Consider the following 113,746-nt stretch of genomic DNA (forward strand, 5'->3'; position numbering starts at 1 on the left):
GGGCAGTTATGCAAGCCCGGGGCGACTTCTTTCACGCCATGTCCTCTTGAGAGGGGCTCGCGCAGCGCCGGTACCCATCCTTGTCGCCTCTGCCACTTTGTAAGGTCACTCCCATCGGCATCAGTCAGGACATCGTTAGCTTAATATGGAAATGTCGTCTGGCAACGTTATGAAGTGTTATGGTTACGCTAAATTACGTCATTTTCTATATTAGAAAGCGTTTACTCTGAGCACTTTTCACAGAATCATTGATGTAAATTGAAATGTTGAGCAAATATGCCAAAGTGGCCGTATGTCGATTATACCAAATTTCAAGTACTCACGTGGATCCACAAACCAGAATTATATCAGAAAAAAAGAATAACAGTTTAATGTCACATATTTATTTTTATGGTTATTTACTTATCAAATAATATTCGTGTATTATTTTGAGTAAAATGAATATCTTGACCATGTTTAGAATTTATAAATGACCAAATGCATTTGAAATGCTGATATGTCAATCAATGAAAGAGTAAAAATGACAGAAACAATGATCTTATAACTTGAGTTATTGCCATGCTTTTTGAATTTATATAGTTTATTTTTAAGGATTGAGCAATCCGTTTAAAGCTATTACGCCTTAAAGCAGCACGTCACGAGTTTTGAGCTAATTTCTAATAACATTTAAAAAATTGATAGAAAAAAGTTGACTAGGTTTAAAAACAAATTGATTCAATACTTCCTTACTCATACGAGGTGCATTAAGTCTCAGAAATGAATGCAATTTCTCATTTCCATACAAAACACTGAATCACTATATAACTGTACTAATTGCCAGAAGAATCTGGTTGTTCGTGCAATTGGCCAATGAGCAGCTTTTTTGAAACTATGAAAGAACACCAAAATAAATAAAAAAATAAAAGCTGTAGAGAAATAAAAATTAAAGCATTTCTTTGGTATAATGTGCCTTTATTTTAGCCGTAAATTCACGTTGAAGAAACTGGTGATAAAAAAAATAATTTTGTGAAAATTTATACATTTCTTAAACAGTATTTATTTATTTATTTTAATTATTTTAAGCGGGCAGCTTTAAACATAGCAAAATAAATAAATATGCAGAATGAAATTCATACTGGCTTGATATACAAAATGATTTCGATTGATTTATAATGCCTTTAAATGCTAGGGCATTAATCTTTTAAAAGTTTAATCCTTTATTCATTTATAGTACGTTTGATTACCATAATTTCTTATCCAAGGATTAAGGAAAACCTGGTTTCGAAACAAAATAAAATGTCTTACGGGAGTTTAAGTTTGAAATATTTAAAATTCTGAAATTGTTAGTTGGATTTTTTAAATCTAAAGTCTACAAAAATGCCTAAACGGGTAATTATTTTATATATATATTTATATGCATATATCTATGTTATAATATGTTCTAAACAATATTATATGTAACTATGTTAACCGACTATGATTATTTTCGGAACATCGTCATAATGTAAATAAAAACAAACTGGATAATTTTGTCCATAAAATTTCTTAGTTAAGCATTTCTATAAATCTGTTACAATTTACAAACACATCTATGGAACGCCATATTTGTCATCATTACACAAAATACATGCAAAACTGCACAGAAGACAAAACGTAAAAATAATCCCTTTTAACTCAGAGTTGGCAAGTTATGTTCAGACTAATGACATAAAAATATACATGTTTGCCAATATTGAAACAATAGAATGAACAATAGGTAGTCGGAAAGGTGATGAGGGAAAGCTCTTATCATATAATCCATTCATTATTGTTCATTTCCACGTCACAAGCATGTTCCATTTAATGACTGTGTTGACGAGTCAATCTAGTCACCTGTTTCTTACTAAGACATACTGTTTTAATGAACATTTTGTTTATACTTTAGTCGGTTTATTAAAAGACCTAACTTAAATGTCAAACTTGGTTTCGCACAACGTTAAAAAAAATCAGTACATATATTATTTTTACATTATAAAGCGATGACTGATTCCTTGGTAAATACCTCAAAATGTAATATCGCATTTGAAACACTGGAAATTGAAACATATATTTGTGTTCCTACTGTACATAAAACTATATTTTCAATATTTTTTGAAAAACACCAAAGAGCTCCACTGAAAATCCAAGACACAATAAAAAAGTAGCTAAAGTTATTAATATGGTAATATGACACATCAGTGGGTGCCCAAATTGTGCCACTGCACGCTTAATGTTTTCCTTGTGAAATCATGACCACCTGGTGGAATCATTTGGGACGCCGATTACGCGCAATCCTTACCCGAAATGTCGCGGAAAGGCCCAAAAAATACGATCGTGATTTCCTGTATGGAATGTTATTTTATTTTTTAGCCCAAGTTAGAGCGTCATAAGACGACGTTCCCGATGTTAAACACGAAGAAACAGCCCCAGTTACTGGACAAACAGAACACGTTCATTGATATGCCGGAACGCCGTATGTCATTATTTCTACACGACGAGGATAATTACACATATGTAGCCGCCCTTGAAATCGGGACGTCATACTCAGGGTATGCATATTGTGAAAGGAAAAACGGGAAATCCATCGCCAAAGATATAGGTAAACATTTTTACATCTGCATTATTGCCTAAAGAGAATAGATAACTCAAATAAAGGACTTTTCTTATGTAAAACGGATAGCAGTGGCCAACTGGTTAAATTCCTATGTCTATCATCTAAGAATAGTTTGAGTTTTAGAGTCTTATTAATGTCAATACCAACTTTCCTCATGGTACAAGTATATTTATACTGAAAAGTTGTTTTTTAAATGACAATTTTTAAAACCTTGTTTCTTTTTTTAATTGGATTTTATGTCGCACCAACACAGTGCACAGGCACTAGTATCGGACCTGGGAAGAAAAAATATGACCAGATTGATAAAAAACCTGTGTTCATCTTAAAAGTGTCAAAAACAAACAAAAAAAGTAAAATATAACCCCCTTTAAAAATATACTATAAGTTAAGAGAAGGCCGGAAACTCCAGATTCGAGCCTTCGAGCAAGGGATTCATTTCCCGGGCCGTTGTGAAAACAATTGTCCAGACACTATTTCACGTTTCCAAATGAGGCCGTCCCCAAGGCTCTAGCCCTTCCCGTTCATGAAACGAGCGCATTCGTGCTAAAAATCCTTGGTAGACAAAATTGCGGCACAACGATTCGGTACGTAAATATAGACTAATACATGTTTGTCAGCCAAGTACAGGTCAAAATCATTTGAATTAACTAAATAATATTACTAAATACATTAAATGAGACCACTCACAACTGACAGTAGTATCTGATACACACATTTCGAGTTTCAGAATTTACACGGTCTTTCAAATCGCTTTCTACGCCATTATGCATCCTTGTATGAAACGTTACGGTTTCGTTGCTATTGGCCAATCAGAAGACTCGTTACAAAATATCGAACAGCTGAAGAAAGGAATCTAAAGACCGTGGAAAGGTTTGAAATTCGAATTTTGCGTGTATCAGATGCTAAGTACGGTTGTGAGTGGTCTCATTTAATGTATTTAGTAATATCATTTAGTTAATTCAAGTGATTTTGACCCGTACTAGACTGGTAAACATGTATTAGTCTATGTTTACGTACTGAATCGTTGTGCCGCAATTTTGTCTAGCAAGGATTTTAGCACGAATTCGCTCGTTTGCTGATAGATATTTCATGAACGGGAAGGGCTAGAGACTTGGGGACGGTCTCATTTGGAAGCGTAATACAAACGTGAAATAATGATAAAGGTTTTTTTTTAATTGTCTGGACAATTGTTTTCACAACGGCCCGGGAAATGAATCCCTTGCTCGTAGGCTCGAATCTGGAGTTTCCGGCCTTCTCTTAACTTATAGTATATTTTTAAAGGGGGTCATATTTTATATTTTCTTTTCGTTTTTGACACTTTTAAGATGAACACAGGTTTTTTTATCAATCTGGTCATATTTTTTCTTCCCAGGTCCGATACTCGTGCCTGTGACACAGTATAGGTCATATTGCGACTTTCTAGCTTTATTGGTGGAGGAAGACCTCAGGTGTCCCTTTTTGCATTATTTCGGGCACAGAATCAGGCTGAAATTTATATTTTAAAACTAAAACTAAACTTAGATTCCTTAATTTTTCGTTTACTCAACTTGTAACCATTGCAAAAAACTTCACTAGATTTTAATAAATATAAGGGCGCCATTTGTAACCCAACTTTCCACGAACAAATAATGGTTCTAAAAACGATTGTAGTAATTCCTTGAGTGTGATAGTGTTTATGTATTAATGTTATATATTCTATAACATAGTTATATCCACCATTTCAGTGATGAACCCAGCATGGTTGCACACAGACAAAACACTCACAAGCCTGCGCACACCCTCTTGTTTACTACTGAACGAGAAAAAAGAGTTCGAGGCGTATGGATACGAAGCCGAGAAATTATATTTAGAACTTGTTAGAGAGGGAAGACAAAATAAATGGTTTTATTTCCGTAGATTCAAACAGAAACTGACCGGAATACAGGTAATTATTAAATACGTGACATGTCACTGTCAAGTAATTGTTTTGCGTAATATAATTCATCGAGAAATGCCCACTTTTCCCGTGCTAATGCCTCTCCCGGTGGTGACATTGTCATTGACTTATATATGAGAAAACGAAATAGATAAAGATAACAATGTAAACCATGATTTTTTTTTACTGTTGCAAGTTTTCGTACTTTTTGTGTTGTAGCCTCAGAACAAGAGTCAAGGTCACGTTAAAACACACCTTCGAGCTGTTAAAAGCGCACTGATTTTCTACGTCTCCACCCTTACTTATTTTCGTCTGAGTTCAGTTTACGAATGCTTATGTATTCAAAAAGATCTCATTTTTTGTAAATATTAAAGCCTGGGTCGCATGGAAGGTCCTAAGTCTAAAATTTGTCTTAAGACCATTTCAAAGAAAATGTCTTAACTTCTGATTTATATGTTGTTGAATAGCGATGCGGATTGAAGTGCGTGCCATTTTATTTGTAACTTTTCTCCGGAAAATGAATTAACTTATAGTCTAAAACTTTGGCTTAAGATGATTTTTTTTATTGAAACGGTCTTAAGTTAGTCCTACAGTCTGTCATTAGTCCCAGCACTTGGATACACTTAGGACTTTCTATGACACGCAACCCTGGTTCCAAAAATGACACAAACACGCATACACAGAAGTCATGTGCTTGAGCGGCAGGGTAGATGTTGGTATTTTATTGGTTTTGACTTGTCTTACAAAATAGCTAAAAGGGTGACTAAGAATTTAAATATGTTAGCTAGGGCCTATTCAGTTTTAGAATTTCATTTAACTATATATATGTTGCGTCTTTTGGATATGGGCATAGTTGTTTATTATAATTTTTATACGAAAAATAAAATGATAAAATTAAGTTTCCTTCTTTGTGTTGCGTATGACATTGCAAGATTTATGATTTGTTTCCATATTTGTTTTTATTTCATTTTTATTTTAGGATTTACGACAGAATTCCCTGGTAACAGACGAGGGTGGGAGAGCGTTCTCGGCTTTAAGAGTGTTCTCCCTTTCTCTCCGATATTTAAAGAGCCAGTTACTGAATGACCTTTGTTTGCGCGGGAAAGATGCCAATGCAGACGATATTCGCTGGATGATTACAGTACCAGCCTTCTGGTCGGAGTTATCAAAACAGTTCATGCGAAAAGCAGCGACCATGGTAAGATAATATTATAATGGTGTGTTTTAACGACATGGCGCATATATTCCTGGCGCAGTTAAAATGCACATGTATATGGGTCTCGTGTGCAAACCGACATTTTTACAGTTTGCTTATTAACTATGAGACAAATACAAATGAAACATAAAGGGCACAAGAATGATATATACATTGCTTGTATGTGGTAATAACCGGGTACCAGTTTACATTTCAAACGCAGGAACCATCAATAAATGTTTCCATGTTAAATAAAGTATGGGAGATAATGTCGTAGAGGTTGTAATGGTGGCTTCGTTTATGACGTTGTTACTTTTCTTGTTATAGATTATAAATATATTATATAGGTCTATATAATATATTGTTCTATATAATATTTAAAATGGCCGTAGAACTAGTATTAACAACTCGGCATCCACTCGAATATGTCCAAGTTTCCAGCAATACATATCATTAGCATCAATTAAAAACACAACCGTTAAAGTTTTATTTTTATTTTATAATTAATTCTCAGTAAGTCACTAAAATATGTTTAAAGGTCAATATGTATATGTTTCAGGCTGGGCTTCCAGATTCTATGATAAAACTGGCACTTGAACCAGAAGCTGCGTCAATATTCGTACAGAATATGCCCTCAAATATGTTCTCCAATGACAAATTACCCGTGCTCAAATCCGGCACGAAGTATGCCCTAGCAGATATTGGAGGTAAGTTAACTGACTGGTATTAATAACTTGTACCGATTTCAAATGTTTAATTCTGAATATAAAAGTCACCAAAGTCATACATGTATGTGTAGCATTTCGTGTACGTATTTACATAGTAGTCTGATAGGGGCGTCCGTGGCCGAGTGGTTAAGGTCATTGACTTCAAACCACTTGTCTCTGACCGCTGTGGGTTCGAATCCTGACATTGGATTCTTTCATGTGAAGGCGCTATCTAGCAAGCATAGTGACGGTCGCTTGCAATTTCCAGTAACGTTCATGACCAGTCAAACAGCGCCTGCAACATTTTCAATTTTGTCATTTTGGACGTGTTTAAGAGATTCTGGCAATGCAGAGTTAAAATGGCGAATGGCCAGCTTTATTGGTGGTAATTAAACCTAAGTTCTAAGTTGCCGGGTTGTACATTATTCCATACAATACGTACATGGTACCTGATAAGGCAACGGTTTTCCATAAGGCATAAGAAAGTTTCCACATTTGAAGGAAATCATTGCCCCGAAAAAGCGTATTGATTTACAAGTGTCTATTAAAGGTACTCCCCTGATTACCAAAAGCGTAAAACATAAAATTTGAATTTCTTACATAGATCACCTGGGGCCACACTTAAAACAGATATAATGCAAAAGATGATTAAGAAATATGTCCAGAAATAAATTGAAAATTGTATTTGTGTGCAACTTTAGCCCAATTTGAGTGAAAAGCGTTGCAACACTTCATTTTTGAATCATTCTTCACAATTAGAATACTTATTCTATGGAAACGAAAAGAGCAATTGATCTGATCTGAAATTTTGCACACAGATTATTGGTCTATACCTACATAAAATAGGACATTAATCTCGGAAATAATTTCTAATCTAGTCATGTCAAATAACCTCGGTGGAGTCCCTTTAATAACTGTTTTGTTTATATTTCAGGTGGTATGACGGACGTAATTGTGCACGAGAAGCGACGAGATGGTCTCCGCGAGGTCAGTCGAGGTTTCGGAGAAAAATTAGGAGGTGGATCTGTTGACAACATATTTGTACAGTTTCTTCACAAATTACTAGGAGATGCGATCGCTGATGAATTCGTAAATAAATATAGGAAAGAATTTCTCATGATGATGCACGAGTTTGAATACCAGAAGCGCAACGTGACGCCAATTACCACCAGTTACATTGACCTCAAGGTGCCGGCATGTATCCAGCTCTTGTGCCAGAAACAGCAGTATAATGACAATCTAGCTAATGTGATCTTCAGATCCGTGTACAAAGGACATGTCAAACTCATTGGCCAAAGGCTAAGAATAGACGCTATTGTAAGCAATGAATTTTTCAGGGCAATAACTGTTGAAATGGCCAAGATGATTGGCCAGACATTGGCGAGTTTTAAACCTGCAAAAGATGTTACCATTCTTGTCTTAACCGGGGCGTTTGCTGAATCAGAGGTCGTGCAGGAAGTAATGCATCAGGAACTTGTCGGGAAGAGTCAAATCAAACAGATTATAGTCCCGCCTGATTCCGATGTTGCTGCCCTGAAAGGTGCCGTGATATACGGGCATAATCCAGCAGCAATCGCCTGCAGGGTCAACAGATGCACGCAAGGAATGCGGATCGCAAGACTGTTTAACCCGGAAATGCACGCAGCGTCACGTAGGTCCGTACTGAACGGCATAGAATACATCCTCGATATATTTTCACCTTTCCTCACTATCGGCACACGGGTACCAGCCGGGTTTATATCTCACCAGGCGCTTACAACGACGGAACCACACCAAAAGAAGATTGAAATTGATCTATATCAGTCAACGTCACTCTCGCATAATTTCGTTACCGACGAGGGTTGTGAAAGCCTCGGAAAAATCGAATATCAAATCCCTATTCCGTCGGAGGAAGCAAGATCTATCTATGTAGATTTCGTGTTAGGGGGAACTGAACTAGAGTTAATAATTACTGACAAGAAAACTTCTTTCAAGACAAAGTACTCATTTCCGGTCTTGAAAGAAAAGTAGTGCGCAACTTAAGCTTTGGGAACGGATAATACTAATGACCATGTATGACAGGATTAATCAACAAATGTTGAATTAAAATGGAGATATTTTGCTTACCATGCCATTGTTAAGCTACTGTATATATTGTGATGCTAGTGACCTTCTAAAATAAGTAACAAGTTATAAAAAAAATATCAAATAGCGCATGTAAAATAAATGTTATTTTCTATCTGTATAATTGCCACAAGTTAGCATATTACACTAAAGACTGGATAAGGCTTGAATACTGAGGTTTCAGGGTATATATAAGGAAGTTTCAGAAATGTAAATACATGTATATTGAAATTGTATAAATAAAATTAATGTTAATTATGTTTATGCTGTATAAAAAAAATGTTGTCGTTGTTCCATATACCGTGCAAGATTGTACCCCTAAAGAGCCCCGATCTCCTCCGTATGTATATAAGTGAGTGCATGAGAGGGATCTTTATTCTCCTTAATTCTTTTTTATCACGCAATTACATTTTTGAGTCATTTCAGCCATCACAGAAGAGATTTACACTAATTGCTGGTTGGTTTCAGTTCTAAGTGTTTATTTAGAATCGAACCGAAATAAATTCTGTTTAAACTAGAAACAATATAACTTTGCATTATTCCAGTATATTTTAATGAAACGTCGTATTCTCTACCGACATGTCCAAATATCTGGTCCGAAATGTCCGGGTTGTTTTTTTGTGTGACTAACTTTAGAAATTTCTATATTGATATTACCCGATTGACAGACATTTCTCAAAGAATGGAATCTTAAAAAGTGCATTTTTTAAAATCAGGCTTACAAATATGTAAGTCTTGCAAGGGCAGCTACAAGTTTACTCTATTATTACTTGCAGCCATCACATAACATTTTCTATTACAAGTAGGATAAGTCGAATATAGAAATTAAATCCCCCAAGGCTAATTTTTGCTAACAAAGTGTGAAATATATCCCCCATATGTTATACATATAAAACGTTTTTAAAACGTACATGTTTTACAGAAATATAATAATTCTATTATATTCATAGAATAAATAGTAGAAAGAAAAAATAAATTCAAAATTTTCCATAAAATTAAATATGATTATTTCCAAAATGTCATAGCGAACTTGAAAGGACGAAAACTGATTCCCCAATTGGTTAGCATAACTGTTTTTGTATATAAACCAATTCAAAACATTATGTTTGAAAAAAAGCCTCCTTATCAATAAGGGAATGGCATATTTTTAAAGTCTACCTTTAAATGAAAAGGCGGACTGCTCTTTGTCTCTTTCTCGTAAGAGAAGGGGAATCCTGTGATGCGTGTATGTGGTCGCACGGTCACTTTCCTTATAACATGTTCCCGATGCATGTATGTGGTCGCATGGTCGAACAAATCTATAAAAAAAGACAACTATATGGTGCAAAGTCTTTATCAGTTCTAAAATTTTAATTAGAACTTTGTTTAGGAGCCGCCAACGTCCGAGAACATCCGGCATTCGACCCCGGATGGAATAAAATATTTAATATCAACGGGGTGGTCCGGGAAGGTATAGCTTTGACGGCTTCATCCATATCTTTACCGGGAACGACCGGGGTTATACCGGGGAAGCACCGTAGCTCTGCCGGCACAAACCGGGGATAATCCGGGGTATGATATAGCCGGTAGAGCCCCGGTAAATGCCAGCAGAGCCCCGGTAACTACAGGCAGAGCCCTGGTGAATAAAGGTAGAGCTATGGTTGATCCCGGTAGAGCCCCGGCAAAGCCCGAATCATTTCAAAAGAATTACGACACTTTGCGATGAATGCACTTGTTTGTATTAAAACCCTTCCCATTTCCCTTCTATCCAGTATGGCATAAGGATTTTTCAGAAAATCATCATGAATTACTATACTAGAACAATAGATATTATATTAAATTAAAATTATGTATCAATGTTATCATTTTCGGGCGTTTTCAATCCACCGGGGCTCTGCCTGGATCGTCCTGGGCTCTGCCGGGGCTCTGCCTGGATCGACCGGGGCTCTGTCTGGGTCAACCGGAGCTCTTCCGGCGTCATCCGGAAACGACCGGGGAAGCACCGGCATGAACCGTAGCTCCACCTGGGCTCTGCCTGGATGATCCGGAGCGCATCCTGGGTCGTTAGTTGGGAACTACCGTAGTGCTGCCGGGGTAAGTGTGACCGCAACAATAATTTCACCCCGGATCATCCCGGTAACTTTCCGGGATGGTCCTGGGCTCTGCCGGGAGTGAGAACGCAGCTTAAAAAAGCCTAACTAAGATTCTAATTAGCACTTTGTAAGTCTTTGTGTTAAGCTAAAAATCCTAACTATTAAAATATAAACGTAGTTTGAACATTGTTTCGATTAATTAGGTTTTTATTCAAAGAACAAATAAGAATTTTATTTCTTCTAATAAGTTTTATAACGCTTCTATATATAGTGCTGCAAATCAGCCCATTTTACTAAAATTTCTTATTTTCAACTTACTTATGCTATAAATTTTGACTTTATTGATTTTTTTCTATTTTTCATTGCCTAATTTTAACGAAAGAAGAAAAAGTATCTTGCAAACTAGGTGTCCTTTTCTGAATATGTGTAACTTATTAGTTTTTTTCTTGTTTAAACTGAATAACATTCATGATTTCGTTTAATACAGCTTTAAAACTATATCTACACATATTTAGAATACGTAAGAACAAGCGAACTCTGCCATAAATGTATTTTATTGATCTAAATTCATATACAAAGTGGGTGGGGTATTACGAACGGGGAGTCAACTTTAAATTAAATACTTTTTTGTTTTATATTATAATAGTGATATTAAAAAGATTAACAATTTTATTTAATTGGTTAGTGATGAGACATCTTACCTTTCATAGAAAATGCCCTGCATGTGTGTCTAAATGTTGGAATATCTCTTTTATTTGTTTTATGCACACACTAAGGAACGAATTTACTGACCTGCAATTCAGTATTTGCGTTGACCTTGTGCTAGCCTTTTGTTAAGGATTTGTTTGCAAGTTTGTTTCTCCTTAGCCATAAACATTCATTGTTAGTCTTCAAATGTGATTTCGATTATTCTTGTATGCCACTGTTCAAGACCCATAAGCTAAGCATTTATTAGGAAATAATAATATCTATTTATTAACTTATAGAATTTCTCGGACAAGATATATCTCCACAACCATTAAGGTAATGCACTTGAAGCTAAACAAATCTTTGAGATCATTATTGTAGGTTACTTCCCTCTAACATTTTTTTTATTTCAAAGAGTTATACAACTTTATGAACAGAACAGAACATATCTTTATTAACTCAAGTTACATACAATATAACACATGAGTATACATAACAGTAGTGAATATTTGTTAATTTAACACATGACATGGTTTTATTCAATAAATTTCTACACAGTTCAAAAATATTTTTAAGATATTTGTAAGAGGAAAATTAATTATTATCATTATCATGGGAGAATGAGAAGAAAAACACCAAACAAACAGCTACCGCCTGAAGGGGGGTAGATACACACGCGCAAAAAAGGTATTCGTGTCTCGATGCCAGTTTGAAACGGACTATAGAAATGCGAAGGTGGTAAATAATACGTCATTGTTTACATACGGGCACTTATGAATAAGAGAATTTCTTTATTATGCAGGCTGTTGATTTTAAATATTCGAGCGTGCTGTCTGACATGCAGCTCTTGTTTTAAGGCAATTGGCTTAACATATGATAATCTACAATTGAACCATATTTGGAGTTTTGTCATTATTGATGACGGATATAATATATACATTAAAATGTAAAATGTAATTTGCTAGAACATTTAAAATGGGTAGGTTATTCCACAGACACTTGGGGTTTGGAGCTCAAAACGCCTTTAAAATCCAAATAAAATGCATATTTGTCAATCCCAGCACATGTACTGATCATATATATATAAAAAAACTTAATATAAGCCGTTTTGAAAAAAATTCATATTTCAACATCTATAATAATACACAAGATAAAAATGTTCGCCGGAAAAAAATCCGCACCCCTACCGTCATAATCACCATGTAGTTTATTCCATTTCCAATATTTTCACATAATCCTTTGGTCCATCGACACAGAAGATATAATTCTTCACGATGATGGTCAATTTTAAACTTCAACGGTAATATAAACAACGCAACAGCCGAAATAAACATCAATATTATCGCCGTTTTTTTCCAACGACAAAATCTTTCGATAAATTCAATGGACCAGACGGCTATGAACGAAGCTATCCGATTATGTGGTTCCCAAACTTAAAAGCGCTGCGCATTTTGCACACGGCAAAGCTGGGGCCACATAATCGGATAGCTTCGTTCATAGCCGTCTGGTCCATTGAATTTATCGAAAGATTTTGTCGTTGGAAAAAAACGGCGATAATAAAGATGTTTATTTCGGCTGTTGCGTTGTTTATATTACCGTTGAAGTTTAAAATTGACCATCATCGTGAAGAATTATATCTTCTGTGTCGATGGACCAAAGGATTATGTGAAAATATTGGAAATGGAATAAAATACATGGTGATTATGACGGTAGGGGTGCGGATTTTTTCCGGCGAACATTTTTATCTTGTGTATTATTATAGTTGTTGAAATATGATTTTTTTTCAAAACGGCATATATTAAGATTTTTTGATATATATGATCAGTACATGTGCTGGGATTGACAAATATGCATTTTATATGGATTTTAAAGGCGTTTTGAGCTCCAAACCCCAAGTGTCTGTGGGTTATTCAGTTTACAGTAAGATACTTTTCTGCTAGACTGTATCTGAATTATAAATAAAATATTATATAAATATATATATTGTGTAAATTGAAACTATATATTATGAGGGCAGTTTCTTTTTAGCTAAACTATTCGACGATTAAGGACAACTATCCTAGTCGCCAGAGCGTCGGCGTACCATCTCAAAGTCCATTGACATATGGCTTTGAAACTTGCACACTTGTTTAACATGATCATGCCCTCCACTTGAACACTGGAGGAGGTCTATCAAGCAATTTGACAGAAATATGCTTCTTTTTTCAACTTTGAATTTACATTACCAAAATTTCAAAATTCCATCGACATATCGCTTTGAGACCTTGCACACTTGTTCACCATCATAATCTCAACCTGTGTACAAAGGAGGTCACTGTATCAAATATGAAAAACAAGATCAACAAGGAAAGGCGGCGTTCAATGAACGCAACCCCCATATGACCCAGCAACAAGAACCAATGGCAAGGAGCCCAGGTGGACCCCAAACATAAAAAGGACATGTAAAGCTTTTTTACAATATTATGTCCCATTTTTTACTATCAAGCACTGAGAATAGATGAGCACGCTGTCCGACTGACAGCTCCTGTGTATGATTTTGAGCATTTTGTTTCAAGTTTGTTGTTTACTTCATGGAAGGAATTAAGAAAGCCTTTCAATTGGACGAAAATAGCTAATCTTTTCCCTGGCGGGTACTTGATAGTAATACTATGTGCTAGGGGGCGTAGAGTAACATGAACTTCCCAGTACCGTCAATGAACAGGCTCAGTCAAACCGAGTCTGCAACAGCAGGTTAACAGTGTTATATTAATAGGTCCTTCGGGATGGTGGTGTCGGTAGTTTTCAATCCGGATCACGGCAGTAACCATATTGAGTTTACCAGAGCACAGTTCAGCCACCGAATCGTTCCTGGACAGGCTGTCAAACAGTTTACCAGTACTAGTTGCCCTAACTTTCGCAAGGAACTTAAATTTTTGTACATAGCAGAGCAGTGGTACAGTGCGAATAACCATAGAAACTATTTCATGATCAGTCATAACGAAAGTGACCTGCCCCGTCCGGGAATCAAACACGGGTTGCCCGATTCACAGTCCAACGCTCTATCTATTGAGCTAACCGGACGACTTGGTCCTTCGGGATCATTGATTGCAAAACTTTTATAGTTGAGGATCGGATACTACTTAGTTGGTACTAAGAGACGTGAGATATGGTCTCTCATGAACACACCCCATCAAACTGAGTTTGAATTATCAACTTTGCCATGTTTAATTGCTCTCAAAGGATATTCTCTTTTCCTGATTTTTACAATTATAATGTCAATGACATGTTAGTTACTAGAGGGATTTTATGTAAGTCGCTCTACTATTTCACAACCGGAAGCTATACGTTGCATTAAATAGCACTTGCCGCTACCTAGATGATATCCTTAACATGAATAATCAAATTTGATCAAGTGAAATCTTAAATATATCCAAGTGAACGTAAAATGAATAAAACAAACTCTTAATATTTTCAAATTTTAACATTTCTATCATTAACAATAACATAGTTACTAAAATCTATGATAATTGTTTTTTTTTTTAAAAATAATGTTGTTAACTGTTCACATGTACTTCATGCAACATCATATTGGGTATTATATATATATATATATATATATATATATATATATTATATATATATATATATATATATATATATATATATATATATATATATATATATATATATATATATATATATATATATATATATATATATATATATTTCTAAGTTAATAAGATTTGCCTGTGCCTGCTGTCGTGTGGATGATTTTAATGCATGCAATATATTTATTACTGACAAACTTTTGTGCTATGTGCTAGGGGGCGTAGAGTAATATGAACTTTCTTTAACAAGGCTATAGCTACTATAAATTACGTAAATAGTTTACAAAGTCCTGTCGTCGTAATTCAGATAAATTAAAATTTTTATTGTACTTTAAAAACTCATTTACGTCTAGGTATAAGCAGGCCTCATTTATGTGGAGATGACAGCTTATCTGTGGCAATGCAGGCTTCGAAACCTCTGATCCCCTTTCAAAATTCCATTTTATTTAGGTCTGCTCATTGTTTTCTTGTTTAGGGCACACATATTCTTGTACTTGAGGACCATACGCCGCTTTTTATGGAATTACACTAACGTGTCAAATTGAAGGTTCCATGATAACCACATTATAAGCACGTCTGCGGTTGTTTCTAAATCCAAAAGTTCACCATAACCATGATTAATTGTTGAATTCTGCTTAATTCGGTGCTAGGGGCGTGTACTGTAGTTCATGAACAGGCTCATTCAAACCGAGCCTGCAACATTTTCATTTTTGACGTTTTGTGCGTTGTTAATTGTTTTAATTTCGTCTTCTGTCTTGGTAAGTAATGTTCTGTTGCTCTGCCTTCCTTTAAGGCATCGAGTACTTTGGTTATATGGTAATTAGGCTGTACCTTAATTAATTGTACAAATTTACACGATCATGTATGTATTTTATTTATTTCGTCTAATGTAACCATAACAATTGTTAGAATTTTACTTGGCGGGGATTTAATTTATTAACACTGTGTCGTCATATTGGAACATACCGGGTTACCAGCCACACACCCTAGCACCGGCTTAAGCAGAATTCTCAATTTTACATAAACTGGTACACTTAAAGGAAGTGCAGACACGTCCATAGATGTATTCATACGAAAGTGATCATAGTATCTTCAATGTAAAATGTTCGTGCAATTCTACGACATACAACATATTGTCCTCAAGAAATAGAAAACAATTGGCGAAACTAAATAAATGGATTTATACAACGGGATCAAAGGTCAAAATATAATCTTTAAAAGCAGGTAACATATCCAAAGGGTTATTATTCACTATTTATCCAAAGGGTTATTATACACTATTTATAAAGAAATACTAGAATCGAAACAGGTCAAATAGAAGAAATTTAAATAACACAAACACAATTATAATGCCAAGCTGAACGATTTTCATATAAACATTATGTTTTATCCGACTACTATGCATGTTTCATGAAACCGAAGGTCAACAGAGTAATGATCTATGTAGATAAAATATCAAACTTTTTAAATGACTGTGTTGTCAATTTAAGAAACTTTAAAAAAGTAAATTACATTTCATTTGACATAAAAAGGTGTCTAACATATAAATAAATGAACAGAGGTTGTTTTGCACACATTGTACTTTCAAATCCTTAGGTGAACTTACAACAAAATCATGCTTTAGTTATTTAATTGGTAACACATTTTTGAACAGAATTTTAGATCTGACAGGATACCTGTAATAGTATCACACTTTGAAAATTACCTTATGTTTATTAACTTACGTAAATATTGTCATTCCATATGATCAGTATAATCGAGGGGTCAGAGTTTCTCTAGATTTTTATTCATAGTGGGTGGGGTACGATTTGTACAATAATTCATTAAAAACCCAAAAGCAAATTATCATATTCCTGGTTTATTATGTTAATCAGTTACATGGACTGCACTAAAGAAGCTATAATTTGACAGAAACACAAAATTTGATGAAATAATTGATAGAACAAATAAGTACCAGTTACAACCTTACATTCAAAAACTATTTTAATGTACCGCCTCTCATTTTACATGTCTGACTGCATAATTACAAAGAAAGATTTCTTAAGATATGATATAAATGCATTAAAGCATTACTCTCATGAGTACATTACAATAGTGGAATAACAAAATAAGTAATAAATATGTCTCTGTTTAAGCATAGACAAGAGTGTCATAGCAAAACCCCATAAGTTTAGCATTATTTTGCTTATTTACGTATAAAAAAAGCAAAAAGCGATCTGTTTTCTCCAATAAAATTAATCTTTTCGTATAAAACGCTTTAAATGATATATTCCGTGCAAAAAATTCACTTGAAATACAAAAGCGGAAAAAAATGTGAGCAAATATTATTATTCTAGAATATTTAGGGATTTGGCGGCCATCTTTGACGCCATCTTGGATTTTTAAGCTACGCATCGGACTTGAACCAAATGAATATCCATTCCGGAAACTACAGACCAAGACGAACAATTTGGTATATAAAACTTGCTGTTGGCTGACATAGACCACTTCGGTGTCATTTTACCCTATGAATTTGCAGCACTAATAGGACCTTTAATGTCCTTAATATTTTTTAGAGTTTAAAACGTCACACCAACACAGTAATGTCAGCTGTTTTCCAGCTTTATAGATGGGTGGAAGAAGATCTCTGGTGTTCCTCCGTGCACGAATGGGAACCTGAGTCAAGTAAGCTAGCTGGATAGCTTCCTCACATGAAAGAATCCCAAGTCGCTAGTACTAGTGGGATTCAAACTAACTGTGGTAAGGGGGGAATAGATGGACACTAGTCCCAGAAGAACACAAAGCAATATACTCAAAAGATGAGTATTTTATGCACCTAATTTTCTTGTATTTTCAATAAGTCACACAATATATCTGTCAAAAATCATGTATTTATTTTGTTGATTTTAAATTTGGAAATGTATGAACAATAAACATGAATTTAGGTAGGGTAGGTAGATTTCTGCAACAGTCCTCTGTGACCTACTAATTGATCAAATTGTCTCAATGAAAACACAAAGGAAAGTTAAAACACTCGGCATTACATCATTGCACGTTAGATACATGTACTAAGTAACCCTGTCATTTGTGAATAAATTACATGCCCTTACCAAAACTTTCGTTGTTAATCTAAAATCTTAGGCGGATTAAATCCACTAATCTCGTGTAAGCTGCAACTTAGTCAAGCATGTGGACTGTCTAAATTACAAACATATTTATTCAAATGAAGTACAATATATTTAAACAACATTTTAAGTATTACTTTAAAGGAAAATGAAGTTAACTTAGATAAAATGACATAGCATTGTTCTTTGTGATTTTTTTTAATTCTGTTTAAATGAATTCGCTGTTTTCACGGTAAACATATATTAAAAATGGAATATCCGAAACCCAGGCTACTTAGTTAAGAGAGCAGCTAGCCGGTAGCATTAAGAAAGAAGCTATCAACTCGCATTAAGACAGAAGGTATTCCCTCCAGACACGATGGATAAGATGAGCGTGTCAATGAGCACGAAATCTCGTGCATCAGTGACGACGATAGATGACTCGGCGTTTTCTATGGTAGCTGCAATAGATATAGGAACATCTCACTCGGGATATGCTTATGGAATAAGGTACCATTTTTTCACATTAATATTTAACATGTGTAAAAGTTTAATTTGAAGATATGTTTAAAATTTGCGGATTTCTTTATAAAATCTCCGAACAAGAGTCTTGTCACCGTCGGATACCCACGGTTGATTAAATACTAATGGTTCGGCCGTGGGTATCCGACGATGGAGTTTTGTATTAGAAGGTATTATCTGCAAAGGGAGGTAACAAATAACATGACTTCGATAGTTCCTAATTCGCTTACAGCACATGTTCAAACAGAGAACAAAACACTGATAAAATTACTTATTAAAAGATTACCTTTATTGTGTATGATATATTTTTTGTTAGTTTTATTTGCAACATATTTCAAGCGATTTGCTAAAATGATATAATCGCTGATATCTGGGAAATATTTTTGCCCTTTTCTCATGATTTTATATTGTTTCCATTTAGACGGGAGTTAGATGAAAACATGGACAGTGTTATAATGAATGGACACTGGAACGGCCTTGAAAAATCTGTGGCAACATTCAAAACCCCTACCCATCTATTGCTGAACGAAAAGCGGGAATTCGAGGCGTTCGGTTACGAGGCAGAAAAGCGTTATTCAGAATTGTACCAACAAGGCCGTCATCAGAGATGTTATTTTTTCAGGCGTTTCAAAACAAAACTGACCAGCCAGGTAGCTAAAAATGAGATAATTTGTTGATAAATGTAGGAAAGATTGCTTGAAGTAGTAATTTATACCGCTGGGGACATGTAACCCTCAAAAGACAAACCTTCGGTAAAGCACCGTCCTCGGTTTGGTGGGTAAACAAATGCACGCACGCACGCACACACACCGCCCAATGAGGACGGTGATTTTTTAAAAAAAAACACACACTAAAGGTCCCTTTGCTGACAATTGGCCCAACCATACTGTATCTTTGGCACCAAAATTTATTTACTTCATTGACCTCGTGTTAAATTTTCTTCTTTATTACTCGTTGTAAGAGCGGGCGTCCGTGACCGAGTGGTTAAGGTCATTGACTTCAAACCACTTGTCCCTCACCGCTGTGGGTTCGATTCCCGACAGGGACTTGGATTCTTTCATGTGAGGAAGCTATCCAGCTAGCTTACGGAACGTCGGTGGTTCTACTCAGGTGCCCGTTCGTGCCTGAAATAATGCACGGAGGGGCATCTGAGGTTTTCCTCCACCAGTAAAGCTGGAACGTCGCAATATGACCAATACTGTGTCGATGTGACGTAAAACCCAATAAAACAAACAAACAAACAAACAAACTCGTTGTAAGAGGAAACGTTTATTTCATTTCAGCTGCTAAAACTTTGTTAAGAGGAGCGTCCCTTTCAAAATATTGTTTTCTGTTTTGAAATATTCTTTTTATTGGGAAATTTTAATCAATTTTGCTTATCATACTTAAAAAATCTACATATTTTTTCAAAGGTTATCAAAACATCGATGAATTTAAAAGATGAGAATGGGAAACCAATTCAGGGATTGAAAGTATTTTCAGTCACCATACGATACCTTAAAGGTCATCTTTTAAACGCTCTACGCATGCGCGGAAGGGAAGTTGCGACGGAGGACATTAAATGGATGGTGACTGTACCGGCATTCTGGAACGATGTCTCGAAACAGTTTATTAGACAAGCTGCTATTCAAGTACGAATTTATGCTGATTTTCATTTTTCTGTATGCAAATAAACGCTCAGAATGTGTACATATAAAGTTTACCTGTAGGAACATTGTCCCTAAGGAGTACATATTTATTGTTACTAAAAGACAAAATACTTTTTCTTGATATTTTACCACAAATACTACTGTCTTGAGACATAACTTGTTAAAAAAGATCATGTTTAGAATTTGCTATGCTTGCCATCACAGACGCTTGGGGTTTGGAGCTCAAAACGCCTTTAAAATCCAAATAAAATGCATATTTGTCAATTCCAGGACATGTACTGATCATATATATCAAAAAATCTTAATATATGCCGTTCTGAAAAAAAAATCATATTTCAACATCTATAATAATACACAAGATAAAAATGTTCGCCGGAAAAAATCCGCACCCCTACCGTCATAATCACCATGTATTTTAATCCATTTCCAATATTTTCACATAATCCTTTGCTCCATCGACACAGAAGATATAATTCTTCACGATGATGGTCAATTTTAAACTTCAACGGTAATATAAACAACGCAACAGCCGAAATAAACATCAATATTCTCGCCGTTTTTTTTTTTAACGACAAAAACTTTCGATAAATTCAATGGACCAGACGGCTATGAACGAAGCTATCCGATTATGTGGTTCCCAAACTTAAAAGCGCTGCGCATTTTGCACACGGCAAAGCTGGGGCCACATAATCGGATAGCTTCGTTCATAGCCGTCTGGTCCATTGAATTTATCGAAAGTTTTTGTCGTTAAAAAAAAAACGGCGAGAATATTGATGTTTATTTCGGCTGTTGCGTTGTTTATATTACCGTTGAAGTTTAAAATTGACCATCATCGTGAAGAATTATATCTTCTGTGTCGATGGACCAAAGGATTATGTGAAAATATTGGAAATGGATTAAAATACATGGTGATTATGACGGTAGGGGTGCGGATTTTTTCCGGCGAACATTTTTATCTTGTGTATTATTATAGATGTTGAAATATGATTTTTTTTCAAAACGGCATATATTAAGATTTTTTTGATATATATGATCAGTACATGTCCTGGGATTGACAAATATGCATTTTATTTGGATTTTAAAGGCGTTTTGAGCTCCAAACCCCAAGCGTGTATTATTATAGATGTTGAAATATGATTTTTTTTCAAAACGGCATATATTAAGATTTTTTTGATATATATGATCAGTACATGTCCTGGGATTGACAAATATGCATTTTATTTGGATTTTAAAGGCGTTTTGAGCTCCAAACCCCAAGCGTGTATTATTATAGATGTTGAAATATGATTTTTTTTCAAAACGGCATATATTAAGATTTTTTTGATATATATGATCAGTACATGTCCTGGGATTGACAAATATGCATTTTATTTGGATTTTAAAGGCGTTTTGAGCTCCAAACCCCAAGCGTCTGTGCTTGCCATTACATAATTGGTCACGGAGAGTTACAAATACCTCGTAACTATTGACATTTTTTGTAAATGATAACTCTGGACAAAACATACACTTTTAGATTTCTTATTACTGTTTTTATTTATCAAGTATATGAGAAATAAGTAAAACATGATTTTTTAGCATATTTATCGCACTGTTTCACCACATACAGTTTCTTCTCAAGCAGGAATCGCATAATTTCGGCATATTCCGTCTGACTTCGGAAAGTAGACTGTGACAAGATATTCCATTTATTTTTCAGGCCGGTATACCTGGTGAGCGGTTAAAACTTGCTCTAGAAGCGGAAGTTGCGTCAGTTTACTGTCAGAACATGAAAGGTGTCGGCAAATTACCTATACATTCTGTCGGAACAACGTACGTTGTGGCTGATCTCGGAGGTAAGAGAAATAAAAACATGTACATGTATTTCCATTGGGTATTATAAGAAAGTTTAGCGTAAACTTGTAGGAGTATTTTTTTGCAGCTGGATATGTACATGTAGATCACATGGCAGGATCGAACTTTTGAGCCTGGACCAACCGACTACACGCCTTTAAAACCAGGCAGCTTTTATTTCACCAATCCGGACCAAAACACTATTCATAAGAACTATTTAAAAGATCTTTGAGCTAGTTTGAAAAAAATCATATTTCAACTTTGGATCAATGTATATATGCGCACTTTAGAAACGTTCCATGTTTTACATGCTCTTTTATTTGGATTTGCTTTCGTTGGCATAGTTTAGATTAAAACTTAACTTTTCATGTTACATAACCTACAGTATTCTATATTTTTCACTAGGGGGTACAACGGACGTTGTATTTCATGTCAAGAGACAGGATGGCCGGATTAAGGAGATGAATAGAGGTGGTGGTTGTACAGCGGGTTCCGGACATATTGACAACGCTTTCCTTCAGTTTCTAGTTCGAGTATTCGGTGCGCCGGCAGTTAGGGAGTTTTTAGACGAAAGCAAAGTTGAGCTTTTGGAACTGCTGCGTGACTTTGAAGGAAATAAGTGCCAATTGACAACTAATCATAAAACACCTCTATCTGTACGGATACCGGTCGGGCTTGAAAGAATCTGTCGTAAAATCCATAAAGGTGAGACGATGACTTCTCTGTTTACAAAGTCGGTTTACAGAGATAAAGTAAAGGTGTCCGACAATAAGATGCATTTTGAACCATCTTTGTTCTACGACTTCATTCGGTCTGCCTGTATTGACATTGCGCGATGCATTAAATCTGTTTTGTCGGAGAAAAACGCCAAAGACTGCAGTAATTTAATCTTAGTCGGCGGAATGGCTGGTTCAAATGTGGTTCAGGAAGTATTGAAGAACGAGCTCGAGGGGAAAACAAACATTCAACGAATAGTAGTTCCGCCGGAACCGGAACTTTCGGTTCTTAAGGGTGCGGTTATGTTCGGACATCAACCACGAAGTATATTTCAACGAGTGATAAGATATACGTATGGTCTGCGAAAAGCAAAGCTATTTAACCCGGATGTACATCCACAGGATAGGATGGTCACCCTTCAAGGAATGGATTTTGTTACGGATGTGTTCTGTCCTTTTATATCTGCTGGTTCCCGCGCACCTGTTGGGTTCATGTCTTATGACTCATTGACAACGATAGAACCATTCCAGAAAGTGATAGAAATAGACGTATACTTTTCGTCTGATCTGAATCCGACCTACGTTACAGACAAGAACACGTGGATTCTAGGTAAAATAGAATATCAAGTCCCTAATCCGTCTAGGGAAGAGAGAACTATTTATATTGAATTTATCTTCGGAGATACGGAACTTATAATCAATATAACTGACCGCAAAACAGCTTCAAGGTTTAAAAATACCTTCCCGGAAATTGAAAAATGAGAGAAATAAGTTAAATCAGTGTCGTATTTAACGGTCAGTCACATCGTTCAGTGCGTGAACTTGAGTGCATGTATTAGTTACCAGCACTCCAGTCACCGTACTGTCTGTCGGGGACAGAAATAGGGTATGCTCGTTGATTGGCTTACATTTTTTGGGCGGGGGGGGGGGGGTATTTATTAGGCGACAGGAAAAGGTATAATGATAAAAAAAAATCATATTGCTCGTACATTTATTACATTTTTTCTGGGTTTACAATATTTTGACATTTTTATATACAGTTCTATTTTGGCATTTTAGCATATTCTATTTGTTTGCATGCAAAAAGGTAAAACGCGAAAAAAGAGAGAGAAAAAAAAGAAAAAAAATATTTGTGACTATTTTATTGATTTTTTTTTTCAAAATGGTAAATTATAGTGTCATGTTTGAGAGTATATGAGCCGCGACACGATAAAACCAAGATAATGCGTTTCCGACCAGCATGGATCCAGACCAGCCTGCGCTTCCGCGCAGTCTGATCAGGATCCATACTGTTCGCTTACCCATAATGTTGGTTTTGTCGTGACGCGGCTCATATTATCTTAAACATCGATTAACGGAACAGATGATCATGTATCGATTTTTGTATTTCACAATGTTCTTTAGATTCAGCATGTTTCAGTTAGAAATCGAAATACCTTGTATAGTTTTAATCAATTGAATTTGTTAATGGGCCTTTAAAGTTTAATGTACGAACATCATTTTAAACAACATACATCATGTTGTTTGCCATGTAGTAGTTACAGCAACAGCTGGCTGGTAGTTAATCATCGATTACAAGATTTCTTACATGAGATTAAAATGAAAATATCTTCAACATGTCATATAAACATTGGAAAATGGATCTAATATGACAGTAATGTGGCAGGCTGTTTCATTGATGACCGACAACATATGAATCAAATCATGTGACAATCGGGTTGCTAAATTTCCTGTATAATGTATGATGAAGTATATAGAATACCTTTTTACTAGTAATTCTGGAAAAGAGGATTTGCCCCGTCGAGAACGATGAAAACAAACAAACAAATAAACATATAATCAAATAAACAAAACAAATAATGCATACATACACACAGACTGGCATGTAGAAACACGCACGCACGAACACATTGAGAAAAATTACAGACTAGGTTTAATTTATTAATAATATTTATAATAATTCTTTAAAAATAATAATAATAACATATTACTACGGTGTTCATTACACAGAATAGTATATCATTTTTCTGAAGCGTATTTTCGATGCATTACATTAGAGATATATGTAATGAAATGTGAAACATCATACACTCAGCACCCTAACACCGGGTGAAAAACTGTATTCAAATTTTAACAATAAAAGGACTGAAGTTAATAACCCCAAAGGACCAATTACTATATATTTTCTATCTAAATACACTAGTTAATAGTAAATTTTCTTGTTAGACTGGATTCTCATATGTTGACAAAAAAGTTTCTTAAGTACAAATAGCATTGTTAAAATGAAGTACTAGTATTTCCAATTACATTGTAAACAGCTTCGAAACAATAGTGTTTTTTGTAAATATCTTTATTATGTCTATTAATATTATGCAAACACATATACATAAAGCAAAAACTGATATTAAAGAAGGGGAAAACCTGGGATGTACTATCGTATGTTCCAGGGAAAACAAACACTATCTGGGGTTCCTTTGTTCTTAAAGTGCTCTTGGGTTGTTTTCTTAACATTGTGTCGCCTGAAAAGAATTTATTGACAAAAGTTATTATATACGCATGATTTGAATCTAGTATCAAACGACTTACTTAGAAGCCTAAATGATAAATAATTGATTTCGAAAACACAATTATTTTCAAGTACATTGTTATTTTAGATTGTTTTACATGCTTTTCTATCAAGTTTTACTGATTGTTCTCGCGAGAAAAAAGAAAGAAATTAAAGTAATCGGACAGCAATCAGAAAGACGCTGTTTAAGCTCGGGGAAGACAAATAATTCGTATCCTATCAGGGGAGAGCTATCTAGGAGGCGTTGCCTATGCATAATCGATGAAACCAATCAGCACTTAACTCGTGTTAATCACATGACTTACATTTACATTGACACACCCCTTTTTATCGATCAATTAATCTCTAAGCATATTACATTTTGATAAGCTCAGAATATAATTGATTTCTTATATCGCCATGAATACCGGTGCAAACCGATAACTTGCAGAAAAGATATATTATTGTTACCTCATTGAATAGTATGCACTCTCGGAACAATCGTGTTGTAAGCGCATTAGACACGACATCTCTGTTATGGCTAGTGGCGCCCGTGCGTTGTATATAACGTTATTTTAAATGACGTCTGTTGTATATGACGGTTGTACGTCGTTGTTATCACAGATATAGTGACGCTGATTACACTCTACCTGTGTCAACAGCGACATTTGCCCGTTTCTCTGACGTGTTTCATTCAGCAATGACATTCAACAATGACATTTTCCCTTTCCTCTGGCACGTTTATCCAACACCGGCATCTGCCTGTTTCTCTGATGTGTTCCAGTTAACCATGACATTCAACGCCGACATTTGCCCGTTTCTTTTTTGTGTTCCATTTTATGTAGACACTCCACAGCCAAATGAGCTCGTTTTCTTGACGATTGCATTACATCATCGAGATTTCCAGGTTTTTTTTTATTAAACTCAAATTAACATAACCAGTTTCCCTTCTCGAATATGTTCTTATATCAAATAATTACATGTATCACAGAATATTATTTTATTTTCCTTAAACAGCATGCCTCCAGTTTCATAATAATTTTCATGAAAATTTTTAAAATATATTAAAAAGTAAAATATTGTCAAGTGAACAGAGAAAGTAATTTACACATTGAAAATGGTACTTAGAATCAACGAAAATTACAAAAATAATTTAGAATATGCAAAAATAGCCCTTACTTACATTAGTCACGCAGTGGAAATATGTTGATAAATACTGCGCAATTAGAAATTAATTGCATATTACATTTAAATTATTTCTTGTATTGTGAATATTTTTACTTTTCTTAAAATCTCTATCTTAATATATATTTTCATGTAGATTTTCTTGAAATATTTAGGCTCATTTGAAGGCATGCAACTTTCGATACGTAATATTTTTCTGTTTAAATAAATAATTTTGTTTAATTTAGCTAATTTAGCAGAGTTTTTGTTAAGCTATTCAAATTTTCAAAAAAATGTTTGCTTGCTTTAATGACTGAAACTTAAGCATTGAATAGCGTTATTTATATTTAGTTCGTCATTTTAGTTTGATTATTTGTAAAGTAGATTAAAAAACGTCTAATTTGTGTAAAAAATGAAAAAATAAAATAATGATTCGTAAAAGAACAAACAAAGTTTGCATTTAAAGATGAAAGTAATTATAAAATAATCTGATTTACCGTTTAACAAAGTCCGTTAATCTGCAAAATGATAACTATCTTTGAACAATCAAAGCGCGCGCACAGATAAGAATAAAATTCGTCCTGTTCGGTATCACGGTGTTGCAGCGAGGACGTCAGTTTTAACATTGAAGTAAAATGTTAGAAATCTAGATGTTTTATACGGAACAATTACATCAATCTGCCACGGAAACATATGTTCGTATTCACATCACTAGATAAAACATGCTGGTAATGATGCCTTTACAAAACGGACATTTTGTTTGCCAGGAATCAATACTTACGTACAGTTCTGCCTAGAATTCATCACAAAAGATATTGTAAACTTTAAATCGAGCAATGCGACATGTGTATCTATAAATTACTTTCTTTTCTTTACAGAGATTTCGATTTTTGTCACTTCGTTCCATCTGTGGCAAAGACTTTGTTTGGCAAGCGCATACCTAACTTCAGGTGTTTGTTCAAACTTATTAAGATTAGATACGGTATTTTAATTGACCCAGTCCATGATTATATTGTCACCACAATCTAGGATACTAAAAAAGTGTTGGAGCACAACATTAAATTCCGTATTACGGTATATACCGGACGAGGCGCTTGAATGATCAAATGTTAAAATCTAGTCTTTTCACCTGCCGAAATGCAATTCATCTTTTCACACCGATTTATATACGATAATGAATAAGAACTGTATGAATCGGTGAAAAATGCGATATTTTTCTACTCTGTGATCATGATTTCTGCAAGCGTCTAGAGGTACCCGCCATGAGTTAAATCCCTAAATGAAGTTACGGACACATCAGTTTAAGGTTACCAATAAAATAAGTAGACCATTAATCTTCTACTTCATTGCTTAGGAAACCACGCTCAAAAATATATATTTACAATAAATAAGATCTAATATAGTTCATTAAGGCAATATAAATCTTTCAAGTAAATTAGGCTGAGTATAAACTGTGTTTTCTGGTCAGATTTTTTTCTTAATGCTATGCAGTTGAAAGTATGATGAGACCGCATTACAGTGGAAAAAAATAAACTATTACTGCATTTAACTTATTATTAACAATATCGTGTGAAATTGCATGTATATTTATTAACCTAAAGCACTTAAACATTTGACTTGTGCTGTTGTCGTTTTTTTTTTTAATTTGGGGGGGGGGGGGGAGGGGTCCCGTTTTTTAATAGTTTAAGAGCAATTCAGACATGTGTTATCTTGTGCTAATCTGCTTTGGCACTATACGACAATTTACCAGTGTTTTCTTTATTTTCTTTATGTAATGTAACTTTATCTGTAACATTTGTGCTTAATGTATTTTTATTTGCAGTAACTTAAAAGAGCCTTTTCCGATGAATACCAAAATAAAAAAATAAAAAAAAAAACCAAAACAAAAACAAACAAACAAAAAGAAACAAATCTGTCTAGATATCTTTATTTATACATAGAACTAGCCAACCAAATATTTGTTTGTAAAATTTATTAATTTTACTGCCCTGGGTTAACTAACACTGTTGTTTTGCATTGAATACAAACACATGGACTTTGAACTTTGAATATTTTATAGTCTATGTCGCTACTTTAGAACCATATCCGTTCCCTGCTGGAATCAAAAGTACTAGTGGTAAGCATCTGCCACCAGGGTCTATATATTGCCGGTATTTTATCTCATTTATTTATTTGATATCGAAATCCGACACTTTAAAATAAAGGAACTTTAAAAAAAATCAAAGCAGAATAAAAGGTGCAGAAATCAGAAATATATATCGAGGGTTGGTCACTTAAACGAAATAAAAAAGCACTTACAACAGATTTGCGATCAACCCTCGGTACCCGGACACGCTTAGACGAATATACGATTTTCCATTTTTTTTTTATTTTATTTATCTATATATTGAAGAATAGGGGAGGATGTGCAGATTTTACAATTGTTACAATTTAATTTTTGGATTTTACATTCTTAACACAGTCTGTTAGAGTCTGATAAGCTGAGTAGAAGCTGCAAATAGTCTCCTGGTAACCTGCTCGCAAGTTCGAATCCATGGTACAGACGCGTTTTCCTTTGACTATATACGAATTGGTCGAAAACAGTACGTCTTCTATCATTAATTCTCCACCACAGTTCCAGGAAAGTTAGGGGTTACTTACAGAGGAAATGTGTTAGAACCAGTACAGAAATGGCGGCATGGTCGAGTGGTTAACGCGTCAGGCAAGTAATTTAACGACCACAAGCCGTATGGGTTCAAACCCGTCAGGGGCAAGTCATTGTTTCCCTGAGCAAGAAGCTTTACACTAATTGCTCAGTACTGGTTGGTTCCCGGAACGGATTCGACAGTGTGTGTCTATAAGCTTATAACTACAAACACAGTCGAACTAAAATAAATTCTATATACACCGAACATTACAGGAATTCAATAAATTCACTTAAAACTTAAAAAAGTTGACGGAAAACTGTCAACGGCGCGTGACACAGCTAATCTAAAAATAACTCGCATTAAAATCAATTAAGAACAATAAGATAACACGTGACACGGGTAACAGCTTAGAGACAATACCATTGCTTGAAGCCGAACCTCGTGTTGATTTACCTTTTGATAACTTTCTCTTCCTTGAAAATAAAACGATTTTATCATTAAGGAAATACAACATCTGTTAATCGAAAACTCATAATATAGATTTGAATACGTGTAATCTTGGGAAATGATGCAATCTGTATGTCTTACCACTTTAAATTGTGCTGAATGTTTATATAGTTACAAAATATTTTTTCAACATAATCAAGTTTAATCTGTTAAAATATCTGATCTTTTTGCCTCGTACGTTCCTTTTCCAATGTCTCACGACACTTGAAAAAAAAATGCATTAAGACGGTCTTTCAAAAGGTGACAGCCCGTATACAAAGTAGACTGGTTTTAAATCGAATAAACCGTAAAGGTTATTGTCCCGTCAAAATGATACGGATACAGACTGTTTGGTTAACCCTTAATCTGCTGGTTTAAATTTGAACGTAGTACAATCCATTTAAAAAATCAAATTATACAAGATTCATCGTCGGATACCCACGGCCGAACCAATAACCAACTGTATAGAGCCTGGTCAGACACGACGTATGCCCAGGCAGCCTTCGCTCTACACTGGTGGCTAATAATTTATCACTTTCGGTTTCAGCAGGCTAAGAGGTTAAATGTTTCACAAAGTTATGTTCCTTCTAACGTTTAACAACGTAAACGTCAAAGAGAATTTGTTTAAGACGTTTTTTTCTTCTTTTGGTTGGGTTTTACGTCGCATCAACAAAGTATAGGTCATATAGCGACTTTCCACTTTTATAATAACTGGTGGAGAAAGATATCAGGTGCCTTTCTGTGCATTATTTCAGGCACAAACGGGCACCCGAGTAGAACCACCGACGTTTCGTAAGCTAACTGGATAGCTTCCTTGCTCAAGACGTTCAACACGGGCCACTAAAAAATTCTCTTCCACATTGCGCACAGCATTTGTTAACAGATATACAATGCGTTTCCTAGTACAAAACAAAACAACAACAACATAGAAACAGAGAACACAATATTGTTTTTGCTATTTTTTATTCTATTATGATAATTACACAACAATTTTATGAATCTGAATTAAATAATTCGCAAGAGTTAAATTTCAAATAATAATAATATTTTTTGTAAAAACAAACATTAACCATCGAAGCAACAAGTTAATATGTTAAATTATTTCACATTCATATACATATAATATGCATAACACATAGATGAAAATTTGTCAAAGTTTCGAGAGAAACGTATAAATTTCGAATCGAAACACTTCTGAAGACAGACTAAGTTCTGGAGAAAAAAAACAACATCTTCATAAAAAAACACACATCTATATAGCTTAGCCATCAACATGTATACATAATTTACAGTCAAAATGTTACATCAACTATACAAAAGACTGACAAAAAACCTATGGCAGTTTTCAATGCCTCAATTATGGTAACACGTGTTCTAACACAAACAATATCTTTCGCTTAACGGATTTCATTTCTCTTTCCACCAGTGTATGAAAATCATTAAAGAATTGATCTTAAGACAAAACAAAAGCGTTGTTTCTACTTCTTGACGATATACTCGATTAGAAAGTTTAAAAAAAGAAGCCCTGCAACAAATCGTGGAAACATCTGGGTGAAAATCGTAAGAAATCTTGCAAACATGATTTTACATTTTATCAATTAAAACATCAAAATATACGACTTTATGCTGTAAAAGATAGGAATAAATGGCCTAGAGTTTGAGGTATCTGCCTCTCAGCCTAAAGGTCCTAAGTTTGAGCCCTATTGAAATCACAACCATGATTTATTATCATATGTTACAAGTGTTGTATAGTTTAAAGTGACATTATGCCAACCCATTTGTGAATGTTGAGAAGAGTACAGGTAAAAGTCAAAATAAGTTTACAGTTTGCCATATTTGTTTTGAATTTCATATTTTAATGAATATTCAGTAACCCATGTGGCACATGGAAATTTCTATACATATCCTTCAGAAAGTATCGGTTATGTGGGGGCAGTCTTTCTATATTTAGACAGTTTTTACATTTTCTCCAAAACTTTTCTTATTCATTTTTCTCCAAAACTTTTCTTATGATCAATTCTTGGCTAATCACCATTAAAATAGTCAATCTTTACAAATATATACCTAATCAACGAAAAAATGAGCATAATGTCATTTTAAAAAGTAGGCTCAATAGTGGTTTATATTATTTTTTCAAAATAGATGTACAATAAATAAAAGAAAAGAAATTGGCCTTTTAAAAAACAAATAGTCTCTAAAAACCTATGCATTTACTTCCAATTTGACATCAAATTGTATATGAAAACCCCTTAATCACAAAAAAGGAAAAGATTTTGCAGTATTCCTAAATTACATTGCTGGAAATTGTGCTTAAACAGGAATGTTGTTGAACTTTTGCACACTTTTGTGGCTGCATTCAAGTGCCTGTCAATCAATGATCTCTAGGTCTTTAAAATGTTCCTAAAATGTAACAGATTGCTTTGTTTTGTCTTGTATATACATTGTATAAAATCAATTTTCTTACAAGATTTTTTATAAAACTTCTTGATGAAAAGAGAAATCGATTACATCCAGGTAAGCACACAACAACACATGTATATATATACATGTATATATAACAAAATATTGCACATGATCAAGTAACATAGTACAGTAATAAAAACGTAATCTATACCTATATATGCTTCGAAAACATGACATGATTTTCTAATCAAACTTTAAATATAAACTTGTAAATTTGTTGCATTCTTTTACAGTTTGTTGCAATCCATTTACAAATTTGTTGCAAATATTTGCAATTTATTTGCACATTGTTGCAAACCATATACAAATTGTTGAACATATTTGCAATTTATTAATTAAGCACTTTTTTGCTTTTATTTGCAATTAATCATTTAGTGTATTCATTACTTTATTTTTCCCATTTTTCAGGACATTATTTCTCAAAAGGATTTCTACCTAACATATCATTCCATCCTCTGCACCAATTTAAAATATGAAAGCAGATTGTCTCCAGATTCATGCCAATTTTCATGAAAATTTTGAAAATGTATTTAAAGGTTAAATATTTTGAAGTAAACAAAGAAAGTTATTCATACTTTGTAATTTGTAAAGGACACTTACAATCCATGTAAAATATTAAAAAGAGGTCAAAATATGCAAAAGCAGCCCTTACTGTGTTATAGTTTGTTAGTTAGTAGCGCAGTAGAAATGAGGTGATAAATACTTAAAAAAACCAGTCATTAATTGCACATTACCTATTAATTATTACTTGAATTTAAATCTTCTTTACTTTGCTTCAAATCTTTGTACTTTTTTCTCAAGTTTGATTTTCTTGAAATACTTTGGCTCATCTAGAGGCATGCAGCTTTAATGATAAATAATCATGTATCTCATTCAGTTATTCCTTTTAAGCTAAGAAAACATCTCTTACCACCTGAATTCATTGTTCAAAATAACTCAGTGGTAGTTAAAAACCTACAAACGCTTTCTCCATGCATTATTTCAGGAAAGAATGGAAACACCCTGAATCATTGATACTGTAGAATTATTAAAATTTTACCATATCTACAAGACATTTAATTAAAGGGACTCCACTGATTATTTTTTTGACATGACAGAACTAGAAATATTTTTTTTTTAGATTGATGTTCCATTTCATGAAGGTCTATACGAGTAACGTGTGTGCAAAATTTTAGATCATTCACTCCAAAAGAATTTTTCTAATTGTGAAAAATGACCAAAAATTGAAAAAGTTTTACACAAGTCGGACCAAAAAAGCCCAAAAATATGATTTTTCAAAAAAATTTTAATACATTTATTAATTACCTGTTGCCCATTTTTGTGTTTTAAGTGTCCCCATTGATCTGTGTCAGAAATTCAAATTTTATATTTTAGGCTTTTGAACCTCAGTGGAGTTCCTTTAAAATTTACATATAAAAGTGCCTTATTCAGCCATAAGACTATTTCTTTACGTATAAAACTGGGTATTAAATTTACACTGAAACCTTTTTTCCCCGCTTTAATAACGCTTTAATATTCACTTAACCAAAATATTAGTTGTTTATAAGAAATGATATAAATTTTCCATTAAAAATCGTTAAACATCTTTTTTTAAAAGTCCATATTTATACCATAGACTTTCCTTATCCACTTATAAGACAAGGCATACAGAATAACTCTCTAAATTAAGGGGAAAAACATGTCTAATATGTGAGTAATTACAGAATTTCTTTTTTTTCTAAAAGTGCAAAAATAATCATATTTGTTGTAACAATTTCATAACTGTAACTTCATGATTACAAATACACAATATAGTATGAGTATCAAAAATTGACATAAACTTGATAATTTGTTAATAAATATTAACACTTCTGCATATTATAAAAGCAAGTTTGTTAGGAAATTAATGCAATTTTAAGCAGCAGTCAGATTTTAAATTCTTGATTACAATTAGTATTTAATCTCAGCCTTGAAATATCAGAGACAGTACAAAATTAAAAGCTTATATGTCCTAACTTTGTCATGATTTGTAAAATGAAACCTCTCGGTACATTTTGGTCTATTTTAAAAGATCTATAACTTGTCCAATCAGACTCATGGTAAGATCTAAAAATGAAATTTCCGGTCAACAATGTTTTTCGGTCATCAAACCTTTATCTTGATCATTAAATGATTTGTTAAGTTAAAATAAAATCTGTATAAATCTTATAGACAGCAAGTAAGAAACTTTGTTATGCTAATGAAATACTTGTGTAACTGTTAATCAATTTCAATAAACCGGAAATTTTATGCTATGGCAACAAACTGAGCTATTTTTAAACACATATTTTTTTACTCAAGCATTGACTGACATATAGAAATGAAATAATGATCAAATACTAAAATGTAGCACATTTATGTTAATACTTTACCTGCTTTAAAGCAGAAAAGGCAAAATGTTTTAGATTTTTTTTTTCTAAACTACAAAAAACAAAATCATGAAGCTACATCACGAATGGTGATCACACTCGGTTTTGTTTGTTTTTGTAGAGTCATTTCAGCCGAGTCGTCTTGGTATGACACGAACACGGCAATGTTGTTGATATTGTACACGCCCGGTTTACTGAACGTCACCGACAACAATATTTTCTCCGTCTGTTTGGCGAGCAACTTCAATTGCTTCAGCGTTTGACTCATCCAGGAGAAACCCCCAGCAGGACTCTCCGCTGTCTGCCCTGTATCTGGATATTCATTTAATCTGAAAGTTTCCAAATGCAATTGTTTTCATTATGCATAATACAGGGCAGAAACAGAACATATGATAAAGCATTTGATTAAACTTTGAAGATTGTTTTTTTTTTTTCCTATCCATTTACAGTTTCATCTTCTTGTGAAATAACACAAGTGAGTTAAAGTACACCTTCAAAATGGGTCCAGGCCTCAGTAATAAAACTTTTTTGTCAATTCTGTCTCAAACCACAGTATTTTCATTGGTTCGATGTACTTTCTGTACCAATTTCTCACCAAGTGAGCACCTCAGATCAAGAGCCGAGAAATCTTTGGCTATAGCCTAAATAAGACCCCGGGTCTAAACCAAGAGTATATATACAGTTGACTCTCGCTAACTCGAAATCCAAGGGACTGGGCATTTTACTTCGAGAAAAACGGAATTCGAGTAACGTGGATCTGCGCCATTACGTTGACATTCGTACATGTATATACATGTACCTGATTCATCAGTAAAGCACATGTTTTTAATAAGCTCTCATGACAAATCATAACAATAAATACATGATGACCAACAATTAAAATTACCATGAAACGTGTGAATCACGAGTGGCAACATCTCACCTTGATGTTGCCGATCTTTGATCAGTCGGCTGTTTTCACACTTCGACTAATTGAGATGAAAATATGTAGGACTTTAATTGACGGGACCAAATTTTCTTTTCGACTAAACAGGAGTCTCGGTAAGTCAAAATTTGACCTAAGCGGAGTTAAAATACAAAGATAAAGAAGGAAATTTGACGGGACTTTAGACATTCTTCGACTAACACAGAATTTTGAGTAAAGCGATTTTGACTTATTTAGAGTCAACTGTAAATGTATTAGGCTCATTCCATATTTGTTGTATATTTATATATAAAATATACACAGTAATACACATAGGGTCTATTCCAGGCGACTGCCAATCTTTTTATAACCTTGAACCCTTCACCCACAGGACCACATGTGGTTCATCATTGGGAATTTCTACCAATGAATGACAGTTGAAATGATACATCTAAAACCTATCTACAACTGACAATGTCAAGTGTACTCCATAACATAATAGTGAATAAAACATTTAAGGAAACAAATCTAAACTGTAAATTTCAAGCTTCCTTTTGAGCAGAACATATTAATGAAATATAATATTAAGAAAAGAAAATTTTGTTGTATACCTATGCTGAGCTTTACTTGTGTCCACTAATACAGTAACATCAGAGTCTGCTTCATTATGTAACACCAAGGTTACCTGTGCACAACATAATCTGTAAACAGCAAGAAACAATTAATAACATAGAAAATTAATCTAAATATTCAATATCACAAAGGTCTCAACCAGAGCTGTCAGTAAGACAGCTTGCTTGACTAATTCTCAGTTCTTGGTAGTAAAATAAAAATCCAGATAAATGTTATGTAGAATTTTCTAAGTTAAAAAAGGGCCATAATTCTGTCAAAATCCATGTTATAGGTATAGACATTGGACGGTGACCTCCTATTATGCTCTAAAATAAGTGTTTGAAGACTCAATCTATTCCCTTCAGTAGTTTTGGAGATATTAACTTGCACACAAAAACTTTACCATGTAAATTAAGTGTGATGCTGATGACAGCTCCCTCTATTTTTCGAAATAATCAACCTAAAATACCAAGAGCTAGAATATCTTCTCTTTTTTTTAAATCACCTTTCTGTTTCTCTCTGCATTATTCAGTTGTTGGTCTTTTTTCTGATTTAATGCATGTACATTCTATATTACTATAACAAAGAATGGACATGTTGCATCTTCTCAAACTTTCAATGCTTCACATTACATGTGATTCATACCCAATCCCATTGATTTAACATAACAGACTTGACCTTTGTAATGAATCCTCTTAAAATCATTATAGGAAAACATGTTGATTACATGAACAACTAGGCTTCCTATTTATCATTATGATGAAGTTTACGTGAATCAACAATCACCCTCATTTATGAATCATTAGGAAGAACTAAGGGTCGTATCAAGTTAAAATTTCAACGAGCAGGCTAACTGATTTGTTAACACTGTCTTACAAGAAATACTGGGATGGAGAGTTTAACAAGAGGGCCATGATGGCCCAAAGTCGCTCACCTGTATATAGGCCCCCCGGAGCGGGGCCAGTTTAAACCCCAGGGCTTTTATTTGAACAAACTTGGTTGACACCCATTAGAAGATGTTTCATGCTAAATATCTAAGGTCTAGCTTATTGGGTTTTCTAAAAGAAGATTTTTTATGTCTATATATATATATATATATATATAAATATATATGTATACATATTATATATAAATATAAATATATATATATATATATATATATACATATTTATATATATATATAATATATATATATATATATATATATATATATATATATAATATATATACATACACAATATTGGTTCCTTACATATATAATTATACATACATATATATATATAAGATATATATATATATAATATATATATATATATATATAATATGTATATATATATATATATAATATGTATATATATATATATATATGTATGTATATATATAATATGTATATATCTAAAAAAAAAGTCGAGCTAATGAATGACCCCCGGGGCGGGGCCAATTTTGACCCCAGGGCTCTTATTTGAACGAACATGGTAGACATCCATTAGAACATGTTTCATGCTAAATATCTTAGCTCTAGCTCTTTGGGTTCTTTCAAAGAAAATTTTTTTAGTTTTACTATATGCATATAGGGAAAATCAATGACCCGCTGGGGTGGGGCCAATTTTTATCCCAGGACTTTTATTTGAACAGACTTGGTAGACACCAATTAGAAGATGTTTCATGCTTAATATCTAAGATCTAGCTCTTTGGGTTTTTTAAAAGAAGATTTTTTAAGTTTTTACTATATACATATAAGGAAAATCAATGACCCCCAGGGCGGGGCCGATTTTAATTCTAGGAACAAAATTTGAACAACTTTGGTTTTGGATCTATAGATGATACCATAGACCAAATATCAAAGCTCTAGGCCATTTACTTTCAGACCATAAGATTTTTCAAGTTTTCACTATATGTATATAATGAAAATCAATGACCCCCGAGGCGGGGCCAATTTTGACCCGAGGGCCATTATTTGAACAATTTTGGTAAAGGTCTACCACACAATGTTTCATGCCAAATATCTTACCTGTAGCCTTTGCCAATTCAGAGAAGAAGATTTTTTATGTTTTACTATATACATATTTAGAAACCTATGACCCCCCGGGGTGGGGCCAATTTTGACACTAGGGACAAAATTTGTACAACTTTGGTATTGGACCTTCAGATGATACCATAGACCAAATATCAAAGCTCTAGGCCATTTACTTTCAGACCAGAAGATTTTTCAAGTTTTCACTATATGTATGTAATAAAAATCAATGAACCCCCGGGGCGGGACCAATTTTGACCCTAGGGCCATTATTTCAACAATCTTGATAGAGGTCTTCTACACAATGTTTCATGCCAAATATCTAATCTGTAGCCTTTGCCAAATCAGAGAAGAAGATTTTTTAGATTTTACTATATACATATAAGGAAAAACCTATGACCCCTGGGGCGGAGCCAATTTTGACACTAGGGACAAAATTTGAACAACTTTGGTAGAGGACCCATAGATGATACCATATACCAAAAATCAAAGCTCTAGGCCATTTACTTTCAGACCAGAAGATTTTTTCAAGTTTTCACTATATGTATGTAATGAAAATCAATGACCCCCCAGGGCGGGGCCAATTTTGACCCTAGGGCCATTATTTGAACAATCTTGATAGAGGTCTACTACACAATGTTTCATGCCAAATATCTAATCTGTAGCCTTTGCCAAATCAGAGAAGAAGATTTTTTTTAGATTTACCTATAGACATATAAGGAAAAACCTATGACCCCCCGGGCGGGGCCAATTTTGACACTAGGGACAAAATTTGAACAACTTTGGTAGAGGACCCATAGATGATACCATATACCAAAAATCAAAGCTCTGGCCCATGTACTTTCAGACAAGAAGATTTTTTAATTTTGTGTTTTTTGAAATCCTTTTCTGGCCCTGTGACCTACATATGCAACAGACCGGAACCATTTGAACAACTTTGAAAGGGGACCACCCAAGGATCATTTCTGCAAAGTTTGGTTGATGTGCAGTCATTGGTTTCAGAGGAGATGTTGTTTATGTGAAAAGTTGACGACGCACGACGCACGACGCAGGACGCACGACGACGGACGACGGACACAGGGCGATCACAATAGCTCACCCTGAGCATTGCTCAGGTGAGCTAAAAATAAGATTTCCATAAAAAAATACTAAAAGTCTTTCAAATGAGATTTCAAACCAAGGTCCAGTGTATTTTTGCTTTGAATATGTACGTTAAAGAAGCAATGGTTACTTTTGAATCAGATAATATCCTTACTTTTCATAATCATCCAAAAAATACTCTTTTTTTAATGGCTTTAAGTTGCCCTGACCCTATATTGGTCATAAGGCAACTTTCCAGCCAAAATCAATACTTATGTCTAGCTCTTTGGGGGTTATAATAAAACTTACTTGACCAGCTAAATTTTTATAATAGATTTGCCCTTCGAATTTCGAACAGTCCCTTTTAAGTTTAAGAGATTTCAATATCAATCCTTCAAAAAAAAAACTCAGCTACCAACAGTAAAGAGCCTGGTTAGACTGCACGGATGTGCAGGCTGACCTGGCTCTATACTGGTGGCAAAGGCTAATCACCTTCAGGTCATGGGTTTAACCAGGAAAAAGGTCATGACTAATATAAATTACCTGCATTTGGAGAAGCAATTGTCTAGTTCAGTCTTGTGTTGTAAACTATATGACACAAGTTGTGTTAAAACTTCAAAATCTGGTTTCTTCTCCTCCTCTGTCACTTCTTCTTTTATAAACTGGATTGGACCGCTTTCTCTAGGTGGCTGAAGGTAATTTACAAAAAAAAATTAAATAAAATAATAAAACTTTTTTTCTTATCATAGTGACTTTTAATATCACATGTGTGACTGTCTCAGGTTGTGTCTTCAGCTATTTGTCACACTGTTTTATAATTTTTGTCAAATTTCTTCAGAGAGGTATGGTACACTTGTATTTATGAAAGGAATTCAATTACTTTAATAACTCAGCCTTGGAGATTCCTCAGCAGCCAAGGGCTTAATGAAAACACATTTTATATCTAAACTAGAAATGTGTCCATAGGACACTGATGCCCCCACACGCCACTGTTCTGTCAATCTTATGACTCTAGGTCAAATATTTTTTGGACTACATGTGCCACAAGTTGAAACTAACAAGAGCTGTCAGAAGGACAGCGCGCTCGACTTTTTTAGTGCTTGCCTATAAAACAAAACTTTGACAGTTAAGGGCACACAAGACTTTAACTAGGAATTTCTAAGTACAAATCAAGAAACATTTTCACAGAGTTATCTTCTCTTGCTTACAGATAGGTCTCATGATGGCACATAAGAACTCCAACTTCCAAAGTAATATCTCAAATGGTTAAGTCAACAAGTGGACAAGAATGAAAATCTTAACTGAGTTTCTAAGTCAAAAAGGGCCATAATTCAAATAAAATCCTTAACAGAATTACCTTCTCCTGCCCATGTTTTGGGACCATGATGGTAAACAAGTATTCCAACTTTCAAATTAATATCTCAAACAGTTCAGTCAAAAAGTGGACTGGTACTAAAAACTTAACCAAGATTCTAAGTCGATAAAAGGCCTTAATTTTTAAAACAAATCCTTGACAGAGTTACCTTCTCTTGCGTACAGATGGGGGTAATGATGTGAAATAGCATTAAAAGTTTCAAAGCAATATCTCAAAGGGTTAAGGCAATAAGTGGATTTTACCCATATTCAATGTATTTTCTAAGTCAAAAAGGGGCATAATTCTGTCAAAAACCTTGACAGAGTTATGTCCTCTTGTCTGTTGATGAAGGTCGTGATGGTAAACAAGTATGGTCAGTTTCAAAGCAATACCTCCAATGGTTTTGAAATAAAGTGAGGTGGTACAAAAAACTTAACCAAGCTCAATACACTTTCTAAGTAAAAAAAGGGCCATAATTCTGTCAAAAACCTTGACAGAGTTATGTACTCTTGTCTGTAGATGGAGGTTATGATGGTGAACAAGTATGGTAAGTTTCAAAGCCATACTTGTAATACTTCTGAAATAAAGTGGGGTGGTACGAAAAACTTAACCAAGGTGTGACGCCAACGCTAACGCCGACGCCGGGGCGAGTAGGATAGCTCCCCTTTTCATAGAAAAGTCGAGCTAAAAATCAACAAAGAGCCATAATTCTGTTAAATTTGTTCACAGCAAAAATTCCTTCCTTTACTACCATCTACACATTGAGGTTGTTAATCCCTGGAAGTTTAAGCAAAATCTGCCATCCGGTTTAAGAGGAGTTGCATTCACAAAATTTCTACATAGTAATTAATGAAAAAATCAACAAAGGGCCATAATTCTGATAAATTTGGTTGCAGCAAAAATTCCTTCCTTTACTGCCATCAACACATTAAGGTTATTCATCCCTGGAAGTTTAAGCAAAATCTGCCATCCGGTTTAAGAGGAGTTGCATTCACAAAATTTCTACATAGTATATAGTGAAAAAATCAACAAAGGGCCATAATTCTTTTAAATTTCGTCGCAGCAAAAATTCCTTCCTTTACTACCATCTACACATTAAGGTTGTTCATCCCTGTAAGTTTAAGCAAAATCTGACATCCGGTTTAAGAGGAGTTGCGTTCACAAGATTTCGGGACGGACGGACTGACGGACGGACGGACAAGTGCAACGCTATATGCTCCCACATTGTGGGGGCATAAAAAATTTACATAATGGTACAACATGAGTGACAAGAACTTTACAAATAGGTTTATGCAGAATGTAAACTAGCCTTTTTTCATTATGATATATTTCTTATGTACTTTAAAATTCTACATATTGTCACTAAAATAGCATTCATACAACAAAGGAGGTAAGCAATAACAGTAAATTATAATCTGAAACTAGAGTTACTTCCCCTTATTTGAGAACTGATAAAGACTGCCACAGTGTATGCATAATAAATAAAAAATATATCTTATTTATTAATTCTGAATATTTTACAGACTCAAAACCCTTGTCTATCAAAGGTTATTTGTAATACAATGGCAGCCTATGGTTAAATTACACACAAACAGGCTCTCATTGGGCCACAGGGTAGTGGTTGCCTTTTTCCACTTCAAATTTCATTTTTCTGAGTGATACTTTGACAATTAATCAGAAGTCAATTTGTACAACTTCAAAATTTACCCTTTAGAGGCACAACTTGTGAGAAGTACAGGTGCATACTTTATGTAATTTTTACACCATTCTGTGCCTAAAAGGGCAGATGGACCTTGATCAAATTTAATATGCATGCCTGAATACCATCAAAGGTCATACAAGGAGTGTTAACTCTTTTTTCTACATAATACATATAACTGAATAGTTACACTAACCTGCATATATGGATAAGAAGTGAATATACTGTCAGGTTTTTCCACGGTCACATGATGTTGTCCTACACAAACTCTCTCTGTACCGTCACTATCTACAACATGTGCCTACAACAAATACCACCACATTTAATCTCTATAAATATAAATATCACCACACTAAATCTCCACAAATATCATATCAAAAATTCAATATTCTTGCATCTCAGACAGGATTATCTACCGTTTACACCAGTGCTAAAAACTCTGTCTTACACCCCTCAAATATCTTATCGATCGATAGGCTGTCAATTATACGCCAACAACAGACTGCTTATCTAGTTAGAAATTGCTAGTCCTCTTATTCTATGTCCCTGATACAACCAATGTAACACTTCTTATCTAGATATATATAGACGTTCATAATATTCTTAACCAAAATATGCACTGTGTTTTACCTGCCATAATATGATAAGAGACATTCCTAGTTGTATTGCACTATTGAGTGATTCAAATTGATCGACCTTCTCTTTAGGTGCTAGAATCTGCGATGGTGTTTGGGTCTGTGAGGCCTCGTCTTCTAATGGCTTTAACTTGACCCTTGATCTCTGGTAAAAATCTAAACATGGAGTCCTCCCGCTGAGTATCTGTAATATAATTTGTTTGTTTGTTTTAACTGGTTTAAACACAGATTTTAATAATATCTTTTTGTCATATCGTATTATATAACAAACCCAATGCTCTCCCTTTACAGTTAAGCAGGGTTAAGTTGAAATGACTGAACATGAATTTTGTCAAATTTTTTTCCTATTAACAATTTTGTCCATTTTTTCCCTATTAACAATATTGTCCATTTTTCCCTAGTAATAATTTTGTCCATTTTTTTTGGCTATCTAGTTTAGTAAGAAATAGTGTTCCAGATTTCTGTACTTGAACCACCCCATATACCGCAATTACTGAACACTTATCGTTCAACTTGTAATAACAGACACCTATGCTTAAAACTCAATAATTTCCATTGACTATAAGTTCTTTAAAGCACAAAACCATCCCTTGCCTCTCAACATATTCAGCTAGTAAAAAGTCAGCACACTTACCTTTCCATCATGGAGTGTTAGATCAGTAAAAGTGACATCACAGTTTGAAACCTTCTCCTTCTGTAACATACTGGCCTTTAAACATACTTGTAACATCTCTCGACTTCCTATACACACCTCTGTAAATACATACATAAATTTTTGTCATAAACATATTAAAGGTTCTTTTGACATGACAGGACTGGAAATATTTTTCCGAAATTTGTGCATCAAGTGATGTCGGTCTGTACTAATTTGAAATTTTTTAGGACATACCCTCACCTCATTTTTCTTTACTGTGCAAAATGACCCCAAACTGAAAAGCTTTTCAATGAAATCTGGCTAAGAAATGGGACAAACTATTATTTTTTAATTTCATTTTGAGTACATTTCTTTCTCCTCCTTTGCAGAAAGCTTCACTTAATATTTCTAAGATTTTTCAAATTTTCTGTTTATAGGCCTTTGGACCTCAGTAGAGTCATGTGGTTAAAATCATTAACATTTCAAAATGTGTGTTCATTTTCTAGGCTACACTGACACTGATTAACCCATAACCTGCAAGGGGGCAACATATTTTACCTATGCCACCAGTGCTGACCATGATCAGCTTTACTGGTGAATTATTTCAGGTACAAATGTGCACCCGAGTAGAACCACTGACATTTGGTAAGCTAGCTGGATAGCTACCTCACATGAAAGAATCCCAAGTCCCTGGAAATTCAAATCCACAACTGTGAGAGCAAGTGGTTTGAAGTCAACAACCTTAACCACTTGGCCACAGATCCCCATCCATTCAATAAATTTAGCATATAAACGGTTAAAATATAATCTTGAAATCTATTTAATCTTTTAAAGACAACATGTATTCTACATTCATTAAACCCAGGTAAAATTCTTAGTCTATTCTTCACCACTACACTTACCTTTCTGAGAATGTGATGTTAAAGTATCTATGGTCCACCTTGAACTAGCACAGGAGATCTGTTTTATCCTAATCTCACTCACATACACCCTGCCCAACTGTTGCTACAAAATCATGATATTATATCATACATATCATTCAATGCAACCATACTCTATTCTGTAAATTTTCTAACTATAAGTTTTTTCTACTGTTGTTGGGACTTATTAATATTTTGATGGTGCCTCTTAGTAACTTATGAAGTTTACATTACCAAAAGCATGCATGGCAATGGTTTACAACTCATATTTAAAAAGCTGATGATACTGAAAAATATTTAAACAAGAAAATACTTTCTACATTTCTATACAAGTTTACAACAATACAGAACTTAACTTTAATACAATTGTGCACATTGTTAACAATTTATATTTTTTTAGATAATGTACAAAAGTTCAAAAAAGGCCATAACTCTGTTAAGAGTTATGGGTCTTGGAAAGTGACCTCCTTTTATAATCCCAAATACGTGTCAGGAGTTTCAATCCATTTCCTTCAGTAGTTTTTGAGATACCAACTTGCATGCAAAAACGTAACTTAAGTCTGACACTGAAATGTGTACAATAGCTCTCCTATTCTTTGAATACTTATCAACACAAAATCATGCTTTCTCCAAAAAAAAAGTTTTGTCCATCAGAACGTATAATCACATTACAATTTTTTACATTACAATCTGACTACTTACTTGACTAAGATTTTCCATCTCACAGGATATAAGAAATTGACCAGTACTGGTAAGCTCTTTAGAATTTTTACACGCTTTCTGAGCAACTGCACGAACACTCAAAGACTCGGCTGTATTGACTAGAACATTGTGTCGTAATATCCTATACCTGGAATACATACAAGTCAATCATGATATTACTGAATGTAATATTAAAGACTGATGACAGTTACCGAGGGACAAACGACCAGGTGTATAATAATATATGCCAAAAATTCTTCTGGCAATAAAAGTGACAACAAAAATTGAGAAAACCACCACAATGTTCAGATTCTGACAGATTCTTCTTTATTTCAATTGACTTAAAATTAAATTAAATCTTTTAAAGCCTAGAGATACGATGGTTTTTCAAAATAGCATAATAAAACTTACTCATATTTAATGTACAGTGTCATGTCAGGGTCACATTGGCTTAGTGATTAGTCTCAGAAAGCTGACTCAAAAGTGATTAATATACAATGTAGGTTGGTTCCAGCCCTACTTTGGTCCTAATATGACACCAATATAGGATAGAACCAAATAGTGGACTCGAAAGAGATTTATATACATTGCAGCAGCATGTCTCACATTCACTATGAAGCTTAAATAAATATGCTTAAAAACTACCACATCATCTGAAACTATATCATATTGTAATTTTGCTTTGTCTGTCTGTTTTCATAATGCCAAATTTAACACATTTCTGGCTTTATCACACACCCGTGCCAATTTTGCGACTCACTAAATATGGTATTGCACGGTCGTGCATATATTTTGACATGACGTCATTAGCGTTATGCAAACATAGTGTAAAGACGCGCTAAATGTTAGCGTTCTACTATAGGCGCGTCAACGGAAAATAACTCTTAATTCATTTTAAACGGTCTTTATTTTGGGTATGTGATAAATAGAATATTAAATTCGTGTAAGTTAATTACTAAATTCATTGAACTCATTGAATATAATAATATTATGTTTGCAAGAGGCTCGCATAATATAATTTTATTCAACTTGTGCAATAAATTCAGTATTGAACTTACACTCATTCAATATCCTCTATGTATTCCACCAAACAACATTCCATGATAACTTACCAATAATTGCAAAAAGCTTAACAAGTGAAAGACTAACTATGTATCCCACATGACTTCTGAATCAGCACTGACAAGACATTTGACTGTTTAATGCTTGAGATGAAATAAATTTTGCCTTGCCATAGAATTGAACCAGGGCTAATAAATGACATTTAAAAACTCACTTTCTTTTCTGCGGATTTTCAGCCAGCTCATAGTAGAACAAGAAATCCACCTGGTGATTCCCGCCTATATCGTTACCTCGTATCCACAACTGAATACCCATCGTCGACTTGGAATGTAAAATCCCGCCAGGAATTTCTATATCAATCACACGTTTCACTTTTAAATCACAGTTAACACTAATAGAGTCTGAGCTTTTATCTGTTACGTTATACACACTACTGGAATGTTCGTTACTTATATTCTGACCTATAACAAAGCATTTCGGGTTGCTCGAGGCAACTTTAAGTTTGTGTAGTGGGCTCGAACCCGTATTTGTAAAATGCACAGTCACTGGGTGAACTTCACCACATAATAATGTCTTTGGAAAATCCACAAAGCTCACCTGTAAGGAAAGAAAATATAACTTAAACGGCAGTTTTATTGAATATTGTTTCATACAGCTTAGTGACCAGCAGCTTCAAAGAAGAAACTAACTAAACATGCATTATAAATACCTGAGAAAATTTTCTTTAAAACAATCATTTAAATCCAGCCAATTCAAATATCGTAAAAAAAAGTTTAAAGGTATCAGTCACACTTGCCATGCAAAAAAATCTTAAATGATTTGTCTATCTTTCAATCTAGAATAAACATTCGTCATTTTTTAGTTTGTTCCAAAATATGTTCTGTCTGAATAGTTCAGAGTCTAGACCAGGATGAAACAGCAGATGTTCCAGCTAATCTTGGACTGCACTGGTTGCATGGTTAGAAATCAGCTGCCACTAGTAGGCTTAGGGTTAGAATTAAACTTTTGATAAACAAGAATTACATTGAACTTGATCCAACAAATCTGAAACCTTACCTGAATGAAAAGGTCAATTGATAATACCAAAACGTCAAATACATGTATATTAAATGTCAGTCTAACAGGAACAGTAAGCGACAGACAAACAACAAAGGTTAAACAGGCAATGATTTGCTAAATCAAAAATTTCAGGGAGAATAAAAAAGTCCTCATTACCTCAAGTAATGGCATCTGCTCATGTATAGTAAGATCCAGTCTTCTATCCGGGCCGTACACTTTACTCGCCATCTCCTCTTTCTTAGTATTTAACCTTGGTCCTTGTACTTCAATCTTTTGTTTGCCCCGCACATATACTGTACTCACATAGCTGGCTTTTGAACCCATCACAGCACCCCCTAGTGGTCCTGATGGACCTTGGGAAGGAGCCATGAACGTTGTTGAAGCGCTACCTAGATTATATGTGATTCCGTATATTCTAAGCTCACCCATTTGCTGCGGAGTTAATGTCATTTGTACCTGTAGTAACATAATAAATGTTTATACAATTTCACATTATATTCTAGAACAAACAGATAATTTCCGTTAATGAAAATCTTAAAGACGTAGTGGGAAATGAGATTTTTTTCTCCAAAATCCTTGGAGAAAGATAAAAAAAATATGTTATAACTAGAGATATCTAAGAACTAATTTCTAAACTTTGTTTGATTTATGCTGGGTACTTAATGAAATAAATATCTGCTGTGACAACTCTTATAATATTAGCATCGCACAAAGCCATTCGCTGTTTTTAACTGCACCAAAATGGATCAAACACGACAAACTTAACTAATCTATAGAACTATAATTATATATGTATTTTTTTTTCCAATAATTTTTACAATTCTAGGTAAACAAAACATTAGTCGATGAACTGATAGACTATAAAACTTACTGGTAACCGATCATTTCCCTGCAGAATTATCTCCTTGACAACCTGACCATGTACAATCTCATCTGCTAAATTATTCTGAAAATATAAAAGTGTTTTATTTTGATTGGCTGGACGGTTTTAGCAAACTTTTTTGTTTTAAGTAACACCAACATGGTAACAACTTTCAAGCTTTCTTGGTGGAAGAAGACCTAAGGTGCCCCCCCACCCCTCAATGAATTATTTCACCACTGAAGTTCAACAAGGGGATTTCTTCCTCATTTGAAAGTGTGTTAGTCTTTGGCAGGCTTTAAACCAAAAGCAGAGAGGAGAAAAGTGGTTTGAGGTCAACAACCTTAACCTCTCTGTCACAAACACCTTCAGTTTGTAATTAAAACTGCTTATTTAATTATGCTGTATGCAAACAATAGATTTGTCCATTGTAAATATTTGAAAAATTTTCCTTAAAAAAACCCGATAATGTCCAGTCTGAATGATGGACAAGTCCATTTAAAATAATTAGACTGGTACGGGTTAATTGACAGCTTTTCTTGTCTGCTTTCTTTGAAACAAAACATGCTTATACACAAATCATTGCTTTTTTATAAGATTGGCATTAAAAAAAACACAGTATAAGTCATATGGCGACTTTCCAGCTTTACTGGTAGAGGTGTCCCTCTGTGTGTGTTATTTCAGGCACCTGAGTAGAACCACTGATGTTCCGTAAGCTAACTAGACAGCTTTCCCACAAGAAAAAATCCAAAGACTCTTGCGTGGTTCAAATCATTGCTATCCTTACTTTATATTTTGCGAAATCTAGAGTCTTGCTTAAACATATGGCTTGCACCTATAACAAACATTACATCACTTACCTTAGCTGTGACCATCTGTTCATTGGTTATTAACTGGGGCTTCTCATGACTGCATATATTTGGCAGAAAACTCCATAGCAACGTGACATCAGTCAAGGTCAAGGCCACTTTGAGCGGATTCACTAGGTACAACTCAATGGTAATTGGTTCTGAAATATAAGGAAAGATAAATTTTGGGCTTTTTTTACATACTTTTGAGCAGAGTACAACTCAATGGTGATTGGTTCTAAAATGTAAGTGTCACAAGTAAGTGTCAAGTGCAGCCTGATCAAGACTTCGACCCGGGTGGCTCAAATACAGTTCCGCAACTCTACTGACTCAGCTATTCAGCCGCTACACATCTTCCCAAAATAGTGAACAGTTTTCTAAACCATGACATACTCCCCAGCTATATAGAAATTCATCCTATTGAACAATTCTAAACTGTGGCATAAGGAAAAGTAAATTTCGCTTTTTGTTCTATTTGGGCCTTTTTTCACAATTTTGAACAACTGTTTGACTGTCAGACAATGGCTGAAATTGATATTTTAAGTTTTTCTGAATTCTGGAACAGAATATATGACTTTACATACATTTTCAACCAAAAAGTAACAGAAATACTTGAGCCACTTAAAAGTGAAAAATTAGTAAAAACATTAGTTTAAGACACCACCATTTTCATCCAATAAAAGATAACAACGTACCTTTCATATATGAAACTGGGCTGAATTTATTGTCAGTCCCATCAGTGAAGAGCTGTAATGAGGGTCTATGTAACAAGGGGAGAGTACCCCCATTGGCATCCAATACCAGTAACTCTTCCAACTTCTTCCATCTCCAGCTAGGCATGTCAGAGTCTTCAAACCACACTCCCGTAGCATATATCGTGTCACCTATAAAACAGGAAGAAAAAATTATGAAAAAATTTATTTATATTTTTTTTTTGTTTCAAAAGGCCATTTTGCATTTTGCCATTTATATCACAAAACTACAAAATTTTGGTATCTTGTTACAGTTTCCAAAAAAATACTTATTTGCCACATAAATATACTATCTTTGCTTTTATTGCTTTGCTGGCATTAGGTATAATTATTTTGTATAAGTATTTTGTATGGAAGTCAAAATACTACTTTATTTACATTTTGCTACCTGTATGACACATTACTGCACATTCAGCGATACTTTCTTTGCAACAAGATGGCCCTGAGGTCGCTCACCTGTATATAGGCCCCCCCCACCCCCCCGGAGCGGGGCCAGTTTAAGCCCCAAGGGCTTTTATTTGAACAAACTTGGAAGACACCCATTAGAAGTTTTTACTACACACATATAATGAAAGACAATGATCTTCCACCCCCTCCCCCACGGCAGGGCCAATTTTAACCCAAGGGCTTTTATTTGAACAAACTTGGTAGACACCCATAAGAAGATGTTTCATGCTAAACATCTAAGCTCTAGCTCATTGGGTTTTTTAAAAGAAGTAGTTTTAACTATACACATATAGTTAAAAACAATGACACCCCTGGGGCGGGGCCAATTTTGACCCCAGAGCTTTTATTTGAACAAACTTTGTAGACACTTACTAGAAGATGTTTCATGCTTAAAATCTTAACTCTAGCTATTTGGGTTTTTTCAAAGAAGATTTTTTTGCTATACACATAAGGAAAATCAATGACCCCCAGGGCAGGGCCAATTTTGACCCCAGGGCTTTAATTTGTTCGAACTTGGTAGACACTCATTAGAACATGTTTCATGCTAAATATCTTAGCTCTAGCTCTTTGAGTTCTTTAAAAGAAGATTTTTTAAGTTTTTACTATATGCATATAGGGAAAATCAATGACCCCCTGGGGCGGGGCCAATTTTGACCCCAGGGCTTTTATTTGAACAAACTTGGTAGACACTCACAAGAAGATGTTTCATGCCAAATATCTAAGCTCTAGCTCTTAGGGTTCTTTAAAAGAAGATTTTTTAAGTTTTTACTATATGCATATAGGGAAAATCAATGACCCCCTAGGGCGGGGCCAATTTAGACCCCAGGGCTTTTATTTGAACAAACTTGGTAGACACTCACTAGAAGATGTTTCATGCCAAATATCTAAGCTCTAGCTCTTGGGGTTTTTTTTAAAGAAGATATTTAAAGTTTTTTTATTTCGGTTGCCATGGCAACCGGATTTCTGCATGGAATTAAATTCTTTGAACAATTTTCAAAGGTGACCACCAAAGGAACATTCCTGTGAAGTTTGGATGAATTTGGCTTAGTGGTTTATGAGGAGTTGTCATTTGAAGTAAAAGTTTACGGACGGACGCCAGACGGACGCCGGATGAAAAGCGATCACAAAAACTCACCCTGTCACTTTGTGACAGGTGAGCTAAAAATGACCAAAAGTGTGACGGTATGGCCAAGTGGTTGTAATATGAGGAGTGCTATCCCCATGGGTTCAAACCCCATCAGGGGCAAGCCATTGTTGCCTTGAGAAAGAAACTTTACACTAATTGCTCAATACTAGTTGGTTCCAGGAACAGATTTGAGACTGTGTCTACAAGCTTTAAACTTCCCACACAATTGAAATAAAACAAATTCTGTATAAACCAATGGCCTTAAGGATTACTGATCATAAGCATGTGTGCAAATCACAATATTGTTTTGTTTTTTTACAAATGACATCACAATGAAAAACACCTTTTCGCATGACTAAAAATAAGTTCTAAAATAGGTATTATGAAAACTGTCGAAGAAGAAAAGAATAGCTCCAATTCAATTACAATATATGTGAGATCAGTCAATATTTTCCGGTTCATAAGTATTTGTCACCTTTAAGTCAGCCACCTTAAAGGAGCTCAACTGAGGTTGAAGAGTTTAAAAATCTTTAAATTTTAAATGTTTATATAGAGCAAACAGAGACATTAAAATGGAAAAATGTTTAAAGAATAATAAAGAAATATACTCAGAATTACATTGTAAATTGAAAGTGTAATTCTTAAAACCTGATTTGACTGAAACGCTTTTCATTTTTTGATCATTTTGCAAAATCAAATTATCATTTTGGAAAACAAGGAATGAAGGAATGATCTGAAATTTTGAACACAAGTAATTGTTTCATAATTACATCAAATGATACCCACAACTCAGAAAGATATTTCCAGTCCTGCCAAAAAAAAAAACCTCAGTGGAATCCACAGAGAACCCTCATAGAAATATTGGGTCAAAGATAAGTACTTACCTTGTGGTATTAATGGGCGAGATCCTACGATGACTTTGGTAGCATTACTATCTAGGACAGGTAGTGGTAATTCTGGTAAGGTGTTTGATTGTAGACCAGTTTCCTCCGATTCTTGTACCAGTAGTTGCTAAAACACACAAATATATACAATGCAAGAACGGTTTAAACAGAGGCGATCTATCTAAAGATACAACTTGAACTACAACAATACAAAATTCCTTACAATCAAAGTTAAAGACATTAAAATCATCTGCCTTCACACATGTTTGATTTTTTTTCTCTCCAGAATTCAAAACTTTTTGAATCATCTGGTATCACACATGCATGAATTTTTTTCTTCAGAATTAAAATACTTTTGCGACAATCTGGCATCACATATGAATGATTTTATTTAAGAATTAAAAAGTTTTGGAAAATCTCTTAATTAGGATTCATCTGCTTTTAGACAGGTTTTACATATGCTCATTTTTCATTAACTCAACAATGTTAATTTTTATACAATTTGTTCGCTGAAACTTAATAAAATTAAGAAATTTTGTTAAAATAAGCCATATGACAATATAAAAGAGAACTAGAAATGTGTCATCATGCCACAGATGCCCCTGCATGCAGCCAAAATTTCAGATGTTATAATATTTAGTTCCAAATTTGTTTGCACAAATTATTTTTTTCATTTTAAGTTCAAAGCCCTTAAAACTTTTCAATGTTAACACAAATCATTTTCATACAATGTTCAAGGCACTGAAATTATTCAGTCTTAACCTTTTGAAAATAGCATATTCATATTTGTAGCCAAAATAATGGCTACATACATTTCCACAAAAGTATGAGTGCTGAAACTGAAAGTTCATAATTTTTCCAACATTCAAGAAAGATAAGTTTGTCCAAAATCATTGAACCACGACCAAATTCAAAATTAAACTGCTTATTCCTAAGATGTATCTATATTATTTTCATTGTGAAAGGGACATAACTCTGCCAAAAAATCATCGAACCATGACCAAATTCCATCTTGACCTGCCCATTCCTTTGACATATCCATATATCAAATTTGAGTTGAATATGTAACACTGTTGGGTAGATAATGAACAGAAACTGTAAATTTCATATTATTTTCAAAGTGAAAGGGGCATTACTCTTCAAAAATCATTGAATCATGACCAAATTCGAACTTGGCCTGGGCATTTCAAAAACATATCCATATGTCAAATTTGAGTTGAATGTGTTGTACCGTTGGGGAGATAATAAACAGAAACTGAAAATTTCATATTATTTTCAAAGTGAAAGAGGCATAACTCTGCCAAAAATCATTGAACCATGAACAAATTTGAACTTGACCTGTGCATTCCTTTGACGTATCCATATGTCAAGTTTGACTTGAATGTGTTGTACAGTTGGGGAGATAATGAATGGAAACTGAAAATTTCATATTATTTTCAAAGTAAAAGGGGCATAACTCTGCCAAAAATCATCGAACCATGACCAAATTCGAACTTGACCTGTATTTTCTCATGAAATATCCATATGTCAAGTTTGAGTTGAATGTGTTGTACTGTTGGGGAGATAATGAACAGAAACTGAAAATTTCATATTATTTTCAAAGTGAAAGGGGCATAACTCTGCCAAAAATCATTGAACCATGACCAAATTTGAACTTGACCTATATTTTCTTATGACATATCCATATGTCAATTTTGAGTTGAATGTGCGCAACCGTTATTAAGATAATGAACGAAAACTGATGATGACGGAATGACGGAAGAGGGTAACACTATATGCCCCGGCCATTACATGGCGGGGGCATAAAAATTCCTTGGGGTTCTTTGTTTTGCTATTGTTTTTTGTTTACTGTACAGTCATATGATGTATTTCAAACATTACTGATCCAGGAAGAGGTCATGTCCCTCTGTGCATAATTTATGCCTTACAAGGCACTTAAGAAGAGCCACGGGCTTTCCCTATGCTACCTAAAGGGTTCCTCATATATTAAAGAAAAAATCAACATTCTTTGCCAATTTTCAGCCCACATTATTCTGTAGATAATCAAATAGGGCATGGACAGAGAACATTATTTTAAATATTTTAAAATTTCTAAAATAATAAGGAATATACAGATAGAGTTCTACAAACAGCACTGGCCGATTGATCAAATTTATACTGTGTAGTTGGTCCAGACTATTAAAATATTAATACTTAAACTAAATAGTTTCAGTATTTTTTTATAAGTTATGACCTTGTCATGACAAATAAATTCCAAGCAAGTTGAATATAGAGCATCAGAAACACATATAAGTAGAATAGCTACATAAATCATTGCACAGTCAAGTTAACAAAGCAGGAAAACAGAAAGGTTGCTAACCCTGTAAACAAAGAGGTATTCCCGAAGGAAAGCATTCTGCTGCATGGCTGTTTGTTTACTATCCTCTGTTAGAAGATGTTTAAAGGCTGCAGTAGCGTTCTCCAACTGTTTCAAGTTGTGTGATTGTCGTCCTATAGTGAAGTTAATATGGTCCTGAAAAAAAAATAATGTGAAAAGACCCAAAGTCTTCAGAATATGGTCTTCTATGCGTCTCTCCGTTTAAATTCTTGGATCTGAGATTAAAAAGAAATTTAATTTTCAGAGCTCAGATCTCATGTATTTGATTGGTCAGAAACCATCTCAGAATGTACAATGACCCAAGAAAATCCCCAAGATTTAAGAATGAGGTCAAAAAATAAGTTTTATAACCATGGCCACAAAAACATGGCTTGTCAAATTCAAAATATGGACCCCTAAGAATTTTTTTCTGGTTCCCTGAAAACCAGATTTTCTATATATAGAAATTGGTTTGTTTTCTTAATTGTTCCTATATAAAAGGGACCCCACTGAGGTTTTATGACATGACTGGATTAAAAATAATTTTTCAAGATTAATGGTTCGTTTGATGTAAGTCTAGGCCAATAACATGTGTGAAAATTTTCAGATCGTACGCTCATTCAGTTTTTCCAAAATGATTATTCTGATTGTGAAAAATGATCCAAAATTTAAAAGGGTTGCAATGCTTTTCACCCAAACTGGGCTAAAATAGCACAAACATGTGACTTTTAATTTATGTTGAGTATTTTTCACAAAGTATCTTTTGCATAGCTCTCTGCTTCAAGTGCCCAAGTTGATCTACATAAGAAATTCAGTTTAGGCTTTTGGACCTCAGTGGAGTTCCTTTAAATCTCTGACACAAGAGATCCCTTTATAAGAAATCGAAACATCATAGCCCACTAGATTAACAAACATGGTATACTCTTCAATTAAAAGTAAGTACCAATCATAAAACAATTATTGGCAAAAGTAGTACTTCATGGGGTATAGAATGAACTGTTCCATATTCAAAGCAGGGCAAACCCATTCCACAAAATGCAGTAGTTTTAGAGTTACGATATACATAGTTCTTGTACATAGCAGAAAAATAGGATTTACAGTTATATTTCCTCATTATATTTGGAAAGAAATGACAAAGAAAGAATCTGTCACAGAACAATTATATAAACATGTATGTTATCTATATGAACAAGCTATAAATGAATACTAACCTCGGCTAGGGACCATCCTTTACCCTTGTATATCTGTAGTGCTTGACTGTATGCTCTTAGAGCATGCTTTCTCTGTGAATCAGGATACAAAGAAACTAAATTATTGTTATTATTTGCTTTACATTATTCATATTTAACATATTATACTGTATACGTGGATATTTCCGCATATCAAAATGTAAGTGAATTTAAAATTCCAGACATTTTGCTTGAGGAAATATTAGCGAATGTTGAAAAGGCATACTTTAATGACAGGTTGGTTGATATTTAAGTTAGAGGAAAATTTAGCGATTTTCGTCAATTCACAAAATTTGCCAATATTTCTGCGTCGCTGACTTAACCACTTATACAGTATTTTTTAAACTATTGTCAAGTTTGACATAAATTGAGTTTAAATACGTCCACTAGAATAGAATTGGTTGTGAAAAAACACCTAAGGTACACAGGTCCAAGCATAAAATTATGACCGTTATTACTTATTCCTTTGTAACTAGTACAGAACCAGGCCAGCCTGCTCTTCAATGCATTCAGATCTGGATTATACTTTTGGATAACTAAATTTTTTATATTTCTATATTGAAATCCCTTAAAATTTTTAACTGTTCCAAATTCAAAGCTGAGCAAACCCATTCCACAAAATTGGTAGGTCAAGTCCAATTACCATTCTATAAAGTCGGTCTACAGGAAGTTCCCAATACTTTTAGCACAATCTAATGCTCTAATTCTTGCTCAAGGACACAATGGCTTGCCCCTTGCGGGGTTTGAATCCATGCGGTCAGAAATCCTTAGATTACTAGTTGCACGCTTTAACCACTTGGCCATGCGCCACAACACTCTTCAGCTGAGGTTGTGAAGAAAGACCATATATATTATATGACACATATTTAGGCCCCTAGGTAGAACCACTGACCTTCCAGAAACACAAACTGTGTAACTTCCTCAAATAATAAAATTCAAGTTCACTGATTACCTCAGAAATACTAGCAGATTTTAAACGAACTGTAAAACAAATAATTACCTGTCCAGCTTTACTAAATCTATGGCCAGCTAGTATCATATGGAAGGAGTATTTACGAACCATGGAATTTCTCATGTTGATAAAACAGTGAGCTGCCTGCTCTAATAATAGGGCACTCCGTAAATCAGATTCCTGTAAAATATAATTCTAATAATAAGTAATGACTTAATTTTACAATACGGTCAAACATGTTGTTAAAACCACACTTGGCCTCAAATAACTGGCAAAATAATGACAGGTTCACTCAGTATAGGGGTAGATATTATTACTGACTAAATAAGATGGTTTAAAAATCTCAGATTTACTTTCAAAAATCCCTTTATTTATCAGCCATTTTTACAAACACAAAGCACAAAATAAACATAAATCATGTTTCTTTTCATCACGTTTATTTTTCTGAAACAAAAAAAATGTCTTTATCAAACTTACATAAATCATGTTTTTTATCAAACTTACATAAATCATGTTTTTTATCAAACTTACATTAATCTTGTTTTTTATCAAACAAAAAAAATCTTTTTTTTTTTTTGTTATTTAATAAAACTTACATAAATCATGTTGTTGTTTTTTTTTAATCAAACGTACATAAATCATGTTTTTTTTATCAAACATTTTATGACTTAGCCTATAAAGCTTCAAAAACAAATCCTTCACTTGTGTGGAAAGATAATTATATCTTGACTAGCTATAATTATAAATGTATTACTTTGACTGTTCAGATAACATACCTCACTCATCATTTTAATAAATTGTGTGGCAGCCTCTTTATATTTCCCGCGACTTTTCAAAGCCTCGGTGCTCACAAGTGTTGCTCGTACAGCATATGGAATGTTCCTGAAATTATAAATGTAATGCACAATAGTAAGTATAATAACCAATGAAAGTCTATTATGTTACAGAGGGTTTTTGTTTTATTAAAATGATTTGCAAGATTTTAACATTTCCTGAGTTAACATTTCTTGCAATGCTTAACATTATTCTGAAACAAAATAGGCTTGAGCTGTTTTCATTTCGTCCATTTTAATTATATGACCTAATATGCCCCATCGTGCATTTTTTCAGGCACAAAAAGGCACCTGAGTAGAACCACAGACATCCTGAAGCTAGCTGGATAGCTTCCTCACATAAAATAATCCAAAGATGCTTGTGCAGCTTCAATCAACACTGAAGGGCAAGTGGTTTAACCACTCCACCACAGACACCTGTCAGGAGCATTTACCTGCATTATTTTAATTTTAGGCATAATCAGGTAGGTGGCTGAGCATGAACATCAACATAAAAAGTTAGCTGGATAGCTTCCTTATACATTAAAGAATCCATACTACTTAAGACATTTGAGTATACAATTGTCAGTGAAAGTGATTCCAAGTCAACAATCTTGTTTAATGTTCACACTGTCAAAAAGGTGCCCCTAAATAATAGTAATACTCACACCTGTTCTCCACATAAAACACCAGAAACTGATCCTTATTTTTAGTGAACTTACTTGCATGACTGTAAATATGTAGTAATGGCCGACTCCATGTAATGATCAGGATATGCCCTTTGACCCTGACTACCTTGCATGAATATTGCAAGCGAAGCCATTTCCTGAAATAGTTGAATAAATTCATCTGAGTTTTATATAAGCTATACAGAAAGAACATATAATCTTATAATCAAATAACATCTCATTAATAGCAACATGAAATGTTTTTCTTCTAAAAACAAGTAAGAATACTAATAAATCAAAGAAAATAGGTTATGAATACTATAAATCAAAGAAAAAAGTTGTGAATACTAATAAATAAAAACATTTTTTTTATAAATACTAATAAATCAAAGAAAATAAGTTATTAAATCAAATAAATCAAAGAAAATAAACTATTAAAGAAAATATGTAATGAAATAAGAATAAATCAGACAAGCTTACCAGAGCTCCAGCAAAATGTAGCCAAGCGTTATCGTTATTAAAATCTCGTTTAGCAGTGTGATACGTCTGGTAGGCGAAGTCGTAAAGCTGAAACAGGAATGCTATGTCGGCCAATCTCCTCATCTGCAACTCTGGTGCATCTTTGGAATACCTGATAAATTTGAAAAAAGTCAAGATTAAGTATTTTATTTCTGTATTCTGTATCACAAAGTACAATATTGTTCAAACCATATTTGCAGGTTTCACTTATCACAGATGTTCAAACCAGATTTGCAATTTTTACTGAATATATTGATGTCATACAATTGTAGCTCATAAGAGATCTCCACTATACCAGAACCCAAGTACACAGTGTTTAAAAGTTGGCAGTGACATTTCCGTTATACACCTTGAGTATATATCTGTAGGTTACTGTTCTGTAGAGCATTTCAGGCATCAGCATCAAACTTGCTATATAGCTTCCTCACATGAAAAACTATCTAAGTCCTTAATGGCATCCAAGTCCAAAGCAGTAAAGAGCAAATATTTCAAAGTCAATGACCATTACCACTCCACTACAGAAACCCATGAGCTATCAATGGATGAAAGATTTAAACACAGTTCTAAAGCAACATGCAAAGCACTATCTTTTTGGTTTGGTTTTACATCACACCAACATAGGATTTTACAGCTTTACTGGTGGAGAAAGACCTTCTGTATATTATTGTACGAATAGGCACCTGAGTAGAACCACTAATTTTTTATAAGCCTGCTGGATAGCTTTCTCATATAAAACAAGAGCTGTCGGTAGGACAGCAATGCTCGACTATTCTTAGTGCTTGATAGTAAAAAAAATGCTTGATACAGTTACCTCCTCCTGTGTACAGGTTGGGGTCATGATGGTGAACAAGTGTGCAAAGTTTCAAAGCCATATGTCAATGGACTTTGAAAATATTTGAACTATTACAAAAACTTTACCGTAAATTCTAAGTCGAAAAAGGGGCATAATTCTGTCAAAATGCTTGATAGAGTTACCTCCTCCTGTTTACAGGTTGGGGTCATGATGGTGAACAAGTGTGCAAAGTTTCAAAGCCATATGTCAATGGACTTTGAAAATATTTGAACTATTACAAAAACTTTAACGTAAATTCTAAGTCGAAAAAGGGGCATAATTCTGTCAAAATGCTTGATAGAGTTACCTCCTCCTGTCTACAGGTTGGGGTCATGATGGTGAACAAGTGTGCAAAGTTTCAAAGCCATATGTCAATTGACTTTGAAAATATTTGAACTATTACAAAAACTTTAACGTAAATTCTAAGTTGAAAAAGGGGCATAATTCTGTCAAAATGCTTGATAGAGTTACCTCCTCCTGTCTACAGGTTGGGGTCATGATGGTGAACAAGTGTGCAAAGTTTCAAAGCCATATGTCAATGGACTTTGAAAATATTTAAACTATTACAAAAACTTTAACATAAGTGGTTACGCCGACGCCGACGCTCGGGTGACTGCAATAGCTCTACTTATTCTTATCGAATAGTCGAGCTAAAAATCAGAAGTCCCTGCCGGAATTCAAACCCACAGCAGTGACGGTCAAATGGCTTAAAGTCAACGACTTGGCCACGGACGCACCATACAAAGCAATATGATATTACTTGCAGAATGATACTTACACTACTGTAGTGGCTGTGTTAGCTGCTTGGCTAGTTTTACTTGGATTTCCTCCGAACAACTTCTTTGCTGTTCCAAACAGTGACTTCCTCAAGCCAGTTCTTGACATGAGCTGTAAAATATAAGTAAGTGTAAGTGTTATAAGCTCAAGCTACAAATAAAATTATTTTTAACAAGAAATATGTCAACTCAAAATCTATATCCCCCGTCATAAGAAGTGCAGGGCAGCTAAGTTTTACTCTGATATTAGTTTTGTTAATATCAGCCTTAATATAAATTGATCAGTTTTTTTTTTTCTCATATTGATAAAAAAAATATTCTTTATGATAAAAGCTCCTATAAGATAAAATCTTTGAAATTGACCAACTGCTTCTGTTCTAAAAATTCTCTGTACATCGAAAGGATTTACAAAGGTACAAATAACTATTCTATTTCTTTTTTCTTCCATTAATTCCATTTAAAATGGAATTGCTTTGACACAGAGACAACCATACTTCTGTTTTGGAAATCTGAATTACTGAGTCTAACATGAGAAAGCATGTAAATGAGTCAATTCAAAACAATGAGTTGTTCAAATAATTCAATTGCTTAAAAGGGAACAAGCCCTTAAAAAAATTTCTTACCATGTCATTCAAAGTTCTCATCTGTCGCTCCGCCCAGGGTATCAGAGCTCGCACGGCAAACTCGTGTATAAATATCCTAATGCGATCTTGATCACTGGCAGTGAGACACATTCCGTGTCCTGGAAATTGACCTTTGTTTTGCATATTAAATGAGGATGATTTTGACATGGCTGACTGAACGCTGTTGAGACTGCTAGTGGAGCCCTGGTAGTCCGAGCTGTATTCCAAGGTCGGGCTCTGTAGCGGGCTCTCATCTGACAAGGCCAAGGGATGGTCCATAACTGAGTTAGTCACTGAACCTAGACCATCTATACCTGTAAGATATATATTTCACAAACTATTTGCTGTTCCAATGTCAGCTGTCTTAGGTGGTTTTTTATATGTACATGTATTTTCAAAACCCTCTATAAAATTTAAATGTATATTTCAATCCCCAGATGTTTCAAAACCCGAGCTAAATGCATTTTTCAATCCCCTTTCTCTTTTTTAAATGGCTAAAATCATACAATAAGTTTCCAGTCCCATTCATTGAAAAAAAAACACACTGAAATACCCACCTTTGCAATATTCTTAGAACAAATCAACTAATCTCCCATAAGCTAAGATATTGATGGACAAGTAATTTATAGAAAGAGTCCACCTGAAACTGTAAAGGTCACAAGGCAAGTTTACTTGTGAAGAAAGACCCTGCACTGAAAATAATACAAAGGCAGTCACCTGAGCAAAACATATTTTTTCCTTAAGCAAACTGGATAGCTCTGGCACATGAAAATAAGTCAATGTACCTAGTTTGACTCATAGCCACAATGGTGAAGCTTCCACTGAAGGGCAAGTGATGTGAAGTCAGTGTGATCTTAACCATTGGGTAATTGAGATCCCATGAAATCACATTTTGATAAATTAGTAAATAAAAGAAGACATTTTAACTTCCTACCTTCATCAGAGTGGGAGTTTGTGTCTAGAACATGGTTGTTTGTTTCCGGTGCACCTTCGTCCAGCCTTGTTGGGAACATGGAATCATCGGCACCACTGCTGCCCCCGGCATCGTAATCAACACCTTCCTATGAATGAAAAAAAAAATCTGTAACATAATAATTATGTGTAAATGATAATACAGGTTGCAATGAATGGATGCTCCAATCATTATTCTCATTTACTAAAAACTAAAAAAAAATGTTACTATATAACTAGAGGATGCTTTTGTAAAAAAGCGCATGTCTCCCCCACTGCTGAGAATAACTGTGAATGGAAACAGGAATGGAACTGGAGAAATCCGGAAATGAGAAAATGACCAATGGTCACTGTGACCTTAACCTTTGACCTACTGACCCCATAAACAAGAGGGATCATCTGCTCAATAAGACCAATCATCCTATGAAGTTTGAGGGTTGTAGGTCTAAAGGAACTCTAGTTATCATCCGGAAAGGAGAAATTAACCAACGGTCGCTGTGACCTTGACCTTTGACCTACTGACCATTAAAACAATAGGGATCATTTGATTAATAAGACCAATCATCCTATGAAGTTTGAGGGTTGTAGGTCAAAAGGAACTCTAGTTATCATCCGGAAATGAGAAATTGACCAACGGTCACTGTGACCTTGACCTTTGACCTACTGACCCCAAAAACAATAGGGATCATCTGCTCTATAAGACCAATCATCCTATGAAGTTTGAGGGCTGTAGGTCAAAAGGAACTCTAGTTATCATCCGGAAACGAGAAATTGACCAACGGTCACTGTGACCTTGACCTTTGAACTACTGACCCCAAAAACAATAGGGATCATCTGCTCAATAAGACCAATCATCCTATGAAGTTTGAGGTCTGTAGGTCTAAAGGAACTCTAGTTATCATCCGGAAACGAGAAATTGACCAACGGTCAGTGTGACCTTGACCTTTGACCTACTGACCCCAAAAACAATAGGGATCATCAGCTCTATAAGACCAATCATCCTATGAAGTTTGAGGGCTGTAGGTCAAAAGGAACTCTAGTTATCGTCCGGAAACGAAGAATGGACGGACTGACGGACTGACGGACGGACTGACGGACTGACGGACAGGGCAAAAACAATATGTCTCCCCCCGAGGTGGGGGAGACATAATAAACCTCTTGACCACTTCCTCTATGAAATTGTACTTATGACATACAAAATACCACTCATGAATCCAAATCTGTTTGTTATCTGGAATCTTCCAAAATTTAAATAGTAACTGATAAAATATTTTTTAGGTAATTCCATATAGTACTGTATATTACTGTCCTACTAGATTTACATGAAAAAATAAAATTACGAGATAGAACACAATATAAAAAGCAGTGTTTTGGTCTTGCTCACAATAAATAATAAATACTTTTATCTCCTCATTCCTTTGCCACCCCCAGTTCCCTCATTATTTTTTTTTAATTTGACATTTCATTTACAATGCTTGCTTTTTTACTTTCTGGTTGGGTCTGAAGTCACACCAACACTGTTATGATTGTATGGCGACTTTCTGAGAAAAGAACTCAGGTGCGCTTCTGTACATTATTTCAGGCATGAAGAGTAGGCATCAGAGTAGAACCACCAACCTTTTCTTAAACTGGCTGGAAAACTCCTGCACAAATAATATTACGTCCCTGAAGGGATTTGAACCAACAACAGTTAGGGCCAGTGGTAAAGAGTCAGCGATTTTAGCCACTTGTCCACAGAGGCCCAAACAAGGCATTATTAATATATAACTGGCCATATCAATACATTTGTACTTATGCCATGTTGTACAATAAAGTTCATAATTATGTCTCAAGGAATTTTAGTAAGCTATTAAAAGAATTTTAAGAAAGATCCAGTATTACTTTTACATGTTATTAAGATAATAGAAAAAAATATTTTAAACACTGCTGGGACACTCCCTACCTTCCCTTTGATCAAAGCTTTCCACATGGTGTTACTTTATACAGAAAAGAAGTCTGAAGAAATTTCAATTTTTCATCTCGGTGACCTTGAACTTATTTAAACCAGTCTGAAACCTAATCCAAAGGTAAGTGAAGCATGGACGGACATTATATATGTAAAATATCAGTCTATAAGTTGTTACTGAATATCCCTGGAAAAATGGTTAGTAAGTAGTACTAAGTACGATAAAGAATAGAATCAAGAAAGGAAAGGACACACCGGCAGCTGCATGATATACTTCAACATAAAAGTTTTGCCCCATTCCCCCCCCCCCATCCAAAAAGGACTGCCCACGTTAGACTGCTCTTTAAAAAGAAAAGATAAAAAAATACCATGTGAATCCCTCAAATAGATAAGCATACAAAAATCGGAAACAAAAAAAGAGTTACAACTGTACATGCAAATCACACATGTAATGTATAAAAGAAAAAGAAAATAAAAAATGTACATAGAAATATGAAAAGCTGAAATACTTAACAATGTTAAAATTTGCTTCATGTATGGAAAAATGAATAGTAGGGCTAAAATTGAACACTTGCAAGGTTTAAGTGAAATAAAAATGTAACCTGTAGCAGTTTTATTTCATATACAATGTACATGTAACAACAAAAACTTCAGAAGTAAAACTGATGCCATGTTGAACTTTTTTTTTTTGTTTTTTTTTGCCAAAAAAAAAAAAAACCCTTCAAGCTTGAAAACAATTGTGAGTCATAAGAAGCAAAATTCTAGCCCTAAAATGCATGCTTACTCAATGCAAAGAAGAAAATTCTAAAACCGTCACACCAACACTTACCCAAGGTATAAAATATTTAGCCTTTTGAGGCTTTTTCTGTAAAGAATTAAAATCACAACACCTTGTTAGTACAGACCTAAAAGCTTTAAATGCAAACCTTCCCATCCATCCACAATTGAATTTGTATGACATTTAATTCAAAACTACCTGTTGTGAAGTTTATGACATCCAATGAATATATAATAACTGGAATTGTGTTCACTCATACTACACAGAAGGGCAAGCTGGTCCGTCTCAAAACTGGTTGCATAACGGTAAGTATATGTAGTTATTGCCACTAAAAAGTTAGTAATGCTGATAATACAACTAGTAACAAAGCTCTGCTAGAAATATCTTCCCATGCCTACAAAAGCCTATGTTATAATTCCAGCTCAAAACACAAGTGATTTGTTATTTCTACATTTCATTAGTTAGCACAATTTATTACATCTGCAACATGTGTTTGACAGGTTTCTTTGCAACAAATATTAAAACTGTGACCATTCCAGATATAGTATTTAAAGGATAAAATTCAGTCAGTTACAGAAAATTTTGTTAGATTTCATATCTTTAAACATGGAAGGTATTTGCCAAAGCATAATTATGTTATATGTCATTTTAAAACAAATTCTTTCATACCATGCCCACTAAGCATACATCAATATTTTGTTATATACACAATCCACAATTCGCATCAATTATTCAAATCAGATTAATTTTGCTAACAGGGTCGTTAAAGCAGCATCACTTTGCTAGTTCCTTAACAATAAAGCATCTATTAGTCGTCACTTTATTAATCAATAACCGCAAGATGATCAAAGTGGCATACCCACTAACTTTTTGTATCGCAAGTTTCTGAACAAGAAGAAAGATTCCCTTTCCTGCTTTTTCTACTTGGTCTGATAAGACATTCATTGGCAAATAAAATTATTACTCTTATGTTTGCTAGATACAAGAAGTAACATGGGTAGCTATATTTGTAACACTGTCAAAACGTACCCCTACATCTATAGGTTTATTTAGAAACTGTCCCCATGGATCTGGCAGACTCGTGTCCATCTTCATTGTTTCGACCGTCGTTAATGAACGAGAATTGATCTGTAACAAATGGCAGCTTTGATGACCGAATGATGACTTCATACTTTGGTAAACTGCTTCAGCCCTAGAAAGTACATGCAAAAGAAACAATAGTTATGAAAAATAGCCTTCCTCCAATCCTTTAATTACATGAACATACATGTATACAAAAGCATAAGACAGAAATTAAGTAAACATCCTCTGTTGTGAAAATTTGAAGAAAATTTATATACTTAGTTAAATTTCTTAAAATATACTGTAGAAGCGGTTGAAATATTATGTATGTCATATGTATAAAGTATGTACATGTAGATGGAAATCTTCTGTGCATTATTTCAGGCACGAATAGGCACCTGAGTAAAACCACTGATGTTTCATCAGCTAGCTGGATAGCTTCATCACTTGTAAGAATCTTAAGTCTCTGTCGGGATTCAAACCCTCTGCGGCTAAGGCTTTTACAGTCGACTATAATTACTATAATTTAAAATAATTAGAAAAAGAGCATCTTATAATACAAGAAAACTTACTTAGAGGCCTCTGCTTCCACTACGTCATGAACAAGAACATAATATTTGAGAATGTTTGGACAGAACCAGTGTGGCAGTTTGTTCGGGAACTGCGACTGCTGTTGTTGTTGGCTACTCGACAATGTTTGTAACATAGCCAGAGGGTCTGTGTGGTTGGAAGACACAACAAATATACCTGGTGCATTGTGTTAAGGAGAAATGTATTAAACAAAATAAAAACCTAATTGCAGGATATGTAAAATTTTCAAAACTACAGTCAAACAAAATATGAACATGTCAGTCAATTATTGGGAAATGAGATTACAGCTATTTGTTCTTAATACTGACCAGACAAACTTCTACCCTTACAAAAATAACAGACTTGCTTGACCAGTTTTTCAGCAGTTTCCCAGAAACAGTAATCACAATAATTGTCATTAAAGTGGTGGCATGGCTGAGTGTTTACACTTCTGATAAGTAATTTATGGATTGTATGCAGCATGATGCTGCATACAATCCATAAATTACTTGCTGCATGCGATTAAACCATGCCAGAATCCAGCCATTTGTTGAGCATGAAACTTTACAGTTTCCCTTCCCTTTAATTAGAGGATAAATAAAACAGTACTATGTAAATTGAAATTTATGGGATGACAGCATGATTTTTAAGATTTTTACAGGACAGGATAATTTCCATTTTGTTAGCTTCAGCCTAACCTAATATAATCGAAATGACATGGAACTTCATCATTTTATATGATTGTTAATCTACTATAAGGATACAAGCTAGACAATGTTTGAGGAACTCATGATCAGATGGTGGTAAAGTCTGTAGGAAACACTCTCTGTAAGCTTCAAACCATGGTGTGGAAGCTGTTAACAAATAGATAAAGATTACATCATAACACTGGTTTCAAAATGTCAATGACATTGATAAAATATAGGCAAAATTATTTACAAATAAAGATTCAATTAATACTGACTACAAAATTCTGACACTATTCTAAAACTATGGTTTAAATATACATGTACACGGACATATGGTAAATCAATAACATGTAATGAATGAAGTTAATAATTTGTAGAATGATCCTATTCATGCCTTTGCAAATTTTGCAGTACATAGCCCTCTACACTAAAGGAAAAAGACTGTCTCATTGACTTTGAACTGGTAGAAATTTCTGTAATATGCTAGCCAAATTAAGGCTAACGGGTACTTTGTTTATATAACATTTTAAATTAATGTTGAATTTAAAGAATCTTTGCTAAAGTATTATAGATAAAATATCAGAGAATGCCAATCCTATCTTCATTCAGTTCTTATATTTTCTTTGATAGCCAGTCTAATTGAACTACTAAAATTTGAAACTTGGGTCTAGTTTTGTGTTCTTTAGAAAGCATTTAAAGCCACTCAATCAATTTAATATTGTAAATGCTTACAAACACCTACCAATATAGTTTTGGAAATCATTTTCATAAACAGTTGATTTAATTGACTGATTATTTAAAGTGCATTTACCAAAGTAAATGGCTTAGAATTTTTTTTTGAAATACTCCAATTCCATTGGACAAAGAACAATTTCAAACCCTTTAGAGAAAAAATAAATAGCTTCATACAGCTCAGCTGAAGGTCATAATCTCCCACTGATATAACGTTTCCTCTAGATCCCTCTGCCATCACTTGTTGTTCACTATTTACGGCATCATTCATTAACTTCTTGGCTGCTGCAGCTGGGGGTATCTGACAGTTCATGTCCACCATGCTGATCCGCAGATGTTGTACATTATGCTGTACATTGTTCGGATCTTTTATGTGTGCTGAATAAAATCACATTAAATAATATTTCAATGTTAATTTGTTTGCTGAATAAAATAACTTAAAATTCTATTTCATTAAATGATTAAAAAGAGAAAATCTCACAAATGCAAATCGTCATGTCACTGTGTCATATAAAACACACAAAATCAGCTGGGTGTTAACTATGCTGTTATTTATTTCAACAATGGATGCATTAAATTTTATGGATAAAAATCAGCAGAACATAACATCATATAGCTGAGTGACATACATGTACCATAATAATTGTAAGTGTAATATATTGCATTTTTGAAGATAATCAGGTGAAAATAAAATGTTTAAAAGTTTAGTCAAGATGTTCGACACCCCCATCATCAACAGATTTAGATTTAGAGGCTTCTATCTGACATTATTTTTTCTCTTACTGCTTAATTACGATAGTCAACATTCCTCAGCAAAGTTATCGCTACATTGTTTTGTTATCCCATTAATTTCAAACCCAAAGTCATGTGCTTTAAGTCATGCCAGTTGAATGCTTCCTGGATATCATAAACAGTGATCGGCCAACAGTGATTGCACGAATATGGCTTTGTTAAAGTTTGTTTGTTTGTTTTAGGGTTTTACGTCACATCGACACAGTATAGGTCATATCACGACGTTCCAGCTTTACTGGTGGAGACCTCAGGTGCCCTTCCGTGCATTATTTCAGGCAAGAACGGGCACCTGAGTAGAACCACCAACGTTCCGTAAGCTAGCTGGATAGCTTCCTCTCATGAAAGAATCCAAAGTCCCTGTAGGGATTTGAACCCACAGCGGTGAGGGGCAAGTAGTTTGAAGTCAACGACCTTAACCACTCGGCCACGGACGCCCCCTTTATTAAAGTCAAAGAGAACTAGAGGGATCCGAACGTTTAACCTAAAAAAAGAGTTCAATGCATTGCTCCGACACCACTCTTCCTCTGCGACTAGGATGATATGCATTTTGTACAAGAAATAAGTGAAATTATTTGCGTAAATCATAATTTATTTTACATTTTCAAGGCTCTGTGTGTATTTGTAACTTTTTATGAATAAATGGGTTTTCAGAAATCTTAATTGCATAACTATACAGCTTATCTGTACGACTGAAAATTTCTTCGACAGCAATATAAAATAACAGAGATCAATACATGTGTACTGGTTCAGCTTACCCTCTGTCTTCAGTCTACAAAAAGGCTGAACGAGTTGGACAAATGACAGGTTGTTTTTCTGACATAACAACTCTGCATCATTACTGCACAGCACGGCTATTTGTGGACTGAATGTGCTTTGAATAAATTCATGAGCTGTTTGCTTATGCTGTGCCATATTCAAACTTGAGGCGTGTATTGATTTAAGAAATGCATCATAGAACTGTCAAAATTTGGCAATCAACTTTCACTTCCTGTTCACGAATACGCATGTTCCGGAAATGGGGTGGTTTGGGATTAGGCTAAATTAAAAAATAAAACGGAATCTGGTCATCAAACACTGCTTTTTTTATTAAAAGAAGACGAAATTACTCGGAAACTTAAGAAAATATTTTTTGATATAGGAGCCTAGATAATATTTTTTTAAGTGAGACTGTAACTCATTTAAGATTTTTACGGAGGAAGTGTTTTAATTTTTTTTAAATTAAAGATCCTGTATGATCGTTAAAATTACCACACTTAAGTGAAATTCAATACAATTATGTACGTGCATGCTTCTAAAACAATTTTCAAACATCGAAGAATATGTAAAATATGTACTACAAATATTTATCCCCAGTATATGTAATCATTACAATTAGGAATTCATTTCTTATTAAACACAGTGACTTAAACTTTAGAGAAAATAAATTTCTAATTACCTACCTTTATAAACATGAAATGTAAATTCGGTAATAGTTTTACAAATAATGCTTTTTGGAACTTACAATATTGATAAGTCTTCATTTGAGCATTATATGTATGATATAAAATCATAAAATAATTGTGTTACAGGATCTTTTATATTAGTGTATTATTTAAAAGGAACTCGATCCACCACAGTGCTATATTTTTAGAGCTTTTTATCCCTCTGTAATAAAAGTCTCAAGTGTACCATTTCATGTCGATCTATTCCAATAACTTGCTTGCAATATAACAGAGTATTCATGCATGCTGTTTTTTGGGGTTTTTTTTGGTTTTACGGTTAAATCAATTCGAATTAATATTTAATTAATTAATTGGTCGGCAGTTTTTTTGTTGTTTTTTTTTTTACTAAAGTAAATGATTTTATATAATATATAAACTTGGCATAGATTAAAATATGAATAGCAATTTCACGGCAAAATATAAATTTCTCTATCTGTTTAACTGGTCTGCATTTTCTCGTCTGAATGTAGAGAGCATTAAATTTGCTGACCATATAGAATAAGAAGAGTTTTACGGCTTTAAAATCAATTTGAATTAATGTTTAATCGGTCAGCAGTTTTTTACTTATTTCAATGGTCGACATGATTTTATACAATATATTAAACTTGCAGACATTACAAAATTAATAACAATTTCACGGCAAAATATATTTTTCTCTATATATCTAACTAATCAGCATTTTCACTGTATGTCTAACTGGTCAGCAGATTCTACTATATATTTAACTGGTCATCATTTTCTAGCCTGAATGTAAAGAGCGTTAAATTTGCTGACCATATTGAATAAGAAGACTTTTACGGCTTAAATCTATTTGAATTGATATTTAATTGGTCAGCAGTTTTTTTTACTTAATTAAAAGGTCGACATGATTTTATACAATGTATAAACATTGCATACATAAATGAATAGCAAGTTCACGGCAAAATATCATTTTTCTCTATATACATGTATTTATTTATTTATTTATTTATTTAAGTCTCAATAACATATATGTACATATCAACCAATATAGAATACAAGATAAAACAAATGGCATACATATATGAAACCAATCAAATGTTTGATTTGCTAGAGACTATTAAAAAACTATACATTTTCAATTTCTTAAAAACTCTATCACATATTTTAATGACTACTCACTTAATGTACATATACAGAAAAAGAAATCAAATGAAATGTCATCTGAGTTTGTTCTTAATCATAGCTTTGTCAAGTCAAAGATCTTGGCAAGTATTCATATTTGAGTACAGTTAGAATTCAAATTACTCTGTCTATCCCATAGAAAAAGGCTGAAAGATTTAATCATAAACAAAATAGTTCAGAAAATTGTAATGTGCTAATTTGTATGAAGACCCAAATATTCATGTTCTATAACAACAGTGGTTGTGTCAAAATTATGACTTGGCATTGATTTGTATAACCAAAAACAAACTCTCCTTATTTTTCGGTTCTAAACTTTACCATATATATACACATATTCTAAATGCTATGACCTAGAAAACTCTTCTTAATGATAATCTGTCGTTTTGTTTTTTATAAATTAAAACCGTGAATATCTTTAAAAGGAATAGTTTATAAAGCTCAACATTACAAAATGGTCTAAACAGTAAAAGCACAGGACTGATCTAATCAGACATATGAATTATTAATAAGGTTTTCTAGAGCAAGATAAAACAATGTTCATATACTAAAACAATGTTCATATACTAAAACAATGTTCATATACTAAAACAATGTTTATATACTAAAACAATGTTTATATACAATAAAAAAATATAGTACAGTTTAATATTATCCAGTATACAAACTATCACGACGCTTTTCTAACATTTGAAAGCAGGTTTTGGCACAGCAATTAACAATGGCCTCCTCATTCAGAAGTATCCTTATCTTTTCAACATCATCTACACTATCAAAATTAGCAAAATGTTGACAAGCCTTAAAATAAAGCTGTTGTCTTAAATCAATATACAAAGGACAGTGTAGTAACACATGCATCTCATCCTCAATTACATTAATTCCAATATTGTGACAAAAAGAACATTTTCTATTCTCTAACAAGACATTATTATATCTTCCAATCTCAACATTGATTGAGGCTGTTCCACTACGAAATTTTGCAAGTGCACCTCTATGTGATCTATTTAACACTAATTTACAGTATGGTTCAACATGAAAAGACGTTTTGAATAATCGGTAGAACCTAAGTTTATTTCTACAATTTCCTTTCTGTGCATTAACACGATTAACATCGGCATGCCATGACATGACATATTCTTCATATAATTTTGGAACAAGTTTTCCACATATTTCATGCTTAGACGCAAACCTGCTAATATGTACATGTTCATTAAAATCATACTTCAAAAACATGTTAACAACTTTAAAATTCCAATTTTTACAGTTTCTATTACTTGCATTATTTGACCAAACAAACACTTTTCTGTTTAGTCTTTCACTTGACATATTAACTAATCTAGACCATAAATGTACAACTGTTTTTTTAACCTTACAAATCATTGGTTGCCACCCAATATCACCATTTACAGCAGCATTTGACGTATATTTACCAACGTTCAAAAAATATCTTGCTGCTCTATGCTGAATTGCATTAATACATTTAAAGTCTTCAGTTGCCCATATACCAGAGCCATATGTAATAATTGGTACAATAGTTGAATCATAAAGTTTGGTAAATGCTTGATATGGAAATCCACCAACTGAGCGTGCCCTCGCTATAAGCAAACCCAAGGCCCTTCCGGCAGATTTAGCAACGCATTTCGCTGTGACCGAATAATCTAAATGTTCAGTCAAAACAAGACCTAAGTACTTGTACTGAGAGGCATACTCAATTTCTGAATCTCCACATCGAAATATACAAAATCACTTTTTCTAACAGACGGGTTTCTAAATTGCACAATCTTGGATTTGTCAATATTAATACACATTTTATTTTCAACACACCAAGTATTAAAAACATTCAAAAGACACTGTAAATTTTCAGGTTTATCGGTTATCAAAACTATGTCATCAGCAAACAACAAAATTGAACAGTTAGTACCATCAATATCAATACCCTTATTTAACGAGTCTATTTTTGTAGCAAGGTCATTAATGTAAAGATTTAAACAGCATTGGTGACAGGTACATCCTTGTTTCAATCCTGTGTTAACATGAAACCAATCAGTTAAAAAACTGTTAACTCTAACTGAGCACATAGCATTATTGTAAAGACTTTTAATAGCATTTAACAATTTACATTCTAAAATACTATCTAATTTACACCATAAAATTTGCCTATTTATACAGTCATATGCCTTCCTTAAATCTATAAATGAGCAATATGTTGACAACTTCCTTTTCCTACGAGTATCAACAATACTAGTCAGGGTCGACAAATGATCAATAGTACTTCGACCGTTACGGAAGCCATTTTGACCTTCAGATAAAATATTGTTTGTTTCAACATACGATGTAAGTTTCTTATTTATCAAAGAACAATAAATTTTATATACAACAGGTGTAATAGAAATACCACGGTATGAGAGAGGGTCTTTTGTGTTAGTTGTAGATCCTTTCGGAATAGGGTTTATAATACTTTTGCCCCACGCTTTTGGTACTTTGCCAGTGTTATAACAAAAATTGAAAAGCACGTGCAAATACTGTGCTAAAATTTCATTTTTATAAAGTTTTAACAATACTTGGTATTTCATCATATATCCCATTGCTCTAGTATTTTTAACATTGAGAATAGCTTTTTTAACATCAGATATTGAAAATATTTCTGACACTGCAATACTATCAGTATATACATTGCTTTCATCATCTGAATTACATGTATATTCAGCATCCACTTCAGTATTAAGTAAGTTTATAAAAATCAGTTTTCCACTTATTTAATACTAAAGCAGGATTAGAAACACAGTTCCCATCATCATCCAAAACTTCATACGGAACAGAACCTTGTCTATTATCTCTTACACCTAATCTTCCAATATTTTCCAAAAATCAGGTTTATTGTGTTCAGCATCAAACAAAATATCAGTTTTGCAATTTGTGCCAATACTGACGCTTATACATTTGCACTTTCTTGTCAAACAATTTACGTCTATTAACATAACTTTTTTTAAATTAGACTTATTTACACCTCTAGATTTAACCCACATCTTCTCAGCTTCACACATATTACCCCATAGCTCTTGCAATTTCTCATTCCACCAAGGTTTCAAGACTCAAAACCTCTTCTTACTGCCTCCAAATATGACATTGCTAACACTTTTTAGGAAGCTTCTTACTCATTTCATCTTTAATATTAACACTAAATGAGTTATAAAATCATCATCACAATACTTTGATGAGAAAAATTGGACTCAAACAGAGAGATTTTACTATCTACAGCTTCAATAAAACTGGTGTTCTGACAAAAATCTTCAGGCAGCACATTTGTGTCATATTTTGTAACTAACTTCTTTAGTACAGGTATTTCAGAAATAATTTGTTTTGTTGCAAAGCATACTTATATCAAACAAACATGATAATAAAGAATGATCTGGCATATATCTACTTTCTGTTCCAGTAGGTGCAATTTCTGACACTCTTGTGACTTCAAAAATTTGAGAACAAAGACAAATCTTCATATGGTACAATAATGTAGTCAACAACAGACATACCCTTTGAGGAAATACATGTAAAATCATTTGAAATACTGTGACGACCATTTAAACACAGCAATTACTGTTGACTAAAAAATCACAGAAAATATCTCCTTGCGTATTTTTTGTAAAATCGACAACATTTCTACACGGCAAATTATCTACACCTTCAAAATAATCAGACATATCAGATATACGTGCATTAAAGTCACCCATAATACAAAATTTACCTAACTTTCTGGTACTTCATATATATTGCTTAAAAGCTGGTCAAAATAATCATGTGCATCAACATATCCTTGAAGATCCCATAGGCGGCAAATAGCAACCACAAATATTAAACATTTTATCATTATATTTTGATTTAAAACTCAACCATAAAATTCCCTCATAACTTTTATCTAAAATTTAAACATAAAAAAGCTCTATCAGTGAATTTTTTACAAAAATGCAGACTCCACCAGAACCACTTCGTGCATTTGAATGAATAGTTTTTCTATTATGACCAAAAAAAAAGATAATCAGATAATTCAATATTTCTATCACCTGTGAGGTGTGTTTCAGGAATAACAATAATATCAAATTTTAATTTATCAATACTGTTTGCTCTAAAAATAAAATTTTCTGAGCAGCCATTAATATTCCAACCATTCACATTCCAACAACCAACTTTAAGCTAATAAAATAATCAAATAAGTCCATTAGTTCAGAGAATAAATTCTAATTTATACAATCACACTATAGTCAGAGTTCCTAAATAGGCTCATTGTGCACAGAACACACAAATAAAATATGAAGCGTAAACTCCTATTTTTAAGGCACATGTTTACATAAACATGTTAAACCTAAAATCATTTATAGAACAGTGCATTGAAATCAATGTGAAAAAGTTTGTTCAAGATATGAGTCATAATTTACAAGTTTAAATGTAATAATGGAATAAATATTTTAAAGTCATGTAAGTTCTTTTATAATTGTATATTTTCTATAATAAAGAACAATAACCACATGATTTTATGCACTCTTCCGTTTTCAAATCAATGAAAACTGAATACTGTGGTCATTGTGTGTTAAAAACTTTCAATCGGTCTCCAATGCAACCAACATAGATCTCAGCATAGCGTAAACTGTGGCATATTGATTTTAGACGGTCTCCATCTTCACCTTTATACATTATCTTCCAATGCTTCAAGTCTCCTTTGACTTTATGAATTGTTCCATTTTTATAACTGCAGACAAGTAATGACCCGTCATCTAACACCAACATTCCTCGTGGTCCTCTAAGATATATATGCTTATATGTAGCTGTAACTTCCCCTTGTAATGATATACTCACTACACTGTCGTTACCAATGTCACTGATATACAAAAGTTTGGAATCCTTACACACAGCAATATGCGGGGCATAGCGAGGTGAAAGAAAGTTCAGAGGGATGGTATTCACGATATCACCTTGCATATTCAGTACAATCACACTGGAAGGAGCCAAACAAGCAACATAAAGACGATCCTGATTATAGTCTATGCAAAAGCACTTCCTATCCACTTCAATACTGCGGACACATAATAGTTTGTCGTCTGTTGTCATGACAACTATTTCATTGTTGTCCGGCATTGTTACAGCGAACTGATCCTGAGACATTACAGCAATACCAAATGGCGATGAGTCTAGAGCTTTCTCTTCTTGTACAAGTTTGTTCTCTATACAAACCAATTTTACCTTCTGGTTGTCCCAATCAGCTAGAACTAGTTTATTTGTGTTGAGAACTGCACATCCTGTGATACCACATACCTCCGTATCTGATGAAGTTTTGATATTGATAACTCCTTTCCCAATCAGACTATCAAGAGCTTTTGTCACTTTGGTAGATTCATGACGAGAATGATCGACAATCTCACCAAAGACCATTTTCTTACAGAACAATGTTTCGAGTTCAGCATTTCGTTGAAATGAGTAGCGCATATTGGTATGCATTAATGTATCTTTTACTTCATGTAATTCATCTGATTTTAGTGCAGATTCTGCCCGCTTCATGCCAATGTAGAGTTGACCGTCTTGATGAGTTGATTTGCTTGCATGAAGACTTGATAGCAAGCATTTTATTCCGGAAATCATATTTTCACATCTATCAAGGACGTGATGAATAATTTTGTTGTTGTTGGACTTTATTTCCTCAGCATTATTTAAAGCATCCTTTTGCATCAGATCTAGGTGGTCGTTTATTTCTTTTCGGAATTCAGTGATAGCCTTGATGATTTGTTCATTGTAATCATTAATGTTGATTCTACTGCCTTTAGCCTTATTCGAAATTTCTGATGCTTCTTTTAATTTTTCGCCGAGTTTCTGCATGACGTCATCGAACTCCTTCCCATCTGCAACACCTTCGCATTTTTCAGGTATGTAATCAATTTTACATGTTCTATGGCCTAAAGTTATGCAATCATTGCATCCGAGTGCATGGTGTGATGGGCAATAAAATTTGATTATTTCTTTTTTGTGAACTTGGCACAATTCAGTGCATTCATTGTTTGATTTTCTTGTAGTTTGAATCTTATCAAAATCATTACGCTGCAAAATTTGATGATTTCGTAAGACTTTTGTTTTTCTGTGGACATCGTGGCAAGTTTTACAGAGGTATTCTTGACAAGTAACACAAAAGCCATGAGCTTCTATATGTTGCCCTGTGGTAAGACATGGCTCACAACAGTGATTAAAGTCTTCTGCTGATCCTGCTGCTACTGATCCTAGTAGATCGCTTTGTTTACGCCCTGATACGGCCATTTCTGGAATACAGAATATAGAATTTTTTATCACTATTTTCCTTTTTACTAAAATGGATATGTTATTTAAATTTGTTCATAGCGAAATTTTACACATCTTAATTTAACACATCTTAATTAACCAAAAATGATCAACAATTAATGTGTATTTCTTAATCTATCGCTTTGTAGCATTGAAAAAAAATCTCAACTGACTTAAGACCTTGATATTAAAAGTTCTACTTCTTTGACAAACATGCCCAATTTATAAAGTAATATAAGAGAAAATTACTAAGTGGTGTTCAACCTTAAAACGTTTTTTTTTTATTTATATATACATGTATATAGGAAATGATAAATACAGTACATTGTCGGTTTACCCTTCAAACAAAAATATGCTAATTAACATGTATTAAAATCGGTGATCAATCGATAAAGTTTGATTTGACATAGTTGTGTTAATTGATAATAATCGTATTGATAAAGGTATCAATAATCATTTAAGCAATCTTACTCTTAAATAATTTCACCCGATTATAATTCAATAACAACCCAACAAATTAAAAACTCATGATCAACTTTCAAGTCAAAAACAGTAGATTCTTTTAAAAACGACAACTTATTCAAGGACTATTACACAGCATACACTTTCTGAGTAAAGGGGCGAAATTCTACACGATTTTTTCAGCTTTCCAGTACAAGGTAGGCTACCTTTATCAAGAAAAACACACTACGTAAAAAAAACAGAAAAAGCAAAATTTGTTTTAAAAATTTTTGAAAAGTAAAATTTAGTAAGTGTATTAAAACAAAAGGTAAAATCCTACTTTGATTCATTTTCAACTCAGTTTTCACAATGCGTCTCACAAATGTAGGCTAATAATAAGTCCTAATAACTAATTGTACTGCGCGACGAGATATTGTGCTACATTGTATTTTTGTCTGGGCAATATCTCGCCTCCACTAAGCAGAACGAAAATATCTCAGGATCTTACGGTGGCATAGAGTGACATTTGCTGTTTTACTTTATCTCGTGGCCACGACTTATTATATTGAGGCCCCAATATAAAAGCTCGTGGCCACGACTTATTATCTTGTTGTCTCAAGATATTATCTCGTGGGCACGAGTTATTACCTTGTGGCCACGACTTATTATCTCGTGACCACGACTTATCATCTCGTGGCCACGACTTATTATCTTGTTGTCTCAAGATATTATCTCGTGGGCACGACTTTTTATCTCGTGACCACGACTTATTATCTCGTGGCCTCGACTTAACATCGTGTGGTCTCAAGATATGATCTCTTGGGCAGGGGAATTACCTTGTTGCCACGACTTATTATTTCGTCTTTTTGCCACGACTCATTTCAGCCAATGAAAATGGTCGTTTAATCTTAAAGTCTTATAAAATAATTATACTGAGCGTTTTTAAAAGCGCAATATGGTAGTCTTCGGGTTTAAATTGATAAGATTGAGACATACTAAGATTGAGACCACGTATGTCCATCTTTTTTGTTGTTGTTGTTGGTTTGTCTGTTTGTTTTATTGTTTGTTTGTTTAATTGTTTGTTTTTTTGTTTGTTTTTATTTTTTATTTATTATTATTATTCATATTTTCAACATTATTGAAGTATGTTGTTCGTTTTGTTTAAATTTGTTTAAATGAGTTTTGGTAAAGTATATACTAGAATTAATAGAGTCGACTAGTATATAAAAAATTAAGAATTAACATTTAAAAATGCTCGGATTAAAGATAGTAAATTTTATTTCAATGCCGTAAAACACAATACAAATCGACATATATCCGTGCAGACAATTTTCAAGCACTAGGCCATTTCCATTAAAATATTAATATTAATTCTCGTCAATTATACGGACAAAACCGAAGTGCAATCGGATATTCAAATGAGTGCTTTAATGTTTTCATAATTGACAGGGCACTTGATCATAAGTGAACAGTAACAAAATCAATTAGGTCAAGAGCAGCGCAGCTGTTCAAAGTACTATGTACTTGTGTATTGTTATCTAAAGGCTAATTTGTACATTTCACAAGTAGTATAAAAACTGATATTAACTAAATGAACATTATATCTTAGAAACAAATGAGCCGCGTCACGACAAAACCAACATAATGGATTTGCGACCAGCATGGATCCAGACTAGCCTGCGCATCCGCGCAGTCTGATCAGGATCCATGCTGTTCGCTTACAAACTTTATATCAAGTAGAGAAACTGATAGCGAACAGCATGGATCCTGATCAGACTGCGCGGATGCGCAGGCTGGTCTTGATCCATGCTGGTCGCAAATGCATTATGTTGGTTTTGTCGTGACGAGGCTCAAATATCCTTTTCTTCGCATGTAGAAAGTACAAACATGAATGATAATTCAAATAATGGCCAAGAGCATGTTAGAAGCTTATTATCAGCAGAGAGTAGCTCCGCTGAATGTAAAATTATTTGTCATAAAAGTAGCAAACTTTAAACAAAGTAGTGTGTGATATATTAATTTAATTTTGTGTTGTTCATTCGACACGAAAGTAGAACATTTCTTTTGAGGACAGTTTTTTATAAAAAAGTTAACTTAAATATTTCACTGCATAGCAATCTATAAAAATACTTGTGTCTGTGAGTGAAAATCTATCAAATTCACTTATGGAATCTTACAGTATTTTCATCTCTATGAATTTAAGTAAGTAACGGTAAAAATATATGATATACTACGATATAGCTTTACATGATTTGGTCAATTTCATTTGTCAGTTGTTTAATATTTTACAGTTTGGCTTGTTCCTAAGAGGGACATTCTTTATCATACGAGTAGTATTCGCTCTCAGTCCGTGTCAAAATGTTTATATACATGTACGTTGTTCCGTAGATGGTTTTCTATATCACATATGGATCTTTTAAGCACATTTGAAGCTCGACTGGAGGTTTGACAGAAATTCCTTTTTTTTTTCTTTTTTTCGCCAATTCTCAATTAATGTTTAGCATCGTTTGGCCGTAAGACTGTGAAACTCGTGTTTTGGACACACAAGAACACATGACGAAACATATCTCGACAAAGACTTAAAAAAATCCGGTACAAAATGGATAAATTTAGAGATAAGTCAAAAGGGTAGAATCACATTTCGATTTCCTTTCAAAAAAAGCTTTGAAATTGATATAAATGTTTAAAAAGTTAAAATCTTACCCTGTGATTGACCTGTTTCCTCCTCCTCATATATTTGTTATATCCGGATCAGCGGAAATACCATATATTTTTACCAAGTTTTATGAAAGGTTAACACATTCCCGGAGGAGTTAAGAATATAGTCATAGCAGTCCAACTGTTGAGAAATTATGCTTATTTGTGTAAGGGAAGAATCCGCACTCTACTTGAAGTAGAGATTCTGACCCAAAGCAGGACGGGATTTCAAATACTTCAAGTGTCTTCCACTACTCTTACAATTGTCTCTCAATTATATACTCTTGTTTGGAGTGTCCCTAATATAAAACAATGGTACCCATGTGATATGATATCTTCCTTGTTCTATTTACATTAAAGTGTTTATACCGATATATACATCAGTCATGACATGTTACAATAAAGAAAAATATCTTGACACGGGAAATAAAATAACAATCAAAAGAATAGATGTAATTTTACGAAAGTAAGCACTAAATTGAAAGGACAATATGTCAAGTGTCATTTGAATAGACAATATTAGATTTGTAAACTCCTTTTTTCCTTGAAATTTTCTTTCTATGTATTTGAGATATGATTCATCAAGTGTTTTGTCAGAGGTTCAAGGTTACAAGAGTAAGTTTATCAGCGCAGTTTGTATTTTACCTTAACGCTGTACAAATGAGTAATTTCTACTCATATCTTTAAACTGCGGAAAAAAATCATCATTGTGGTGAACAATCTAATTATTTCAGTTCAGTATTGACCAAAACGTAGGCAAAGCAGAGTTTCTGTTTTTGCACTGCACTTTGACACAATGAGCTCTATCCGCCATAAAATTTATTGTAGGTACTTTTTGTAGATTCAAAGTTATGCCCCTGACAAAGTTCAAAGTGTACAAACGAAAAAAGGACAATAATTCCAAAATAAGGTAAAGCAGGGTTATGGTTCTTTTGCACTGCACTTCAATTTAATAAGATCTATTTATCTACAAAATGTCATTATGATATCTCTTACAGTTTTAGGGTTATATTCCGAACAAAGTTACCTTAAATGTCATTAAAGAGCCAAAGTCAATTTGAGTTTGATAAACATGAAGATCTTGTCCTTAAGAATGTTCTGTTATAATTTGATGTCGATCCATTCAATAATAGCAAAGTTACAGCCAGTTACATCCGAAAAAAATGAAAATTTCAATAATTTGACCTTCAAAGTCAAGGTCATTTATGAGTTAAGGTCAAGGTCTGTCTGGTTATTTTTAAGGGTTATCCTTGCAAATCATTATGTTCAAGTTTGAAGACAATTCATTCAAAAATAACAAAGTTACAGCAAATAATAGCAAGAACACGCAAAATTTGGACTTTCTTCTATGCATATTTAATAACTATAAACATATGTGTTTATGTTTTAAGACCCATTTTGTGTGGGAGAGTAGCTTTGAAGTCTATTTCGCAGCTATCATCAAAACATGTGTTTAGGAAAAACAATAAACAGCTTCAGTCGCACATCCGCCGCTCATTTTTAGTTTTTTAAATCGTTTAATTAATTTCCTATTTTAACCCAATAAAAATTGCGAGAGATTTTATTATAAAAGATATATAGGTCTGTAGTTGGTAATTGTTTTTTTTTTTTTTTTTTCTTCAAGATTTTTTTTTACAGCTCATCACTTTGTCGTAGTCGTATTGCTACATTCATGTTAACCAGTTCACCAAATTTTACTATATATAAACATTCTCACTTATTTACAGTAATTTTATCAGTGATTTTTCCGAGATCATTGATTCCACTGATTTCTTTTGTGGGAAACAAATACATCTATGAACATAGAAATTATGGTTATATCTTTTGTAAGACCTAGAAACAAATAGGTTTGCTTATCAGTATGTATGACACAGTATCATTGCTCACTCGTAAATATTTGAACAGAAAATGGGCAGGTGAATCAAAAAAATACTCTTACCTTTTCCTAATTAAGATATATCATACATGTATATGTCCGATACAACTTCAAACTTTTTTTATATTTCGATTACAAATACATATTTTCTCTTATATTTCTCAAATATTACAACACGCGATGGAGCATTCGTTTCCGAGTGGTTCAGAGGTTGACTTCAAGCCAATTGCCCGTTACCGCTGTTAGTTCGAATCCTGGTACGGACTTTTTACTCTGACGTCATTTTTGCCCTGAGGGACATCTGCAGTAAAGCTGTAGTCACCATATAACTGATACAGTGTTGGTGCGACGTAAAACCAAACTACAAAATATACCAACAAACAGCTGATTAAGAAGTTCATGGCATGCATTTATATTGTTTACAAATGTATAAATATTGTTTTTAAAGATATAAAATCAGCTCCGTTTTCTTATGATGATATCTACCGCAACTAAGTTAATTAGCTTTGATTTATATAATATTGTACCTAGCTTAGGATTTAAAAAACATAATAATAAGGGATGATCTCGTCTAAGGATATTTGCGGTATTTGCAGGAGCAACATCAGTACTGTATGTAAATTACTACCACAGCTTTTGCAAATATTTAACTGAGACTCCCGCATTCAAGTTTTGTCTTCGAGTCCGAATTGACAATGGACACAGGGGTAAATATGATTTAATTGCATGTGACATTTACGCGCACATAAGAGCACGTGATAACAGGAAGATGCATAATGACAACGTCATGGTAATGTAAGAGAAACCAACCAAAAATTGCAAAATAATAACAACCAAAAACAGACCAAAAATATAAAAGACGAATGTACATATACATCTTTCATGTATAAATTCGCCTCTCTCTCTCTCTCTTCTTTATCTTTACTATTCCTCCTTTAATATACCTGGTATTAGAACCAGACAATTTGGCTCATTTATTGACAACATCATCTGTTTTCTTAGATCAAATTAAAGCACGCAGAAGAAATAAATAAAGACATAATTCAATCACAAGAGCAGAAGTTTTATTGAGAGATACAATAAGGTGGCAAAGGTGTCAAAATTTGGGAAAAGTGGTGATCCATTGAAACATCTCAATGAATGAATCAATCAAACTATTTATCATATAGTTTATACATTTTTCTATCTGTCCATCTATTGATTGTTAAAACAACTAATCTGCTAACATATTCGGTAAGTTCCCTTTTTATTATTTACATTCTAAAGTCAATGTGATATGACAAAAAGCTGAAGGTAATGTAGTCGACATTTTTTCTTGCATATTAGACTGGATTATCTACTGCTAACACGGGTGCTTGAACAACTTTCTTACACCCCCGAGTTATATAAGCCGCATGCTTCAGATGACGTAAGAACCATTTTTGAATGAATTGGTTCTTAGAATGATATTTTACCGTTATGAATAAAATTGTATATACATAATTATGCTACTATAAGACAAAAGTGTTCAATGAAAATATTGATTTTCGAAATTTCTTTCCGAACAATAATTTATTTGTTATATGCAAGACAAAGAATCAAACAATGGCTCTCGTTACAGACCGGGATTATTAAGCTCTCAGATAATATTTAGCGGAAACTGGACAGAGCCTCGTTACCACACCGTAAACAATTACGAGCTTGATATTCCGGTCTGTACTGGCAGCCGGTGTAACATCCTTATATTATCAAATCACGGTCTTAAATCTTTTATTTATTATTCATTAATAATTGTAATATCCAATACAATGTAAGTTCCAATTCAATGTAACAAACAAATTAATTCATTTCAATGGTTAATTACAATGTTACGTAGAAAATTGAATCAGTTTTCTATTGAACTGGAATTAATACTAACAATATGCAATATAAACACAATCTTCTATCTTGTTCAATATGACACACTATAATATTAGCCAAATTATAAAAAAAAAACTTGAAATGTATACATAGCAAAAGAGATAACATTGTAGCTAAAGTTTTATCATACATTTATAAAATTATTATCGGATGGACAACCTTTAATGTTGTCTGTTGATAACGAAATTTTAGTGTGATAACAAAAGATGATCAGGTTCTAACATAATTTACAATTAAATGACAAGTGATAGTGAGTGCCTTTAAGTAAAAAGCTCCCTATTTCTGAACTTTTCAATGCATACTATACATTCAATAGCAATTCCAAAGAGGAAACAAATAGTATGTATGTCTGTAATCTAATGCTTGTTTATCATAACAAAACACAATAGAAAAAAACGTTCCCAAAAATATTTAGTTGTAGTCTCAGCGCAAATTTTTTGTCGTATCACACACTTTATCGGTAATGTACAAATATCATATGATGGTGTTGTTTCTCAAGATTTATTAAAAATGTTACTGTTTACAAAATGTATATATACGACCCAGCATGCTTACAGATATATGCAATACATCAAATAAGTCCATTAGTTCAGAGAATAAATTCTAATTATACAATCACACTATAGTCAAAGTTTCCTAAATAGGCTCATCCTACGCAGAATACACAAATAAAATATTTATCTTTTGATGAAGCGTAAACTAACATAATAATTATAACAAAAATCACGATGGTAGTTATAGAAATAATTATATGCAGACATAAACGTTTAAGAAATAATAGTTAAGATTTACCTTAAACTATCACTATCGTTATGAAAGTACCATTGAATGAACAGCTTATTAGTTGAAACAATAGAAGAGCGTTAGAACAGACCCAAATATCCTTGTTATAAAATCTTTATATCTAAAAGAATATCTCATTAAATAGCTAGCCTATTCCTTATATGAAACATAATCATTCAGTGACGTTTTAATTTGTAAAAAGGATGATCATTTTGCATATGAAAAAATTGATATCAAAACAAAATTATCGGCGACAATTTGCATAGTTTCAAATCGACGAAAAGGATTTTTTGATATAAAGAGATATTTTTGAAACACATGAGCTGCTGATAATAATAATAAAAATAATAATATTAATAATAATAATGATGATGATAATAATAATAATAATAATAATAATATTAATAATAATAATGATGATGATAGTAATAATAATAATAATAATAATAATAATAATGATAATAATAATAATAATAATAATAATAATAATGATGATGATAATAATAATAATAATAATAATAATAAATAATAATAAAAATATAAGAATAATAATAATAATAATAATAATAATAATAATAATAATACAAAATGTACTTTTATCATTTTCTATAATTAAGAACAATTAATGCAATGCAATCTTCATTTCGGTTATCAAATTAAAATTTCATCAATTGATCATTGTGTGTCAAAAACTTTCAACTTGTTATCATCACAGCAACCAACATAGACCTCATTATAGCTTGAACTGTAGCATATTGAATACAGAATTGTTTTATCTTTATGCATCATCTTCCCTTCCTTCAAGTCTCCGTTGACTTTATGAATTGATCCATTACTATAACAGCAGACAAGTAATGACCCGTCATCTAACTCCAACATTCCAAGTGGTCTAATAAGATCTGTATGTTTATATATAGCTGTTACGTCCCCTTGTAATGATGATACACTCGTTATACTGTTGTTACCACGGTCACTGATATACAGAAGTTTGGAATCCTTTCTCACAGCAATATACGGGGCATAGTCAGGTGAAAGAAAGTTCAGAGAGATGTTATTCAGGATATCACCATGTGTATTCAGTACAGTCACACTAGGAGGAGACAAACAAGCAACATAAAGACGATCCTGATTATTGTCTATACCATAGCACTTCCTTTCCACTTTAATACTGCGGACACATGATAGCTTGTCGTCTGTTGTCATGACCACTATTTCTTTGATAAACGGTATTGTTACTGCAAACTGATCCTGAGACATTTCAGCAATATCAAATGGCCCTGAGTCTAGAGCTTTCTTTTCCTGTACAACTTTGTTCTCTATAGATATCAATTTTATCTTGTTGTTGTTACGATCAGCTAGAACAAGTTTATTTGTGTTGAGAACTGCACATCCTGTAATAGAACTATTCATCTTATCTGATGAAGTTTTAACATTGATATCTCCTTTCCCAACCAGCCGATCAACAGTCTTTGTTACTTTTGTAGATTCATGACGAGAATGATCGACAATCTCACCGAAGACCATTTTCTTACAGAACAATGTCTCGAGTTCAGAATTTCGTTGAAATGAGTAGTGCATATTGGTATGCCTTAATGTTTGTTCTGCGTCATTTAATTTATCTGATTTCAGCGTAGATTCTGCCCGCTTTATGTCAATGTAGAGTTGACCATCTTGATGATTTGATTTGCTTGCATGTAGACTTAATTGCAAGCCTTTTATACTGGAAATCATATTTTCACATGTATCAAGGACGTGTTGAATTATTTTGTTGGTGTTGGACTTTATTTCCTCGGCATTATTTAAAACATCTTTTTGCATCAGATCTAGGCGGTCGTTTATTTCTTTTCTGAATTCAGTGATCGCCTTGATGATTTCTTTATTGTAATCATTTATGTTGCTTCTACTGTTTTTAGCCTTTTTCGAAATTTCTGATGCTTCTTTTAATTTTTCGTCGAGCTTCTTCATGACGCCATCGAACTTCTTCCCATCTGCGACACCTACGCATTTTTCAGGTATGTAATCAACTTTACATGTTCTATGTCCTAAAGTTATGCAATCATTGCATCCGAGTGCATGGTGTGATGGACAATAAAATTTGATTATTTCTTTTTTGTGAACTTGACACATTTCAGTGCATTCATTGTTTGATTTCCTTGTAGCTTGAATCTTATCAAAATCAATACGCTGCAAAATTTGATGATTTCGTAAGACTTTTGTTTTCCTGTAGACATCGTGGCAATTTTTACAAAGGTATTCTTGACATGTGACACAAAACCCGTGAGCTTCTATACGTTGACCTGTGGTAAGACATGGCTCACAACAGTGATCGAAGTCTTCCGTTGATCCTGCTTCTACTGATCCTATCAGGTCTACTTGTTTACGTCCTGAAACGGCCATTCCTGGAATACAGAAAATAGTTTTATCACTATTTTCCTTTCTACTTAAAAGGTTATATTATTCAATTTGGCGCATATCGAAATTTTACTTACATCTTAATTAACCACATATGAAAAACAATTTATGTGTATTGCTTTATCGATCGCTGGGTTGCATTTTAATTTTCAAATGAAAAAGAAATATCTCACTTGACTTGTGACCTTTATTTTAGATATTAAAAAAATATATCTGCTTTACACTGCAAACAAATAATTCTATTTCTTATGTAACCAATCGATAAAATTTAATTGGACAAATTTGTTGTGTTAACCGATATTAATCGTATTCATTAAAGTATCAACAATCAATAAATCAATTAAACTCTTTAATGAACACCGATCATAATTCAATAATAAACGTACACATTAAAATAAATCATGATTCTAGTGACACTAGTATGTACGGAAGCGTCCTGGTGCCAATTCATAATGTTCTATACAAAAATAAACTCCTACGTAGGAGATAAAAAACCTAATTAGGAGTTTATAACTCCTACGTAGGACTTTTAAACTCCTAAGTAGGATTTTTTTATCTCCTACGTAGGAGTTATAAAGTCCTACGTAGGACTTATAAAGTCCTACGTAGGACTTATAAAGTCCTACGTAGGAGTTATAAAGTCCTAATTATGATTTTTTATCTCCTACGTGTGAGTTATAAAGTCCTACGTAGGAGTTACAAAGTCCTACGTAGGAGTTATCTTTTTTTTACAGAGCATGAATTAAATTGGCACCAGGACGCTTCCGTAGAAATGTCATCTATATTTAAGATTTGAAATTTCGGCCGGGAGGGGGGGGGGTTTAAGTGTCTTGTTCCTTCGCCGATTTACCGGTCCGGAATGTTGAGATTTGCGAAGCATTCTGTATGCATTTCTTATAAAGTCATAAAGTCCTACGTAGGAGATACAAACTCCTAATTAGGATTTTTTTATCTCCTACGTAGGAGTTATAAAGTCCTACGTAGGAGTTAAAAAGTCCTACATAGGAGTTCAAAAGTCCTACGTAGGAGTTTTAAACTCCTAATTAGACTTTTTTATCTCCTAAGTAGGAGTTATAAAGTCCTACGTAGGAGTTACAAAGTCCTACGTAGGACTTATAAAGTCCTACGTAGGAGTTTAAAAGTCCTACGTAGGAGTTACAAACTCCTAATTAGGTTTTTTTATCTCCTACGTAGGAGTTTATTTTTTTATAAAACATTATGAATTGGCACCAGGACGCTTCCGTAAGTATGACTGTGAATCACTAATATAGCCAAATAACAACAATACAACATACGCTTTCTTAAGTAAAGGGACGCAATTTCACACTTTTTATAAGGCTTTCCAGTACAAGGAAGACTCCATTTATTAAGACAAAAACTACGTCAATACGTAAGTTATCGCATAGTAACATTACGATAATGCTGTATTTCAAAGACAAGAGCAACTGCCGGCGGGGCAACGCTCGACTTTTTACTTTTCTAATTCCAATTCAGATGCGTCTCACAAATGTAAGCTAATATGATACAATAAAGAAAAAATGGTATGATTTATTTCCTTATTTTTTCACCGATAGCTTATGTAAAAACGCGGGGGAAACAAATATTAAGAAAGAGAAAGACCTTTTCTTACCTTTCTTCTTTTCTTACAGTTATTTATTTTATCTATATTATTATCCGACCTTTACACGATTAAAATGAATTAGTTGGATGTTCTTTTTGAAACTGACCTACAAGTTTTCGGCATAGATTAATTAAACTTCCTTTCTCCGAAAAAGTTTATAAATAGCATGTTCTAGTTTTTGCGCAAGGGTAGTTATACATTTTATAATGTCGCTTATTAAATTTAAAAGTCATCTCCCTTTATAAATGATGATAATAGTATAGAGAAGTTATGCAAACTGTATTTCATTTGGATGTTACGCAAATTCTCATCTGGAAATATGTTCAAGTGTAAGTAATTATGTTTTTTAATGATATGAATTATAACAATTGATTTATATTATGACTATTTCTGATGAAATTATTACACAGCTAAACATTGACAGAAAACATGCCAAACAATGTTTTGCTATGTCAAATTGTATTTATTTACCTTAAACATGCACTATGAGCGTCAAGAAATCAGTATGGTTAACAAAAGATATATTGACATAAGCATCAAGGGACACATATTGCCAAATATGAATAAAGTCTTAGATCATGACTGTATTATTTCTTGCAACGCAACTGCCTGACCTGTTGCAAGTTTAATAAATGAATGTGTATGACTTCTTGTTAGTTTCTAGAACTCTTACAATATATAGACTATATTAAGTACAGCATGAAATTGATATGGAAACGCAATTTTCAACTCAATCGTTATTTGTTTCAATTAAGTTTAATTTCTATATAGTTTTATATGATGATTTATCTATACGATATCCTTTGTCCATTTATCTATACTATATCCTTTGTCCATTTATCTATACTATATCCTTTGTCCATTTATCTATACTATATCCTTTGTCCATGATCAAATTTGAAATCAACAAAACCTGAATAATACAAAATGATTTCGCCGGAAGTGATACAATTTCGTTTTAGTCATTAAGTGATCTCGAAAGATTTCATATATAACATCAAAATGAGATACAAAACATGTATAAATCTGTTAACCTCTGTGTATCTTGTAATTTTTTTTTTTACATTTTGCCATATTAAAAATAGTGCAAAAAAAGATTAAGCAAATTATTACAATGGTAGAGCTAGTGATAAAGGTCAGTTAAACAGCAAATCATTCCAGATACTGTTAAATATTTAATGTAATATTGCCGGAGAAAAATGCTTCAAAAATCAAAAATCTTTCGATGGCAGTCCCAAGATATATGACCAGTTAGTCAGTCACATTCCCTGGCAATACGTTACGAGACTAATGAAATGTGCAAATTGAATAAATTGTTTATCGATTAAGCATGTTTAAACAAGTAAATAATACATAAAATTTAATGTATATTAAAAGTATTGATTACCTTACATGTTGTCAGGTTTAACTATCATACCAAATTCCAGCCCATACCAATATGTACAGTTCACAATATAAACATTTCATTTAAGATAAATCCACTCTAAAGTGTTCAAGATTTAAAAATTAAGTAATTATAAAATCTGTCTTTCCAAAATGTTATGAAACGCAGTGACCTTCAAGCTGAATACCGCAAATAAACTTCCTTTCGTTGAATACGTTTATAAATAGCATGTCCTTCATCGGAGTGCATCATTTCAAATTATCTCCCATTAATTTGAAACTTTGGTCAATGCACACAATATATAAATACTCGATAGATCTAGCGAATAGGATAAACTTCGGATTTATATTTTATAAATGACCTACATATCGCAAAATTGTTAAATCGAGACCACGTATGTCCCTCTACTTTTTTTAAATAAGAATAAGTATTTAAAAATCCTGGAATTGAAATTAATAAATTGTATATTTTAATACCATTTTATCTAAGGCTAATTTGTACATTTCATATAACTGTATAAAAAGTTGTTTTGATTAACTAAGGGAGTGTAAGTGGCCGAGTTGCCAAACTACTTGCCCTTCACCGCTGTGTGTTCGAATCCCGATAGGAACCTTGGATTTTCTCATGTGAGGAAACTATCCAGCTAGTTTACCGAACGTCGGTGGTTCTACTCAGGTGCCATTTCGTGCCTGAAATAATGCAGGTAAGGGCACCTGAGGTCATCCTCCACCATAAAAGCTAAAACGTCGCCATATGAGCTATACTGTATGGGTTTGACATAAAATCCAATAAAACAAACAAACAAGATTGACTTAAGGGCATCATACCCCAAATGAAACAAATATCCCATATTTCATTTATGGACATACTATAAATGTTTTATGTGGTTGTTGTTTTTTTATCTTTGCTTCTATTGCTTTTAACAGTCTTTTCGTTGAAGATTAAGTAAATATTTAAATATTTACTGTTTTTGAAGTGTTTTTTTTTCAGCACATCTGATTATAATTTTACATTGTGAAGTAAAGATACTGTTGTTATAAAGAGATTTGCTCTACGGTACACAGGGTCGTTTTGCATAATAAAATGCAGTATGCTGCAGTTCAGATCAGAATATTCATCTCCGAGTCGATAAAATATATGAATTTGGAGATAATGATGTTTGCCTGTTATCGCCCCAAGATTGGTGTCCGGAGGTTGGATTTTCCGATCGAATCTGCAAACATTTCAGATATGATTTCATGAATATTTTATCAAACTATATTATAAAAGTATAAACCGAGCTGGAAATTTCTAAAATTTATGTAACGGGCTATTCCTTTTTAAATTAATTACATTTTAGGACACTTAACAATTTATTTCCTACTGCGATTTTTTTTGTATAATGCTATTTCTAATATCATAAGGGCAAAATGCTAGCCTTAATTGTATTTCAAACACAGGCTTTACAATAAAATTAAACTTTGAATTTAAAAAAAAGAAATACATTAAAGATTCAAGTGATTATTTTCATATTCAATGCGAATTATGATGGAAACGGCAAGGGCTATTTTTGGTAATTTACCTGGATTGTTAGTTCTGTTTCCAATCTGTAAGTTATATTCTTTGTTTCCTTTACAATATTATACTTTTAAATCAATTTTTAAATTTTCCATGAACATTAGCATGAATCTCGGGCATGCTGTTTACTTAGGGTAAATTTAAATACAGACTTATGTTTGCAAGTCTTTCTTTTAAAAAATATTTCAAAAAATAAGTAAAGAAGAGTGTTTTAGCTCAGTAGGTCTGATTCCTATGGACTGTTATGCAAAAAATACATTACACATATAATAACAATATTTTAGGTATAATCCGAAAAGACTTTTAAAACAAATTGTATTTTAATTGATATTAAAGTGCCTTGTTAAACAGAAACTGAAACAAAATTATTCATGTTCACATACCAAGATATTTTGAAAAAGAAAAGATTCAATGAAACAAAAAATCATATAATTAAGATAAATCACTATAAAATATGACGGTAAAGTTAATAAACACAATTTAAAAGTATTCCTTTTTCTAATGGGAATTTGCAATTTAGTCTGTTAAGAAACATTTACAGAAAATATCAGACTTTAGGTAAAGAACGTAGTCAGAAGTTATTAACTTCAATCAAATCTGAGACTCTTTTGTTAAATAAACAATATTTTTAGGAGGTATGTTTTTTAATCTGAGTGACGAATAATTTGCCCGCGGCCGTGTTTTACAGCACTGGATTGCATAGAAGCCTGAAGTGATGTCTGATGCATGCACGGTGGTGGCGGCCGGGTGACAGGTAGTACTCTTGAGGTTTGCCAGAAGCATGAGCATGGGTGCCATCCTTTTCTGTTTGTCTGATACCCTGGATGTATTATGGAACTGAAATACAATACTCTGCTTTTTTCGGATATGTCATTAGCTTTTCAAATATTGATAGTCGTTCTTTCATCTAAAATCTATTAAATTGATTCCAGTTCAATTACTTGCTACTGCTTCTTTCGTTTTGGGTCCGGCGGCCCCAGATTCATTTTCGTTATTTTGCGTACTTATTGCTCTCCATCTACTCAGTTTATTTAAGGCTTTTCTAAAGAATCACATAATTATTACATTAAACATTTCGAATCCAACGTACAGATATTTTTGGTTACACTTTACACGAAGTTCTTCTTTATTACAAACTTACAAATATACTTGTCAATCAGACATTGCAAAGTTCGTTCATGTTGTTTATGTAGAGTTATTATTGAGATAATTGAAAAAAAAATATTACAAGATTTTAATGGTAATAAGCATTAAGGAAAGATTAAGGAAATATGGCAAAAACTTGTCATATTACAATGATTATCTTCATATGAAGACATCTGCAGATGTTTCTTAATTTCAAATTTTACCAGTGTTATATATAAATGTTCATCTCAAATATTTTAACAACTAAATTAATGCGGTCCTAAACTTGCATAAAGGAATCTTTTTCTATTACTATATTTATTATTTGCTTACATTTTACAATGCAACTTTAAACAATATTATGAAATATATGACAAAGAAACTGTTAAAGCGAATTGGTCCGTAATGAAAGGTCTGTTATGCCGTAAATAAGTATGTTGATATATTTGATATCATACCTGCTATAAAACTATGAAATAATTATATATGTTTTGAGTAAGTGTGAGATACAATATCCGATATAACATAAATTACATAGCAGATAATAAATTGTTCTAGAACAAAGTATTATCTATTATTAAACAATATAAATGCTCATAATTAAACACTTAAAGCTCTATAAATATTCCTTTTTCAAGATATATTTATCAGAATATCCAATTTATACATTTTCATTGTTTTCATACAAATATGAAATTCTTATGGAAAATGTGCCCATTGTAGACCAATCCACTTGAAAACGCCATCCCTACTGAATATGATTTCAAAACTAAAGCACTGATCAATTTAACTTGCAAACAATATTCTACGAATAGAGTTGAAAACTGTTCAGCAATTCCATAAAAATTAATTCTTTATTGATAACATTTTAAAATTTAATTGCGATCAATACATTAAGCTAGTAACTAATTACGCGATGTAAAAATAATATGGTAATGAAAACTTGAATCTGGATGTATAAGATCGGAAAGCTTTTTGCGATCGATATGTTATGTTAGTAATTAATTATATAATGAACCACTTTGTATCGTATCAAATCAAAATAAATAGAGATTACGGAAACTTTAAAGAACGCCACACCACGTCGCTGCAGTCTCTGTTTAACTGTTGTCATAAAAGAGATTTATGGTATGTGCAAGCTACCGTTCATCCTCCCAAGCACCGGCCACCGGTTTGGGCAGAATTTAACACTTAAAATGAAAATGATAAAAACTTGAACTAAGAAACATTCGCTATTGTGTTGAATCGCGGTTATCATGGATCTTTCAGTCCATCCCATTAACACATAAACATTGGTATATAAGATTTCAAAATGTGATGATAGTTGTTTTATTTTGTTAATTATACATTAAGCACAATAATAAAGCGCAAGTTATCTATCCAATTAAAATTTAAAGCTCCAATTAAAGGCGATGTATTATGTAATTATTATGTTCGCTATTAAACTAAGTGCAGTTGCTGTAAATCTATTAAAAGCGATCTTCTAGAAATAAAACGTTTAAGCTATTGATAATTAATTCTTTTTTCACATATTATAAATTTAATCGTTTATAAATATCACGTGACGTTTGATCTTCAGATAGAAACAAACTTATCATATGATCTTATTAAGATTAGATATCTGTTAACTAAAAGTCAAGCAAAATCATATTCATGTCATATACTAGTATATATTTATATTCTTTACTACACTGTCAATTATTGTCGACAAACGTAAATGAATTCATTTTTTACTTTAGTATTTATTTGATTATTATAATAATGTTTTGTAAAACAGTACATTGTTATAATAATAAGAATTACGCTATCAAATAATTACGTGTCACCTTTATATAAATGAAATAATGTTATCAATATGTGTAGCGTCACCAAACTAGTTATTTCTATAAAAATGGAATATAAAAACAACAACTTTTTAATTTTCTAGACAGATAGTTTTACTTGGAGTAATACACGGTTAATTATTAGAACAATATGCTTTAAATTGAATATGAAAATTAGTATGAAACTTATATTGCTAATTTGAATTAACTTTGGTTGGATACATGGACTTAATTATAGATCACCGCCGGATTTAAATTGCTTATGTAATTTTTATTAATATTTTTATTTCGCATTTTGACAGAAACTAACACCTGTTGGGTAAGTGAACATAGTTTATTTAAGATTTACATAAATATCAAGATAAACCCAAATGATTAGCTAAACATTCAATTTTTACACAGTAACTGTAACATTACTTTAATTTATTTTCAAAATGACGACTTATGACGATTATTTTTATGTTCTTTGCTATCAACATTTTTAACGCTTAATTACATAGATATTGTAACTATATATATATGTAAATATATCTTATCATATTTACGTTGCTTAGAACGTTTAAATGCGTTATAAGCGTTGGAAAAGAAAAATTTGTTCAAAGAAGAGATATGACTAAACTGTAAAATAAATAAAGATATTAATTTCAAAGGCATATTCCTCGTAAATTTTTCATGGTTTTTTGTTTGTTTATATTTGCATACAAAGAACAAATTAAACGACATAAATCACCATGGAAACCCAATGTTCTGATGACGAATACAACAAAAGTGTGATATTTGTTATATCATCTTTATCAACTGGAAGTGTAATGTACTGCAACCATTTTATTTTGGGTGTCACGAATTTGTAAATATAAAAGTTCTCGTTTAAGAGGTATGTATTTCTTGAATATTTCTCTATACTTCTTATTTCGGTAAAATGTTGCTAAAATGTCGGTAAAATTTCCCATTTTCTATTCACTTTTGATGATTTGATTTAAGTGAATTGGTGTAAAATTGAACGTCTGTACTACAATGAATAATTATATAAATAGTGTTTAGTATTGGACATAACAACAAACCATGAAAGAGTTATACATGTACTTAAGTTATTGGTAAGTGTGACATACATGATCCTATATTACATATATTTATTTATATAGCAGATATATATAATAAAATGTACTCGAACAAACATATTTTTATTATATGTCATCAGATAAATGGTCATTCTAAATCACCTTGAACAACATAAACATTTTGTCAACAGCATATTAAAAGAAATTTCAAGTGACACATTTCTATTGATTGTTTTATCAATAGTTGAAATACAAATGGAATATGTGCCCACTTTGATTATATCTCATAAGTCAGGCCCATGGACTTCGATACTCGTTGATGCTTCATACAATTACTGTCTTAATATTTAACCAAACTAAAATTTGTCATTTGGTAAACTGTCCAATTTCCTTTTGTCGCGCACACAAACCCTTAACAAGCGAACGGAAAACACATGACTTGTTTGCCTGTTTCCAGCATTTTTATGTTCTTTCTTAAACTTGTAAATAATCATTAAAATGCTAAGAATATGCCTTTTTTATTTGTCAGAAAGAATGTATGCTGACTGTAATAATTTGATTTACACATGATGATTATTTTATGTAACTTTATTTTTGATTGGTCGGCTAGTATTCTATATCCCTTCTATATCCCGTCACTTCCACTACATCAATAGCTTGGAATAAAATTAGTAATCAAAACCATAAAAAAAACATAGATTTGTTCTTTTGTTATTCTGACGATAGTATTGTTGATTTTTGAGATTTCATGAAAAGTGATTGCACCAATAAGTTTCATAAGTTAATGATATGTTTCGAAAATCTGTCCCTCGGGAGCAATAAGAACAAGAATATGATATGAAAATTGAGTTTATTCCATGATTCCTATATCAATTTCAATTGCTAAACATTTTTGTTATATTATTATTAACAGCAAAGCCAAAAACAAGTGCCACATGTGACAACAATCACAGGTTACGAGAAACAAAAGCCAAGGTCCTAGTTTCCAGCAAAGGATTTGGAGAAAGCAATCATTTTCAAATGAAACCTCCCAAGTCCAACCTGTTCGTTTACCAAGACCTGTTGTTACAGGAAAAGACTTGAATAATCGTCACGGAATCACGTCACGTGATAATGAAACCAATGGTTTTGATTTTTCCTGTTACTAATTAAGATGAAAAAAGAGAAAAAAAGAAAGAATGTGATTTATGAAATAACAAAAGCAGTGTTTTGACAGAGCTAGAAAACAGATGTGTTGATGTATACCACAGAGGATTTTATATATCAAATTAAAATACCTGACGACATTTTAAATCTTGGAAATTTAAATCTCAAGAGCAAACTAGTGGATGCGTTAAATGACGGTAGCACATCATGACATATTTCAAGGATGCGACTTTTCAATTCAATATGATCATTAATTTTACATTTGTATAATTTGGAACGAAACTTATACTTAAACAATTCACAATAGGAATTGTTAAAATCAACTACATATTGTACTAGACATGATTAGAAAATGTCCTATTTATTACTTATAATATTTATGACATGAAAATAAAAATTGTGTGTAAATATATCTGATCAGAATATTATGTACATGTCTGTGAGCCTGAATATACACTTACCAATCAATTAGTCAAATCAATTAATGACCCAATCAATAACGATTAATCTTATGTTATTGCAAAAACACTGAATGACTTTGTATTCACCACGTGACTTTTAAACTGTTCAGTTTCTGAATTGGACTATTTTTTCTTCCATGTAGTGATAATTTTTTTCAAATTCTATGATAAAAATATAATGTTAGTTTACAAACAGTATGGATTAGCAGGCTGGCCTGGCTCTTTACTGGTGTCAAAGGATGATCTCATTGGGTTTCAACAGGGTAACGGTCCTAATAGCGCGGTGCTCCTGATGCCTGATGGTTATTAGTATGATTTTTACAATACTTGTAAGGGCATTAATTAGACATCCAGATAGATAGTCGGTAAATTGCGGAGAAATTCATAATAATTATATTCATAATTATTACTTGAAAGTTATCCAGGGAAGCCGATTCTTTCAAATAACCAGCGGCTTTTATAATTGCAACCGGATATTATATATTTGAACATACATGTAAATTCAATTTTCCCTCTTACCATGTATGATTTATTTGATTATGTTTTGTTTATGTTATTCTAATGGATCCAGTGTGATTTTGCATAATATATCAGTTCTTCTCCTTCATTTTTACACACGTAAAACATTTATAAATTGGAAAAATGAATATGTTTACATGCTTGTTTTGTACAAAACAACCTCTTATGTAATAAGTAAAAGAAAAAGTATCGAAACACGATGCTATCTGATTTGTTCTTTCTCTTTTATATCATAGTTAAACATAAAACACACGTTCCCTGCTGTCACAATATGAAACCCCAGAATAAAGTAACCAATGAACCAGCATCTAAATATGAAATTTTTTGTCGCTTTCTTCAAAATAAGTAAACCCTAGCAAAATGAGCCAATCAGTGGGCATGCTCTGGAGTCCTGGTTACTAATAGCTGCACTCCAATGAACGCAGTGCATGAATATGTATACGATTTGACTCGGACACATTTTCAACAGAAAGGTCCCCAAACTATGACACAATAAAATATTATCTAAGAACTAACGATAACGTATATATACCAATTGATAGATATTGCCCTTTTACCTAAAAGTGTTAGATTTCTTAGTTTTCGTTGAATATTACTTTTAACCCTTTCGCTGCCAAAGGGTTATTGTTTTATTGTTCACCTATTTGCCAGAGGATTTTCTAAGAAATTACTATATTATTAATAAATATAATTATTATCTGTTATTAGTATTATAATAATTATATATGTTTCCAAATCTGTTAGTTTAATAATAATTATTGTCTATGGTATAATTTTCTTTATATTTATTATTATTATTATTATTATTAATTTATAATTGTTACTATTATTATTATACAAACGGCTAAAGCCGTCCATATGGCAAATACGCCGAAAATAACAGGGACGGCTTAAGCCGTCCCTATGGTAGTGAAAGGGTTAAATTCATAAAGTAACACGGAAGTTTTACGGACTTAAGGAAATAACAACAATTTTGAATTTATTGAGCTATTAGTTTTGGAATATACAACAATCCCGTTTAAAAAATCACATTTTTTACATATTTTATTTTCTTTAGCTCATAAGTATATTGGGAAACAGCTAACTAAAGTGGTATTTTTTCAGACAATAATATACCTGTTACAGTCATATTTACATGTATACATATCTTGCATATAAATATAAGCACTACTATATTGTATCACACTATACAAACAAATCTTTAATACCCTGATCATTGGTTCAGCACATAGGCTACTTACACCTAACTACTTTGATTTCGTTCTTTTTAGTGATATATGTCTGTAAAGAAAGCTAATCGGTGATGCTTGCAACAATATAAAATATTTTTTACATAATACTACACACTTGTAATCGTAACGTTTATTTTATCTATATACATGAATACTGTTAATATATAAACAATGTTCAGGCTTTTTTTTTAAATAAATGAATTGTGCTGTAGCTGTAAAATATACCCTTATCAAACCATTTGACAAGATATATGATCATGTTTAAGATATTTAAAATATAACCTTACCCCACATAGCAGTCATGGTTATAAAAGCTTTCATCCGTATTATAAACAATACATTTAGCGAGGGAATAAACCTTTTCTAACAAAAAATATTATCATTTTGTAGAGCTAACAATTTGCTTAAATATCATCGTTTGCCAACTATTATTATTATTATTATTATTACTACATGTATTATTTTTTTAAGGCACATGCTTACATAAATATGTTTAACCTAAAATCATTTAAATAACAGTGCATTGAAATCAATGTGAAATAAGTTTGTTCAAGATATGATTCATAATTTACAAGTTTAAATGTAATAATGGAATAAATGTCTTAAAGTCCTGTAAGTTCTTTTATAATTGTACCTTTTCTATAATAAAGAACAATTACCACATAATTTTATGCACTCTTCCGTTTTCAAATCAATGAAAAATAAATACAGTGTTCATTGTGTGTTAAAAACTTTCAAATGGTCTCCAATGCAACCAACATAGATCTCAGCATAGCGTGAACTGTGGCATATAGATTGAAGAAGGTCTCCATCTTCACCTTTATACATTATCTTCCTTTGCTTCAAGTCTCCGTTGACTTTATGAATTGTTCCATTATAATAAGAGCAGACAAGTAATGACCCATCATCTAACAACAACATTCCTTGTGGTCTACTAAGATCTGTATGTTTATATGTAGCTGTAAGTTTCCCTTGTAATGATACACTCACTACACTGTTTTTACCACAGTCACTGATATACAGAAGTTTGGAATCCTTTCTCACAGCAATATACGGGGCATAGCGAGGTGACAGAAAGTTCAGAGGCATGTTATTCAGGATATCACCTTGTGTATTCAGTACAATCACACTAGAAGGAGACACACAATCAACATAAAGACGATCCTGATTATAGTCTATACAATAGCATGTCTTATCTACTTTAATACTGCGGGCACATGATATATTGTTTTCTGTTGTCATGACCAATATTTCTTTGATATACGGCATTGTTACTGCAAACTGATCCTGAGACATTACAGCAATATCAAATGGCGCTGAGTCTAGAACTTTCTCTTCTACAAATCTGTTCTCTATAGATATCAATTTTAACTTCTTGTTGAAGTGATCAGCTAAAACAAGTTTATTTGTGTTAAGAACTGCAAATCCTGTGATGTTACAATCCAGCTCATCTGATAAAGTTTTAACATTGATATTTTCTTTCCCAATCAGACGATCAACAGCTTTTGTCATTTTTGTAGATTCATGACGAGAATGATCGACAATCTCACCGAAGACCATTTTCTTACAGAACAATGTTTCGAGTTCAGCATTTCGTTGAAATGAGTAGCGCATATTGGTATGCATTAATGTTTCTTTTACTTCATGTAATTCATCTGATTTCAGTGTAGATTCTGCCCGCTTCATGTCGATGTACAGTTGACCTTGTTCATGATTTGCCTTGCTTGCATGTAGACTTGATTGCAAGCATTTAATACTGGAAATCATATTTTCACATTTATCTAGGACATGCTGAATAATTTTGTTGTTGTTGGCCCTTATTTCCTCGGCATTATTTAAAGCATCTTTTTGCATTAGATCTAACCAGTCATTTATTTCTTTTCGGAATTCAGTGATCGCCTTGATGATTTCTTCATTGAAATAATTTATGTTGCTTCCCTTGCCTTTAGCCTTCTTCAAGATTTCTGATGCTTCTTTTAATTTTTCGCCGAGTTTCTGCATGACGTCATCGAATTCCTTCCCATCTGCGACACCTACGCACTTTTCAGGTATGTAATCAACTTTACATGTTCTATGTCCTAAAGTTATGCAATCACTGCATCCGAGTGCATGGTGTGATGGACAATAAAATTTGATTATTTCTTTTTCGTGAACTTGACACATTTCAGTGCATTCATTGTTTGATTTTCTTGTAGTTTGAATCTTATCAAAATCATAACGCTGCAAAATTTGATGATTTCGTGAGACTTTGGTTTTTCTGTAAATATCGTGGCAATTTTTACAAAGGTATTCTTGACAAGTGACACAAAACGTGAGCTTCTATATGATTGACCTGTGGTAAGAATGGCTCACAACAGTGATCAAAGTCTTCTGCTGATCCTGCTGATCCAAAAAAAACAAAAAAAAAAAAAAAAAAAAAAAAAAAAAAAAAAAAAAAAAAAAAAAAAAAAAAAAAAAAAAAAAAAAAAAAAAAAAAAAAAAAAAAAAAAAAAAAAAAAAAAAAAAAAAAAAAAAAAAAAAAAAAAAAAAAAAAAAAAAAAAAAAAAAAAAAAAAAAAAAAAAAAAAAAAAAAAAAAAAAAAAAAAAAAAAAAAAAAAAAAAAAAAAAAAAAAAAAAAAAAAAAAAAAAAAAAAACAAAAAAAAAAAAAAAAAAAAAAAAAAAAAAAGAAAAAAAAAAAAAAAAAAAAAAAAAAAAAAAAAAAAAAAAAAAAAAAAAAAAAAAAAAAAAAAAAAAAAAAAAAACTACTGATCCTAGCAGGTCTATTTGTTTACGTCCTGATACGGCCATTCCTGGAATACAAAATATAGAATTTTTTATCATTATTTTCCTTTCTACTAAAAAGGATATATTATTCAATTTGGCTCATAACGAAATTTTTAATTACATCTTAAAGTTTATTAATCACAAACGAAAATCAATTTATGTGTATTGCGTGATCGATCCGCTGTGTAGCATTTTATTTATCCAATGAAAAAGAAATATCTCATCTGACTAAAATGACCTTATTTGACATTAAAAGAAAAAAATATTAATTGCTTTAACGCTTACAAATTATTCTATTTCTTATGTATTAATAATGGTACCCATCAATAAATTTGATTAAACATAATTGGTTGTATTAAACGATATTAATCGTATTCATTAAGGTATCAACAATTAATTAATCAATTAAACTCTTGATTGAAACATCGATCATAATTCGATAACAAACGAACACATTCAAAGGTCATGATCCTTGTGACACTAGTATGACCTTTCTTAAGTAAAGGGACGTAATTTTACACGATTTGAACAGCTTTCCCAGTACAAGGTAGACTCCCTTTATTAATAAACAACTACGTCCAAAAGTAAGTTATAACTTTTCTAAATCTGTATATCGCATAGTAATATCACAATATTCCGCTGTAATTCAAAAACCAATGGGGTCAAATATCCTTTTCTTTAACCTTTTCCCTTATATAAGCGTGTTTCCGACGGCTTTTTTGTTTTTTTTTTCTTTTGCCCCCCCTTTTTGAGGCCTCAAACCAAGTGAAAAAAATGCCCCTATTTAGGGCCCCAAACCACCTGTCTTTTGTTTGAGAAATGTTGTTATAAAAAAAGTGACCATTTTTTTTTCGGCCGCCGTCCCCCCCATCCAAATATTACCATCAGGGGTTGCCAGAAGGGGGATGTGCCCCCTTCTGTTTGGGGGGTTTGAAGGGGGGGGCGGAGTCCCCTCATCGCCCAAGGGAAAATTTGGACTTGTGAGAGGCTTAAAATGACCCCAGGTCCGATCAATAAGGTAACCGTTAAACCAACGCCTGAAAAGCCCTTATTGACTCTATCTCACATCCCTTGAGAAGTTGCAGCACTTTTTGAATAAAATTTTGATGGAAAAAATCGAGGCAAAAAAGTGATTATTTTTGGGCAAATTTGAGATCGTCCCCTCGTTTGCCATGGTAAAGGGGAAATTTAAGACTGAGCATGTCAGTTACAAAGGCAATGGTCGCAGATCAACAATTTGTGCAAGTTTGAATTAGTATGAAGCCATTTTCCATAGTTTCATGAGCAGTTTGAACTTGTAAACAGGAGGCTTTTCCCAGTGAAAATGGCCATTTTCACAATATGCACATGGGGGAAAAAGGTGTTAACTAAAAAAAATATAAATGTTTAAAAACAACAATTTTTCACCAAAATTAGGGTAAAAGACCACATGTTAACATGGAAAAACTAGAATTTTGGGTGATTCCAAGGTTTTTCATCATTTTTGAAACCTTTTTCTCCTTTTATATAAGGTGTTTTCGACGGGCTTTTTTGCCCCCCCCCCCCCTTTTTGAGGCCTCAAACCCGTGAAAAAATGCCCTAGATATATAGGCCCCCAAACACTGTCTTTTGTTTGAGAAATGATTGTCTTTAAAAAAAAGTGACCATTTTTTCCGGCCGCCCGTCCCCCATCCAAATATTACACTCAGGGGTTGCCAGAAGGGGGATGTTGCCCCCTTCCTGTTTGGGGGGTTTGAAGGGGGCGGAAGTCCCCTTTCATCCCCCAAGGGGAATTGGGGCTTGGGGGGGGCTTAAAATGGGCCCGGGCGATCTGGTAAAGTGTAACCAACGCGAAAAGCCCTTTAATTCCAAACTTTGGAATTGGGCCCTTTTAAATACTTTTTAGGAAACTCGGGCAAAAAGTGATTTTGGGAATTTTTGGGGTTTTCCCCGTTGCCCAATTTGGGGGCCCGAAAATTTAAGTGGAAAGTGGAAAGGGGTCCCCTCCAGCAAATTTTGGGAATTTTGATTTATTGAAACATTTTTTCTGTTTTTCAGGGGGAGTTTACTTTTAAAGGGTTTTTCAGTGAAAAGCCCCTTTTTAAAAATTATGCCCTTGGGGGAAAAGGGTTTTAAAAAAAATATAAAATTTTTACAAAAAAACATTTTTCCCAAAATTAGGGAAAAGACCACATGTTAACAAAGGAAAAAAATGTTTTGGGTGATTTTGGTTTTTTTCATTTTTTTTTTTTAACCTTTTCCCCCATTTAAGGTTTTTCGAAAAGGCTTTTTGCCCCCCCCCTTTTTTAAAAGGGCCCCAAAAAGTGAAAAAAACCGTATTTGGCCCCACTGTCTTTTGGTTTTAGAAATTTTTTTAAAAAATGGGCCTTTTTCGGCGCCGTCCCCCAAACCAAAAAAATTTTAAAAACCCGGGGGTTCCAAAAGGGGGTTTCCCCCTTCTTTTGGGGGGGTTTTTTAAGGGGGGGAGCCCCCTCTCCCCCCCAAAAAAATTTTTACTTGTAGAGGGTTAAAAAAGGGCCAGTCGCTAAGGTAAAGTGTAAACCCAAACCCGAAATTTTTTTTTTCCCCCTTTTTTGGAACTCTTCTTTTTTTTTTCAATCCCCTTTAAAAAATTGCAGCCTTTAAAAAAAAATTTTGATGGAAAAAAAAGGGAAAAAAGAATTGGGCAAAATTTAATGTCCCCCCCTTGCCATGGGGAAAGGGGGAAATTTTAAACCCAGCCGTGGGCAAGGCAATGGTCCGTCAATTTGTGACTTTGAAATTTGATTTAAAACATTTTTCATAGTTTCATTCAGTTTTTAACCCCTTGTAAAGGAGGTTTTAAGGGGGAAAATTTGGCCCTTTTTTTCCCAAAAAATTCTGGGGAAAGGGTTAAATTTTAATTTTGTTTGCGTCTCCAAAAATGGCCCTTTTAAAACTAAAAATTTTAAAGGGAAAAATGGGTTTTTTATTTCCCCTTTTTTTTCTCATTTATGGGAAAGACAGCAAAGGGAAAAAAATTTAAGGGAAAAAGGAAAAAAAACTTCCTTTTGAATTATTTTTTGTAAAAATTTTTTATATCCCAAACCTTTTTCGGGTTAAAAAGAATTAATTTCTTTTTTTTAAATCTATTAACTTCCGTTTCCCAAAAACGTTTAAAAAATTGCAAAAGCCCTAGTTTGCGCAAGGGGGGTTATTTTTTGAAAGTCCTTTTATTTTCAAAATAAAACTCCCCTTTTAGTTAAAATTCTAATTTAAGTACGTTTTCACTCGGATGTTGCCAAAATGAAAAAAAGCGAATTTGGGTAAGGAAAAATATTTTTGTTTTCTAATGATGGGAATGACAAAAATTTTTCTGGGTATTTTACGAAAATTTTTAAACACTGATAAAAACATGCCAAAAAGGTATCCCCGGGGGGGAAAAAAAAATTTTATTTGACACAAAATTATAAAAGTTAAACGAGCAAATAAATATGGTGAACAAAGAATATGCCAGTAGTTTCCCAGGACGCATTCGGAAAAAGGGTTAAAGTGTTGATATTTACTTTTGGATTTCTTTTTAACCACTTAAAGACCTTTAAGGTTTAAAGATAAAATGTTGAATTTTCCCTTTTAAATTTGGGGATCGACTTAAAAAAAAATAAAAAATTGAAAAATATTTCTTTTAAATTTTAAAAAATGATTTAGGGAAATTTGTTATGAGTTTGCAAGAAAACCCAAAAAAAATTGTATTTTAAATTGTATAAATTTTGAGCTTTAAATTGGATCTAAACGAATGCGTTAAAAAACGTTCAGTTTTAGAAATTTTTAAATTTTTCGCAAATTAAAAAAGTTCCTCTCTAACCCTGCTTTTCGTGGAAAAAGAACAAAAATTTTAACCCCCGTCCGATTAACCCCTTTTTTGTTATGTGCGATGATGTTTAAATTGATTTTAAAATTTAAAAAAACTGTGGGTGGTTTGGAAAGTGAAAAACATCCTTCAAAAAAGGGAAATTCCCCAAGAAAAAAAACATAAATTTAACCCGAAAAATTGTCAATTTTTAAGTTTTAGGGTTGCAACTCCAATGAGATCAAAATTTTAAATCCCTTTTAACTTTAGGGGATCTTTGGGGTTTGTTAAGAAAAGTGAAAAAAAAAGATTAAAACAAATTTTTTTACTTAAGCTAGTTATGAAAAGGTCAAATTTAAGGGCCCGTTCAAAAAATTTTCCGGAATTCTGGGGAAATTTTAAATAATTTAAAATTGAGGAATAAATGCATTAAATTTAAAAAGTTTCCAAAGCGTTTTCAAGATATTCCCGTTGATCCCCCCTTTCTACTTTTCGTTAAATTTTTTTGGGTAAACTTTCTTATCGATTAAGCCCTTTAAAAAGGGATTAAATAAAAATTTATTTGTTTACAAAATTTAAATGTTTGTTTAAAAATAGTTTATCCCTGTTTCCCAAATATATATTTTAAAACAGCATCAAAAAAAAAACTTCCCAAAAATTCAGATTAAAAAATTTTCTTAATTTTTAAATCTACCCTTTTTAAAAATTTTTAAAGAAAAAAAAAAAAGTGGGCCTCAAACTGAATTCCCTTTTACGGAAAAAGTTTATGAAAAAGAATGTCCTAATTTAAGTTTTTTTGGTTTTAAACATTTTTAAAATTTTTCTCCCCTTATTTAAAAAATTTTTTAAAAGTAAAGTTTTAGGTACGTTATTTTTAAAAAATTAAAAAGGGCAAAAACGGGGGCACCCATTTTAAAAAACCTACCAAAAGGGGAAATTTTAGTTCAAACTCCCTTTAAAAACCAAAATAAAAGTATTTTTACAAAAACGGGCATCTATATTTTTTTAAACCCCCCTACAAATTTTTGGCCATCCTTCCCCGAAAACTTATAATTCCCAGGGGGGTTTTTTTTTAAGGGAAAAATTTTTTATTTTTTAAATCCCCCAATTTTCTAAAATTAAATTCCCTTTTCAAAAATGATAAAAAAAGTTTCAAATCGCAAAATTTTATATTTAAATTTGGGGATCATCCAAATTTTTGCAAGCCCCGAAACAAAGAGAGTAAGTTTTTTTGTTTTTTAATGAAAAAAATAAAAAATGATGTATATTAAAGAATTTTCTGAAAGGTTGAATTTTGCAGCGAATAACTGATAGGAAACGTGCTGAGGAAATTCTGGGGATTCAATGGGTCAAAAAATTAAAACCTTTAAAATGCACTTTTAGTTTTAAAGCAACCCGTTGGTAACCCAAAAATATATTTTTTTCCCCCCTTTTTTCTCGAGGGGCCATTTTTACAAAAACGGTTTTAAAAATTTTGGGCAAAATGTTGGACCAATTTACCACTTAATTTTTTTGCGCGAAAACTGTGGACATTCGTCCGGGGTTAAACAAAATAAATTCGCGTGACTTCTTTCGAAATTTTTGGACCTGGGGCAAAGGGAATGACACTAAAAGGGGTACCAAAAAATTTTTTTTTATAAAGGGGAAAGAATTTTCTTAAATATAAAACCCATCTCAAATTTATTCATTTTTAATAAAGAGGGGATATCGGGAAAAAACATAGTGGTATTAAAATTTATTGGTTCTTAAAAAAAACTCGACGTCTCAAAAGGAAAACAAAAAAGTTTAAAATTGGAAAAAATCGTGTTTTAAATGATTTGCGATTTCCAAAAAAATACATAACATTTTGTGGTTTTATTTAAAATAATTTTAAACCCATCGTTAAATTTTTTTAAATTTTTTTTCAAATTTCCCTTGAGGATTTTTATAGTCCATAATTAAAACCCGAAAAAATTCCAAAATTTTCCCCGGGGAAGGGCTTTTAACTTTTTTTGGGGGGGGCCCCCGGGGGATAGGAAAAATGAATCAGTAATTTTCTTTTTTTGGGCTTTCAAAAATTTTTGCAATTTTATTTTTTTTACAAACGGTATATTTAAGTGATTCTTTTTCTCGGAAAATTATTTAAAAAGGGGGAAAAGGGGTTAAATAAAATTTTTTTCCGTTTCTTTTTAACTGCTTTTTGTGTATTTCGGAACCAAAACCCGAAACCAATTCCCACATTTTTTTACGTTTTTTGTTTCCCATGATAAAAATTCAATTTTGAAATTTTTAAGATTGGTAAAGACATTATTCAATAAAGGAAAATTCCCCTTTTAAAAATTAAAATACTCAAACACTTGCACATTTTTATTTTTGCTTGGGGAAATTTTCGCAAGAAAGCTTCGTTTTCTTTTTCTAAAAGTGCATAAAATTTAAAATTTTTTTCATTAAAATTTCCTTTTTAAAGTAGTGCAAATTAAAAAATTTAGCAAAGTATTTTTTATGAAAGAGCCTGTGATTTAAAAATCGATACCCCATTACGTTAAAAATTTTTTCAAAATTTTAAAATAGAAAATTTGAAGATGTAAAATGTTTCATTTTTAAACAAATTTGGTTTTAGATGACAGTCTAATTTTTTTGACTAGTTACATCTCTGAAAGTTACGTTATTTGATCATTGGAAATTTCAAGTCGTAAAATTAAAATAAACGCCCCTTTTCGGGTTTTAAAACCCCTTTTATAAATGCTGTCCTATATTTTACACTTGTAAACAAATTTTTAAAATTTTTTCTCCTTAATTTTTAGAAAAATTTTTTTTGATTTTAAAAACCCCGACAATTTTGTTTTTTTTTTGAAATTTTTTTTAAAGCACAAAAAAAATTTAATTTTTTTTCATAATTTGAGAAAAAATGCCGGGGCAGTGTTTTGCTGTTATAAATTTGTGTCCATGTTTAAAAATTTTTAAATTGGGTTTTTTTTTACCCCCCTATCCCCGAGGCTTTTTTGCCATTTGTGCATTGGGTGGTTTAAAAATGATATTTAAAATAAGGGTTTTTTTACCTGAATAAAGGAATTTTCTCTACTTATTTTAAAAAATTTTAATATATTAAGAATTATTATTTGGGGTTGTTGTCATTTCCTTTTTTGCAAATTTTCTTTTTTAAATTTAAAATGATTCAAATGAACTTTTTTTTAACGTTGTTTTTTCATGGTTTGGGTTTTTTTAAAATTTTAAAGGAAAAATTTTATACTGTTTAAAAAAAGAATTTGGTTTCGCAGGGTAGATTGCTGCCATAATTTTCTTAATTAATGAGTAGTATTGACGGAAAATTTCATCGGCGGATTAAAGCAAATGAATTTTGAGATAATGGATGTTTGATCTGTTTATTGCCCTGCTAGTTGGTAGGTAATCCGAGAGTTGGATTTTCGATTCGATACATGCAAATTTTCAGATATAAAATTTTATGAATTTTCTATCAAGATGATTTAATACAAGTAAAACGTGAGCTAGAAATTTTATAAATTTATTGTTAGGGGCTATTTTTTTAAATCTATCACACTTTTAGGACTTCTAAACGAATTTATTTTTCTATTGCGATATTTTTGCATAATGTTTATAATAACTAGATAAAAGGCATAACGCTGGCCCTTTAATTATATTTCAAAGACAAGGATTACAAGAAAGGTAAACTTGGGATTTCATTAAAAGAAGACATTCAAGATCAAAGTGAATAATTTTTTCATATTCAATGCCATCTATGAACAGAAATGGTTAGGGGCTATTTTAAGTAATTTATGTGGATTGTTGTGGTGCCGTTTGCAAAATTTTTTTTAAAATTTTTTTGTTTTATTTTCATTTTATTTTAAAAACAAAATTTTTTTAAATTTCCTGAAAGTTAGCAGGGAATTTTCCCTTTCTTTTTCTCTATTTGGGGGGAACAACAAACTAAGTTTTTCCCGTCTTTCTTTAAAAAAAAAAATTCAATTTAATAAAGAAACGTTTTTTAGCCCCCGTAGTGTTTTGGAAAGTTTGGGGTTTGGGAAACTTTTTAAAACATAAATTTTATGTATTAAACCCGAAAGACTATTTAAAATCAAAATTTTTGTAAAATGTGCATTTTAAACGGGAAACCCGAAACAATTTTAAAATTAAAGGGCCCAAAACCCAATTTTTTGAGGAAAAGTTTTGTTTTATTTTTAAAAAGTTTTTGGGAAAAATAAAAAGGGTTCCCTTCTCAAACCAGTTTTCATTTGGTGTTAATTACTTTCGTAAATATGAGGCACTTAATTTACCGGTATTGTATAAGGAACGAATGCTGAACAATCTTTCGAGATGATAACGATGATTTAAATGATGATGAATGATGATGAGATTAATTTCGTTACACTTGTAGTCAGATAACGCATAGAGGAAGCTCTACTGAGAGCTTTATTTATTGAAAGCTTGATATGTGTATGAGGGGTACAAGGGCATGTTTCGATCAAAACAAAATAAATATGACAACTATTGCATTTTTATACTTTCAGATTTTTAAATAATTTAACTGTCTACGGCTATTCATATATACGAAATAGGTTTTTTAATGGATTTTGTCTTTTGCTATTTAAAGCAAGTTATCACAAACTAATTGTTTTAGTGTGTTTGTTAATATTCTGGTTGTTTTTTTTTATTCGTACGTATCAATATATTCATTTTTACTATCATTCATACAAAAATATTTATTTTATTTTTTTTTATAAAAATAAATAAATATCTGAAACAACTTCAGCAATTGCTTTATAGCATGGATTTTATGTATTTTCTGGGTCAGATAAAGCTTCAGTGTTGCTACTGCAAAAAGCTGCTTCATTAAAAAAATGTTCAAGTTTAGTTTATTTCTGGTTAACTGTCTTTCGTTTCTAATGTATACTTCTTGATGCCGAAGATGTCAAATGTTTGTAAAATAAACATACCTTTAATTAAAACATCAAGACTTTGAATTGTTTCTCTCTAGTCTTAGCCCCAATCTTAACAATATGACTGTTTCCAATGTCTTAAGAACAACAATAACTTACAGGAAACCTTTCGGATATCTGAATATTTAATAACGGTATCTAATATATTTTGACAATTGCGATAATGCCATGGTTAGGTCAAGTTTTTAAATTGCATTAAGAATATTTTTATATCAATTATAATTTTTGTTTCTTGCTGAAATGTACCAATGGAATTTTAAACAATATTATGAAATGGATGAAAAAGAAACCATCGTTAAAACTCATTTAATTTGTCCATAATGGATGGTCTGTAATATCATAAATAATTACGTTGATAGTATTATCATACATGCTACCAAACCATTGAATGATATCATAATGATATTGTTGGTTCTTATGTGTGAGATACATATTATCCGATATAACATTTCTGTATAAAACATATGATGAAGTGTCCTAGAACAGAATATTATTATCATTCATATAATTGTGATGTAATTAATCACTTAATAAATCACTATCGAACATTTCTTCTTCAAGAAATATTTCATAGGAATATCCGAATGATATAATTCTACTTAATCTATATAAATATGAAATTCTTGTAAACCATCCACTTTAAAACTGCTAAACGAAAAACGCGGATCAATTTATCTTGCAAACAAGTGTCTACATATAGAGTGGATAACAGATCAACAGTGCCAATAAAATTTTATATCCGATTGATAACGTACAGTTTAACACTATAAGTAAGGTAGTAACTAATTACGCATAGAATAAAGCCCTGTTTTTATAGAAATTATTAAAACTTGAAATTCGATGAATAAAATCGTAAAGCTGTTTGCGATCGATATTTTTATGTAAGTAATTAAATAGCTGATAATCTCCTATGTATCAAATCAAAATGAATCAATGTACATGTTTAATGGAAACTTTAAAGAACGACGAACAACACCGTTGCAGACTCTGTTCAATTGTGTCCCAGACTCTGTTCAACTGTGTCCATTCAAAGACAGTAGTGGAAGTGCAAGCTACCGTCCACTGTCCTAGCACCGGGTACCGGTTGGAGCAAAATTTAACACTTAAAATAAAAATGAAAAAACAACTTGAATTAAGAAACATCCGCTAAAGTTTTGAATGGCGATTATCATGAATCCGTCAGTCATTAGCACATGTTTGGTGACCCTATGTTCGGTTATATATATAAGATTTCAAAGCGAGATAAAGTTATTCTATTTTGTATATACATAATGTAATTAATAACGCACAAAAATAAACCGTAATTCATTCAGTCAATCAAAATTTAAAGTTAATGAATAAGATTTTAAGACTTGGGTTATAGTCGATATATTGTGTGATTATTGTGTACGACTTTAAACTAAATGCAGTGAATCCATTAAAAGCAAGGCTCTGGAAATAAAACTTTTAATTTAATTTAATTAATTTATAAATATAATTTTTCATATATCATAGAAAAACTGTTACCGCATTTATTATTGAAAGTTGCGTTGTATGTCACGTGACGTTTGATCTTCAGAAATATGTAAAATAATATTATCTAATTAAGATAAGATTCAAGTTAACTTAACATAATATTTTTATCCCATTATATTTATGTCATATTTATATGCTTTACCACACTGTCAAGTATTTGTCGACAAGCGTAAATGAATTTATGGGTTTAATTGTTACTTTAGTATTTATCTTAGTTTACATTGTATTATAATGTATTGAAATACAATATATTATTATAATAATAATGATAAGAATTACGTTATCAAACAATTATGTGTCACCTTTTCATAAATGAAATAATTTTATCAATGTGTGTACTGTCACCAAACAAGTTATATTTTTAAATATGGTATAAAAGCAGCAACTTGATTGTTATTTTTAACATTAAATTTTTTCAGGCCGCTGAGTTTTTCAGGAAAAATACACTTTTAATAATAAAAGCAACATCCCTAAAATTGAATATGAAAATTACAATACAACTTAAATATTGCTAACTTGAATAAACTCTTGTTCAGTATATTGACTAAATTATAGATCATCGACGGATATTTATAACAGCAATTAATTAACAGCAAAGCCAAAAACAAGTTTTAACAAGTTTATTTATCTTTTCCCAAAAGGTCATAGACCCATGTGGTACAATATGCAAAACATTTATTATGGCAAACGTGCAAAATTGACATGATTTCTTACATGCATTACTGTCGCACATTTTACATAGGAAATGAAAACATGTATTTACCTATTAAATGATGTACATGCTTATATAATTCACTTTTTCGATGTGTCAAAAGTATATATGCAACATAAATTTTACGTGTGACAAAAATCAAATTGTACTGACTTTGTATATTATATTGGATCTATCACTATTGAAGAAGATAATTTGACAAATTAAAATCTTTCTCAATTGAATATTGAATTAAATCATGTTGATAACGAAAGTGTGAATTTTGCATACATTTTACATACTGCATACACCATTGTTGTCATTAATAATGTGTAAAGCATTTATTTAACAAATTTGATAGTGCACGGGAGATAATTGCTATGGTCTTATCGCTCGACCTGTAAATCGAGTTATGTAACATCCACCGCACTATAGCTTATCAATAAATTGATATACCATATAATTTCTTAGCATAATTAACTGCAGATATCTAATAAAATGGAACAAATTTGTATATAAATGTGTATTGTCCAGCCATTTTTTTCTAATAAACTACTTTGTATGAAGAATAGATTGAAAAACTTAAGGGGGGTAATCTTGTCAAAAGCAAAATACAAGATTAGCCACCCGGTAAGTTGCTCTATAGTCTATGTATTTCCTTATTCCCTGATCTTGTCATCAATGACAAGATACAAGGAGGAACAATTAGAAAACAGCAGTTTCGCTTGTAAAAATATACATATATTTGAGCTATACAGGATGAATCACACATTTATATGACTGACATAGAAGAAATATCACATATTCATATGTCTAACATATTTTGACCAACATGTCA

General features: G+C 32.7%; 6 protein-coding genes across 9 annotated transcripts; 2 read left to right on the forward strand and 4 right to left on the reverse strand.

Moving 5' to 3' along the window:
- The first annotated feature begins 1,247 nt into the window (after window positions 1-1,247).
- LOC132718411 (heat shock 70 kDa protein 12A-like) lies at window positions 1,248-8,813 on the forward strand. Its single transcript, XM_060702105.1, has 6 exons — window positions 1,248-1,368; window positions 2,368-2,596; window positions 4,336-4,535; window positions 5,506-5,724; window positions 6,281-6,428; window positions 7,363-8,813. Exons 1-6 carry the CDS (start codon window positions 1,357-1,359, stop codon window positions 8,436-8,438), a joined length of 1,884 nt encoding a protein of 627 aa, XP_060558088.1. The 5' UTR covers window positions 1,248-1,356; the 3' UTR covers window positions 8,439-8,813.
- A 9,156-nt stretch (window positions 8,814-17,969) lies between these two features.
- On the forward strand, window positions 17,970-23,571 carry LOC132718412 (heat shock 70 kDa protein 12A-like). Its single transcript, XM_060702106.1, has 5 exons — window positions 17,970-18,470; window positions 18,904-19,132; window positions 19,895-20,113; window positions 21,828-21,963; window positions 22,367-23,571. Exons 1-5 carry the CDS (start codon window positions 18,340-18,342, stop codon window positions 23,437-23,439), a joined length of 1,788 nt encoding a protein of 595 aa, XP_060558089.1. The 5' UTR covers window positions 17,970-18,339; the 3' UTR covers window positions 23,440-23,571.
- A 9,922-nt stretch (window positions 23,572-33,493) lies between these two features.
- LOC132718416 (trafficking protein particle complex subunit 8-like) lies at window positions 33,494-69,226 on the reverse strand. Of its 4 annotated transcripts, XM_060702110.1 has the most exons (29): window positions 68,982-69,226; window positions 67,612-67,812; window positions 66,778-66,867; window positions 66,016-66,190; window positions 65,411-65,573; window positions 64,433-64,468; window positions 61,642-61,768; window positions 60,708-61,021; window positions 60,087-60,196; window positions 58,438-58,588; window positions 58,012-58,115; window positions 57,254-57,359; window positions 56,526-56,657; window positions 55,508-55,579; window positions 54,300-54,452; window positions 51,941-52,067; window positions 49,427-49,615; window positions 48,744-48,892; window positions 47,896-47,970; window positions 47,181-47,480; window positions 46,180-46,562; window positions 44,904-45,051; window positions 44,184-44,286; window positions 43,282-43,400; window positions 42,643-42,831; window positions 42,209-42,313; window positions 39,503-39,648; window positions 35,865-35,954; window positions 33,495-34,678 (listed from the first exon to the last, which is right to left on the reverse strand). In XM_060702110.1, the coding sequence occupies exons 1-29, from the start codon at window positions 69,136-69,138 to the stop codon at window positions 34,417-34,419; spliced, it is 4,476 nt and encodes a 1,491-aa protein (XP_060558093.1). In that variant the 5' UTR covers window positions 69,139-69,226; the 3' UTR covers window positions 33,495-34,416. The 4 variants fall into 4 exon arrangements, with proteins under 4 accessions (XP_060558096.1, XP_060558093.1, XP_060558095.1 ...); XM_060702113.1 differs by lacking the exon at window positions 54,300-54,452 and having other exon boundaries at window positions 33,494-34,678; XM_060702112.1 differs by lacking the exon at window positions 64,433-64,468 and having other exon boundaries at window positions 65,417-65,573.
- A 5,444-nt stretch (window positions 69,227-74,670) lies between these two features.
- LOC132718413 (uncharacterized) lies at window positions 74,671-80,484 on the reverse strand. Its single transcript, XM_060702107.1, has 2 exons — window positions 80,307-80,484; window positions 74,671-77,143 (listed from the first exon to the last, which is right to left on the reverse strand). The coding sequence occupies exon 2, from the start codon at window positions 77,139-77,141 to the stop codon at window positions 75,420-75,422; it is 1,722 nt and encodes a 573-aa protein (XP_060558090.1). The 5' UTR covers window positions 77,142-77,143; window positions 80,307-80,484; the 3' UTR covers window positions 74,671-75,419.
- A 4,920-nt stretch (window positions 80,485-85,404) lies between these two features.
- On the reverse strand, window positions 85,405-87,258 carry LOC132718414 (uncharacterized). Its single transcript, XM_060702108.1, has one exon. The coding sequence runs from the start codon at window positions 87,253-87,255 to the stop codon at window positions 85,534-85,536; it is 1,722 nt and encodes a 573-aa protein (XP_060558091.1). The 5' UTR covers window positions 87,256-87,258; the 3' UTR covers window positions 85,405-85,533.
- A 12,652-nt stretch (window positions 87,259-99,910) lies between these two features.
- LOC132718415 (uncharacterized) lies at window positions 99,911-101,359 on the reverse strand. The gene has a single exon (XM_060702109.1). The coding sequence runs from the start codon at window positions 101,357-101,359 to the stop codon at window positions 99,911-99,913; it is 1,449 nt and encodes a 482-aa protein (XP_060558092.1).
- Between the last annotated feature and the right edge of the window lie 12,387 nt (window positions 101,360-113,746).

The sequence above is a fragment of the Ruditapes philippinarum genome, unplaced genomic scaffold, assembly GCF_026571515.1.
Source record: "Ruditapes philippinarum isolate M1 unplaced genomic scaffold, ASM2657151v2 ctg4684_1_1_1_1, whole genome shotgun sequence".
NCBI lineage: Eukaryota > Metazoa > Mollusca > Bivalvia > Venerida > Veneridae > Ruditapes > Ruditapes philippinarum.

Coding starts and splice junctions, on each gene's coding strand:
- LOC132718413 (XM_060702107.1), bottom strand. CDS start 77,141: ATGGCCGTATCAGGGCGTAAACAAAGCGATCTACTAGGATCAGTAGCA.
- LOC132718416 (XM_060702110.1), bottom strand. CDS start 69,138: ATGGCACAGCATAAGCAAACAGCTCATGAATTTATTCAAAGCACATTC. Junction 66,191..66,777: donor CCTCAAACATTGTCTAGCTT/GTATCCTTATAG, acceptor ACAATGCACCAG/GTATATTTGTTGTGTCTTCC. Junction 47,481..47,895: donor AGGGAAATGATCGGTTACCA/GTAAGTTTTATA, acceptor ATGTTACTACAG/GTACAAATGACATTAACTCC.
- LOC132718415 (XM_060702109.1), bottom strand. CDS start 101,359: ATGTGTCAAGTTCACGAAAAAGAAATAATCAAATTTTATTGTCCATCA.
- LOC132718411 (XM_060702105.1), top strand. Junction 2,597..4,335: donor ATCCATCGCCAAAGATATAG/GTAAACATTTTT, acceptor CCACCATTTCAG/TGATGAACCCAGCATGGTTG. Junction 5,725..6,280: donor TGCGAAAAGCAGCGACCATG/GTAAGATAATAT, acceptor TATATGTTTCAG/GCTGGGCTTCCAGATTCTAT.
- LOC132718412 (XM_060702106.1), top strand. CDS start 18,340: ATGGATAAGATGAGCGTGTCAATGAGCACGAAATCTCGTGCATCAGTG. Junction 18,471..18,903: donor GGATATGCTTATGGAATAAG/GTACCATTTTTT, acceptor GTTTCCATTTAG/ACGGGAGTTAGATGAAAACA. Junction 21,964..22,366: donor CGTTGTGGCTGATCTCGGAG/GTAAGAGAAATA, acceptor ATTTTTCACTAG/GGGGTACAACGGACGTTGTA.
- LOC132718414 (XM_060702108.1), bottom strand. CDS start 87,255: ATGGCCGTTTCAGGACGTAAACAAGTAGACCTGATAGGATCAGTAGAA.